General features: G+C 39.0%; 4 protein-coding genes and 1 long non-coding RNA gene across 9 annotated transcripts; 3 read left to right on the top strand and 2 right to left on the bottom strand.

Annotated features, from left to right (window-relative positions):
* Positions 1-12820: 12820 nt before the first annotated feature.
* On the top strand, positions 12821-40072 carry gsk3ba (glycogen synthase kinase 3 beta, genome duplicate a). Of its 2 annotated transcripts, none has more exons than XM_038308017.1 (9): positions 12821-12979; positions 21058-21168; positions 21561-21691; positions 23465-23571; positions 23685-23782; positions 23868-23963; positions 35712-35898; positions 36439-36537; positions 37396-40072. In XM_038308017.1, the coding sequence occupies exons 1-9, from the start codon at positions 12914-12916 to the stop codon at positions 37464-37466; spliced, it is 966 nt and encodes a 321-aa protein (XP_038163945.1). In that variant the 5' UTR covers positions 12821-12913; the 3' UTR covers positions 37467-40072. The 2 variants fall into 2 exon arrangements, with proteins under 2 accessions (XP_038163945.1, XP_038163944.1); XM_038308016.1 differs by having other exon boundaries at positions 23868-23975.
* Positions 40073-42811: 2739 nt separating this feature from the next.
* nr1i2 (nuclear receptor subfamily 1, group I, member 2) lies at positions 42812-67145 on the bottom strand. 4 transcript variants are annotated; one of them, XM_038308024.1, is made up of 10 exons: positions 66992-67143; positions 66462-66528; positions 60147-60346; positions 58066-58196; positions 51797-51966; positions 51394-51701; positions 48161-48306; positions 45194-45310; positions 44953-45058; positions 42812-44874 (listed from the first exon to the last, which is right to left on the bottom strand). In XM_038308024.1, exons 3-10 carry the CDS (start codon positions 60338-60340, stop codon positions 44718-44720), a joined length of 1329 nt encoding a protein of 442 aa, XP_038163952.1. In that variant the 5' UTR covers positions 60341-60346; positions 66462-66528; positions 66992-67143; the 3' UTR covers positions 42812-44717. The 4 variants fall into 4 exon arrangements, with proteins under 4 accessions (XP_038163952.1, XP_038163950.1, XP_038163949.1 ...); XM_038308022.1 differs by having other exon boundaries at positions 66479-66528; XM_038308021.1 differs by lacking the exon at positions 66462-66528 and having other exon boundaries at positions 66992-67145.
* Positions 67146-69349: 2204 nt separating this feature from the next.
* Positions 69350-78703, bottom strand: cfap91 (cilia and flagella associated protein 91). The gene is made up of 16 exons (XM_038308026.1): positions 78533-78703; positions 78371-78447; positions 75940-76076; positions 75784-75846; positions 75582-75638; positions 75316-75485; positions 75054-75231; positions 74122-74279; positions 73869-74029; positions 73683-73796; positions 71356-71427; positions 71107-71253; positions 70808-71029; positions 70252-70400; positions 70073-70164; positions 69350-69947 (listed from the first exon to the last, which is right to left on the bottom strand). Exons 1-16 carry the CDS (start codon positions 78618-78620, stop codon positions 69781-69783), a joined length of 2052 nt encoding a protein of 683 aa, XP_038163954.1. The 5' UTR covers positions 78621-78703; the 3' UTR covers positions 69350-69780.
* Positions 78704-103724: 25021 nt separating this feature from the next.
* On the top strand, positions 103725-109654 carry LOC119798506 (cell surface glycoprotein CD200 receptor 1-B-like). Its single transcript, XM_038308013.1, has 5 exons — positions 103725-103803; positions 108077-108130; positions 108413-108718; positions 109115-109381; positions 109541-109654. The coding sequence occupies exons 1-5, from the start codon at positions 103743-103745 to the stop codon at positions 109630-109632; spliced, it is 780 nt and encodes a 259-aa protein (XP_038163941.1). The 5' UTR covers positions 103725-103742; the 3' UTR covers positions 109633-109654.
* Positions 109655-124661: 15007 nt separating this feature from the next.
* On the top strand, positions 124662-124952 carry LOC119798507. The gene is made up of 2 exons (XR_005282724.1): positions 124662-124791; positions 124864-124952. It is a non-coding gene; the product is annotated as an uncharacterized LOC119798507 (long non-coding RNA).
* Positions 124953-134503: the final 9551 nt, after the last annotated feature.

The following is a 134503-nucleotide window of genomic DNA, read 5'->3' as shown; positions in this document are numbered from 1 at the left end:
CCTCCCAGATCTCCAGATGCATTTGAGATATCAAAAAAGTACTCCAGAGTGTTGTTCAGCATGGGGGTGAGTAGAAAATGAAGGCTAATCATGTTTTGGGTGTACTATTCCTTTAAAAGGGAGTCATTAGGGTCATTGTTGGCCTGGCTGACCAGGTGAGATGTTTTGGTCCCCTGCATAGCGATGGGGGTTGAGATTAGATAATCCAAATATAACACAATTCAATGATATTTTTAATGAGCAAATAACCATAAAAATAAAAACGCTGAAACCCTCAGTGACAATAAATTGAGACCAACAGCCCATTTGTTTGGAGTTTCCTTTATTTATCTAAACATTATTAGATTAGTTTTTTCATCTAATTTTCATTCCATTTTCTTAAACATTTAATCTTTTTTTTTTTTATGTAGCATTTTATAACCCGTTGTCACTTTTATTTTCTCTTATTCTCATGTACAGAGCTTAAATTGTTTTGCAACTGAAATGTGCTATGCAACTAAGTTTACCTTTCCTTCTCTTAATATTTATTGTATCCGTGTGCAGCATCGATATTTCTAACAACCCTAGTGTGAGCTTTTCCATTGACATGGGTATCTGTGCATTAACCTGCATAACTACAACCTAGATACTCACACGGTGATTCTGATTATGTTGGAATTTAAATGTCTTTAATAACTAGTTTAACATTTGTATTATGAATTTGAATGAATTAATCAGAATATATACTAAACGTGTATATATAAGAAATGTCTTGATTCATAAACATTTGTATGATATCTGCGAAAGTGTGAATAACCACATATTTCCACAGTTTTTAATGTTTAATGCACAAACTTCCACATCTCCTGGTTGATAGAAAGACTGGTACAATGTGGGGAATGCTTTTGAATTTAGAGGATGGTCAGGTTGTAGAAAAATGTTACAAGCTTGGACAGCTAACTGTGCACTCTTCAATCTGTCATCCAAAAATTAACACAGTATGGAGGAACAGGAAATCAAGATTAGCAAGGAGGGCATTAACCATTTTATACAACCCCTGGCAAAAAGTATGGAATCACCAGTCTTGGATGAGCACTCATTCAGACATTTCATGCTGTAAAACAAACTCGGATCAAAAACATGATACAATATTAAGGTCGTTCCAAAGTGCAACTTGTTGGCCTTCAGGAACACTCAAAGAAATGAAGAGAAAACATTGTGGAAGTCAGTGAATGATACTTTTATTGACCAAACACAGGGAAATAAATATGGAATCACTCAATTCTGAGGAAAAAAGTATGGAATCATGAAAAACGCATAAACAAAAGACCATTCAAAATACATCACTAGTATTTAGTTGCACCACCTTTGGCTTTTATAACAGCTTTCAGTCTTTGAGGCATGGACTTGATGAGTGACAAACAGTATTCTTCATCAATTTGGTGCCAACTCTCTTTGATAGCAGTTGCCAGATCAGCTTTGCTGGTTGGACCCTTCTTGTGGACCATTTTTTTCAATCTCCACCACAGGTTTTCAATTGGGTTGAGATCTGGACTATTTGCAGGCCATGACATCGACTGAATGTGTCTTTCTTCAAGGAATGCCTTCACTGTTTTTGCCCGATGGCACGATGCATTGTCATCTTGGAAAATTATTTCATCATCACCAAACATCTGTTCAATTGAAGGGATGAGAAAACTGTCCAAAATGTCAATGTAAACTTGTGCATTGATAGAAGAATTAACCACAGTCGTCTCCCCAGTGCCTTTGCCTGACATGCAGCCCCATATCATCAAGGACTGTGGAAATTTGGTTGTTTTCTTCAGGCAGGCCTCTTCATAAATCTCACTGGAACGGCACCAAACAAAAGTTCCAGCATCATCACCTTGTCCAATGCAGATTCTTGACTCATCACTGAAGACAACTTTCATCCAGTCATCCACAGTCCATGATTGCCTCTCCTTAGCCCATTGGAGTCTCGTTCTTTTATGTTTAGGTGTCAATGCTGGTTTTCGTTTAGCTTTCCTGTATTGAAATCCCATCTCCTTTAGGCGATTTCTTACGGTTCGGTCACATACATTGACTCCAACTTCCTCCCATTTATGCTTCATCTGTTTAGTTGTACTTTTTCGGTTTTCAAGACAAATGGCCTTAAGTTGTTTGTCTTGACGCTTTGATGTCTTTCTTGGTCTACCAGTACGCTTGGCTTTAACAACCATTCCATGCTGTTTGTATTTGGTCCATATCTTGGATACAGCTGACTGTGAACAGCCCACATCTTTAGCAACCATGCGTGAAGGGTTACCTTCTTCAAGAAGTTTCACAATCCTCTCTTTTGTTTCAAGGGACATTTCTCTTGTTGGAGCCATGGTTCTCACCACTCCACTTGGTCCAGCAGCCCTCCAAGGTGTCATGACTGCAGGTGTTTTGAACTGCACACTAACGGGCACATCTAATCTGGGGCAGGTGTCCATTTAGGGAAAGGAAATAGACTGGGTGTGTCCTTTTTTTTCTACCTCCAATTTGAGTGATTCCACACTTTTTTCCTCAGAATTGAGTGATTCCATATTTATTTCCCTGTGTTTGGTCAATAAAAGTATAATTCACTGACTTCCACAATATTTTCTCTTCATTTCTTTGAGTGTTCCTGAAAGCAAACGAGTTGCACTTTGGAACGACCTTAATATTGTATCATGTTTTTGATCTGAGTTTGTTTTACAGCATGAAATGTCTGAATGAGTGCTCATCCAAGACTGGTGATTCCATACTTTTTGCCAGGGGTTGTATGAAAGAAAAAGAAGAACTGTTTAGGCTATTCAGCAAAACTGTGCAGCAGTTTGAGTTTTTAAAAGCTTGCAAAATGTCATGTGTGGCAGAAGGCATTGCTCTTCAATTTTAAGAGCAGCATTCATATTGTAAATATTTTTATTCAGGAGTTAGAAGTAACAGGGAGGCAGATTGGAGCACAGAAACTCAAAAAATCACAAACTGCAAACAACCATACACAATTGTCCATAAATTTTTCCAAAACTGCCTTAAAAAATAAACGGATATCTTTTTTTTTTCTTTCTTACATTTTATGATCCAGTTGTTTCAATCTAATTATTTCAATTATTAACAGCTGAAGTATAGAAAAAGTCCTAAACATGTAATGCCGCCCCATTACCGCTTCATACGGGAGATACTTCCTCCTTCACAGGTATCAAAAAGCATATTTCAATTAATTGCTGCTTTATTTAGACAACAGTTGGATGTTTTTGGATTTATAAAAGGGAATATACTAGGGCTGCAACTAACGATTATTTTAAAAATCGATGAATCGGACGATTATTTTTTCGATTAATCGATGAATCGGACAAAAAATATTTTTTATATTAACCTGTTTATTCCAAAATAAACATTTTAGACAGAACAAACAAGCACACAAGTACAGGTTGCTCATTAACTGTACTGGTGCAGTATGAAAAATAAATGTTTGTGTTAAAACTACGCAAACTTACATGAGAAATGTAGCTGTACATCCACAAAATATAGGCTACTTTGTTTCATAAAGCGCAAAAAAAGACATTTTTGTTTTTAAAAGCCCCTAAGGGGTTCAAACAATAGGCCCCCCCCATTTCAACAAATGAGTTTTTTTAGACTAGAAGAGTTCTGCCTTTTAAGACAGGAAAGTATAGCAGTTAAAGTTGCTACTTGAGAAAATACTGAACCATAGAGATAAAAATAGCCCTGTGATTCAAATTATAAATTGTATTTGGAATAAAAATGAGAGAACTAGGGGTGTTAAAGAACACATCCTCCAAAGACTCCAATTTACATGGGAATGTGGCATATAATTAATTGACATATTACTGATCTTGCTGGATTTTATTCTGCTTTACTTCCATAAATTGCAGGATCTTCTTTACTTTATCTTTGCCAGAAGATTTAAACTTTAAAAGCCTTGCCCTCATAATTTGCAAGTTAATTTATTTATAAAGTAAATGTAAACGCTGCTTAAGCTAATTCAAATGAAATTAAAAGTAAAATAAGTAGCCTTATCACTGTCTGTAACCTACTAACACGGTAAGGAAAGCATCAGATGAGCTACCTGAGAAACTAACGTAACGTTTCCCCACTTTAAAACCAAACAAACATGGTGGTTCCGTGCCATGTTAATTTCTTTTGAAAAAAGTTGAATGTTATCACTTTTTTCACTTTACAAAGCGCAGGCTATTTTAATTATTGTGATCAATTTGCGCCGTCAATCCCGGTGCATGCGCGCTTCATTTGCAGTCTGGACGCTGAGGCTCTGACTGCAGCTGAGAGGGACCCCTGCGGGAGTGGGGGCAGGCGCCCCACGGCAGAGTAGGAACGATACATGCTTTCACGTAAGAGTCTCCAAAAGCCGCCAGTGACACCGAAAAAAGTCGCCAGATTTGTCGCTAGTCGCTTTTTTGAAAAATAGTCGCTGGAGGGGTCTGAAAAGTCGCTGAGTTGGCAACACTGCACCTGCGGCGCTGACTCGCTCTGCCATATTTTTTTTCTTCCTCTTTCAGTCAAGAGGCAGTGATGACGGCGCGGCGGATGACGCAATAATCGCGCGACACAACTAATCGATGATGAAATTCGTTGCCAACGCTTTTAAAAGTCGATTTCTATCGATTTTATCGATTCGTTGTTGCAGCCCTAGAATATACATAAAAGGTGTTATCCAAAACCACGCAGTGCCCAATGAGGTTAGGAACCACTGAGGTAGGAGATGATGAAGAAGGCAGTAAAATAGTTCTGCTGGATTAAACCGTTCCACAGCTTTTCAAAGTTGACAGCCTGCCTGCTTCAGTGAAACTTTCACGCAGTAATAACAGCAAAGTTTCTTTATATCACAGATGCTCTGGTGTTTTTATGTGAAGCTTGAGCAGCGATGATGTTCTAGCCACTGAGTCGCTGAATCTCATTCAGTAGAGAACAGCTATATCACATCAATAATATACCTGAAGAACTAATATCATCTTCTTTCCTATGTTTGGGTTTAAAGATGCACCAGGAAGGCTGTTTGCAGTGCAGCTTCAGGTCTGTGCAGGACTGGAAGGCTGAGCTGTGCATCAAATTAATATTCCAGTTCAAAATGTTTGCTCCAAACATTATTTAAAATTATGTTTTCACAAACACAAAAAATTTGTAACTTGGCCTCAATCTTCTTACCCTATGGATTCAGTGATGCAGAAATTGCAAATGGAGGAATCTATTTTAATACTTCTAACACTGCAAATTCTTGATATGTGGATATGGTATGATCAGTGTGGATTGTCCCTGACTAAATATGGATTTCCTCCACCCAATAAAAGGAGCCCATACCCAGTGCTTCATTCCTCTTAGCTGTGGATCAGATCTTCTTTATCAAATTTTTTTTTTTTTGAACAATACAGCTGAAAAAAATCTTAAACAATTCCAGTTAAAGTGGAAAATGGTTTCAGTGCTAAATATCTGTGCAAAGGTAGTAGTTTTCCTAGTAGTGAACATTCACTATACAGTCATGGCCAAAAGTATTGAGAATGACACAAATATTATATTTTCACATGATCTGCTGCCCTCTGGTTTTCATGTGTGTATGTCAGATGTTGCCATCACATACAGAAATACAATTGCAATCATATTATGAGTAACAAAAGCTTTTAATGACAGTTAGAATGAGTTAATGCAGCAAGTCAATATTTGCAGTTTTGACCCCTCTTCTTCAGGACCTTTGCAATTCTCCCTGGCATGCTCTCAATCAACTTCTGGACCAAATCCTGCCTGATAGCAGTCCATTCTTGCACAATCAATGCTTGCATTTTGCTAGAATTCCTAGGTTTTCGTTTGTCCACCCGTCTCTCGATGATTGAGCACAAGTTTTCAATGGGATTAAATCAGGGGAGTTTCCAGGCCATGGACCCAAAATCTCTATATGTACTGTTCACATATGATCACTGCTTCTCTTTATGAAATGGAAATGTTCTGAAAGCTATAGAAAATGAAATCTCATTTTGTATACACCCTGTGTATACAAAATGCCAATAAAAGGTATCTATGTCTAAGTCTATATAGCTGTTGAATTGTTGAAATAATATACATTAACCATAAGCTGTACCTCTGTAAAGCCTCTGAGTGTCAAAAGGCTAACATACAGAGGGTTGCAAACAGGTTTACACATAACTTGATAACAAAAAAATAGTTACGTGACTAAAACACACACAAAATTTATTTAATAATGTTAATAAAGGGAATTAAAATTTAAAATAGTCAAACAGTAAATTAAATGTCGGCACAAAAAAGGAAATACTGTGAGCTTACCGAATGGCCTGCTCTGTTCTAGGGCTGGACGATATAACCTCACATTAGTATCACGATAAATATATTTCTGATAGGGTAGCCGGCATGTGAAGGAAACAGAACTGATCTATTTATGATTTACTTATTCAATAAATCACATTACATGCTGCTTTCAATTAGATATTAAAGTGTTGTACCCATTCAGGTTAAAACATTGAACAATATCTCGAACAGGAGAAAAATGTTTCCTCTCTTGCAAACGTTTTTGCACAAAGGTAAAGGAGCCTTTTGCACAACTTGAACTCTACCGCGTGGTTTCGCTGTAGGTTGTGGAGTTTGGATGTGTTACTTCGGGTAGTCCCTACAGTTTTCGGACAAACTTTGCATTTCGTGTTCTTTTGTTCAACATCTATGGCGTAATATTGGTGACACCGAACTGAGCGTACAGTGCGAAAAATGTACGTGAACTCACACACCCTCGCTCAAAACCAGTCGGCTGTGCACTCAACTCAGACGACACGCTATCAATTTCTCTGCGTACTCAGCTTCTCTGCTCTCGCTCATCTCTACAGGAGTAACAGTTGTAATTTGGTTTATAGCTGATTTTGACGCTTCTTCGCTGGGCTCATCCGCCATTGTCTTAGTTTACACTTCTAATGGGAATCGGTGGGGTCACGTGATTAGACATATGCCACAGTGTCTTAAAGGGCTCACAGGAAAAACGGCAAAATTACTTTTTTTTCTTTTACTGACATTCGAAATTTGTTGCCGCTTATCTTAGTGAATGGCGGTAACAGCAAAAATCTGGTTTATCGTCCAGGCCTGCTCGGATCAGATTAAATTAGAAACCCACAAAGTATGCATCGTTGACCATAGTTTTGCCGGGGGAAGGGGGGATAAAAGGAATAAATGAAGATAAAAAATACTTATTGAGCTTGTTTATAGTCATGAAGTTTAATCGTTGCATTGTCATCATCTTTATTTGTTTCATACACTACCATGCTGGCTTTTGATCACTGAAGCTCTTGTTTTGCAGATTGCACAGTGAAATCAAATCTAAATCGGCTTCGAAATTTTGTTGTTAAGCAGCTTAATGCACTTTGCTGATCTATTTTTTTTTTCACTGTGTCATGTTATTGTGAGGAAAAAAGAAGGGAAAAAAACGTGTTAAAGTTTTAACACTGTACATAAATACAAATGAAGGAAATTAAACAAGTATGAAATGCAGCGTATGTGAACCTGTTGCCATGTTGGTTAACCAAGATTTAAGCTGATAAGACTGAGCTGTTTCTTTATATATTGTCAGTAAAGAGTGGAGTTTACTGCTCTGTCCGATGCTTCCAATCTGTAGCCCCATTTGCAGAAGTGGGAATTGAAATTTTGCTGAATCCTGTAGCTCTTTTACCAGACTGCTTCAGCTAAACACCGCATTGGAGCTGTGACCTATTTTTAACCTTTATGAGGGTTTGTGCAAGTGCAGCTCAGGCTGAAACCAGACAAGAAAAATGATGTCACTTAATGATATGGAGGTCCACCATCTGTCTCTGAATTCACAGTGCTTCTCAGAGACACATGCACACTCTTTAAGACTGTGTGTGCTGGCTGTAATGAAGTCATATCCTGCTCTTTCTGTTAGCCTGTGGTTAGTGAGTTGCTTCTTGAATCAGCCCAGTGATCAGCTGAAGATAACAAGGTGTTATACTGTATAGTTCCCCTACTAAAGCGCACCCTCCCTCAGCTCTCCCTCCACTCGCTCTCACCATTCGTCTTTCCTTTTACTCGCTCAGTCTGCCCTCCTTGTGGACAGCTGGTGAGGAAATATGAGGCAAATGAGAGTTAAGACTTTTCACATGACTCGTAAGCATGTGCTATCCTGTGTGCACACCAAGTTTCACACATAGCAAAACCTATCACCTGCAGTTTTAACTTTTCCACATAAAGAAGTGTTTTTATTTCTTACGCTTTATTTTTATTTATCACAACTTGGTTTTCCAATCTTTGCACACTTAAAGGCTTTTATTTTTTCCAATAACATGCAAACAAAGACAGTAGTCGTACAAATTTTATTGGATTAGGGTGAGGCTGGTGAGACAGTGTGAGAGACGGTTCTGGTGGGCTTACAGTCTGCTTGTGTTGCATTGTGGGATAGCCTCCATCTCCTATTCCCATTTGAGGTATCACATATCAGCCTATTGGAAAATGGATGCTCACACCAGGAATGCTCACTGAGAACAAGAACATTAACAAGAACATTAGTGGTGGCAGTTAGTCTTTGGCAATGTTAATGAGGAACACTGCTTGCTTAGGTCCAAGGTCAGCTAAACTCTTGATGTAATTGCTGGAACGAAATAAAAAACACATTTCTGAGCCTCACTGCAGACAAGAACTAAACAGGAACTAAAAGTTATTTTGAAGCTGTTGTAAAAAACCTAATGATGACCAACGCATTCATTAATGTTTAGCAGACATAATAAAATAGTTTTCCAGTAAATGCATTAATACCCATTAGTTGACTTTCATATGACACCATGTCAATCATTCTGTTTTTTAAGGCTGTTTTTATTCTTGCCCCATTTGGTCTGCTCAAACTGGACCAGTTTGTACCAAACTCCAGGTTCTTTTTTTTTTTTTTTTTTTTTTTTTTTTTAGGTAATCTCCATCTTCTTTTAAAAGGACTCTGATGGGGTTTATAAATTATTCGGCTCTGATCCGACCCTACTACAGAAAACTTAATAGCAAACAGAAAACTTTGGACTGAACAACTCACAGTGGCAGTAAACATTGAACTGAAATCATACTGAATCCTTTTCTCTGACCCGCCCCTTTTATTATGGAATAGGAGAAAAGCCACAAATGAAGTTAGGAACGTCCCAATACAACTTTTTAATTTCCTATAGAATACCTTTTATGCAGCTTTGAGTTTGAGTTTTTAATCAATACAATATTAGAGCAAATCATGCTCTAATTTTTGCTTATTTTGTCGATTATATTAGTAAAAAAAGGCTTGATCAAGTGATTTCATTCAAGCAGCATATGGAGCATATGTAAGAGAACCACTAAACCATTTTTTAATAACCAGTGGGTTGTTTAAACTTTAAACAGAACAGCAATGTTTCTATCAGCATGCTAATGTCAGAGATTTTAGATTTATATTCTGACATTAATTTTTGGCTGATATCGAACTGATATCAATGTCAGATCAGGACATAGCTTTTTTTTTTTAAAGGTCATTTACTTGCAAAAACTACAAAGTGAAACAATAGTCTATTATTGGTCTGGAACAAAAAAAATAAAAGGCAATCAAAGGAATGTTGTGATCGGAAGGTTTTGTTCAAATTTCTGATTTTTTTTTTTTTACTTCACAAATGTCAATTATATGATTCCTTTTTCTCTTGATTAAGGAACAATATTTTTTTGTTCCAACCTTAGCCCATGCTTATTATTTCTGTCACTTGATTTCTACATTGTCTTTGAAAGATATCAATAAGGTAGGAAAAAGAGAGCATTTGCTGGGACGCAGTAAGCCTTGGTGTTGCCTTCTAAAAATCTTGCTCTCTCCTCTGTAGCCTAGATCTACCATCAGTGTATGTTGATGTCCTTTGCAATAACTTCTATTTTAACAAAATATTACTTTATCTCAAGTGCACATTAAAGTACTGCAGTCGCTGTTATTTTTTCTTAGTCAGTTCTAAATCATGTATTAGAAGCTTCCTTTTCCTTATAGCCTCATGTCGGGAAGCCTGTATTTTTTGCAAAGGATGTTATTGTTTCATGTGGGGCTTCTTATTAGTTGCTTTTGATATTGTCATATTGGGCAAGGCAAATTTATTTGTATAGGACAATTCAGTACAAAGACAATGCAAAGTGCTTTACATGATTTAAATATAAGAAAATAAAACAGAATCTAATTGTATCATGAACCTATTTGATAAACCTGAAAGGAAAAAGTAAAGAACAAAAATTTATGATTGAATTAGTCAGTTTGTTGCCAAATCTATTGAACCAAAATCAATAGATTTTGACTAACAAACAACATAACACCTGCCATCCATAGTTTTCCCAATGAAAGACTGTAGGTTGTGTTTAGAGGTGTCTCTTACCGCATCATTCCTTCAATTGATGGAAAAATGTTTAATGGATGTAACTCTTTAATATTGGGCAATTAACAACCTGATTTATCATTCTTTTTTTTTGGGGGGGGGGGTTCAAAAATAGATGTGTGGATTTATATATAAATGTATTGATGATCCTTTTTTATCGTAAATCTTCCATTGGAGTGTATGTTGTTAAAAAAACATCAGCAGAACAGAAAATGTGGCCTACTTCATTCCCATCAAATTAAATCTCAACCTCTTTCCGTCTTTGTCTATTTCAAGGTTTCAGTCACAGTAAGATTAAAAAAGATGACAAATATGTAGCCTTTAGGTTATTTTGTGGCTGTATTCAGTCTAATCCTTAAGCTTTTACTAAAGCAGAAGAGAGAAAAAAACAGGCTGTGTGTTTGTGTAGGTGGTTTGCTTTGGGTTTGTGTGCTCAGTCTGCTAGATGTGGTTTCATCTGGAAGTACACATCAGCAGTATGAGATGCTCCCCCTTTGCAGCCTACAATTAGGGCATTTTTTCCCCTCAGTTTTTCACCTTCTCCGTCTCCATTTGGGCCACTCCGTGTCTGGGCTGCTGAGACACAGTCGGATGACAAGTCAGCAGGAAGGACGGCAGTATAACAGGAGCTGAGCAGAGCTTTACTCAACCGTCTGTCTGCTCCTACTCCATATGCTACCATCACCCTCGCACATAATGCAGACACACAATTAAAGACACACCCTGGGACAGTCCAGTGCAAGAAGATGAGGGCGTTGGCTGCAGTGCACAATAGTTCGATGTCTGGACTGTGGCCTACGTGCATGTTGGGGGTTCTGAGTGTTTGCTTTGGTTAGTAAAGAAAGGAGGCGGGGTAGAGGGGGCTTTGGGACCGATTTGCATCAACTGTTAACTGACTGAGTGTATTATCTATACGAGGCACCAGATATAGCATGCTTCTGTGGTGCTGGTAGTGACACAAAGAAGGACCAGTATTAAAATTTGGAGAAAGGAAAAAAAGACGGATGGCTTTAAATTTCAGTCGCCTTTCACCTGTCAGGTTTCTAGTCTGAGAATATTTTTGGTAAATCTGTCCTGATTTAGTGGTATCTAGAATCTAATGACTTAGTGTTTTTAAGGCTACATGCTTTCTTAACAAGAATTAATTTGGATTAAAGTATTTCCACAGTCTAGATATTTTTTTTTGTACTTTTTTATTATTAAAATGGAAAAAACAAGTATTTGCAAACTTGATTTTAATCTCTTCATTCACTCATCCATCAGTGTCTACACAGAAAACATTTTTAAGTGTAGCTCTCTAAACCATCTATGAAAAGTTCATGAAACGTTATCTTTCTTGTTCCCCTTGGTTATAATCTGGAGTAGTCATGTAAAACATCTTGCTTTATAATATGAGAGAAAATCATCATTTTCAAAGTTAAGTACATTTTTTTATTAATTCATCACATTCAGGCAGCTTCTGTTGAATTATAATTTACTGTAAATGTAAGGAACTAATTCAGTAGCTCTTAAGCTTTTTCCTTTTAAGAAAATACAGAGAAGTTATATAGAGGTAAAGGTCAAATGATAAGGTGTTCTGAAAAGGTGGGAAAAATATGTTAAAATAACAAATAAAGGTTTTCACTTTAGATGTAATGAATCTTTATAATGCACAATTTTTGTTTTCCAAAATAATTTGATAATATTATTTAACCTTTTCACTGTATTCTGCGTTATTTTAATGCATCGGAATTGATTTCCCTTCTGAAGTTGAAGAAAGAACTCCAACTTTGAGAAACAATGGTGTATAACATGCCTGCGGTGCATGAAATCCTCCCCAGGTGGTGACTGCTCATCCATTTATCTTTGTCTTTGGTTGACGAAAGCAGTCATAGCGTGTTTACATCAATGAGCTGCGACACGCTATTCTCTACAAGCCATCCCTCCATATAGGATAATGCACACTCCAGTTTTTCTCAGGGCTTCCCTTCAAAGACTCTCATTTAGTTAGAAAGTTATATATATATATAGAGTTATTTGCTCCAGTTTTAAATGTCTGAACCTGTTGTTTTGAGTTGGCAGTCGGCCAGATTCTCCTTTCAGGTAGATTTTAACCCAACCAACCCGGTTCTGACTCATGCTCTATGGTTCCTACTGTGGTGTGGTCTTTGGGTTGTTTTCTCTGTGTCCCGACCACCCTGCGTTTGTTTTTTCTACACTTTGGTTTTCATTCTGCAAAGGTTATACAATCACTTGAGATCAAGTAAGATCTTTTTGTTGAACCTCTTTTCTTTAGAACTTTTTATGCCCCTGTTAGTAACTTTAGCTGAACTAAACCACATGGCTCTCATGCTTCAACTCCTGAGCTATAGTTTTCCTAAATTTTCAACTCTACTGCAAGTGAAATGTAATGGTTTAAAGGGCTAAACTGTGTTTCTTGTTAGAATATAAAACTGCAGATTTACTCAAAGATGTTTTAAATCTAAACATGGCTGATACTTCGACCTAACTTATCTTTATCTTGATGTTTCTTGTTTCATTTGCAGAATCGTGAGCTGCAGATCATGAGGAAGCTGGACCACTGCAACATAGTCCGCCTGCGTTACTTCTTCTACTCCAGTGGGGACAAGGTCAGTTTAAGAGATATATTGTGTATCAATAATTCCAACGCAACCACTATAGTAGGTGGAGCTTCTTTGCTGTTATTGAGCTATTCTTGAAAATAAAATAAACCAGAAAATGTATATTTTTAGGAATTCTTAAAAGTTTGTCCAAACTGATTTTATTTTTTGAATGATCAAACCAGTCCTAAGCCTGACTCCTGCCTTGCTTGATAAATTCAACATATTATACCATCTATCAGGAGAGGAAAGCCACCTCCTTTGTCTTGCTCTCTATTTCTGTCAGGCTTTGGGGGGGTATTCTGGGGACTGAAAGACTGGAAGGTATCATTCAGCTGACTGACAAACAGGCCCACAGAGGTCTGTGTGTCAAATATAGACACACATGGACTTGGCACACATGCTGCAGGGACTATACCCATGACACAGCAGTTAGGAATGCTGCTCTGCAGCACACCTACTGAGGGTAAAGGAAAGCTCTTGAGGATTATTGGGTGGTAGGTTGGGGCTGAGGATTGGTGGGGACAAAGCTTATTTAGAGATGATTGTGTGAGGTGGTGGGACATAACTTTGGAAGGGTTGTTGGTTAATTATAGACTTACTCAAGCTGTCCCCTCTATCCCTTAAGCTCCACTTCAGTTTTCCCTCATACCTCATGTGCCCGCTGACCTCTGGGAGTACATGGCTAATAATTTATTTGTAGAGGCTGTTGTGTCAGAAACGAATCCCCTCCATCCTAAAATTATAGTTTTACTGTAACATAAGAAATGTTTTCATTCCATCTCAATTTGATTTCTCACTTTCATCCATTTACATTTCTTTCTGCTGTGTTGCCTTTTTCTGCTCTCATTTATTACTCCCCCTTTTTTCTCTCCTCATCAAATCACTGGGCTAATTATGGCGACTGGCACCGTGTTGTTGGTATGGGGACCTACCACCCATAGAGCCTACAGTGGGGAGAAATATGGGAGGGAGGGCTAGTGAAGTGGGGAAAAGTTAGTCACAGCTCAGAGCAGAGATGGAAACTTCCAGACAGGCTGATGGATGGATAGATGGGCTCTTTATTGAGAAGACCCTGAGAAGAAATGACAAGAGGTGTAGGTGTTGTATGAATGGTGAAGTGAGAGCTCATGCTGGACGCATCTTTCAGAGAGGCAAGTGTCAGACATGCAGCTACAGCTGCCACAGCTGTCATTATGTGCACAGGTAGTCTTATGCAATTGCTGACATGTGGCGGGCCCGAGGCACATGGTGTGCTTCAGCTTTTACACTTTAACCTCTTGTATAATACTATTTAAACTGAAGGCCATTGTTCCAAACAGCGTGGGCTGTAAGCAAATAGTTAGTTGACTTTTACCTCTTGAGAATAAGACTTTTCAAAGCAGCATTGAAGTAGAGCAGTCACTTCACTTTATCTGCTTCACAGAAATCATTTCAGTATACCTAAGAGTGAAGAGCAGCTTACAGTCACACATCTCTGTTCCCTAATGTACAAAAGTACTTAATAAAAGCATGTTTTAGGTAGAAATAAGCAGATTTTTATATTTGTATGAATACATTAAGTTCAAAATCTTAGATTAAAGGGAACTTTGCTAGTGAAACATTTCTCCCACTCTCACCGTTTCTGAATGGTGCTTCATCTCATCCCAAAATATGTGTAACTGTGGCAGAATTATGAATAAAATAATATGTTAAATTGCAGGTAAACATATTTTTGTATTAAACAGTACGATTCAGCACAGTTTTACCCCATTATCACCAATAATACAAACAGTGTAATTGTCCTGATGTGATATGGACATTAAATATTGATCTGATATCAGCAAAAAACCCTAATATCAGAAGATATCGGCCAGCATCTAAAAGCTCTGATATTAGCAGTTTATATATTAAAGGTTGTATTATCCATAATTTAATAATATGGGTGAGTTGTTCTCTTTTTGTTGTAATGTTAGTATCACATCTGATATCATATCCCTAGTTTAAACACAAAAGGTTGGCACCACTAAATAATTGGGAACAGTTTTATTTTTTTAAGAATCTGCCTTTTTCTCCAAAATCTTAAAAAAGTCCTATTCCTGACATTCTTATGATAGGTATGTCTGAGACAAAAGAATAGGGCTTTTCTGCAGTTTTCTGTTAATTTTTCAACACTCAGTTATAGAAATATTTGCACATTTGCAAACCTGTTAACATACCTCAGAGTTACAGTGTACTCTATGTTTAACTGGTTTGAATAGATACATATGTGGATGAAGTAAGCAACTGTTACATAAAGGAGATGTTAAAAAATTATGATTACGATGAACTAGGGATCCACCAATACCAGATTTCTCCAACAGACATAAAAGTACAAATACTGACAGTTTAGAACTTACCAATATAAAGTACTGAAATGAACACTAAATAAAGCTTAGTTATGACAAAGGCTGTGTCCTAACATTCACCCTAACCCTTAAATCCCTAAATCAGAGCAAGTCGACTTTATAGTGAACTCGGTTAACTGACCGTTCGGACAGATGATCACTACTTTTCGCTCCCTGTTGGTCACTTAACTCTGCCTCCCTGGGTCGTGCATGCGCCATTTTTGTTTGTCGTCGCTCTCAATACCCGGCAGCGGGTCACTGTCACAACAAATCCAATGATGCTTTTTGAGGAGAGCTCTCTCAAAGTAGTGTGGAATATATCTGCTTGTCTATTTACAAGGGATGATCACTACTTTTCAAGGTGCATTGTGGGCAATTTCAAGTCAACCACATTTTCATCCCATAGACATCCTGATACTCTTTTAAAATAACATACCCACTATATAGGGCCCTATTTAGTGATTGGGGTGGACGTTTGGACACAGCCAAAGAGTTCTGATCATATAGCTTAAACATTATTGGATTTTTTTCAACAAGCATCCAAAATCTCAGATATTTCAATGCTCATAGACTCTGTTTCTGTAACACATTGGTTAATACTATGAGTTAGTTGTTCTCGTATATCTTTTTAACTTTTGTTCTCTGACTTGGTAATATTACTTGATTAAGCCTTTTCTAGCATTCTACAGAAATAAAAGCATGCATGAATCGTGGTAATGTCGTTAACGGGTCAATAACGGACAATTATCAAAGTTGTAATATTGTTAACCTATCGTAAATGGAAAAGCTGAATCTGGACATCCCTAGCGACCCCCTCACTGCTGATATAACCCATTAACAGTCTGGTTGCTTCAACTCGCGCTGTAGTTTAGGGTAGCAGCTACTCCCGTTGCCACTGCTACTGCCGCTGTTTCTTCTTGTTGAGTCTTGCCTCGATTTTATGCTGCATTACAGCCACTTACCTCATCTAATGGCATTTTGAGGGAGAATGATGTTTGTATCCATTTTTTAGTAACTGAGCACATTAACAGATACAACTACATCTCGTATTAATCCTGGGATCAGTGCATCTATATCATTTTGCTTTATTTAACTGTGGAAGTTGGGGGACTACTTCTGTTGTTTCCTTCTGCATTCAGTGGAGATCAAAAAAATAAGAAAAAAAAAGCTCCGAAAAGTCAATCTCACACAAAATCCAGAATAAATGAATCTCTTATTGCTCTTTGTCTTAAGCAGCCCAGCTGCATTACTGCCTTCTGCTTGCCTCTGTATGGAGGGGAATTTAGATTTTTCATTTGATGAACAATAAAATGGCAGTTTTAAAACACAGCCATACCGGAATATGCTTTAATTACATTCTATAGCAGCCAACACAGTTAATACCATGTTTTACTGTATTAATCATTTAATCCTGTAGCTGTTTCATCCCTACTCCAAGAAGAAATGAAGCTGAAGAAAATCAAAACAAATGTATGTGAATAGCAGTGTGGAACATCTAAGCATAGAATATATAAACTCCCCTATAGTCTAGCTGCTTTGGCGTCTGAATGTTCCAATTCCTCCTAATCTAACGCCATTTTGCCCATCGCTAATTTTTCAGCCTTTTAGAAGACCTGACACATTTTCAGATCGGATTATCAGCTATGCAATTATTTTTAGCTCATCAGGATGGTGCAGTATTTTACATAAATATGTTTACTAAAGCACCAAACTCAAAACGTTTGAGTCATAAAGAGCCTGAGTCATGATAACAATGTGCTTATTTCATACCAATTTAGATTTGCCGTCTCCTAGAAAAATACATTTATAGAATATCACTGCAATTATTGGAGTAAAATAAAAATAGATGCATGAAACTTAACAGCTCTTTTCCAAGAGTATTTTTGATAAGGAAGAGAACATAAGGAGGTAATGATAGTAGTTGGTTGTTTATGATTTCATCTTGCAAGGAAACACAAATAAACAGATCAGCTCTGAGCCAGTAGTAAAATGTATGGGATGTACAGAATGGGCCAGGTCTAACTTTCAGGAGAAACAACACCATTTTTTTTTTATCGATTTCCTTTCCTTTCAAATATGCCAAAAAGTATCAATACTTTCTCTGCAATAATAATAAAATGAGCTGTTATTTAGCATTGCAGCGAACACATCTTTGTTTAATGCATGAATTTCTATTTGTTTGTTTCAGAGCATTTTGGCTATCTTAAGTTATATGCCTAAAGATTTGCAGGTTTCTCAGATTCTCTGTCTGATTTGAGACAAGAACTCAAATTCTTCAGTACTCAAATGTTCAAATTACCTGCTGTTAAAAAAAACCAAAACAGAAAATAGCCATATTGTGGTTTAAAATGAAGGGTGATGCCATCAAGTTTATCCCCTCCCAGCCAGTACGTGGCAAACTCCATTCAGCCCTTGTAATAAAAAGTTCATTTTTCAGCTCTATAACAGAGCCACAAGGATCTGGTAATGCTGAGCTCTTGCATTCCTGTTGTTGCAGAATTCTTTTGTGTAAGCTAATTACTTATAATAAGACATACTATATATCTTTTACAATAAAATTAAACTTTTATTCTGCAAAATTCTACAATTATTATTATTATTTTTTATAGTTATTTTATAGAAACTGTTGTAGCCATCACCGATGAGATTAAGTCTACCATGGCTTTCGATGAATTTGGGGTTTATTATAAATTTAGTCATTTCCACAAACACTTCAATGTGTGAAATAGGTAAACCTGCACCTTTCAGATTATCAGACCCTAAGACACCTTCACCGTCATTCAACAGATTTTCTTTTTTATCAATCACTCCAAACAACTTAATTTTGATCAAAGAATGCCTTAAAATCAAGCTTGCACATTTTAATCTTTCTCTAAAGCAGCGGTTTTCTAAACTTGGCCCTCTGGAACTGCTATCCTACATGTTTTAGGAGTCTCTGTTTTAGCACACCTGAATCAAATTTTTGCATTACCTCGTTAGCGGCTACTAAGGCCAGGCAGTTCCAATTTTATTCAAATCAGGTGTGTAGAGGCAGAAACACAGGTCCAAAATATATTTTGAAAACCACAGCTCTATGCTGTGGCCTTCAGAAAGCCACGTTCATCCCTCAGCTCTTAGTCTAGAAACCCACGCAGATGTTAATGCACAGAGCAGCACTTCCTTAGGTTAATCAGTGAGGTCCAGCAAAGCTGGTAGAGGTGGAGAAGGATTAACTTTTAGACATATAGAGACAGATTAAATGCCGTGTGAGACATACTGTGTCTTTTCCACTAAGCCACATTGGAAGCTTCTATATTAGAATGTGACAAAGTGCCGATTCACTCCTCATCAGTCCTTCTGTCTGTCCTCATAATCTCACCTTCATTATTAACATGTACTGCCCTGCTCATTTATCTAATGGATTTGCGTATGCTTCCTAAAAGCTGACCTATAGAATACGTGAGAGCTTATGACATGAAGCACAAACCACACCTGCTTAAACAGGCTGTTCAAACTGTTCATCATAAGACACACAGATTCCACCCAGGATTCAGCAAATTGGAACTAGATATTTTTGTTTCATTTCACCCAGTTGTTCAGGTGGATGTGTTGTAATTTAGCTAGAAAATGGTACAAGGAGCCAATCCAGATTCTGCATGGCAATCCCTCTGGGAAGAAGCCAAGGAAGTAGCTTTGCAGTGAGGCAGGAAGTGAGTCATCGCTGTTGCTAGGCTAAATATAGCATTGATTGCGCTAGCAGGAGGCGGAACATGCTCCCCAGCCGTCACAAATGCTATCAATGGGGGAATGGCTGCAGACTGGCATGCATGGCTCGGGAAGAGAAAAACTCACTTCCAAGAAGTGAAAATGACTGTAGAATAATGTGTGTATTTAGTAAACGGTTGTCTTTTCTGTATCTGACTGTAGTAGTGATTCCCTTGAGCCAGGCAGATCACATCTTTCTATCTATGTAGAGGAAGTTAGCTCCCCTCAGATCATTGTGTTATAGGAGGTATTTTCTGGTTCTTTAAGGCATTCCTTAAGGATTTCCCCATGTTATTTTTTTCTGTAGTTCTCTACCTGCAGAATGTTGCTGCAGTTAAACAAGCCAAGATGCTCAGATTTCCCAGCAGTATTGATAATAGTTTGACAGCACAATCGTCAAACTGGTGCAATCTTGATTTCTGTTCCAACAATCATTTAAAATGCTGGAATTTATATAAAAAATAAACAGTTTAGCTGGTCACAATCTGCTTCTCTATCACCTCCAGGATTCATATGAAGATACAGAATAATAAGCAAGGATATATAAAACACCTATGGGTTGTTTGTAAACAAAACCTCTACATTGACATTCACAATGAAACGACTTTGACTAGGACCATATTGCTGACTGCATCTCTGCAGAGTTTAACTCTTACAGCCAGGTTAAAACATCATCTAGACTAAAACATATTCTCTGATTATTATGTTTGAGGTAAATTACTTAATTTATTTTCCTTTAGTTTTTCCTTATATGCGAGTCTGAATATTGTAGCATCACATAATTTTTTTCTAAGGTCTGGTTTCACCAAGTTTAATCCCTTTATTTACAGCCCCTTGTCTATTTCTCCCTATAACATTTTCTTTTAACTACAAAGCAGCAGTAAAGAGAAGTCTTGAAATTCAATGCCAGCACCTTGTTTAACCTGCTTTTTGTAATGTGTTCCTGTTACCACAAGGTGGCAGTAATGTAGATTACCCTGCAAAAACTGCAGCATTGCACTTAAATATATATTTATTTGCATTCTTTTAATACAGTTAATGAGTAATATTTGGTACCAACCTTTTCAAATTTTATAGTATTTTGGCAAAAAAATAAAATAAAATGTCCTTACCCACATTAAATGTTATGCTTTATAAAAATGTAATAAACCAATTTAAGTTATTTCAATCAAAATAATTAAGTAATTGTTAGTGCAAAATATACATTATAGAGTGGGAATCTTTCCTGAAGACCATATTCTATGTAGTCTATATTATTTTCCTAAGCTATGAGTTATTACTAAGTGATTTTCTAACTTCAGATGAATTTTTACAATTATTGACCCACATAATTGATTAATTTGAGCAAGAGAGGACATTTATGTCGCAGCAGCACCCTGAGCTGACAGAAGTTACCACAGATCCTGGCCAGAGGCTGTTGTTTGTATATAGGGCAGACTGATGTGTTCCTTTCAGAGCTGTTAATACATAGAATACTATGAAAGACAGAGACAATGAAGGCGATGGAGACCCCTGCTGTCCTGTTACCAACTGTTACATTTCAGGCTAAATCATGATTTGCAGTCGTCATTTAAAAGTCTCCATCTATTGTCTGGTGGCTTAATTTTGTCCACATCAGGTTGCACATGGAGGCGAAAGGAAGTCCTGGGTGGAGAACTCCTCATATACACACACACACACACCCTGCAAACCAACACTTGCTTCTTTCAAACCAGGAAACAAGGCAACGATATCATTGTCCATGGCCACTGTTAAAGCCGAGGATGTTGTGACGCACCATTTCCTGCCCTCCGGGACGATACAATGGATTCCCATTAAGCTTCTGAAAATGTGTTACGTCAGCTTGTAAATGGCAGTACAGATCATTTTAACAGGCTTCCAGTATGCGCCTCAATTTGATCTTATGTTTATATTGGTATTTAATATTTGCTTTACTAGTTTCAACCAAGGTTTCCCTGTTTTTCTTCTGTTCAATAGAAAGACGAGGTGTACTTGAATCTGGTTCTGGACTATGTTCCTGAGACGGTCTACAGAGTGGCCAGACACTACAGCCGAGCCAAACAAACGCTGCCCATGGTTTATGTTAAGGTAAATCAAACAGAGTTTGTGTTTTCATGATTATTATGACAAGAAGAGAAGCTTCTTCTTCTTGGATCCTAAATCTCAGATGTTCTTTTTTTGACCTGTTCCAGTGTCATTCAATAATCTAATAATAAACATTTGTTTATTATTTGTTAACCCTTTTAGGCAAAAATGATTTCATTTCCTGTGAAATGATCCAAATCAGTTAATTTGAACAGACTAGACAGCTGTAACCTCTCAAATGATGAAATGTGTCTCGTTCATCTCTGCAAAGCGCAGTTAAAAGTGTGCTTTAAAAAAAATGACAGGATGATAAAATGAACTGAGAGAAAAACCTCCCTATGGCAGGTGTCTGCTTGTTGTGCAGTTGTAACCCATCTCTGTCTTCCTCCCTGTAGCTGTACATGTACCAGTTGTTCAGGAGCCTGGCTTACATCCATTCGTTTGGGATTTGCCATCGGGACATCAAGCCCCAGAATCTGCTGCTGGACCCAGAGACGGCTGTGCTGAAGCTCTGCGACTTTGGCAGGTGAGACACACAGAGCATTTTGTTGTCTCCTTAAAAAACATAAATATAGATCAAAATATTTTCTCTGTTCCGTTTTGCATCTTTCATGCGATTTTCTTTCTGTTTGCTAAAAGCGAAAAGAATTCCTGGTCAATTATACATCAGAAAATCTAACTTCTAATCTTCCTTTTACTTCATCAATTCCAAAAAAGTAAAAAAAATCAACAATCAAACAAGAATCCACTGGACATTTTACTTCCCATCCAGGAAGCTTTCTCAATTAAAAATGTCAGGAATAGCGCTGCGTTTGAGGCTTTATTGAGTGGGCCAAAACAAAGTCTTGTTTTTGGTTAGAAACATTTAATTCAGTTTATTTATATGACGCCAATTCACAACACAAGTTATCTCAAGGCACTTTACAGTTCAACCAGATCATACAGTCAAATTGATTCAAACATGCAAATTGATCCTGACGACCGTTTTCGCCCCACTGGAATGGGGGTCGTTTGGGTTCTTTGTTAGTCTTTATACCGGACACCTATCTATGTCTCTGCAAGGGGGTCGTTAGAGGGAATTGTTGGCCTGGCTGAAGAGGCGAGGTGCTCTGTCCCCCTGTAATGTGGTGGGGGCTGCGATGATAGCGAGAAGGAATCAACTCTATGGCAGGTTTTTGAAAGCTGAAATCTGAGTCCACACCCTCCGTTTAGGTTTTCTTAACATAGATGGCTTCCTTCAAGCCCCTCTTCCTTCATCAATCTTTCCCTAACTTGTATGCATAAGAACAGCTTCTTTTAATAACAGTTTCATCACGACTTTCACGCTGGACCTGATTGCTGCTCATCTGCGTATGTTAAACTATAGAGACAGTGTGAAGGTTTAAATTGATCTGCCTGTTTTATGCCACTGAGTCGGCATTGGAGTCAGTCACAGAACCATATTGGCATTAAAGTGTGAAGTGGGGGGGTCGATGGTTGCAGCACGCCGCTCTAATCAACAATGATGTTGTCACTCATCTGAACACGCAGTGCAGACTCCCCCTCTGCAAGTGCTGGGCTCTGATCGAATTGTCCGTGTCAATTTAATTTCTAAAGCATTTTGTTAACACGCAGAAGCTTCACAAAAATGCCTTATGTTATACTTAAATAATTTATGCTGAACTCTGTTAGAATGAGCTGTACTGAATAAATGGTTATAAAGTCATTGGAAAAAGACCCATTAGTAACAGTCTAGCTGTCAAGCTTGGTTTGAGTCGTGTGCCTGGAGAAGTGGTTCACATCAGAGGAAAAAAGTTTAAAAACGTAAAATGTAGCTGCAGACAGTTTGTTAAAGGTTTTCCATCTAGTTTTAGTTCATTATGTTAAATGCTTATTAAATCTGTGTAGAAACATTTTTTTGCTGTTCTGTCATACATGGATGTTTCATATCATCAACATGAAACAGACAACAGAGATAACCAGACAAAACATGAAATTAATTATATAAATCAGAAAGCCCATTTTCTTTTTGACCCTGGATTCTTGGACTTGTAAAGTATTATTATTTCTGTGACGTTAAAAAGTAAAATAAGGATATTATAATTGGAAAAGGTTTGGGCTTTTAGTAAGATGTAACGCTATTAAGAGCTATTTTAGTGCTAAACCTTTGTTATTCTTTGCTTCTTACTGCAGGATTCTCCACAACAGGGGGCAGATGTATCTAACTATATAAAACCAGATCTCAGTGGTTTCATGTTCTTTGTTTTCCAAAAGAGAAAGTAGTGATGCTAATGGTTTAGTGTTTTTGTTCTATCTGCAGTGCGAAGCAGCTCGTCCGTGGAGAGCCCAATGTGTCCTATATCTGCTCTCGCTACTATCGGGCCCCAGAGCTCATCTTCGGAGCCACTGACTACACCTCCAGCATAGGTAGGAGTACCCCTGCTGTCACAGACGGCATCAGGGATCGTAGCATGACCCATCTAGAGTGTGCTGTGGTGTCTGACCCGTTGTTTTTCTTGTTGTTGATGCTCCTTCTCCAGATGTGTGGTCAGCTGGGTGTGTACTGGCAGAGCTGCTGTTAGGACAGCCCATCTTCCCTGGTGACAGTGGGGTGGATCAGCTTGTGGAAATTATAAAGGTAAGAGGCAGGCTGATATACCAAAAGGCTTGTTACGTTATAGATTTCAGGTCATTGAGGTTAACACCTCCCCATTTCTGCTCAGGTTCTTGGTACTCCGACCAGAGAACAAATCCGTGAGATGAACCCCAACTACACTGAGTTCAAATTCCCCCAGATTAAGGCCCACCCTTGGACTAAGGTGAGTCAGCAGGTACAGCAGCACTTTTACTTCTACGTTCTACTGCTGCCATATCCCATATATTTGTTATGCCATCCTAACAATCATCCATCTACCCATCAAAGTTGCATGATAATATTATCAGCTCTTCTATGAGCTGTCTGGACTTCACTCATTTTTTTATTCTGTTATTGGTACTAATCTTGTGTTTTTGTAGTTGCATGTTTAACATTGTTATATATCTGATTGTGTGACACCAATTGGCCATTTAATTAGGTACACATTTCTGGTTGTGGGTTGGATCCTTCTTTTTGGCTACATTAATGATATAAGGTTTTATGCAGATTTCTTGTCTGCACATCCATGATTAAAAACTGCGCCCAGTCTGACACAGTTCACATGGTTCTAATGGATTTAGAGCTGGTGACTATCGAGGCCATAAGAGCTCAGTGTAGCGCTGGGTTGAAATGATATGATCTCTCTGACATGGTGAAATATTCAGCTGGAAGAAGCCATCACAGAGGGTTGTCGTTAAAGGGGTGGGTACTTTGATAACCTGCTGGGTTTTAGATTGTGCTTGTTTTATACTAATGTACCTAAAGCGTGGCAAGGAAATATGCCACACATTACCAGCCCGACTCATTGACAAACAGCTGGATGGATGTTTGCTTTAATTTCCTTTTTTCCAAATTTGGACCCTACCATCTGATTGTTTCGGGTGAATATATTACTCTTTCATCAAGACAACATTTTTTAATAATAGTAATTTAACTTAATGGATCTCACAATGGAGAAATTAACTCTCTGAATTTAACCCATCCCCTTGGAGAGCCGTGGGCTGCCATTGTGCGGTGCCAGGGGAGCAGTGTGGGGTTAAGGGTCTTGCTCAGGGACCCAAAGTGCAGGCTGGGAATCGATCCAGGTACTTGCAGCCTTCCAAGAGCACAAGCCAACCACTCTAGACCAACATTCCCTAATATTCTTTTTATCTTAGTGTCCAGTTTATGCAGCTTCAGTTTCCCTTTGCTCTCAGGAGCAGCGACTAGATGTGGCCCTCTGCTCCTTTAGCCCATCTGCTTCAAGGTTCCATGTGATGTCTGCACTTATAACATGATTATTTTAGCATTCGTTGAATTTCTTCCCTGAAACTATACTGCCAGTTATTCCTTGAAATCAGTAAACCATTTTTGCCCAAACAGGTGTCACATTATCTGTGAAAATCCCAGCAGGTCAGCAGATTTTAAAAAACCTCCATCAGGCTGCCTGACAACACGAACCATGCCACATGGATATCTAATTCACTAAGTTGCCTAAGTTGTACCTAATAAAATGGCCAATGAATGTTTTTGCTTTTATATTAGGTCTGCTTTCTTGCTCATTTTTTTTAGCTGTTTTGGGAAATCAGTAGCTTTTATATTAGCTGAGTGCAAAAAGTCTTAAATCATTCTTAATGCCTTAGCATAGCAGTTTCAATGAGGTACACTCTATAAAGGTTAAGTGTTTTTCACATTTCTTTCCTCAGACTTTCTAAGGCTACATTCACACTGCAGGCCTTAATGCTAAATTCTTATTTTTTTGGGAAATTATGGTTTTGTGTGGTCGTTAACATTTCCAAATATATGTGACTTGTATGCAGGCTTACAGCTAGCAATGTGTACGACCGAAAATGTAACGGCCTTTATTAAGAAAGGACAAATTATATGCCCTGTTTTCCCCCTGGAAATGTCGCCCAAACGTGAAAAATGTTCACAAGCAGCTGGAGTTGGAAAAATGAAACTTTTGCAGCTCGACGCGCCACATCAACCAATCAGAGAAGCTGATCTGTGAGCTGACAGGGAGAGAGACAGCGCTGTGATGCAAAGTGCTGTGATCACTCCTCTGAAACAGTTTATTAACGCCTAAATTAAATTAAAATGTGAAACCTGTTGGCAAAATACTTTCACTTTTATTATTCTGGTGCTTGCAGTTTGTACGACATACCGGAAAAACACTTATATCTACTTCCAGCCGCCACGTAGGTTTGTAACAAAAATAAAAAGTTAGCTGCCTTCCACCTCCAGATAAAGGAAATGGCTGTTCAGAGACTCTACATTTCAAAAAGATGTCATACATCAAGCTGTATATTCCTAGCTAAAGGCCTGCTTGTATGTGATCTTCTGTGTGAACTGCATTTATGCAGCCCAACATTCCCTCGTGCAGCAGTAGACGAAGCAATGACGTCACACATACACATACGGATCTTATCATGCATTGTACTGCTTGAGTGATCTAGTGATCTTTCATTTCTTTTCCGACCGGAGCCAGCACATTAACAAAGCAATCTTTTCAAGAAGATCAAAAAGAAAGACTGCTCTCGGCATTGTCGTCCGCCAATAGTTTTTCTTTCTGCTTCTGAGTTGCAAGACAGAGAATAGGGTCCTTTGTTGAGTATTAATGATGAGCAGGTCAGATGAATGCGACACAGGTAATATTTGAATAGATCAGATGCGTATCGAATTCAGGACCACATTTTAAACATTCGCATTTTAAAAACTGGGCTGTCATAAAAATATCAGATACAGGTTGCGTATGGGTAAAAAAATTGGATTTTGGTCACTTCAGGCTACAGTACGATCATTAAATATTATTTAAAACTAACAAGGTTCTGCTGTTTAAAGACCTCTTATATAGTAGATATTTAGGTAAACGATGATGCATCTCTCAGCCATTGTGTCAGATTTTTTTGTTCTCTGTCAATAATGGCTCTGTGATAAGTTTCAGAATTGGTTAAGATTTAATACTGGTTTCCTTGAACTAGAAAATCTGGAAAAGTGTGACGTTTGGTCTTTCTCATTTTAAAGTCTGGATAAATATGGGAATCAGAAAACCTAGCATAGAACAAAGCATCTTAGTTTCTCGATTTATACTATTCCAATTGAAATAGTTGATCATGTCAATTGATACAGGTATTACTTACATAAAAATGATGGGAAACCCAAATTTTTCTGTACTATACCACAGTAGCAGACAGAGTTAATGTGCCATAGAATGTAAATTATTAAGGTCTTCTATATACACTTTTCTTAAGTCCCTGTCACACCATGGCGATTTAGCCCATGTATGCCTGATATACAAAAAATCTGGCAAAAACACTGGCATATGTTGCACAAGTTATTGGCCAGTTTTGTTGAAGTTATTAGCAAGCTGAAACACACTGGCACACGTCGACAAACGGTAAATACGTCTTGACCTATGCCAGCGTATGCTCATACGTGGGCCATAAATGATCTGATCGTTAAAATACTTTAAGTGTAAGTTACCGTATTTTCACGACCATAAGGCGCACCGGACTAAAAGGCGCACTCTCAGTTATGTGTCCCATTTCTGTATTTAACACACACATAAGGCGCACCGGACTATAGGGCGCGTTTTTTATATACAGGTACATGTCCTCTCAGGTGGATTTTCCCACTTAAAAACATATTAAAACTACTTTATTCCCACTGATCACAGCAAATACAGCTGCAAGGTGTATTTATTACAAAGTATTATTCAAACCTGGGAGCTGGCCATGAGAGACACATCGCTGATGACACAGGGCTGTGATTACTCCTCTGATACAATTTATTGACGCATAAATTAACTTAAAACATAGGCAAGTTTTCAGGTAGAAAAATAGAGCAGGAGCAAAACTGAGTATGATTGTGCTTTATTCATGTATTTATTACAAAGTATTAATCAAACCCATCAAAGTCATCATCCTCTGTTTCTGAATTAAACAGCTGCGCTAAATCCGACATGCCAGTTTCCCCTTCTTCTTCGTTTATTGACGCATAAATTAACTTAAAACATAGGCAGGATATTAATCTGGATGAGCTGACTGCAATGATTAAATTTTCAGGTGGACTTTCTCACTTAAAAAGATTTAGATGAAAAAACACCTGCCGAGGTGAGTCCGGATGCGCCGCGGCCCAGAGCCTGCTGTTGAATTAAGTTTTCAGGTAGAAAAATAGAGCGGGAGCAAAACTGAGTATGATTGTGCTTTATTCAAGTATTTATTACAAAGTATTAATCAAACCCATCAAAGTCCTCATCCTCTGTTTCTGAATTAAACAGCTGCGCTAAATCAGACATGCCAGTTTCCCCTTCTGCGCTGTCAGAGTCACTTTCCGTGCAGCGCGGCTCCTCAGAAATAATGCCGGCTTTTGCGAAAGCTTGAACAACAGAGCCAGCAGACACGTTAGTCCAAGCATCTACAATCCATCCGCAATCGGTGGCGTAACTTGCCCGGCGCTGCCTTCCATTTATCATGAAACTGTGGTCTCAGTCTGTCATCCATCGCTCCCCCGCCGCTCGCAGCCTTACTTTGAACGGGCGCGTCACACCGATGTCGAGCGGTGGAAGTTCCTTTGTCAGACCCCCGGGATAACGGCGAGCACAGCGTTCATTTGATTCACCTTTTTTTCACATCGGCTGTGAGATGGGCACGCAGCGATGGTGATGCGCGGAAAAAAAAACACCTAGTCTTCTCACATACACCTGCCTCAGCCATGCATCTATCCAGCCTTTTTCATCTAATATCATATGTCATCAGAGCGCTGTCTGTCTCGCTGTCAGCTCCCAGATCTGCTTCTCTGATTGGTTGATGCGGCGCGTCCAGCAGCAAAACTTCAATTTTTCCATCTTGAGCAGCAGCAGCGCGTTGGCGGCGCTTCAGATGCTTAAACGCTCCCGACGTGCTGCACCAAAACGCGCTGCAGGACCTTTTGCTGCACCTATACGCGCGTCAACCATTGACTTTGCATGTAAACTCGCTGCTTCTGCTGCACCTGCTGGGTCCGGTTCACACCGATGTCGAGCGGTTGAACAGCAAGCACAGCATTCATTTGTTTCCCCATGTTTTTCACATCAGCTGTGAGATGGGCATGCATGGAGTTACATATTAACAGCGATGGTGAGGGGTGGAAAAAAAAAACACCTGGTCTCCTTACATTCAGCCACTCTTTCATCATCTCCTCAATGAGGTGGTCTCAAAAGTCGCAGTTACAACACACATAGGGCGCACCGCACCATAGGGCGCACCGCACATTTTGAGGGAAAAAAAAGACGTTTAAGTGCGCCTTATGGTCGTGAAAATACGGTACTCCTAAGTTGTACCGTCTAGCTTATCCAAAACCTATGAGTAACTTGTGCTTAACTTATCAAGAACTTATGTCCAACGCATATCAACATATTTGACGTGTTCCAGATGACCGCTGAACTTACAGCTGCTGTATGATGGTGTATTGGCAGTGTTTCTGTATAAAATGGGGTTCACAGGAGGGAACTGTCAGTTCTCTTCCAGACTTCAACTGCAAACCTTCTTTCTTTCTTTCTTGGTAAACAGCAGTTAGGTTAATACCGTAATAAAATAATTATTTTTATGCAGGCCGGGCGCCTCAGGGCGCATTGCTGCCCCCCTCAGGACACTGGCTTCATGGGCATTACGCTGCCATGCTTTATGCATATAAGTTAGGCTGTCGTTGGACATAAGTTCTGGACTTGTTATGAGTGCTCTATGTATACGCCCAAAATTGAAAAGATACATAGAAAGTTCAGCGTATGCTAGCGTTTTAGGAGATTCTAGGACATCAGGCATACGCTGTCTAAAGGCTGGTTTATGCTAAGAAACCAGGTTGTCTGCGTGTGTCGCAGTTAATTCAAATATGCCCCCGCCCCTTCCACAACACTCTGCTGCACCTCCATTGTAGGTAACTGCAGACAGTACCGCAGACAGGAGGCCTCTGATTGGTCAAATCTACATCCGCTCTACTCTATGCGTATTTCCTGTTTGGTATCTTACCAGCTTGTTTTGTTTGACTCGTGAAGATGGACCAGCTAGAGGAGCGAGGTGCACGAGAACGCTGGGACCCTTTTTCCTCCTGGACCCCTGCTCTTTATCGCCCTCATGTCCCTCCCTTGTGTTTTCCCAATTCCTCACCGCCTCGGCTGTATGTAGACTTACAGCTAGTTGGTGTTTGACCCTCTTGCGTTGTGGTGTTAAATAACATGGCACAGACCACGCTTCGAAATTGGGCATAAATCAAAAATATTTGCAACAAGCTCACTGTGTGACACTGCTGCGGGAGAATAACCAGCCCTTATCATCAAGGTGTGACATGGGCTTTATAGTCTATATTTCATAGTTAAACAAAACCTTCGCTGGTTCCTATTTCTAGATAAAGTAGGGCCACCATTAAGCAAAATGAGATTAAGTCTTTAAAATATAGAACGAAGATAAACAATTGTTTACATTGAAAAAAAAGTTTATCCACATCATCTTTTTTCTACCGTATTTTCACGACCATAAGGCGCACCGTACTAAAAGGCGCACTCTCAGTTATGTGTCCCATTTCTGTATTTAACACACACATAAGGCGCACCGGACTATAGGGCGCATTTTTTATATACAGGTACATGTCCTCTACTACCTTTAAATAGCTCTACTGCGTATTTAAAAATACAGCGGGGGCAAAACTGAGTATGATTGTGCTTTATTCATGTATTTATTACAAAGTATTAATCAAACATGGGAGCTGGCCATGAGACAGACACATCGCAGATGACACAGCGCTATGATTACTCCTAAATTAACTTAAAATCCTAAAACCTGCCGACGGAATATGTTCGCTTTTATTGCCGGTATCCTGGTGCCTGCAGTTTAAATTATTTAGATGAAAAACACCTGCCAGCCGCCGCGGTGAGGCTGCTGTTGAATGGATTTCTGCTGTCGGTGCACCGCTGGTATGTGGGGTCTGAGCGCCTCCGACAGAAATAGATAATCTGGATGAACTGACTGCAATTATGAAGTTTTCAGGTGGACTTTCTCACTTAAAAACATATTAAAACTACTTTATTCCCACTGATCACAGCAAATATAGCGGCAAGATTTAGATTATTTAGATGAAAAAACACCTGCCAGCCACCGCGCTGAAGAGGAGGAGGAGACGCGGCCCAGAGGCTGCTGTTGAATTAAGCTTTCAGGTAGAAAAATAGAGCGGGAGCAAAACTGAGTATGATTGTGCTTTATTAATGTATTTATTACAAAGTATTAATCAAACCCATCAAAGTCATCATCCTCTGTTTCTGAATTAAACAGCTGCGCTAAATCAGACATGCCAATTTCCCCTTCTTCGCTGTCAGAGTCACTTTCCGTGCAGCGCGGCTCCTCAGAAATAATGCCGGCTTTTGCGAAAGCTTGAACAACAGAGCCAGCAGACACAGTCCATCTACAATCCATCCGCAAACGGTGGCGTAACTTGCCCGGCGCTGCCTTCCACTTATCCTGAAACTCTGGTCTCTGTCGGTCATCCATCGCTCCCAAGCCGCTCGCAGCCTTACTTTGAACGGCCGCTTCACACCGATGTCGAGCGGTTGAAGTTCCTTTGTCAGACCCCCGGGATAACGGCGAGCACAGCATCCATTTGATTCACCTTTTTTTTTTCACATCGGCTGTGAGATGGGCACGCAGCGATGGTGATGCGTGGAAAAAAGCACCTGGTCTCCTCACATACACCTGCCTTTCATCATCTCCTCATTCATCCAGCCTTTTTCATTTGCGTTAATATCATATGTCATCAGAGCGCTGTGTCTGTCTCGCTGTCAGCTCCCAGATCAGCTTCTCTGATTGGTTGATGCGGCGCGTCCAGCAGCAAAACTTCAATTTTTCCATCTCGAGCAGCAGCAGCCCGTTGGCAGATACTTAAACGCTCCCGAGGCGCTGCGGCTGCAGCTCAAAACGTGCTGCGGGACCTTTTGCTGCGCCTATACGCGCGTCAACCATTGACTTTGCATGTAAACTCGCTGCTTCTGCTGCACCTGCTGGGTCCGGTTCACACCGATGTCGAGTGGTTGAACAGCGAGCACAGCGTTAATTTGTTTCCCCATGTTTTTCACATCAGCTGTGAGATGGGCACGCATGGAGTTACATATTAACAGCGATGGTGATGAGTGGAAAAAAAACACCTGGTCTCCTTCCATTCAGCAACTCTTTCATCATCTCCTCAATGAGGTGGTCTCAAAAGTCGCAGTTACAACACACATAAGGCGCACCGCACCATAGGGCGCACCGCACATTTTGAGGGAAAAAAAAGACGTTTAAGTGCGCCTTATAGTCGTGAAAATACGGTACTTGTAAATGATTCCAAACATAAACCTCACATAATTTTTCCCTCTGCTGATTAGTCCTAGCTAAGGCTCTTTTAAGGTGGATTTCTGCTTCTTCTCATAAAACAACCCCAGTCTTAACAATGTCTCTTAGCTTTTCAAAAACATTGTCTTATAAACATTTAATCTCCTGATCAGTTCACCATACATGCTTATTTACAAAGGTTATGGTTTTTCTACCCTTAAAACTTAGTTTTCCTAAACTAATGAGGCATAAGTTAAAATCTAACAGGATGTGATTCCTAAATGACATTGGAATAAACTGCTGTTTTTTTTTTTTTTTTTATTATTATTATTCAGATCAGAATTATTATATCTCCATTGGGTTATATACTTTTACAGAACAAATGACATGATTGATTAAAAAGATCATTGCTCATCAGCTCTGTCCATACAGAGAGACTGAGACCAAAACCATCCATAAAATGTCTTTGTTTTTTAAGAGATGTGCTGTTTCTATTAGTTATCTTTATATTTTTTGTATTATGTATTTATATTTTTTAAAGTGTGTTACTGATAAAAACCTGGACTATTTAGTTGGTAAAGTTGATTTAAAAATGAAAACAGTGAGACACCAAAAAAACTTACTTCAAACAGTTGGATATTAACCCTGTAAAGAAATAATATATCAGAGTGACATCCCTTCTACATAGGAAAAATATCTCTCAAAATGTTCAGAAAAATTACTTTGCTAACAATAAGTCTGAAAATAAAAAACATTTGAAGACTCAGGAAAATTGATTTAATCGATGATTAAATGCTTTATGCACTAAGAATTTTATGTTAATTGAAATATGTGTCCAGTCTTAATAATTTTGATCCGTTTATGTACTGTCCTTTGAACAAGAAAAACACTCGTGAAGCTTAAAATAAGAGCTTCCTTTTAGCTTGAGGTTTTTTGTATTTAGTATTATTAGCCACTAAAAGCAGGTGGCGATAGAGAGGTTTGGACATAGGTGGGTGAAGTTGTTTGGAACAGCAGCTTCTTCACAGAGCTGGTTTCCATGCATATGTCTAGGTTGCAACAATGTGGTTAGATGTAGCTTGATGAATGAACAATTCAATAAATGTGTCCAATAATTTGTTGTACCATTACATATAGCTAAATCAAAATACCATAGATATCTAATAACTGATTTAAAAAATTATTCATAAAGTGAGGTCTCAGTTTTATTCTTTAGCTGTTATATTTTATCTCAGTGTTATTTTGGATTTTAATCTCTTTTATGATTTATTCACTTGTATAATTTTCCTTAGCACTTCTATTTTTGTATTCAATCTAGAGCTGCACTTATAAGTTATTATAGTTATAAACTGATCTATCCATTATCTATTTTGTTAATAATCTAAAAAGATCCAAATAGTAATTTAACAATTCATTTATAAATATACACATATACATGTTGTCCTCTTTACCATTTGCTATTTATTTTGTTTATTTAGAAATGCTAATTTAATTAAAGTATTGCTTTTAAATGTATGGATTGTTCCAAAAAAAAAAATCAACAGATCAACCAATAAATCAAATAATTGATTAGTGCTGACCTATTTTTGATTAGTAGTTCACTTTGAAAAATTTAATGGCGATTTTCATTAACCTCAAATTTTTTATGATCTCCGTGTAAATATGTTTGAAGCTTATATTCTTTTAAAATAAAAAAGGTTTAATGGAAAATCTTTTGAGGGGAAAAAAAACATTATGAAAGTTATACATTAGAACAGAAGATGCATATATGTTTGAGAATTGAAACAAAAAGAAAAAATATTTTTTTTACTTACCTTGTTTGTAAATTATATGAGAATAGTTATAACAAATAACAAACTAAATGGAATAAAAATAATTTACATCTTAATTCATTTTAGAGAGGAATGCATGCATTTAATGTAGGGATGTTTGCCCCAAATTAAGTGAAGTTTAGGATTCTCTAGTTTTAAATGTAAGAAAGTGAGAAAAGCTGATTCTGGATTAGAGCTGGAGGATATAGCCTCAAATTAATATCACGATAAATTGGGCAGTTTTACCCCGTTAACAATAAATGCACTATAAATTCTCCATCTCCTTCATTAGAGATAAATGCATGTGCAGGAAATGCAACTGATCTATTTATAATTTATTTATAAAATAAATCACATGACATATTACTTTTATTTTAATACAAAAATTTTGCTCACATTCAGGTTTAAACATTCAACAATATCTCATTGAACAGGAGAAAAAATGTTTCCTCGCTTGTGAAAATTTTTGTGCAAAGGTAATGGAGCCTTTTGCACATCTTTGAACTCAACAGCGTGGCTGTGCTGTAGGTTAGATGTCTTACTTTGGTTAGTCTTGACAGTTTTCAGGCAAACATTTTCTCTTCTTTTGCTAAACATCTATGGCGTAATTTTTGCGACACCGAACTGAGCGTGCAGTGAGAACAATATGCATCGTTTAAACCCGCACACCCTCGCTCCAAACTGGTCTGCCATGTGTTCAACTCTAAAAACGCGCTCTTGACTTCTTCTCTGTGCACTCAGCTTATTCTCTGCTCTTGCTTGGCTCCATAGGATTAACTTGTGTAGGCTGAGTTTGAATTCATGGGCTGTGTCCCCTGAAAGCCAGATGTGTTGGCCGATTACGTCATAGCGAGTGGCGTAGGAGTGTTCGGACTGAAAAACTCCTCGTTACGTGGCCGACAAATGCGTCCCTCTTTTTGCCCGATTTGAATGAAGGATCAGGTGTACCCTACATAGCCTTTGATATCCCATGATTCATTGCCAGTCCAAGCAAGCCTGCTGCTCCCTGCTCAGAGGAAAACGGTACTTGGCGCTAAACAGTGGTGAATATTGGAAGTGCAGTTTAATATAATACAAGTATGGGAATAGTTCCATCTGAAATGAATGAAAATAGTTGTTTTAAATGGTTATTTAGTCAGATATGTGGTGATAATGTTTAGTTTATTTAAATATTTTTATCCGTAAATGGGTTTCTCTGATATTTAAAGTCGCAGGGCAGTCATGTTTATTATCCAATCATTCTGGCTTAAACATGTATATAAATGTACTCTTTATAAGACTATATTGTCCCAAAATTTAGAAAAATGTCTTGATTTCTAAAATCAAACACATCCGTAGTTTCTTCTACAGCTGTGTTAGACGCTTCACTGGGCTCATCCTCTTTATTTACGCTTCTGAGTGGAGTCACGTGATTGTATACATGCTGCAGTGTCTTAAAGGGGAGGGAAACACCAGCTGCAAGCGCACACAGGCAAAACGGCTGAATTACGTTTATTTCTTTTAATGACATGGGAATATTGTCGCCGTTTATCATGGTGAATGACGATAGCGCTAAAAATCCACTTTATCTCCCAGGATATGAATTTCTACCCAAAATAAAGTGAAGCAACCTTGTTTCAGCGCCCTTTGTTGTCAACATACCATCAACATGCAAGCTATGCTTTAGAATGCGAAGCCTTCCTAAAATATTACCAAACAGTTTCAAATTTCCTCTTTCAGCATTACCGTCTTCGTGCTCCCAGATGTGTTAAATCCATGAATATGATGAACAATCTTAACACGTTGCTGCTGTCTCCCACCGTTGTTCAGGTCTTCCGACCTCGTACGCCTCCAGAGGCCATCGCCCTCTGCTCTCGCCTGCTGGAGTACACGCCCACGGCGCGCCTCACCCCTCTAGAGGCCTGTGCACACTCCTTCTTTGATGAGCTGCGTGACCCCAACATCAAGCTGCCTAACGGGAGAGAGAAGCCCTCACTCTTCAACTTCACCACCCAGGGTATGTTCTAACTAATATGCTAATAATCTGAAGGCATAGAACTAACCCTTTCAGATTTATATATATATATAATTTTTGTTCAAATCATCCAGACAGAACATGGTTAAAAGATTTTTTAATCTAAGGAAATTTAGCAGATTTTATTAAAACACTGACATCCAGAATTCTATCCTCCTGGATGAGCATGTGGACAGATGTTTGCATTGTCTTAAGTCTGTAGCAATCCATCCAGCTGTTATAAGTCCATATTTCTTTGTAATACTGTTTTGTACAAACGTCTGCTTTTTTATTTATCTCCTTTGATATAAAAACCTCACACCCTATAAGGTTTTCCTATGCTTTGAAGATTATTTTTCTTGCTCATTTCTTCTTCCATGCGTATCTAATCCTGTATCAAAATTTTGGAATTAACCAGTGTTTTCTGTTTTTTTATGGGTGCTGCTTCAGAAAGTGTTGCTCTTTAACACCTCTGAGTGTCTCCATTGTTGAGAAAAGCTGTGCTGCAGCATGACCTTATACCTTCTGTTCATTATCTTTCAGAGCTCTCTAGTAATCCCTCACTGGCCTCCATACTCATCCCTGCCCACGCCCGCAGCCAGGCTGTAGCCGCAACACCAACCAACGCGTCTGCCAACACAGGTCAGAGCCACGCTTTGTTCTTTTTTCCTTTTTATTTACCGCTTAGAAGGACTTATTTATGGCTTATTGTTGTTTGAGGGGTGGGAGTCATTTGTGGAGTTTAAAAGCAGTTTAATGTTCATCAGATTTTAAAATGACGTGAATCTATTAGCTTCTGTTTTTGCGTTGAATTACTGAATTCATTTAACTTTTAGATTAAGTCCTAAATTATTGGTATGCATCTATTAGCTAAGTAGATCTTAACTATGAAGGAATTGGACAGATGTTTACTATGTTTTGATCCTTTGTTATAGCCTCTGGCTATTCTTTATATTTAAATTGTTGGCCTCAGTATATTTCAGAATTAGTGCCTAAAAATAGCATCTATTCGTGACAATTTAAAAAGTCAGGGTACTGCTATGGTGTGGAAGTGGAGCGCATGACCCAGTCTCAGGTTCCTGTCCACATACTTTCAGACAAAATAACAAAATAAAAACCATTAGAGCCTAAAAAACTATCTCTTAAAAAACTATTTAAAAAGTCAACTAGAGGATCAGTTCATTGTTTATTCAAATATTATGTTTTTTAGCTATTAAACTAAGGCTGTTTTATTTTAATTTTATATGGTGCCATATTTGTAAGGAAAATTGCATCTGAGTATTTATCAGCAGAGTTTAGTTCACCTCACAGCAATGTGTGACCAAGCTGGTGAGCGTCATTAGGAAGAATCAGTTGCAGAAAAAGGTTTTGAGTTTTGGCAAAGAGGAATAGGTTGGGTTTTTATTGAAATAAGTAAGATACATTTCCCAATTTATTTATTTATTTATTTTGTTTTCTATCTCTTTATGTCCACTAACATCCCTTTCTTCCTGCACACAGATGGCAGCAGCACAGAGCGGGGTCCCAGCACCACCACCGCCTCCGCCTCGGCTTCCAACTCCACTTCCTGAGCCCACAGACCTCACTTGTCCCCCGCCCCGGTCTCAGCCCCGGCCCACAGCCTCTCCATTGCGCCCCCTGGCCAGGGGGTGAGCTGCCATCAGCTCTGCTCCTGGCAGCGGTGCAGCGACGCTAAAGCGGGCCCGGGGCTCAACAGCGACACAACAGCCCTGAGACATGACCACACAAACCCAAGCCCCCCTGACCTTCCTCTCTGCTCCCCAGCTGTCTGAACTCTCCGTGCTCTTTAACAGTGAAATGTAAGGGCAGAAGCGTTGATGACTACAAGTATACTGTACAGGTATACTTGCACAGTTAGCCTCCTTATATTTGTAAGAGGACAATCTGTGGAAAAAAAAAAAAGAAGCCCTTTGCTGTTCCCCTCAGCCCCTCCTCGACTGTCCCTACCTCTCTGTATCGTACCACATCTCTGAATCCTCCTCCCCCTCCTCTGGTTCCTCCTGTAGTGCATGACCCGAGTACAGTAGGATCAGCCACAGAGGGGGGGGGGGGGTGCCCTGCCCTTTCATCTCCGCAGACAAGGCATGAGGCTCACGCACGTGTATTACACACATTCAGACACACCCACATCCTCGCACACCTTGATGCATGATGATGATGTCCGTTAGAAAAAGCTCAGCAGATCGGATGATTTCCTTCTCTTGGATTAGTTTTTAATTGGTTAGCTTGTTTTTATTTTATTTTTACTTTGGATTCCCAGGCAGTGTTTTCTGGTGGAGGTGTGCAACGGGTGTGACGTGTATCTGCCCCTGTGTGCTTGTATAATATATACATACAGTACAAACAAGCATACACCCAGTTTATATATGACTTTTCTTTCTGTACAAAAAGTATATATAGATATATGTATAATAACTACAATGGTTCAGAAATCATTTATGTTGAGCTCATATCTGGCAGTGTAGTGGCAATATTTGCTGCTGCCTATGACAGATGTAGATGCGGTGACGTTTTGTTTGTTTTCTCTGTTCTTGCTGGAAGAGTCCAGCAGGAGGTTCTGTCCTCCTTCTAGTGTTAAAGGCTGATTTCGGAGCACCTGCGTTGCTCCTTTTTGCCTTGGACTCAGTAACAGTGTAACAGAGCAGCGTCTCGACAAAACTGTTCACCTCCTGCGTGCATCCGCCTCCTCCTTCCAGATGATCACGTTTAGTTCATTTATTTTTTTGTCTGTCAGTGAGCGGCGGCGCTCTGTACAGTGTTAGCCACCCTTCATCCTTACATTACAGTGCACAGAGAGCTGCTCGGTACAGTTTTTACCTACCAAGAACATTCACTACAATTAAAATAAGAAAAGAAGAAAAAAAAACTGAATTTGTATATACATTATAAATGCTCGTCACCAAAACTCTGACTTGTATGTCTTGTATCTTATGTTATGATTTTTTTTTTTTTTTGTCTCCCATGTTGTGTTTAAGGTATGTATATATGCTGACCCATGTACTGTTTATGAGCAAAAACAAAAGAGTTGGGAAAGAAAAAAGAAATAAAAAAAAACAGGGCAGAACTGATATTGTTTATGGATATTGTTAGATGACGACGATGATCAGCTTTATCCAGCCATATGTTCAACCTTACCTGTACAGTACAGTAGATATCAGCTGTATTATTGTAACAAGAACTAGTCATGTATAGTGTAACTATAGTTTGGAGTGCCTTTGCTTTCATACACCTTCGCCTTGTCTCCTCCATCACCCCCTCCCTTGGTGTTGTGACCCTCCCCTGGGTGCTGTTGAGCCTCTACCTCCTCATTTACTCCCATTTGTCATCAAAAACACTTCATGCATCATAAGACGTTAATTGTAAGGATTTATTTTTTCCTCAGCTGAAAATACATTATAGACAGGTGTTTATTTTGATGTTTTATCCGAGGCACACATGGACTGATGAGGCAGCGGGAGGCCCTGTTTACTGTACATATAGACTACAGTAGAGACTCCATATCGCCATCAGTGTTGGTTCTGTTACCAAAGCCAAACGTTGACAAAGTGATGAGCCATCCTCAGAGGCAATAACTCTTCGTTTTGATTTGTCCTCCCTGTTGTGACATTTCTGTGTCCTGTTTCTCATCTCTGGGCTGCATATCTTGAAATGTAAAGATGGGGGAGGGGTAAAAATTCAGTAGCACCTAAGGGGGGGTCGAGTCATGTAGCCTTTCTCCTCATCGTCTGCTTGCTGTAATTTTTGCAATCATGGACGTGTTGCTTCCCTCCACCTGAAGGTTTGACCACTTGACCCCCAACCCTGAACACCCAGTTGAATAAAAACAAAATGGTAACCAAAAAGAGAAAAGCAAGTATATTTACTAGTATCGTACGTCATACTAGCATATATACTGGTCCTATACCTACTGGGTTTAATGGGGTTAAAGAGACACAAAAGTAAAAAATACTACAAATACATCCTGTATAACAGTAATGCTACTTGAATGCCTCTGTTTGTGACTGAAGTGTTTTATTTTTTTGTTTTGTTTTCCTTTTGTTTCTGTGAAGGTATGCTTAATGTGCGCCTCTGTAAATATTCCCTCTGCGTGCTCCGAGGAATAGTTCCCTGGTACTGTAATTTGCAACAAATAAAGATTAGGATAGCCTGGAAATGATCAAGGTGTTTGACTGACTGGTTTTCCATTAGATTTCTTTAAATTAACAAGATTTGTCTGAATTATTTGACATTAGTTTAAAGACTGGCTTCCTAAGGAAGCTCCTGAAATTGACCCTCCAGTAAGTATGGCCACAACCTTTGCTGCTGTGTGAATGAAAACTTTCATTTTGATTAACGTCAAACTATTTCAATTTTATTTACCAGGTGCAAATAAATGTAGTCTCTTTGTAATTAAATTACATTCTTGGATTCAGTAGCATGTCAAAAACAGAACAGGATGGAGAGGATAAGTTCCCTGAATTATGAGGGTTTGCTTCCACCTAGAGTTGGATGAGCAGAAAGCTGCAATCTTTGATATCTTGTCAAACAGGAAATAGAAAGGAAAAACAAACTGATACTAGATGTACATTTCTTTTACTTGTTTTATCTGTTCTATTATTTATTTCAGTGTCCTACTAGGTCTGTTTTGTTATATTTTGTATTATTTATAGTACATAGCATTTAAAGTATATAATTTTTAGTACAGCTGATGAATGGTTGGATTCAAATATCTGCAAATCAAAAAAATATATAGTGTATCAAAAAATGCTCTTCGTTATAAAACCACCTTGGTTCAAGAGGAAATGCAGGATGTTTAAGATAATGGCAGATTATCAATTAATCAATCACTAAAATCAATTAACATGAATATGGGAACTAGAATGGCTATTATCAGCTATGGATCTGCAAGCATCAAAGTTTCAGAATTAGGAAGCGATATAAATCTGCTGGAGCCTGGTTCAAACCAGAGCTAAGGCTATGATCGTCAATCCCATCCGCGCACTTGTCTCTATAAAAAATATTAAATGCCTTTGCAACTTGGCTCTTTGTCGTCTGAGAGAAACTCAAGTTCCACTAGAGTAAGCCTGCAATAGAGGAAAGGGTTAAAAAATACCAATAAAAAATAAATCTTTAGTCAACATTATGTAGCAACTGCAACAGAAGGATTTAGAAGTAAGAAAGAACATGATCTTTTTTGTGTTTTAACTGAATTTAGTTGTCTTTCTGAAATGTTATAGATGCACTTTACAGTTTTTTAGATTTTAAAAAACTATGTGCCAAATTTTCTTTGGGTCTAACCATAAAGTATTTATTATAATGTACATTTGTCCTAATAGTGCAGTATATCATCTCTTGTTTTTATTACATTTTTCCTTTGTATTTGCATAGTTGTATTCTAGGTCTAGGCAATTTATTGTTTACATATTGCAATTTAACTAAACAAAGTTTTTAATTTACAGAAGTGCTCAATTTTGATTGGATTACGTTAAACAGAATTAAGGCATCTACTTTCTCACTTCAGTCCTTTAGGTATTTTTTTAATTTTTGTATTGAAAAAGCTTTCTGGATGGGAAACAAAACATCTTCAAACTTGGAAACAAAGTCCAGTGAATTGTTTTTTGTTTTTTTACTTTGGAACTAGAAGTAAACACCTTTCCATGAAACAGTAATGTCCTGCTACAACAGAATACAGTGAAAAAAGAATCCAAAGTACATTTATTTTATTATTGTACTTAAGTACTCTTTTGAGTATATTTACTTGAGTAGTTTTTGAAGGAGTACTTATAACTTTCTAATCACTGCATTTCAAAGTCAAATATTGTATTTTCTACTCCACTACATTTTGGAAAAGTTACTAGTTATCCTTACTTTTGGCTCAGCTTAGCTTTGTAATCCGCTGTTTGTTTTTCTTTCTTGAAATGCAATTTCACAATGACAGATGCCAAATTCAAGGTAGATATTTGTAGTTTATAGATTTTATTAAAGAATTAGTTGTTGCCATGTGGCCATGTTCAGTAGAATGAGCTCTCAAAACACAATAGTAGTTTATTTTTGGTAAAAGATTCAACCTTAAACCTCTATTACATAGTGAATGTGTGAGGAGAATCAAGACCCTCCCGTCTTCTTTTTGGTTTGTTTTTAAATGGGAAATAATCAAAATAGCTGTTCTTATTTTTTGGGCATTTTTATACTGAAGTTCTTTCCAGGTGGTGTAGAATCTGTAGCAGGTGGTTCTATGTGAAAACATCAGGTCATTTTTGAAAGTTACAAGGTTCTTTAAAATTACCCTGCAATTAGACAGAAATGTGCTAATATTAGAAAATAATTTCTATCTTTGAATACTTTTAAATGCATGATCTTTTGAAGTTATTTTCAAAAATGGGTACTTCAATACTTTAACTTGAGTTGATGTTTCACTGAGTAACTTTTACTTGTAGTTGAGTAAGATTTGACTATAAGAATCAATACTTTTACTCAAATACTACTGTTGAGTACTTCGTCCACCACTGACAGAATCTGGACATAAACATTTTTAAGATGCAAAAAAATGAAACTCTGGAGTGAATCATTTCGATACATTTGGTTAGTTTAGGGAAAATAAAATCCAAATAAAACCACAACTGCAATACTGGTTCAAAAAGAGAAAATTATATTTTTGGCATAATTATTTAGCCCTATTCAATTCACCTCTGTTTCCCCATTGATGAATAATGAAAAACATTTCTATTCTATTCTATTACTGGTGAGCTGTCCAGGGTGTACTCCGCTTATTGGCCTTCGAATAGTGGGAATAGGCACCAGCCCCCATGACCATAAAAGAGATAAGTAGCAGAGGATGGATGGATTTCTATTCTTATCTTCCCTATTAGCCACTTTAAGATTTGTTTTTCACCAAAGGTAAAAAGAAGTTCAATTATTCAGTTCAATTCAGTTTATTTATAAAGCACCAATTCACAACATGTCATCTCAAGGCGATTTACAGAGACAATTCAATCAGATCATTCGGTAGTTGGCCATCTAAGTAAAGTGGATTTATTGACTTTGCAAGATTCCCTCCTCCTTGATGAGCATGTGGTGACTGTAGGTATTTGCTTGCATTGTGTTGAGTCTTCAGCAATCCCTCGTACCGATAATGCATGCAGCAACAGTAAAAAGGAACAACTGCCTTTTAACAGGAAGAAACCTTCAGCACAAACAGGCCCAGTATGAGTGGCCATCTGCATAGACCGAACAGGGTTCAAGGAGACAGAAGCAGACACACAAAAACAACATAGAAGCGGCAATCCCAAAATACTTCTATGTTAGAAAAGGTGACGGTAAACTTGCTCCAAAGGAGACTCTGTATAGGAGCTAAACCGTTATAAAGATAAGCTCTGATCCAGTCTTTTTGCCAAAAGGGAGCACATTCAGTTAGTCACAATAAAAGCTTTGCTGAAAGCTAATGTCTGCGAAACAGGACAAAACCTTAAAAAAAAACGTCCCTTCTCTATTATCTATAGCCAAATGTGTTGATGGCAGTAGCCTTAATGACATTTCCCTCTAGGATGGCGTCACAACCAAACTGGAACAGACAGGATGAAGCTACTATGACGAGAAGAAGAAAGACCATAAAGTTTATATTGACATGACAGCGACTGTCTGGGTTGACAGTATTGGCGCTTCCACCATAACTCTTCAGATGCAGCTTCTTGTAACCTCCTCGGTTAAAGAAGGCCGTACACTTGGGACAGAGGAAAATGTCAGCCGAATCTTCTATAATTCTGTTGATCTCCTCAATCCTTCCCGCCCAAACCTTCAAGATCTCCTTTGTAATTAAACTCATGGAAAAGTCTTTAAGGCAGTGGCAGCTGCTGGTCTCTGAAACAGGGGAGGCTCAGTGGTGTTAATTAAATCCAAACATAATGTACTGCTTTAATAAAATGTTGCAACACATAAAACACATTACCACAATGGGCGAAAATAGCTGTTATGAAATGCTCTGAAATAAACTCCAGAAACCGCAGCAAGAGTTTAGCACAAGACTATTCTGACTAAATGAGTCTCATGAGGACAATGTCCCATCTGTCTTGACATTCTCAGTCAATCTTTTTATGTGTTCTGAAAATCGGCATCGGACAGCCAGCTTCAACACCTGCTCCTGACCCATCCCTGCTCCATACACCCCATAAGAACCTTAGTCTCAATGTAAATAACAGATTTTTTCATGTCATCCAATCGGGGCCCTACTTTCTCATTGGTTGCTTCAACGCATGGAGGCTCAAGCCTCAAAAGAGATTTTGCACAAAGACGGACAGGCAGAGTCCTGCTGCTCCAGAGCGGAAGAGAAAATACAATGATTATACCGTCCTCCATAGTTCCTTAAAATACCCTGTATTTCAGATTTTCAGACTGATTTTCAAAAGGAAGTTGCTTTTCCATCACAAGATCTTTTTCTTAGTATATCGAGATACAGTTCTACAATAATTTCTGGTCATGTAGAGTGCTACGCTTTTGTAATTTAATTCAATTTACAATAAGTTTTACATTACTTATTCACACGACACAACAAGCACAAAACTAAACTCGACCTGAGGTAAGAAGTGAGACAATACAAATGTCTTTAGAAGAAAGTCTAACGGTTCTTAGAGTAGTGAACATCATGGTAAACAATTTTAATTTTTTTCACAATGCCACGACAAAGCACTGAAAGGCAGCAATCGGTGATGAATTTATCAGGATTTGACTTCATTCTTCTCCTGTGATTCTCACTTGGCAGCAAATCAGTGGGTACATTCAGTTTTTCAACCTCTACAAAACAGCTTGAAGTGGCCAGTTTTTTGGTGTCAGTTGTGCTTGCAGGGGTTTTTACTGACCACCTCCATCATGAGGGGAGAGATGGTGTCAGGCTGCACCTCCTGGATCTGCAAGACCTGCTTACTGTACTCTTCAGTCATCGTTCTCAACTCCGTGAGGCAGGCTATCAATTTGGGGTACAGCAGGCTGAAATAACAGACAGAAGTTAGGTAAATATGGGAAAAGGTTTAGCACTGGCTCTGCTTAAAGGGGCTCGTCACTCACAGCTTTTTTGGTCCTGTTTTCTTACAATCAATCCAGGTTTTCAGCGTCAGTGCCAAGTTTTCGCGAACTCTGTCAATGGTGGCATGTTGCTGCACTCCTTGACGATCTGATGGGTTGAATTAAAAATTAGAACAAGGTCTGAGAACATTTACAAATATATTTTCTAAGAATATATTTACAGGGCTCATTAATAAATCGAGTCTAGTGGGATATAATGAGCGGACATTCTGTCTGTCTCTACCTGGAGAAAACAGAGACAAGGCCTGGATGAGGGCGTACTCCTCCTCCCCTAAGTCCAGCTTGCGAAGATTGTGGTGAAACTTGAAGATGGGTTCCAGAAGGAGCGGCTGGAAACCCCCTGAAGGACACGGGGAAGCAGGTCAGTGATCACATCAATATTGAAGACCACAGCGGTCAATGAAAAAAATAAATAAAAAAGAATTAAGCAGATTAAAATTAAGCAGATTTTAGAGGGGGTTAAGCAGAGCTGTGAATCTCTGCAGCTCCTCCAGAGTTATCATGGTCTCTTGACTGCTTCCCCTTGCTGAGACTGATTATGTGTAAAGGAATCAGTTGATGGGTGTGTACCATAGTTTTAGTACTTTAGATAATAGACTGAGCAGTGCTTTGTGAGATATTTAAATCTTGGAGATGTTTAATAAGCCGACAGTGCTTTGAATTCCTCCACAACTTTGTTCGTGACATGTTTGCTGGGTTCCTACTGTTAGGTTTAGTCTTTATACATCATGTGCGTTAGTTTGTTAGCCAAATTAGAGAGAGTAGAAGGCCTTCCTTCACATTGTGGATGTCACTGTGTCTAAGGAGGTCATCTAAATAGGACAGCCTTCTTGTCTTTTAAAGATACACAGGACTGATAGAGGAGAGCTATCTATAATCCTTGGGCATGGATGGCGTGTCAGTTTCTGATACAGACAGCAAAGCATCCACTTGATCCAACACATAGACTCATGAGGTATAAGAAGCAGGAGATGACCTTGTTCGGGGCTCAATCTTTGCCGGACGCTTGCTGACATTTTTTGAGCCCACAGCTGTGCAAGCTCCCAGCATTTTCTCTATCCTGTAATGACCTGATCTGGTACTAAACTCTGTTACTTTTTTACTCCTGTTTTTATAGTCCTTTTTTATATGTTTTTTTTTTTTCCCAGTTTTAGTTAAGAGTAGTAAATAATTGCTCCCAGGAAAAGAACCAGAAGGGAAGTCCCGAGGCGCAACTGCCTTCAAGGGGACATAACTTCCTCATTTAACACCACCCTAAAGCCTATAAATCAAACACTATAAAAACAGTCCTAGATGATTAGGATAAATGTGGTTGACTAATTCAAAAAGACCGTTTTCTTTAAAGTTTAATATAATTCTATATGTGGACAAGTTTTAGCCAAAATTGCCTCAAGAGCCAAAAAATAAACAGCTCCAGGAGACACCGTATGACTCTTAGGCTTTTAAATTCCAGTTCTCTACTGTTCAATTGCAGGATCCTTCATTGTATTATTAGCTGCTTTAGTATTTTTTGCCGACATAATTTTTTAAAAGACAATTCATCTCTTCATCCTCGCCGGTGACATTCTGTCAGCCCTCTCACTGTGTGACATCTCCAACAATGGAGATTTATGAAGCAGTTTTGCTGGAACACTTTTGATTAGCTGCCAACAACTGACATGACTATTAAGGAAACAAGCTGAACTGGTTTCTAATTATATTAGGGAAATACAGCAACATCTTGTACAATTTAAAGTTTTAACAAATACTCAGATAAGAAGGAAGAAGGCATCTTTCTGTCCAGTATAAATATGTAAATATATTATAATGAATAACATTTGTCTCTCTTTCCTCCAAGATACATAAAAAAAAGAATTACACATGCAGACAGTATAAAATACAACACTGATATTTCTAAGGGGAAAAAAAATCAGTGTATAATACTACCAGTAGATCTTATAAAAAAATATCAATTCAAAATGTTTACCACATAAATTGCAGAGTAAAATATTAAAAACTTTAATTTCTTTCTTCTAAATTTTTTTGTGTGATCATTTTTTTATTTTCTCATCTCATCCCCTGGTTGGTTACTATACCTACTATAAACAGATGAACCTGTTTGGATACGAATCCTAATGCTTTTCATTTTGCAGGAGTAATAATACATTGTTAAGATTTATTGCCTTTTTCTGTTCCTTCAGAGCTACGGAAACATTACAGAGAAACTTCCTTAATAGTTCTTTAATGTTCATCCATCCAAAAAAACGACTGTGATTAGTCACAACCTCTACATAAACACAAGTGGTAGAGATAAAGACTGAGGAAAAAGATTATTTTGCTACCTTGGTTTAATGGAAATAGAACTTAGTAGAATTTATTACTACCTTATTATTACGACTCTGATGGAATAAGCGGGAGAAGATGCATTTGTATTAAAATCCAGTTTTCTAGTTTCTCTATAAGCCCTTAGATCCAGAATGCTGTGGCACAGTTGCTTAGGCAGGTTTGACATATACAACCATCCAATCATCATCTAAACCTGCTTATTCATGCAGGTTCAAATCAGAAAATCTTCCTTTTTTTGTAATCTATTTCTTTTTTTTCTTTTAATAACAAATATGAAACAACAAAGTTTTCAAACAGTTTGCATGTAAAAACGTGAATAGAAGCTCTGTTTCACATGAACTTTGAGCCGACTGGACCAGTCCGACTGCATTCTACTGAGGATTCTCTCAGTAGGTGTCAAGACACTAAAAAACATGAGAAAGCAAAAGTAGAGGGAAGAGCTACAGGCCATATTTGAGTTCTTGCACAGGCAGAGAACAGTTCATGCTACAAATGAGCTGAGAGACAAGATAAAACAAGCAGAAACGACAGACTTCCCCCACCCATCTTTTCAGGTAAAAGTTTGGTCTAACTGAAGCTTGTCAAAAAGTCATGAGAGTGTTTCCTTTGGCTCACACGTGCTGCATTAGTAATATCAGAAGCTTTTTACGTGTCTTAAGGTGGTTGTGCTTTGATTATTTTAATATCTTGCTTGTATTACACATTTTACTCCTGTTTGCAACAGCAGACACACCTACACAAACAATGCCGAACTCAGGAAAACTGAGGAAACAATTCACAAAAGGAGAAATGGCTACAACAAATCATTAAATAGGTGAAGCATAAGTTATAGGGCAGTATTCATTGTTCATCTGTGTAGACCAACCTCTCACAGCATCATGTATGCAGTATGTAATATGGCCACATTCCCAGTTGTTTGTAGAGGTGTTGAAAACCATGTTGAAGCGGATCTGCATCATTTCAAATGTGGCTCCTTTTAGTAGAGATATTTGGTCCTCGATGCTTAGAGACCTACAGGAAGAGATGGACACAAACCAACGCAACATTATCACAATATTTCCAGCAAAACTCTTGAGGAACAGAAACTTTGCATTCAAATCTGAGAACAAAATACAGCAGCATGCTCCCCCCCCCCCCCCCCCCCCCCCACATAATAGTTAATAAAAATAACAATACTTGTTTTGCTTTGTTTTTTTTCTTTAAGCAACCTGTAGTATAAACACAAATATGCAGATTATGTTTATGAAGTTTATGAAATACAAATATTTTTCTAGACACAGGAATGAAAAACAATCACAAAAAGCATTTGTCTTCACTAAGTTTGTATTCAGAACTGAAACCCTGCAGTTAAGATAATGGAAAACGTCCCAAGAAATGTCCATGTCTTTTTTTTACGATTATTTATTTCGTTATACTTCTGAAAGTAGACAAGAAATGAGATTGGAGAGACAGGGAAGAGATTTGGCAAACGTCACCAGGCCGGAACTCAACCAGAACCCTTCGATTAAAGGCCACACGCCTAACCACTGCCCCGCCTCAAGAAATGTCCTTTCCTAACCAGAAACTGAAACCACTGAAGGATGACTGTGACCTTTGAAGCCTCAGATATGCATAATTTTTAATAAAGTCACATGGGTAAAGAGTTACACCATAATGAACTTTCTGTGGCGTTTCACTCAGGTTTAGAGCTAATCATAGCACTAAAACAGCACTGATGGAAGTCACTAATGATATTCTCCTGTCCTCAGATAACTGACTTGTATCGGTACATACAATATTTTGTTAGAAAGGCTTGCATACTAATTAAAGGTACAACTCTAGGTTGGTTTAAATATTAAATCTGTTGGGAATTAAAGTGATATAAACTGAATTGGTCCAAAGGTTTCTGCTACTAGAGTCCAAATCATGGAGGGAGATCGTTTTGCGGCAATGAGGTGCTTCTGGTTGCCTTTAGGGGGGTTAAACCTGGAAGCTACAGGTCTAATTCCCCATGTGGCTAAAAGGTAAATACGTGTATGGAGCATTAAATGTCGTTGAACTATACAATAACAATTTTTTTTTCCCAATCCTTTAAAATTTGTCGGTATGAAAAACATGCTAAACAATAATAACTCAGAAAGAGAGCAAACATCCCCCTACCATATCTCCACTTTCTAATCATACCTCTCCTAAATAAAGATTGGTTTATAAGATTGATATGTTTACCCTTGACTGATATGTTTCTTATATCATATTCATATCAAGTTCCGTAAACTTTCAGCGCTTTCACACAAATTATACCTTCAAAATTCCTTAGATGAGGGTTATCAAACTTTTAGGCCATGAGAGCTGATTCAGTGCCAGGTAACACCGAAAGCTACATAATAGAAGGTTATTTTATACATACATTTTTTTATTTTGTATATACCTTTAACTAAAATTAAAATCATTATATGATTTAGCCAGTCCAAAGATTTAGGATTTACCCTCATAAGACATGATTTAACATATGAAATTACTCACTTTACTTTATCTTTATTCTTGTTAAAATGTAAAAGTAATTTTTTGGCCGTCGTTTTTAAATATTGTCTTTTTAAAAATCACACCTGGTTTACTTTTGTACAAAGTGTCACAAAAAAAAAAAAAAAAAATACCCCTGCACTCTCAGAATTTATAAATGATCTCTATTTAAATACTGTTTTCCTTAAATCCACTTTAGGGCAATTATAAATTCAAAAACTTCCCAAAATTTAATTTCAAAACATTTTTAAACTAATTTTCAGGAGATATTGTGTTTTTTAACTTTGCTGCTTCTCAATAGGTCCTTGCAAGTTGGTGACTCTTACTTTAGACTGTGTGCACCTTCTCCTCACTTTGTGCCCATCTGTCCTGACTCCTGTTGGTCAATAAGAATAATGAAGGGATTTTTATTATTATTTGATAATATTCTGAAGGGAATGAGTTTAGCTGCTGTTTCATGCTGGGTAGCCATCTATGTATAGAGTTAGAAACAGCTGATAAATCAAAATGAAGTCCTCTCAAAGACAGTAAGAGAACCAACTTTTAGTATTTACTATTTAGACATAATGCCCATGAAATGTCACAAGTTATTGTCCCGAGGTGGAAGCGACCTGCATTAAAAAGATTTATTTGATCGCGCTATAAACCTAGCTGCTGTTTACTGCCCGCCAAAAAAACCCGAAAAAATAAATAGATTAATATATAAATATAAATAGCTAGGAAGTTTGCTGGTCGTGGCCATGAACCCAGGGAGGATCCATCACACTGACCTTCTCGCTCACCCTATGAAATCTGGAGGAGTACTCACGGTTTCCTCCCGTGAAACCCCTTTTATACCAAAACGCTGCCAATACACCATTAAACAGTAGCTATAAGTTAGAAACATGTTCAGTGGTCGTCTGGAACAAATACGTTGATATGCGTTGGAGATAAGTTCTTGATAAGCTAGACACCACGACTTATGAGTGACTTACCCTTAACTTATGTAAACACTCAAAATCTTACCTGCAACTTATGCCCCCCGTACGGCATACGCTGGCATACATCGGGAGATTATGAGCATGCATGCTCAAAATTTCTTGACATACTTGCTGTATGTCGTCGTGTGCCAGCATGTTTCAGCGTGCTCTTAACTTATACAAAATGTACCCATAACTTAACCAACTTATGCCAGAATTTTGGCCAAATTTTTCATATGTCAAACATACGCTGTCTAAAACAGCAAGGTGTGACAGGGCCTTAAGGAAATAGAAAACACAGCTACTTCCAACATCTCTCTTAGATGGCTCCAAGAGTGACTGTATTTTCTTTTTAAGAGATCTAATAATCTGTTGATCATAGTGACGTGTATGGGCTAAATCACAAGGGGTCTCTATATGTTTAATTTGCAAACCCTGGCTGGTAGGAGCTGTTGCTGGTTTGCCATGTTTTCCGTGCAGAAGTTCTGTTTATGACATCTAGTGTAGCAAGATTTTGTATTGACAGCGGGAGCTGCTCTAAACTGCAGAGGAGTCAGCAGCCCTAAAATAGGCCTATATTGATGCCACTGATTTAAACCCAGCTCTTAGACCCACTAAGTTCCATCGTGCACATACTTACCGAAAGTCCTGAAGACTTTTAGAGAAGCGGATGATGTCCTGAATCATGTAAGTGGTGAGGTCAGACAGATGTGGGAGATTAGTATAAACAAAGCTGCTTTTGTCTCCAAGGTGGCCGTCAACTTTCTCAGAGAAACTGGAAGGGAAATAATAGGTGGAAGAGGAGAAAGACGGGGAGGATGGGACTGGGGATAAGGAGCAGTGGTAGGGGGGTGTGGTGGGCGGAGCTGCAGGTTTATCAGCTGTTGAGCAGGTCTTTGTAGGACAGGTGGTCTCCTGGTTCTCTGCCAAGATGTCTCTATCCCTAGGCTGGTTTGAAAAAAAAACAACAAAAAACCCCAATAACTATACAGAAAACAGCATAATCAACAAACACATATAAGCGCTTGTGCCGAGTAACACACCCTGAAGCCAGTGAAGCGTGAGAATGTTGAGTCAAATGTGTTGCGGAGGCTACAAAGCAGCTCCTCGACCATCTTTTCTTGTTGGAACGAAAGCTCTGTGGTTGAGTTTGCAATCTTTTTCTTCTTTATTCTGATTCGTCGCTCCAAGACCTCTTCCTCTGACATGACCACTGAACACCCGCACACAGAACAAAGGACAAGCAGAAGGTTTAACTTTTCCTTAAACAAATAACCGACTTTTCAAAAACTGGTTAAGATGCATGTATGATTAAGGAAATATCTAAACAGAGTGCCTGTAAAGAATAAAAAATTGGTATTCACAAGTTTTGTTTTTGTACATTTATATGATTTATACTATTCAGAGGACACATAAAAGTCAAACAAAAATGCTATTCCACAACATGTATCGCAACTTAATTGTGGAAAAAATACTGCTTTCCTGGCAGGCACTGTAGGGGAAGATGCTAAACTGCCAAGTGAGATAAAGTTGAACTAGAAAAGCTATGAGTGAAAAACAATTCAGTACGCCTTTAATGCTGCACTGGAACTAAAGTGATAAGCTGCAGCCAGGTGATACATACCTAAAGCCCTTAAACCGCTATAAAAGGAAGAAGTTGGGCAGGTCTAAAGATACACTTCTGATCAATATCCCAAGATAAAATTATTACAAGAAGGTGCTTTTCTTACAATTGGATCTTAGAAAATGTTTGAGCTTCATAGAGCTAAAATAAGAAATAGGAGCACGAGACAATGTATCTTAGGAGGCAATTTATGGATAACCTTTTATTCATTCTATCAATAGTGGGAGAGATTGGGGAGTCACGTGGGATCGCCGAGCAAGATGGCTGCTCACTAAACTTGTCCGTAAGCCACACCGGAAAAATGTAACTTATCCGTCTATATCTCTCTTATAATTTTGCTTTTTGGAAATCGTCAACAACCAGCCATCATTTTTATTTAATTTTCACCGGGAAATATAGCCTAGCACAATGTCATCCTCGAAATGTTCCAAGGGAACAGGCACGCGTGGGAAGCCTGCCGTGGACAGTGACGTTAGCACTCCACAGAATACGAGCATGGATAAGCTTCTGGCTGAAGTGACTAAAATGGGTACCACGCTCAAAACAGTGGCTACTGATGTGTCAACTATCAAAGAAACGACAACGGAATTGAAAAACGCTGTTAGCGCCATGCAAGTAAGACTGACTGAGGCAGAAACCAGAATATCCGACGCCGAGGACACCGTACAGCAATTGGCCCGCGACCGCGAACTACACAGTCAGCGAATTGATACGTTGTGGAGCCGCATAGAAGATTTAGAGAACAGAAGCCGCCGTAATAATATTAGGATGTTGGGCTTGAGAGAGGGCCGCGAAGGGGGCGACATAAAGACATGCATTGAAAAGATCCTAACTGAGGGCCTAAAGATTGTCATTGATGGTGAATTTGAAGTGGAGAGGGCGCATCGCTCTCCGGCTGCACGCCGAGATGAAGACCAACCCCCGAGAGTGATCATGATCCGATTTTTGCGCAGCTCTGGAAGAGATAAAGTTCTCAAAGCGGCGAGGGAGAAGAACGGAGCAACTTGGAATGGGTGCAGACTTTCGTTTTTCCCTGACATGTCGAAAAGTCTGGCTGAGAAAAGAAAAGCCTTCACGCCGGCCAAACGACTGCTGCACGCAAAGAAGGTGAAATTCACACTCGCTTTCCCGGCGATACTGAAGTTTTCCTGGAAGGGGCGGAAACTAAACTTTCAAGATGCTACGGAGGCGGAGAAGTTCATCCAGCAACGTGTTATGGGGACGGAATTCGAGGAGGGAGATGATGACGGTGAACAGTAATGCAGCGATGGTTATTCGACTGCTACTGAGAGACTTTGAAAAAGGTATGGTGTGGCCGGAGGGTGGGTGTGGCTATCTTAAGCTGGGACACTAGTCGGACGTTCCACAGACCAAATAAGGAGTTGTTTTTTTTTTTTTTTTTTTTTTTTTTTTAAATTCATTTTTAGGGAAGAGTCTCCATTTTCTAGGAGTCTCTAGGGGTGGGAATATGTTTTCACCTGTTTTTGAGGGGGGGGTGGTGTTGACCAGTTTGGTCGTATTTGTTCATTTAAAAGTTAAGGACACTTTGAAATTACTCAATGAATGTACAACAGCTTTGAACATGGAACAAGTTTATGAGGGTCAGACATGTTACAACTATTTTTGTATGCCCAATATTTGCTTTTTTATTTCTATTATATCCTGAATGGCAAATAATTCTTTTGTTAAGGTTGTATCCTGGAACATTAATGGATGTGGAAACCCAGTAAAACGGAAAAAGGTACTTTCATATTTCAAACTGCAACAAACAGATATAGCATTTATTCAAGAAACTCACTTAAAAGATGATGAGGCCAGAAAGTTTAAAAGAGATTGGGTGGGGCAAGTTTTCTTTAGCTCCTTTTCTACCAAGAAAAATTGTGTTCTTATTTTGGTACACAAAAGGCTAAATTTCTCACTAGTCAGGGAATATGCAGATAGTAACGGTAGAATTATTTGTATTGACACTATCATAAATGGCATGAAAGTAACACTTTGTAATATTTATGCCCCCAACAAAGAAGAGCCAGCTTTTTTTCATGAGGTTAATAACATTTTGGGGAACGCACACGGACAGGTAGTGTTGGCTGGAGACTTTAACCAGGTTCTGGACGGTGCTTTAGATAAGAGTAGATTTTCAGGAACGGCTCTGCCTAAGGATAGAGCAGCTATCAAGATGTTAATGAAAGATAATGGTTTAATTGATATATGGCGTATGGTTAATCCAAGTAAGAGGGAATATTCGTTCTACTCCCATTGCCACAAATCGTGTATAGATTTTATATTGATGTCTAATGGGCTAATCAATGATGTCATCGACTGCAAAATTAATGCCATTTCTTTATCGGATCATGCTCCCGTTGAACTCTGTGTTAAAATACATCCAGACAAACTCAAACGAGGTAGATGGAGGATGAATACCTCCATCCTTCAAAATGACATTTTTCAGAAGGAACTGGCAATAGATTTGTCATCATTTTTTGAGATAAACATGGGTAGTACGGACAGTGTGGCTATGGTGTGGGAGGCGTCAAAGGCATACATTAGAGGCAAAATTATAGTGCATACCTCTAGAATAAAAAAAGAACACACCAATACAATTAAAAATTGGAGGCAGAATTAATCATAATGGAAAGAAAACTGGCAGAACAATATTCTGATAGGCTGTTAAATGATATTTGTAAATGTAAATCTCAAATACAGGAAATATTCAATAGAAAGGCAGAATATGCTCTGTTTAGACTAAAAACAACATTCTATGAGGCGGGAGAGAAGACAGGGAAGCTCCTGGCGAGACAGTTAAAAGAGGTCAATTCTGCGCATGCAATTCCTGCCATACGGAAAGATGGGGCACTAGTAACTTCTCCCGCAGAAATTAATGAGGTCTTTAAAACTTTTTATGAGAAGCTATATTGTTCAGAAGGAGAGCCAAGTAATCTATCACTACAGAACTTTTTCCACAAAATAACTCTCCCAAGGTTATCAGCCGAACAGGCATGTAATCTGGATAAACCAGTGTCCCAGGAAGAGGTGAAGAAGGCCATCCAATCTATGAAAATAGGGAAGTCACCTGGAACCGACGGATTCCCTGTGGAATATTATAAGCAGTACATGGATATCCTCACACCAGTCTTGACCAAAGTGTATGACGAGGCCTTGCATACTGGTTCCCTCCCACCATCTCTGAATGAAGCACTTATTTCTCTAATTCCAAAGAAAGACAGAGATCATACAGACCCTGCCAATTTCAGACCTATTAGTCTAATTAATGTTGATAGCAAAATACTTGCCAAGTTGCTTGCCCTGAGACTAGAAACAGTATTGCCAGACCTAATACATCATGACCAGGTGGGTTTCTTACAAGGTAGATCTTCTACTGACAACCTAAGAAGACTGATGCACCTCATGTGGTTGAACTCCTCCAGCACTGCGCCAGTGGCAGCCATGTCATTAGATGCGGAAAAGGCGTATGACAGGGTATCGCTGGAGTTCCTTTATTCAGCCCTGTCAGAGTTTGGGTTTGGATCTGGTTTCATGAAATGGGTTAAAGTATTGTACAGCGATCCAAAAGCGGCGGTTATGACTAACGGCGTGACCTCACCATTTTTTAAACTCTCCAGAGGAACACGTCAGGGGTGTCCTCTTTCACCACTGTTGTTTACAATTTTCTTGGAACCTCTGGCAATAGCCATTAGAGCAAACCCCGCCATTAAAGGAGTACATGGAGGTGGAAGTGAGCATAAATTAATGTTATATGCTGATGACATTCTATTTCTGACTTGTGACCCGCAAAACTCTCTACCTGCCCTAATGCAAACTATCAGTGACTATTCCCAGATCTCAGGTTACAAAATCAATTGGACCAAGTCCGAAGCAATGCCAATATCCAAACATTGTCACCCACAAATAATTGCACAGTACAATTTTAGATGGATTCCAAAAGGCATGGTATACCTGGGCATTAGGTTGTGCCCAGACCTTGGTGAGATTGTTGCGTTGAACTATGATAAGCTACTTAAAAAAATCAAGACAAACATAGGTAAATGGGGAAAGCTAAACCTTACCCTATGTGGTAAAAAAAAAGGTTGTTAAAATGGTGATTGCCCCCCAGTTCAACTACATATCCATGATGCTCCCTCTTAGTATACCTGAAAATATATTTAAACAATATGACGGTCTCATTAAGGAATTCCTTTGGGCGGGGAGAAAGCCCAGGTTTAAACTGGATAAGCTCTATGCACCCAAGGATAAAGGAGGGCTGAGTTTACCTAATGTTAGATTGTACAACTTGTCTTTTGAAATGTCCAAGATAGCTAAACACTGGAGTGGAGATGCGTCCGAATTAAATTGGGTCAATATAGAACAGACTCTTGCCACACCATTTCACCACAAACAGTTGTTATCCCAACAGGTAACTGGCTTAGTGGAGGACAAAAATCCAGTTGTCCAACACTCTAAGGAAGTGTGGGCAAAGATCCACAAGCTACACAAACTCTCACATTACAAACAGCAGTATTCCTTTCTGTGGCTCAATCCCGAAATTAAAATAGGTAAACGCACTGTGTTTTGGAGAAAGTGGGTAGAAAATGGAATCCACACTATTGGTGACCTTTTCAGTGAAGGTATTATTAAATCATTTGCTCAACTTGTACAGGAGTATAATCTGCAAGAAAAGGGTGACTTCTGGAAGTACTTGCAGATTAGACACTGCATATTGAAAATAAATTTAACAACAAAAGAAGACAATGTAATTTTGCAGCTTCTGCAATTGCCATTTAAGCATGGGGCTTCTGTGTTTTACAATAAAACAGTTTGTTTAACCAGTAGCTCATGTGAAAACTTAAGGTTGATCTGGCAAAGAGACCTTGAATGCAATATAGACAAGGACACATGGGAACAAATATTGGCCGATAATGGTAAATATATCAAAGAAGTACGGTCTAAATTTATTCAATATAAAATTCTTCATAGGTTCTATTGGACCCCATGCAGACTTTTTACAATAGGATTAATAACAAGTAATATATGCTGGAAGTGTAAAAAAGAAACAGGAACTTTTCTACACCTTATATGGGAATGTACCTTGGTTAAACCATTCTGGAACAAGATAATTAAATTCCTAGGGACATGGATGGATATGACCCTCCCACTGTGTCCGCGTCTATGTCTTCTTGGAGACAAATCAGCAATACCACAGCTCACAAAAGGGGTACACTCAGTGTTGATGGTTGGGCTAGCTTCAGCTGCAAGAGTTATACTGAGACACTGGAAGGCATCTGAACACCCCACATTCCAGGAATGGAAAGTGTTAATGACTGAAACGGTATCATATGAGGTTATGCTAACTAGACTGAGAAGCAAAGGACAGGTGGGGTTAAATAATTGGTATTTCTTTCAAGTCTACCTGACTTCTCAGTAGCGACCCTTTTTTATTTTATCTTTTTCACCTATTTATTCTTTAGTTATTATTATTATTTTTTTTTTTTTCCCCTTCATCATCCAGGAACACCGTCTATTTCTGCTTTTATCCTTATAGTTATGTTAATTGTCTGACCATGTGTTATAAGCTGCTACTTTTTGTATACTATGCCATGCAAGCTTTGTATCGTACTTGTTTGATTGTTTAAAGGAAAATAAAAAACTTTAATAACAAAAAAAAAATAGTGGGAGAGATTGTGAATTACTCACTGTCTTTCCGCATGCCAATAGCTTGGCATTTTCTGAAGCGGCAGGCCTGACAAGAGCGCCGGTTGTTTTTGGTGATGGTGCATTTATTCAGGAATGGACATCGAAGCTGTGTTGACCTCTTTATGGCACGTCTAAATGGATTTATAAAACCAAACAAACAAAACAAAAAAATAAGCAGTACGTCAAAACATATGGTTGAATAATCTTATAATGTTGACTGTTACAACTTATTGATATGCGGACGTGTCCAATCAAGTATAAATGCTTTACTGTGCTTAGGCACAATGTGAGTAGTTTTGATAACTCTAGAGGTATTTTTGAGCAGTTAAGTGACTTGTTACCTTAAAAGAAATGCATAATGTGGTAAAATAAGGTATTGGTTAGATAACTATGTTGACTCACAGTGAAGCTTCATTGTGCCAGACATCTGAGACAATCCAAAGAAAGTTTTATTCCAGGCCTGCTCTAAGCTGGCTCTATATATATATATATATATATATATATATATATATATATATATATATATATATATATATATATATATATATATATATATATATATACAGAAAGAAGCTTTACCGGGATTACAATAATAGTCTAATCTGTAGTTTGTAATACTACTAATACTAATACTGAAATAGTAATGCTAGGTGCAGAAGGCCTTTCTCCAAAAGGAAGACAAAAAACAACCACAAAAGGCTTTAAAAAAATGCATGAGATGTGCTTAAGATGCATTAGAAGAGGTCAACACTCACATGCTCTGAATTCTGGGCCACCTGTTTTTGCTCAACAGCCTTAAAGACCTTACTCCAAGACACATTTCAGCTGATTTCTGAAAGTCCATCCTGGTATAAGTCGGCTCCCGACATCAATGCACTTCAGCTGATTATTACACCAAATAACCCAGTGTACCCTAGTTTTTATTTACAAATTAAAATGCAGCATTCATTTCAATTTAATGTGAGAATGACCACAAACATCTCGAGACTTTTATTTAAAAGATTTATAATATCTAATTAAATGCTGTCATTTTCTGTCATTACAGAAAGTCATCCTGCTTTATTTTGACAATAAGTTGAGAAACATTGTGTAATATACCTAAACGTAGACTGTTGAATAACAGTGAGTAAATTATTGAGTCTGATCCAACCAAAATAAATTAGTTTCCTTTAGGGAAGTTCTAGGGATTCATGATAGAAAAGCCTGAGGGTGAGAGAATAATATTTTAGTAGCTATTGGAAAATAAAAATAAGCCTGAGATCAGACAAGTTGCTCCTCATTTCCAGAAGCCTTCGGAGGATCATTATTTAGCCAAGGTAATGATCCATAAGAAAAAAAAAAAAAGAAATATTAACTTCTACCAGCCTTTCAAAAGAAAACACAACTAAATAAATTATAATTTTTTTCATGTTTATTATTAAGCATCAATCCTTTTTTCCATCTGTGATAATCTATGTATCTCTGGAGGGCCCATTCACCTCAGCTTTCCTGCGTCACCAACCATCTTTTTATTTCACGTCTCACTTCAGCCTGAACTAAACCCCTAAAAGTAAAACATTTTTAGTTTATGTAGTCCTGCAAACAAGTTCTAGCAGCAGAAGGCCCCACATACTCGCACAGACCCGCCTAGAAGGGGCCTTAACTGTAGTCAGAACACATACACACATGAGATGACACCTTTTGTAAAGGTTTCTTTTATGACAATCAGGAGATATTGCATCCTCCACACTGCTAATGCATGCATTTTTATTTTTGTGCCCATACATTTCCCTCCACGCATTTCCTAAAATTCCTTTGCATGATCATGGAGGACTGTTGTAAGCAGCAGGGATACACTATAGACAAAGCTCATAGACAATCCACCAAGCAGCCCAATAACTGCCCTTGCAGTTTATAGAGCGTGTTACATTATAAATAATATGTTTAAGAAGTACATTTAATTTTAGAAGAAAAGAAAACTGGAAAATGTCAGCAGAAAGGAAAATGTAAATAGAATAACTGCCAAAGCCAACAAGCGCAAACACTCAAAAACATCAACATGAGGGGAAATATAACGCAGGAAAGTAAGAGTTAAAATCTACCTGAAGAAGCCTTTGCAGCCCTCACATGTCAGAGCGTTAAAGTGGTAACCCTTTGCACGATCACCACAAACACCGCACGCTCTGGGCTCCTCATCTTCAGTCGTTTTCCCTTCATCCTCCTCCTCCTCCTCTTCCTCATGTGGCACGGTAAGGGCTTCATAGACAGCTTGGATCCCAGCAGCTTTCAAACTCATTCTCAGCTAAAAACCAAAAGAAAATACATGAGAATACATTTTTTTTTTACATATTTAATAACATTAAAAATAGGTTGCTACCAATGCATAGAGGTAATCGCAATCACAACGAAAACAGCAACAAAGACGAAGCTAAACTAGGGATGCACAATATTGGGAATTTGGCCGATATCCGATATGCCGATATTTTAAAACTCATGTAGCCGATAACCGATATCGATATCGATGTTAAAGCTGGACAAAAATAAGTAGTCATTGAAAATAGCAGTTTTGTTATCCATTTCTGACACTTTGAAAAATAATATACTCAAATATATTTTCATATGCTGATATCAAATAGATTTTTAAAAACGAGGTATTGATCTATTTTACTTTCAAAATCTCGTGAAATTTCATCATTCTGTTACAAACTCTAGTGATATTTTGCAAATTCTTGTGAGATTTTGTTAGTAAAATAGATCGATACGGCGTCAATATATCAACATATAAAAATATGGCAAAATTTCATGAATTTTCGGGGGATTTCGTAGCATAACGATGACATATAGCAATATTTCATTAGTAAAAGAGATTGATATTGTGTTTTTAAATGGCAATATATCAGTATATGAAGATATTGTGATATTTTAATGTATCAATATTTTTTCCCTCGTCTTTAGAAGTTTTTAAGTCTGTAAAAAAGAAGTTTTTGAGGAAGAAGTAGTAGTATTTTTTTTTTTTTTTAGACTTTAGAAACTCAGAAGCTGATCAAATATCGGGTTAAATATCGGTGGGGTGGCCGATGTCCGATATTCAGTTTTAAGGCCGATACAGGCCGATACCGATAGGGGGCCGATTATATCGTGCATCCCTAAGCTAAACCCAAAGAACAATAAGTTTAAAGCAGATACAGAGATAAAATAAATTGATCAAAGATAACAGTAGTGCTGGAAGGATGGTGCATGTCATACTGTGTGTAAGTGCTATCAATAAGGATTGCCACACAGCTTTGTAATCTTTCTGGTCTGGCCAGGTCTCAGCAATGCTAGACATTGCATGTCGTGATACAAATCAGCACTATTTCCTTTGCTACACAGTACAACACCTATTTTTTTTGCTGTTGAGAACATTCCTCCTATAAGAATCTATACCTGGTTTTTAAGTTAAAGCAACCAGATCTTGCAAGCACCCCCCCCCAGTCGCCCACCTAGATGCATTGACCTGTTGGTTTAATAACTGACAACACAGTTGTCTGCATATCACTAAACGCACCTGCCTTTACCAGTTACCAGTGATCGCAGCAAGCGACAATGGTTAGTTTGCTGTATTCATACTGTGAGTAATGTTGCATTCTACCGTACTTGTTTATACTTAGATGGAAGTTAACCACTGCTCTGTCTATAATTTATCTGCATTTTAGCTGGGAGTTTAAGTAATTTAATAATTTATTTCTGTCAGATAAAAGTCTGATGGTGTCAATTATGTTGGATCTAATGTTTGCTTTGAAACATATGTAAACTGCCTATATTTACAGAATACATCAAATATTTAGATCTCAAGATAGCTGTATTCCACCCTGTAGGAGACCCATCGTTAACATGTGTGCAGAGGTGTTGCCCCCTAGGGCATGTAATGTTATTGATGAGATGTCCCAAATAAGCCAGTCGCAGTTCTCTGGTAAATCTCAAATGTTGTGTTGGTAGATAAGAAAAAATGCTGCCAATCCTAGAAGATTTCAGTTAATGCCAAATCATCAGAGTCAATGCAGGACAAAAAAACATATGTGATTTGTATTGTTTAATTCTCAATGGTGTTAAGGTGGAAGACCCTCCATTTTTAAAAGGTTGTTTGTTAAAAAAACATATGGATAAATAAGACCATGATTTTGGCTGATTATGTAGTGGTTAGTAGTGTTGCAGTTGATGTGGGCCCTGATTTAGAAAGTGTGACTAATCCATTGTGAGTACAGAGCAGTTATCCTGACTCGACATTTTCGGTTTTGTGATTTTCAGGCTTTCTGTTTCAGAACAGGTTATGTTAAGCACCTAACTCTACTTTGAGTTAAGTCAGTCCAGATTTCATATATATATGAAGCGGTTATCAATGAAAAGCAGAAAACAGGACCCAGCTCCGCAACGGGAGGAAATAGGATGTCATAAAGTGTGCATTGCTTGCCAATAGAACTTAAATTCAAAATGTATTAATTACACCATATGGGGATTATAAAAACATACTGAACAAAAAGACATGGACATTTCATATAGCAGAGGCCAGTCAATATACAAGGGGGATTTGAGCAGGAACAAAAGTCACATTCCTAACAATAACATTAAAGAAGTATGTTATTGGGTGTATAAATTAAGAGAGCATAACCCAGCAGGTGATGTAATTGCTCTATGAAGCTCGGTTCCAATATGTTTCTGAAGTTTTTGGAACCTTTCTGCCCACAAAGTCGTGTAATTGCAATAATCAATGGATGTAGAGAAGAAAAAGGCTCCATCAGCGCTTAGACCTTAGTCTGTATTTGTAACCCCATGTCCCACACAGCAGGTAGGGGACCTCTCCTCTCTGCCAAAGGAGAATGACGACGAATGATCAATCTGATGGTCATCTTCACCGATGGTAACAGTTTAACTCAGAGTTTGCCTTCAGTATGAAACTAAAGCGAAACACAAAAATAGCCCTTGTTGTGTTATATGGGTTCATTGAAATCAGGTTTTCCAAAGATTTGCAAAGGACCTAATTATTTAACTCAGGGGTATTAAAACAGAGACACATCAAAAAGGTGCAGGACGACTGCCATCAAGCTCTGAAGGCCCTGTTTTAAACCTTTCCATTGTACTTTTTTTTATTTCCTTTAAAATACCAATATCCCAGCTTTGAATAATGACTGACACTAATATTGACACAAAACAAAATCAGCACCAATCACGATTATTTAAACTTTTTTTGTATTTTGAGATGTTAGAAAAGGTTTGATTGATGGATATTCAAACAACGATAGATATAGGAATAACCAGGGACATGCACAGAAAGATACTAGGTGGTGTTAGAGCACCTGCCCTTTTCCCCTCTGGACAAAAAAGTGCCCTCCTGAAATAATTTTTATTTTTATTTTTTATTTTGTTAGTCTTTGACCCATAGTACAAGTCTAGATTTTTGTAATTTTGTATCCACGTTGTAGCACCACCTCAATAGAGCCTTGTCCTGGTGAATTGATGGCTAACTCTCCAGGTCACTAAACAAGCATATTTACCTTCTTCACCAACAGGTTAGTTTATTGCATAATGTCTTTTTTTATGAAAACTACAGCACACAAGTTACCTTTTCTCTGTTAAATATATCTTTCAAAAGCAAACATAAGGCCAAGTGATCACAATTAGTAAAAATATAAAATAAATTTAAATTAGTAAAAATAAATGTAATAAAGTTAACCTAACAATAATGGTTTTGGACTGAGGGAGGAAGCTGGGGTACCATTGCAGCTTGCTGTATCCAGAGAAAACCCACACATGCTCATGCAAACTCCATGCAGAAAGACCCTGGGCCAGGTGTCGAACCTGCAACCTTCTTGCTGCAAGGCAGCAGTGCTACCCACTGCATCACTGGGCAGCCTTAATAATATTCTACTCAGTTAAAGTCGTAGGGAAGTGGCCGTTCCAACAGTTGCAGTTTCCGAATTCTCCCGAGTGGTGCCCGACTTTCCACGAGTGAATAAAGTGAATGTGACTGGTTGATTATTGGTCGATGTTATGACAGAAGCTTCGCAAGCAAGTTTGGTTTGTGGCTGGTTTGTCGGAAGCATCTTGCTTACCAGTTAGCAACTTAGAAGACACAGGCGTCCATCCCCATAAACACTGGAATAGAATATTTCTTATTTCAACCGTTGCATATGTTAGCTGCAACATATGAATCAAGATGCTGTACCGAAAAAAATGTGATTGACAGATGACCGTTGATATATGATTGGCCGAATTTAGGTGTACAAGCTGAAGTATAACTAACTGGCTTGCATGAAATAACGTAAAAAAAAAAAAAAAAAACACAGATTTTAAGACAGGATTTCTTTTTTAAATTTATATACATGTTTAAGCCAGAATGATTTGAAATTTAAATTTGACTTCCCAACAACTTTAAAGTGGTGGTACCTTTTCAAATTCTGTGTTTATTGAGCGACATCTTGGACTGCAAAAGGGACCTGAAAATATGTAAAATTTTCTGAAAATAACTGTATTTGCCCCTAATTTGAGCAGGAAAATATGATGATCTGTCAGCGGATGAAGCTTTTAACCTTAAAATAAGATTATTACATAGTATGCACTTGAAATAGGATAATAGTATATTTTCTTTTTCACTTTTTAAATGTAAATTTTAATTAATTCTCAAACTGTCATATATACCCATTAAAATCAACAGAAAATAACTTCAATATATTCTGGAACCCTTGGCTTTGCATTAGACTTCTCCTCCATTTCTATGTACGTTGGAAAACTGCCTGAGGACCTTGAGCAAATGACACATATTTATGGAAATATTTATAAAAGCACCCTGAGGTTCTTATAAACTCGATCCAGGGGATGGAGACATCGAAATTTCACTATGTCTCCAGAAGAAGAAAAACTTTTGAAGAATGTGATCATCACACAATTAAAGACTTATGATAGCAGTTATATGTAAACTAGAAGAATCTCTGTTGTACAGCGTAATCTGTTCCCTGATAACTCAGAGCAGTAAGTTTAAGTTAATTTATGTTTTTTGTGCTCTAGCCTTGAATTGTGTTCTTTTATTCACATAAATTCTAAATAAACTTGAAAAAAAAAAAAAACTCTATCTAGTCTATAGTTTGTCAGGTTTGTTAATATTTGGAATCGTTATGTAATTCTGAGTATTTAATTGACACAACTGTGGCATTGGACTGCAGAAGATCATTAAATGTCAGCATCAAACGGTGTTTGGGTGTTGGTGGCTCTATGCTATATGGTTCCCTTTTTTAACCCTTTTTTAACAGCGCCATCCAACATGTCTGCGCACTCCACTGGGAATAACTGACCCATGGAAGTGTAGTGTTTCTATCAGCTTGCTTTAAGCTCAGATTTTGGAGACAGGCAAATATATACCAATATATGATTTTTGGCTGATATTGGACCGATTTCCGATATCATTATCAGATCCGGAAATTACAAAAAAAAAAAATTAAAATAAAATAAAATAAATTTTGATTTAATCGGTTTCAGAAGTTTTATAACAAAACAAAAATGTATGATAGAATTAGAAGAAAAAATTAAGTCCATTAGTGATTTGAAGTCATATTGGAGGCCTATTCCAACAGTCTCACATTTGTAGCACAGTACAAGCTTTTTTAAATAAATAAGGACCAAGGACCCCAAATTAACATGCTTTCGTAAATTAACTTTAGAAGCTCACCAAATAAACCCCAAGAAGGAAATGCATTAGCCCAGACATTACATATTTATACTTTACTAAAAATATTGTTTTCGAATAAGAATTAAATTGTAAAATGGAGCGCTACCATAGGTCATTCATCCCTGTTGCCACCAGACTCTACAATGCAACACTACAAGGGAAATAACTTGTGCAATGTATAATGTGTATTTACTATTTAATACCCTGTGCAATAACATGTTTCTTTATATTTGACACCCAGTGCAATAACTATATAAATATGCATCTATATAAATACCCATGTAAACACCCTGTGCAATAATCCTGTATAAAAAAAAGCTGTCATATGTGAACGCACTGTGTGTACTGTATATATCCCATTCATCTTTTTCTTCCTTTAGCACCTTCTCTCTTCTTTTTGACTATTTAGCTGATAAAAACAAGTACATTTCTCCACTGTGAGATCAATTAAGTCAATCATCAAATTAGAGATAGATAATCTTATTGAGTTTGTAGTCTATTTCCTGAATAAAGCCTTACAAAATATGTAATTTATATATGCCTTTCCTTGTTTTTTTATTTGCTGTACTTTTAGTGTTGTCCTTTGGTTTAGCAGCTAGAATAGACACCCCTTCACATGACATGTTCAGCTGAGACCTGGTGCTGATTGCCTTAGAAAAACAATGCATGAGTGATGGCTCAGAGTGAAGCACTTAACAGTTTCCACTAAAGTACTCACAGTGTGAGATCTTTCACCTTTTATGTGAAACTGCTATACAGTTTGAAGCACAGCTGTATATGAAGTGCTGTAAATGAAAAAAAGATTAGGCTACTTAGATTTTTTTTTTAACTCTTCTTGAACAATTTCCATAATTAGGCCTTTGAAACCTTTAACCCCCCCCCCTACCTTCACGTTTTGTTCCTATCTTCTCACTAATCAAAACAACCTGAAGCCAAATCTGGCTCCTTGCTTTGCAGCAACTCTGCATTTTGCAGCAGGCTAATGAACAACCAACCATCTGCAGCTTGTTTTGACATTTAACGCCTCAGCTCAGAGTAAAGTTATACCATTTAGAGGCGAATTGTAGCTTACCAAAATATTCAAATAAAAATAATTAGTGGGCATTTGTAAAGTAGTTGGACTTACCTCTAATAATGACTAAAAACGTGTGAGTAATGTTTATGTGGAGGTGAACCCTTGGTTTCCTTCACCTGGTTAAAGGTCGGCCTTTAATCAAACAGACAGTCGGGGTTAATCAAATCTCTCACCTGAGCGTCCAGATGTTGATCCAGCGGTGCTCAGAAGCTTCGCCTCGCTGCTGCTGATCCAGGAAGGATTTGAAGCTTTATCCAGAGCAGGTGAGAGCGACAGCTGTTACTGTGGCTGGTCGGACCTGACTTTGTTCTGCTCTGGTTTCTACAAGCATTCCTAAGACAGGCGGGGTTACAGGTCTAAACCCGCCCACAGCTGTTACCTTGGAGCCGACTCTGACCTCAGTCACAGCAGCCTGCAGTACAGGAGGTACAGCAGCCTGCAAAACAGGCCAACTGCTCATTAGAAACTGCATTATGTTCTGCAGCTGTGTGCTGAATGCTGTCTCTTTATTTCAAACCTACACATACATCAAATGTAATCATGCATAAAATGCATTTAGTGAAAAGAAATATGCAGCAGCAATGACAGAGGGCATAAAGTAACAGCAATAAAAAAATAAATATATGCAAAAGATTTGTTGAGATCGAATATTTAATATTGATGCACAGATAAGGCATTTTCTTGCTGATTCCCATTTACTGTTTTCTTAATATTATTGTCTTTAAAATATAAAATAGAAAAACATGTGGTGCATGATAATCAAATAAATGTAATATAAATTAAATGAAGTATTACAAGCTTATACGCAATTAGGAAGCAAAGAAGGGCATTTCCAATCTTCTGGGGGGTCTTGTTAAATTAAAAATTCTTAATAAATGTTTGTTATCAGCCTTTGTTAATTTCTATCAATAAAAAAAAAATCAGCTAGTTAAAACTCATCAAGCTGGGCTGATTCTGATTTCCTCCTGGTTTGATGCATAAAAAAAAAAAAGAAAAAAAAAAAAAAAACACCAATAATTAAGGTTAAATTAAATACTTTAGAAAGTAGAAGATATGTGGAAGCAAGGGAGCAGAAAAACCCTCTTTTTAAGTATACTAAAACAGTAAAAAAAAAAAAAAACACTGGACTGTTTAAGCATACTTAGAAAGGTTTTTTTTTAAATCAAGTGTTTGTAAAAGTTATTCCAATTTAGAATTTCATTGCAAATCCAAAGGAATAGTAGAATAGTACCCTGAATCTGAAAATTTTAATTATTTCTAGTGCAAACGAAATATTTCTGAGCGCAGAATGAAAACATCCTGCCCTCTAGTGGCGAAAACTCCAACCTCCATAATGGAGATGAACACATTCGGTTGTATTATTTTAAAATGACTGTAGATGCCAACATTATTAAACTACATATATTCGACCCAACTCTTCTTGTTTCCAGATTTCAGATCAAGTCAAGTTAATTAATTCTAGATTACAAAACATGAGACTAAACCTGCAGCAGAATATCTCATTTCGAGCTTTTGCATTGTGGAGCGTGTGTGTTGAGGCCTAATTGAGAAAATAAAAAGAAAGCATTACAGAACTAATTAAAAACATTATACTTGTGAAGATAATCATTTTAAAGTACCCTATAAGTAAAACACACACAAAATCCCAGCTGGACCCACCAAAGGGTAAGAAATTAGTTCAGAAATTATCTGAAGAGTGAATTCTCTCATAAAACCCAACTGGGTTTACAGTAGACACTGTTCACTGTGTTGATTAGCTTCAAATAGAACATAAAGAACAGGAAACCAAACCAAACCAATTATTCAATGAATGTTTCCAGAAGCATCAACAGCATCTGGACCCTGATGTAATTCTTTCTTTGCACAGCAGGCTTTGGTCACTATTTTGCACACATGATGCTCTAATGTAAGGATTCACATAACTGCAACATTGGGGGCGTTCATTACTTAAAAAAAGGACAAATCAAAGTTCCCATCACTGAGTCACATGATAGCTTTATCTGAAGCACACAGAAGGATTTGGGTGCACTGTCTGTAAGCTGTCACTTTAATCAGTGTAATCAAATACAACCTGTTACCCCTGTCTATGAGCAACTCGTTTAATGCATCAATGGTATAGGATAATGGGTTTTCACTGTGCTGTGTGGCAAACAGCGCTTAATCTGTAGTTAAACTTGTGGATTTTAACTTAACTACACATTTGGACCTGGATTAGCTGGTGGCACCATTTATTTACCAACCGTTTATTTATATACTAAATCTCAATCTGTCTGCTAAAGGTGAATACATTTTAATATGATTGGATGGGACAGATCTTTTAAAAGGGAACTATTGTAACTGTTGCAGCATGTCATAAATCCATTCATGTTCACAAATCAACCTTTGCTTTTTTATCTCAATGAGCGTATTTTAAGAATCTGTATTGTTTATTAAAAAGTCAGAGACATCAGAAATGAAAAAGAAAACAATGACAGAAACTTTTTTTTTGCAATACTTTTATTAAACATCTCAAATAAACACACCAAACACAACTTATTAAGGAATTTGTTGCATGTTGGATATTCATGACATCTCAAAGGCCAATTCAAAACAGACACAAAAAAAACACTTTGGAGCTGATTTTTAAAAAGCAGACTTCTTAAATATTTATGAAACCTTTCTCAAAAATACATATACATCCAAATGATAATATCTCATCTCATCTGTCAGATTCACAGTTATAGCGTGTTTTAAAATCCCCTCCAGCTGTACAATCTTTATATACTCAAGACTTGTAAATCTTGCAGCCTCACTTGGGTATTGAATTAAATAATACTTCAATGGGATTTAATTTCTTAATAGATAGAATTAGATTTATGAGACTGCTTTAATAAAAAAAACAACAGTTTTGGATCAGATATTAAAGCCTAGCCTTTTAATCTTTGTATACGTCTTTACTTAGAATCCGGGAAGCTTGATTATGTTATTCCAGCTTCTCTTGGCCGTTCATCTCGTCCTCAGCCTGTCTAGAGGTTCCTACACCAGAGATGGTCACCTGTGGCGATTCAGGACGATGGGTTCCAGTGGGCGCCTCAAGTCCCTGAATGATGCTCTGAGCTGCCTCCAAGTGTCTCTGCTGCTTCAAGTGTACTGGGGGAGAAATGTCAGATATGATTGAGAAAAAGCAGTGAAAATTTACTTAGCTTTTTTTTTTTAGATTTCATGTTAGTTTTTTTTTATTTACTTTTTCCTTACATAAGTTTGTAAAAACGAACCTCTTTTTCTGATGTTAATCTTCTCAACTTCAGGGATAAGAAAGCTGTACACCAGCTCTGACACAATCTCCTCCGACTGACAACTGTCCAAGCTACACAAAATATACACACTATTTCATTTTCAGCCTTTAATTTCCCCCCCAAAAAACCTAAACAAAGACATAAAAGTCATAATTTACCTTTTTTCAAGAGCGTAAGCAACATCGTTGAGCTGCTCTGCCTTCCTACGGATCTCCTCTCTGCTCTGCTCATCAGCCACACGCTCCACATATCCCAAAATGATGTCCTCTAAATACATATCCACACTTTCCTGGTGCACCTGCACTATCTGACACATTAAAGGTTTATTTCTTAGGATCGAATTTAACCATATTTTACTTACATATTCATGCTGAAAACTAAATAAAGTTAAAACCCATTCCCTGAACCTACATTCTTTACCTTTAAACACAGTGTTGGCAGTATCATGGTGTTGGAATGCTCTCTTCAATTACACTTTTAGTTGAGAATTAAAACTATGTATCATCAAACAATACTCTCCCGTTATGTTTTTTTTTTAGCAAATAAAATCACAATTCTACTCTCTCTCTCTCTATATATATATATATATATATACATATATCTATATATCTATCTACATATACATATATATTTATATATACTCCTGCAGAAAGGTCTACATGTCCTGTTTTCATTAAAGGTGTTTTTCCTGATGGCACAAAATGATGGACACACTTGTCTGAAAATCTCATCTCCTTCTCTGCGTCTACGCTCCTCCAACTGACGCCTCCCGCTCTCCTCTGCCTCCCGCTTGCGTCGCTCTCTTTCAGCCATCAGTGTGAAAGCATGGATTCTGCGCTCCTCCTGGAGCAGAACCAGCTCCTTGGACAAGCTATCAAACAGCTGTGTGAGGGTCTGACCAACCACTGCTGCCTGACATGCTTCCTCCTGCAAGGCCTATGGAGGAAAAGAGAGGGTGCAATCAGAGGATTGACGAGCTTGTAAACTTTATGAGTTGTTAAAATGTCCTTCACCTTGTTCATCTGCTCATCCCTCTTTTCCTTCAGAGTCATTATATGTTTTTTTTCAGCTTTATTTAGCTCCTGCTCCTCACTCTGCAGAGCGTGGAGTTTCCTCAGCTCCCTGATGAGCTCTTGATTGTTCTCTTTACCCTGAAACATCTACGGAACAAAATGGAAAAAAAGAGAGACACAGACGATGCACTAAAACCCATGTAAGAAAGACTTCAGGAATCATAAGACATAATGTAAGCAGATACAGACCTCATATTGGGTTCTTCTTCCTCTGAGTAGTTTTTGCAAACAAATTACTGCAAACTCTGTCTGCTCACCCTCCTGAATAAAGATACAGGTGCTGGTCATAAAATTAGAATATCATGAAAAAGTAGATTGATTTCAGTAATTCCATTTAAAAAGTGAAACTTGTATATTATATTCATACATTACATACAAACTCATATATTTCAGATGTTTATTTTGTTTAATTTTGATGATTACAAATGACAACAAATGAAAATCTCAAATTCATCATATCAGAAAATTAGAATATTACTGAAGACCAATAAAAACAAAGGATTTATAGAAATGTTGGCCAACTGAAAAGTATGAACATGAAAAGTATGAGCATGTACAGCACTCAGTATTTAGTTGGGCCTCCTTTGGCCTGTATTACTGCAGCAATGCGGCGTGGCATGGAGTCGATCAGTCTGTGGCACTGCTCAGGTGTTATGATAGCCCAGGTTGCTCTAATAGTGGCTTTTAGCTCTTCTGAATTGTTGGGTCTGGTGTATTGCATCTTCTTCTTCACAATACCCCATAGATTTTCTATGGGGTTAAGGTCAGGAGAGTTTGCTGGCCAATTAAGAACAGGGATACCATGGTCCTTCAACCAGGTACTGGTAGCTTTGGCACTGTGTGCAGGTGCCAAGTCCTGTTGGAAAATGAAATCTGCATCTCCAAAAAGTTGGTCAGCTGCAGGAAGCATGAAGTGCTCTAAAACTTCCTGGTATGTGGCTGCGTTGACCCTGGACCTCAGAAAACACAATGGACCAACACCAGCAGATGACATGGCACCCCAAACCATCACTGACTGTGGAAACTTTACACTGGACTTCAAGCAACGTGGATGAAGTGCCTCTCTTCTTTTCCTTTAGACTCTGGGACCTTGATTTCCAAAGGAAATGCAAAATTTACTTTCATCAGAGAACATGACTTTGGACCACTCACCAGCAGTCCAGTCCTGTTTCTCTTTAGCCCAGGCAAGACGCTTCTGACGCTGTATGTGGTTCAAGAGTGGCTTGACACAAGGAATGCGACAGCAGAAACCCATGTCTTTCATACGTCTGTGTGTGGTGGTTCTTGAAGCACTCACTCCAGCTGCAGTCCACTCTTTGTGAATCTCCCCCACATTTTTGAATGGGTTTTGTTTCACAATCCTCTCCAGGGTGTTGTTATCTCTCTTGCTTGTACACTTTTTTCGACCACATCTTTTCCTTCCCTTCGCCTCTCTATTAATGTGCTTGGACACTGAGCTCTGTGAACAGCCAGCCTCTTTAGCGATGACCTTTTGTGTCTTGCCCTCCTTGTGCAAGGTGTCGATGGTCGTCTTTTGGACAACTGTCAAGTCAGCAGTCTTCCCCATGATTGTGTAGCCTATAGAACTAGACTGAAAGACCATTTAAAGGCTTTTGCAGGTGGTTTGAGTTAATTAGCTGATTAGAGTGTGGCACCAGGGGCCATCAATTTTGAACCTTTTCACAATATTCTAATTTTCTGATATGATGAATTTGAGATTTTCATTTGTTGTCATTTGTAATCATCAAAATTAAACAAAATAAACATCTGAAATATATGAGTTTATATGTAATGTATGAATATAATATACAAGTTTCACTTTTTAAATGGAATTACTGAAATCAATCTACTTTTTCATGATATTCTAATTTTATGACCAGCACCTGTACATAAGGTAGTTCACAAAGACTTTTTTCTGAAAAAGCTCCATGCAAGTTTGATACTCCTCAGTGTTCCTTGTTATATTTAACTCAGCTTTAGTATTGTAAAATTAAAATATGATAACATATGAAATTTCTATTTATAGAGGGAGTAAATGTATGTATTCCCTACACCTCCAGAGATAATTTGCCCTTTCTTCTTGACAGTAATTCAAGCCTAGTCAGACTAGATGAGAATGTCAATGATTAAGTAAAAAGCCTTCCTTTTGTGCACTGTTGTCCCTACCATGCTTCATTGTATCCTATGTAGGTCAAAAAGGCAGATTATGTTTTATCATCTAATCTTCTTCTGCCATGTGTTTTATTTTTGTTTTTGTTTCCCATTATGACCTTATCAAGCTGGTCTTTACAGATCAGGTTGATAAGGTCGGATAGCTAGATGGATTGTGGATTTTAACCTTAGGGTATCAGAGTATAACGGGATGAACATATAGACATGCCACAGTTATCAGAGTTTGATCTAAAAAGAAGGGTCAGGAACATGTTTTCCTTCTGCTCCCATTAAGGGGCTGTGGGTACCTTCGGTTTTCCGCAATGAATAGATTAAAAGCAAAATACAGACTGCATCTAACTCACCTCAGGGGGGGTTTCTACCGTTGGAGTGACAGCAGCAGGAGGAGGCTTCTCCTTTTTGATCAGAAGACGAAGCCTCTTCTCTTTCGTTTCCACAGCCTCTTCCTCACTGAGGGCCTGTTTAGTGATAATTAATAATGAATGTGTTGCCAGATTTTAGATTCTATACTCAGTAAGAACGATCTTTACCTTGTAATCGTTAAGTTTTTTCACAGCTTTTTCTACAGCAGACTTCTTCCCAGTCTTGATGTCTTTAGATTGTTTCTTCCGTTGCTTAAAAGATTTCTCTACTCCTACCTGCTGTAGTTTTCCCTCTATGTGCATCCTCTTAGCTTCCAGTTTTCTAAGTGCTGCAGAAATAAGAATAAGATCAGAGGCATCTAAAAGATCGTAAACATCTTGTTTAATAAGAAGGTCCCATCAACACAATTGGAGGCCTTACACCTCATGTAGACTTTGTGGATTTTCTCCAGCTTGAGATCCTTTTCTCTCAGGCGCGCAGCGTATATTTGGGTTAATCTGTTATTTGCAGCTTCGTTCTCAGCTTCATTTCCCTGCAGCCGCAGATCCATTAGCACAGCAAGGCGGGCATCGTGCAGCCTGGTCAACAAAGATATGCTAAGGGTTTAGTTTCACCTTAAAAAACAAACTATTTAATATTTGTTATATTTGAAGGTTGATAATAAGGTATGGGATATATACACAAGTTTAATAGAGAAGATTAAAAAAATTCCACGGAAATAAAGCTAAACTGGAATAGTAGTGTCTGAAGTAAAAACAAACAAAAGGAAAGTACTGATTTTAAATGCTAAATTGCTAGCTAACACAACACCAAGACAGGAAGACCAACATCAATCAGCATAGAAAACAAATAATTGCTGACAATGGTGGAAAGGGTTAAAGGAAAACTTCTAAACATTTCTGAAGTCCATTATTTAACAATAAAAATGATTAATCATAAGTTTCGATCATTTATAACACTTTCCATCAGTAAAATTATCCTGATTTTTAAACTCAAGGTTACACTATGTAAGAAAATCAGAAGAAAAACAACCTAAAATCTACGTCTTAGGGTGTAAAGGAGGAGTTCTAAATGTTAAACTTTAAGAAAACACAATTTGAAAATGTCTTAATATGTCTAATTTATTGCTGCTGGTAAAAAGTTTCTTTTCCTTAAAAGGAACAGGAAGGAGGGCTGCATGGTGGCACAGATTGGAGATTTAACTTTATAAATGATGTAATATCTCATTCTTTGTTAAGATAATTTTTTATTGTTTAAGAATTTTTTTTATTATTGGAACTTACGATGATGTTTTTTTTATATATATTTTGAGGTTGTAGATGAAAAAGTGTTTGATGCACTCAACAACTGACTTTTGGATTTCCTCTTCCCTGAAAGCCCACTCCTTGGCCTCCATCTCCACGATCATTCGCCTCCTCTTGTCGAGCTGGCTCAGGTCATGCATCGGAGGGAGGCTGGCTTCCCAAACCTGCTTGGCACGCATCCGCTCTATCATTTCCACCTCAGCGAGGCCTGCTGGCAAGCCGTGACCTGAGAGGCAGGGATTAAATTGTATGTCTGTGAGATTTAGATTTCATGCTTGTAAAGTGAAGGTGGTCGCAGCTGATCTCACACCCCAAGTCAACGATGCCAGTTGCAGGATCTCGGAGGGACCTGTCCCAGGATGCAGCACATACTCAGGGCTGTAGGGGTCAGTCTGCGTTTCATTTTCTCTGTAGTCTGTCTGAACCCCCACTGTGCGCTGGGCGGGTTGCTGCTCCTCCTCACTGGCTTCAAAATCTTCCCTGCAGTGATTTTACAGTCAAACACAGCATGTGCTTCGAATTGAAACAGTGATACTGAAAAAAGGTTAAGCTACTTAATAAACATATAGAACCTACCCAGAAAATTCAAATACAACATCTGGTGGAAAGCTTTGTTCAAACGGAATCACAGGACTAAAATGAGAGCAAAAAAAATTCATATATCTATTTTTATTCATTATCTATGCATCATTTTGTATATTTAAACTCTCCTAGAGCAAGGTAAATAAATGCAGCATGTTAAAATTAAAACATTAGAATATATTCAGACAAATCAAACCTTTTAATGTATTTCCAGTAATTAGCTCCGGTCACAGGGCATTTATGAGGGTTTGGATTAACTCTGTAACAAAGATAACGCAGTCATAATTAGAATAATGAAGAAGCATTGTTCTACTGGAATGATTCAGAAAACCGAACTGCTGATTTTATTCACCCGGCCAGTTTCTGCAGGACCTCCCTGCACTGTACAGCCCGTCCTCGCCAGTCATTAGCATAGGATGGCACTGCGTCCAGTTTGAGAGTGTACCGAGGTTGGCTGCTAAATATAGACTCGAAATCAACAACCTTTCTCTAAATGAGATAAAAAGAAAAATATAAAAAAATATTGAAACATCAAAGCAACAATGTGTCACAATCCACTGCTGCTTTGTTTTAATTTGATTTAGGATGCAATATTGATGTCAAGGTCTTAACATTAAGTATAATTCTTTTGTGTGCCATGATCTGAACTTTTTGGTTCTGTGTAAGTTTTCATTTTGGGTTCTCAGCTATTCCTTATTTTATGTTATTCTGTATTGTCAAGATTAATATAATTTTTGAATTTTTAGTTTTAGTCTTCCTTGATATCTCTTTTCAGCATTTTTGCAATTATTTATTCATTTGACTAGTTTAACTTAGTTATTCGTTCTCTTATGTTTAGGTTATGTTTTCCATGGCTTCATTTATTTCCAGTCCCTTCTCTTATCCTCTAGTTTTTCCCTTGGTCATTCCTTATTTTTTGTAGTCATCTGTTTTATTCCCCTTTAAGTTATTTTCTAGTTACAGTTAAACCATGTTTTCCCTGTTTACTCTTTGTTGCCCTCTTGTGCCCATTTCTTTCCCCTTAGCTCCATTCTAGCTGCTTCTGTCCTCACCTGCTCCCAATTAGCTGATCACTCCACTCCTTGTTCTGTCTCCCATATACACTGCTCCTCTGCAGTTCCCCAGTGCTAGGTTCTCTTTGTTTCGTCTTGTATGTTTCTCCCGAACTTCTCTAGTTTTTGTTTCCTGAGTTCCCAGCCTGTTATTTCTGCATTTATGTTTTTGTACCATCTGCTTTACAATTAAACCTCCAAGAACTATCGCTGCCTCCTCTACTCTGCATTTGGGTCCACAACAACATCCACCAACCCTTATATTGTGTTATGTTCATTAGTTACTATTATTATTATCATTATTAGTGTTTTCTGTGGATTTTAATTCATATTCTTACATTTTACTTTTGCTTCTACTTTTCGGTTTAGCTCCCTTTGTTCATTCTGCTTTTTTATTTTACATGTTTCTTTTGTCATGTCATTTTCACTCAGCTGTTCGGTGTGGCGTTGATTGGTCTCCCATGGTTTCCATGTCACTTTTATACCTCCTCTGGTTTCAACTAGTGGTGGGTTATTCTATTTATGTGTCCCCAGGTTCCAGGTGCTGCTTTTCTCAAGTCTTTCCTGTAGTTTATTATAAATAATACCACCTTTTTTTATGTGAGTACAATGCAACTTCAAATTTGGGAATCAGAGTAGAAGTGGGCTCCAGATAAAACTGTCTGCAGATTAGATAATTGCTCCTGTGGGTCCAGGTCCTATATGTGGGTTCAGGTTGTATTACACGGTTATATTACTTCTAGTAGATTTTCAAGAGATTTGCAATTTTTAGTGGCTTGCTTGTCAGATTACTTTTAAGCATAATTCAGCATAATTTCAGAAAGCCAACAATTCTGAACTAAAAATTGTCTGAAGCAATATTATATTTAATTCAAAAATCTAAAATACTGTAATAATCCCAAAGATAAAATTAAATGTCACTATATATTTGGTCTGATGTAATGTTCTAATCTTAAAATCATGTTTTTGATGGGAAATCGTCACAAAAAAACTAAAAGAAGGCCTTAAATCCATTTATCTATTTGATTATAATAATGTTTTTACTTTGCCTCTATAAAGATGGTGTTAAAGAGTTATGTTTTGGACTCTTCTGTTTTTATTTTACATTTTAATACTGGGTAATGCAATTGGCAGACACGTGTGAGTTTCAGTTCCCATAAGAAAGATAAAGTAATGTACTTAATGCCAACAATGCTCTCAAACTAAACACTTATATATCTGTATTCAACTAGGGAAATGCTGGATGGCACATATTTCATGTGATTAATATATATAGAAAAAAACAAAGTGACCTTTGCTGTCACCAGTCCGCACGTCACATTTACAAGTTTACACTAACTTTTTCTGGCAGAAATGTCTCAAGTTTACCATCATTACTATTACTCTCCATTTCCTCAGGCATGTTGTTTTGAGAGTTTGAAATTACCAAAAGAGATCTGGAGATTGTCATTATGTTTTACATCTAATCTTAAAGCCCGTCACTTCACAATTAGTTTATTATCATTATTTTCCTTTGTACATATTATTTCTTGCTTCTTAGAAAATAAGAAAATTAATAATCTATAGTTGTCAAACTATAGGCTATGAGGAAAATACTTTCTTTATGGATGTAAATAAAACAACTAATAATATATATATATATATATATATATATATATATATATATATATATATATATATAAGGCCCTGACTGTTATGTTGAACAGATCAGTAGATGAACCAATAACTCACGTAGTTCACAGTGGTCGCATAGGCTTTGAGAATAGCCCTGTTGCGGTCCACCTCTGATGACACGGTGTAAACGGGATCTGCCATATAAGGTTTAATGAAGGTAAACAAGATAAGTGCAGGATATAATCCAGCGTTTTCATAGCTTTCGCTGCGTTCACTTACCATATAAACAGTCAAAAGGCCGCTCCGTGATCACAGCTCTAGTTGTATCTTTGGTCCTAGTAGTACTCTGGGTTACAGAATAGCTCATTATGGTTCTGTGATTTTATCCAGTTTAGCGTACCTGTTAGCAGCGATGTTGAAACTGTACAAAACGAAAAAGTGTCCAACCCCGTAACCATGGAGACGGATAGCGTTCCGCAAGAAAAGGGGAGGAGTTACTCCCGCTGATGGGAAATGCGTAAATGCTTTGGGATCCGACTCGTTTGGCTTAGTTCACTGACAAATCCTTTTTTAAAAGTCTCCTCAAAAAATGTTGCATAGACAGAGCACCACATTTCAAAATATGTAACGCATTAAGACAGACAAAAAAAAAGTTGAATGCTTTATTTTCAATGTATAGAGTAGCTACAACAATGTTGTTAGCCAACATCTGTTTTAGCAGCTATGGTGTTGGTGCTTTCATAAGTAGCCTGTATTAAAATAAGTGCAAAAAGAGATTAGCCAATGCTACCTTTCCTGGTGTTTGGGCTCTCCGATTTTATCCAAAATTGCACAGCATATTTTAGAATTAATAAAAACCTCTAAAAAAAAAAAAAAAAAAAAAAGGTCTCCGCCACGTGACGTCATTTGTTTACCTCGGGCGCGGTGCATCATGGGAAAACCACCATATTAGGTGGAAAGTCGAGATAAGCCACACGCGGCTGTTCTTTCGGCACAATTATTTACCAGAAATGACACCATCGTGTTTTGTGAGAGGCTGCCAGTCCCGGTGTCGTGCCAAGGTAGTTATCCCTGAAATAGAAAATGGAGTGCACGTGTAATCATTAAAGACTATATGCAGAAGGAAAATAATTTTTTCCTGGTTGAAATTTAGTACTTATATCTGGGATGAAATAAAACCTGCTGTAATCTGTTCCCCCTGTCTAAATCAGACAAAAAAGGCCCCAGCTTTTTCATTTTTGGCTTATAAGCATCTTTTATTATGACAATTTATTCCTGAAACTTTGGATGTGATGGACCTTTATTTCTTAAAGTTATAAGGGGGGAACAAATTATAGCAGGCCACCTGCTATAATCTGTTCCCCCTTTCTAAATCAGGCAAAAAAGGTCTCAGCTTTTCCATTTTTGGCTTATAAACATCTTTCATGATGACAACTAACCCCTGAAACTTTGGAGTTGATTGACCTTTATTTCTTAAAGTTATAAGGGGGGAACATATTATAGCAGACCAACTGCTATAATCTGTTCCCCCTGTCTAAATCAGGCAAAAAAGGCGCCAGCTTTTTCATTTTTGGCTTATAAGCATCTTTTATGATGCCAAAAATGGAAAAGCTGGGGCCTTTTTTTGTCTGATTTAGACAGGGGGAACAGATTATAGCAGGTGGCCTGCTATAATTTGTTCCCTCCTTGTAACTTTAAGAAATAAAGGTCCATAACACCCAAAGTTTCAGGAATAAATTGTCATCATAAAAGATGCTTATAAGCCAAAAATGAAAAAGCTGGGGCCTTTTTTGCCTGATTTAGACTGGGGGAACAGATTACAGTAGGTTTTATTTCATCCCATATTGCCAGTTTTGGCAATATGGGATGAAATAAAACGGCTGATGTTAGAACACAAACTGTTTATTAAGGACAGTACAACATAGATAAATTGTAAGTTACTATAAACACAAATATAGATTTAAGTACTAAATTTCAACCAGGAAAAAATTATTTTCCTTCTGCATATAGTCTTTAATGATTACACGTGCACTCCATTTTCTATTTCATTTTTATTACAAGTATATGGTTTACAACAGTTTTCAATGGGATGAGAACATTTGGACACTGTGAAACAATGAGAGATTTTAAGGGACGTATGGAAAAGAACAAGGATCTGTTTGCTTTCAGAGGAAGGAGTAGACACTGCTGTCAGCGACCAGCTTTCAAGCAAACGTTTGTGTTTTATTATTAGTTTTAGATATCACTGGCGATATTCTGCTATAACATGTGAAGTAAAGAATAAAACAGTAAAGCTCAACTTTCATACACATAAAACCTTTCAAATTTCAAGTTCTGCACGTTGGAATTGAGGCGGAGTTAACTCGGGTTGTCCTTCCTACTCCGTGCGCGCTCCCGACGAGGGGATACAAATTTTCACAGGGATAACTACCTTGGCACGACACCGGTACGATAATTTCACATTCTGCTTACTTTTTTCCATATAGTCAGAGAAACAAACTCAATCCTTTAGTCCTTCGTTTAGCTATGCTGCGGTTGTTTACACTACGCCTTTTCCCCAAAAAATGGCGTCTTAGCAACAAATGTCACATGACTGGCGGAGACCGATTACTAATATGTTTGATATTGTCATGATCGTGGTGCTGGTGACTGGCTCGATTACTTATTTTATTCACCTGCCTAGCTTTGCCGTGTTTCTCATTACTACTAATTTGTTTCAACTGCTCCAGTCTCCATTTAACCTGCCTTCTACCAGTCATCAGTGCCAGTGATTTTGAGCCCTTGGTTAGAGTCTTCTAGCGAGTATTAGTGTTTTCTGATTACCTGATCCCAACCCATTCTACCTTTGGGCCTATAAGCCTGCCTGTTCCCGTTCTGATCTTTTTGCCTGACCTGTCTTCTGAATCCTGCTGGATTCTGACTGGTAACTGAACCTGGAACTAGTGGTGGCCAAATGAAGCCTCATGAAGCAATTTAGGCCTCCAATTTAGGCCTCCAACCCAATGTTCATTACTTGATGCTTCATTCATTGCTCATCGGTGACTGGTCAACGGCAGCACCAAAACCGGTTGCTGCAGCACAGACACTATGACATATTTCAAAACTCATAAAAGAAATTAATGAGTGTAATATTGTCAAAATAAAGTATTTTGTTATACACATGTGTAATTTACTTTTAAGTAAATACAATTATTTATACCAACAATAATCCCTTTAATACAGAAATGATCTTAGTTGATGTTGTGGATTGATTGTTGCAAAAAAGATGGACTGTATGCTGTCTATTCATTACTTTTTTTCCTGGAAATTTAAAGTTATCTCCCCACAAAAAAGCGTTCTTCAAAAAGTATTTAGTCTGTATCTCCTGTTTGAGACATTGCTGAACAAACAACTAAATTTCAGTGTATTTAAGTGTTAGTTATATTTATCAATAAATAGGACTTTTTTCCACATTGTCTGATTTAAGGCAGTTTCTTTGTCGGCTAATTTAGACAGTTTAAACAATAAATTATTAAATTAAGATAAGGTGTCATTAATGTAGATCAGCTTCAAACAACACATCAAACACTTCTCCTGAAATACAAACCAATATGTCCAATAACACAAAATAAGAGTTAATGAGGAAATTGCCATCAGTTAGTGTGCAAACACACTTTATTAAAGCTTGTTTTGAGCAGTAATTTCAAAGTACTCCCAAATAGGAGAGGTCTTCCTTTCTTTTGCTGACTCCATTCTTCCCTCAAATAATGCTATTATGATATACTCAGATTCCATCTCCGCTGATATGCGACCAACCTAACTACAACAACCCACAGAGTAGCATGTTTCATTGAGCTTTTATTTTCAAATCTGACTTGCGAAATGCTGCAGTGGCATGATAACAGTAACATGAGGCATCATTTGTTACCGGTTCCACAAGACATTCATTAGACATGCCCCCTTTTTACTTGGCACATATCTCAGAGCCTGGCTTCAGATGTCCCATTACTACCTGGGACTGCTTCCTTGGGGAGTGGTTAGTGGTTAGAGCAGTGTACTTGATCTCTTAGGAGGTTGCAAGTAACCGGTTCGATCCCCGCAGCCTCCACTCTGGGTTACTGAGCAAAACCCTTAACCCCACACTGCTCCCCACTGAGGGAAAATAAAGGGAATTACATTTTTTTTTCTCCTGACATTGTCCTGTATTTCCCTTCCGTACCTCTTCAGATCTCAGATCTTCTGGCCTGGACTCCTGTGCATCTCTTTGACACTTGCTTTGGCTTCCTTTGTCTGGATCTGATCCCCTGCCTGTTCTCTGGTCTCTGGGGCCTTAGTGTCTGGGACACTCTGGGCAGTGTCCGCTGCGTCTTGTCGGCAGTTAAAAGGCTGGAAACAACCTCATCCGCTATAAGAACTAGAACTATTAGACCAGGTTAGTGACTCACATGTTCGTAATCTACCCAGATTGACATGATCACTAGCCTGTTTTTTTCATGCAGAGTTTCCTGCCTTATGCTAAGTTCACACCACAAGCAGCACAGGCAGCAAAAACAGCTAGTTTACATGCAAAGTTAATGATTGACGCACATCACAGCACAGCAAATGGTCTTGCAGTGCATCTTGATCAGCAGGAGCAGTGCCACATCAACCAGTCCGAGAGAAACTCCACCAAACTGAATGGGAAGACTGGATGGAAAGACGGAGAAAACCTGGGAATTCTTTAACATGGAATAGAAATTGATCATTGCTGGTTGCTCTCTCATCCGGTTATTTATGACCAATCATGCTATCAGAATAGAGAAAGGAGCAGAAAGGACCTTGCCTGGAGGATCATTAGCGAGGAAATCGGACTCTCTGATAAGTTATCTAGGCTTTTACAATGGTAAACATACTCCTTCAATCTACTGCTAATTTCACACTGCTCAATAAATGTTTATTCAGAGGATGTATACAGGAAGAGGTGGAAAACCTTAAGGGATAAATATGCAAGAGAGCTAAAGAAAGAGAAAGTAAGAGAAGTGGTGCAGCAGCAGATGAAGGGTCCTGTCCTTCCTTGAACCCTTCATCGCTCCCCGAGAGACCACCAGAAATATCCAGGGAAGGGTCGAGGAGGAGCAGGCCGCTGAGTACAGCCCGCCAGAGAAGCCAGAAGAAGAAAAGTCAGAGGTATTTGATGCAAGATGTCTGTTTAGTGAGACAGTTACAAAAAAGATCAGGTTCCATATCCCCAGTTTGAGGCATAGTGGTTCATATATATATATAAATATATATATATATATATATATATATATATATATATATATATATATATATATATATATATATATATATATATATATATATATATATTGACAGAAACAGCTTCTTGACCATCGTCTGCTTCTGGACCATCCTTTGCTGCTGCATCACCAGGTGTGTGTGGACCCAGTGACAACAGTGCAAAAAATTTAATCTAAATAAGACATGTTTTCTTAAAATAAGTGTTTTTTTCTTGAAGTGAGGTTAGTGAGACAAGATCATTTACATATAAAATAAGAAAAAACAATTGCATTGTCTTATTTCAAGTGCATATTATCTAATTATCTTATTTTAAGAGTAAAACTTCTTATTCCAGTGGCAAATTATCTTATTTACCTATACAAATTAAGGGCAAATACACTCAATTTAAGATTTTTTAAAACTTATTTCTTGATCATTTTGCATTGAAGGTGCGACTGCCTTCTGCTTAGCTAGTAAATACCTAGAAATGTGCTGTTTGCACTATGGCGGTCTTTTGAGAAGCTCTGATTCTTCTTCTGTCCCTTCTGGTGCAGTGAATCACCAGCAAATATGAAACCACTCTCTGATTTTTCTGCCTTAAGTTCCGCCTTCTCCCTTTCTGATTGCTTGTTTTCTAGTCTGTATGTGTGCGCGTGCGTGCTTAAAGCTAAAAAAAAAAAACAAAACAACAAAACGCTAGAATACGGTGGTTATCAAAATTAATATAAGGCTACGAAACTAGTCCCAATTGAAAAACTATATATTATTTAGGATAAAACAGGCAAAAGCTTCTAATTGCAGTTCTGTAAAGAATCAGGAGAGTGTCTTGATTTGTGGAACTCGAGAAATGTAAGTAACCAACGTTAGGATTTCTTTTATAAAACTGAATATTCTGAGTCAGATGGGAAATCTGAAGAATGCTGGTAAAATGGACAAAGTCTGTAAGCTATCAACATTTCAGATTCCCTTTAACCAATATTTGTTTGCTTTATCTGTTTTCATTTTTGACGGCAGTTCAGGTATAAATAACAGGCGCTATTTTTTTGTAGAACATAACATGAGAAGAAGATGCTAGAGATCTGATATTTTTTGTTTTCTTTCACCAAAGAAAAAAATTGCATTCACCAAAGATAAAAATCCGAAAGCTTATCTCATAATATTGAGATCAGCATCTCATAATTATGAGATATTATCTCTTAATTACAAGATCTTTCTCATAATTACGAGATATTTATCTCACAATTATGAGACCCTGATCTCAATATTATGAGATCTTATCTCATAATATTGAAGGACAGTCATTGCTGATCTCCGCTACATGAAACGTGAACAATTAAGTGGGTTGTTAGATTTAATCTGTTGGGATCCGGAGGCTTTCCCACCAGAGGGCGCCAAGGAATCCTTCCTGAGGGCTGGTGCTCACCTGCAACACCTGTTTTCCATCTGCTCATCAAGAGGTCCCTACTTAAGGAGGCGGAGAGCTACACTCCGGCGCCAGAGTGTTTGCCAGTTATGGTTAGCAAGCCTGAGCCAACCTGCCTGTCTGAATCTCTGACCACCTTGAAACCTGAACTTGAACCTGATCCGTTTTCTCCTTTCTTCTTCCCAGGTTGAACCTGCCTGAAAACCTGAAAACTCTGAAGAGTTTCTTTGTTGGAAATCTGCCCGCCTGATCTCTGAGGAACCCAGGAGAATCTTTACTGCCAAGGACCTGCCTGCCCGCTCTCTGAAGAATCTAGAAGGGAAACCCAAGCCAGTAATCTGCAAACACTCAACCAAGCTCTGCCTCCTACCCCCTCAGCCTGCCGACAGCCTCTGGACCCTCAAGGTCGCCCACCTCAGATGGTCCTCAAGAGAGAGGAAGAGAGAGAGAGCCAAGCCTGGAATCTGACCGCCAGCATTCTGACAGCCTCTGCCCAGCTCTCAGCTCTTCTCCTGCCAGCACAGGGTTCCCAACCTGAAACCTGCCCGCCAGCACTCAGACTGTCTCAGCCAAGCCATTAGTTCACCCTCTGTCAGTACTCAGCTCTGCTAGCCCTCGGCCTGCCAACAGCCTCTGGATCCACAAGGTCCCCCCCCCCCCCCCCCCCCCCGCCCCCCTCTGCAGCTCAGCTCATCCCCAAACCAGCGGGAAACCAAATCCTGATCAGTTTCCCAAACCCTGGACTTGTTTAATTAGTTAACATTCCTTTAAATAAACCTTTAAACTTTACCCTGTCTCCGAGTGGTTCTGCATATGGGCTAGAGCCCCTCACCCATTATGACATAATCTGCATTTATTTACTTTTAGGTATGTGACACTGGAAAATACAGAGTTTCCTTAATGTGGACTGAATTAATTTTAATTTGTCAGCATTTTAAAGTAAGTCCTTAGAAATTTTTTAGGCGAAGAAGTCAACTCTGACTTTACACTTTTCATGCAGGAGCAATTAAACCAGCACGGGCTGCTTTATGGTTGTAAATGAATGCGTCTGAAAAACATTTAAGCTGGCTTGGTGGTGTCACATAGAACTCAAAATCCTAAATCCGCAAGGAGAGCTGAGGCTTCTGTAATGACCTCAGAATGTTGGATCCATAATTTGAGGCGAGACAGGCAGTGGGAAAGTTCAAAGCGTTTATGGCAGGAAAAAATCACTCCATATCCACAGGGCAGAAACAGGTCACAATCAGGAAAAGAGAAAAAGATAATCTTATCAAACTGCTCGAATAACCTGGCGCTGATGGAAGGCAAGCATGCAACATAAAAAGCAGAATAACCAGGTGGAAATGATTGGGGTTAATCAGCTGCAGGACCAATTAGACAGGGGAGCAATGACAGAGATCATGACAGCTTCAGAATAGTTTAAAACTACCAGGTCCCAACTTCATGCAGCAGGTCTATTCATATGAAAAACTAAAACCAAACAGAATCTGTATTAAGAGAGCTGTTGAAGGATTTTTGCATATGGTCATATCGCTGCATGCTTACTCCACAAGTTTTAGGATCCAGTTGTGTGGGTTGTTTGTGTGTTTCTTCTCTCTCCACCACCAGGTGGTTCCCTGTTCTCGTTGGGCCTCCCTGCACACCTGCGACTCGTTGGTTCATTACTGGAGGAGTATTTGAGCTGTGGGCTGTCACTACCTCGACGCCAGAGTGTTTGCCAGTTTTGGGTACTCTAGCCAAGCTGAGATTAGCTGAGTCTAACCTGAGCCTTGTTTCTCTGAGTCTTATGTTGTTTTTGTCTTTGCTCTTCGGCAGGAAGTCTTACTGTGTAACTGGATACCTGGACTTTCTCACCCTGGAAGGATTTACTGAGTTCACACTGAGCAGGGGAAAACCTCCACATGAGCCGTTCAAGTTCCCATTGGAAATCCAAGTGACAGTGCGCTCCATTACTCCTCTGGGTCCAACGTTTGTCTACCTATCCACTCTCCAACGAGTTCCCTCTTCTCTGGATAAACAGACACAGACTGGATTCAAGGATTGACAAGACTCCCCTCAAACGTGAGTCCCATTCCAGGATAATTCAAGCTGCAGTCTGGATCCCACGGTCCCTGAAATGATCTCCGTGATCTCCCCTTCTGACTTTCCAGTTCCGGTTCACAAGTTCCCTGAGTTCCAGATCCAACCTCCTGTTAAACCTGTTAAACTTTTCTCCGTGTTCTCTGAGTGGTTTCTCTGCATTTGGGTCAGATTCCTTAAACCGATCAGGACAACAAGTAGAAATCCCAGGGTTATAGATGGATTTATTGATGAAATGAAAAACAGGAGTGGAACTCCAACGCATATCATTTTAGACCTGGGTACAGAGAACTGTTCAGTTTAACAGATGCAGATATGTGAGAGATTCTACATCACAGGCTCAAGTAAGCATAACCAAATATATATAAACGCTCTCATAATTAGGAAATAAGAGCTCATAATTACAAGATCAGTATCTCCTAATTATGAGATACTGATCTCGTAAATATGAGATTGTTGTGTATTAATCTGCACTAATCATAAGATAAAATAAAGTTAATGTTTTATAAGTTTAAAGTTGTTTTCCCAAATACTGTTATAAGAGCAATTCAATGCCAAAATGAGAAAAACAGAGCAGTGAGAGCCATTCAAGGCCAAAAAGGAGAAAAACAGAGCAGTGAGTGTGCACCTGTTCCAAAAGGAGTGGAATCTGCAGGACAACGCAGGGTTGAGGCCCCTTAGTGATAAGAAAGCACACTCAATAAAAATGAAATATTTGACATCTCAAGGTTGCCCAGCTCAGCAAAATTTGGCCATACAAAAAGAGTTGTTATTTTCAAGGCACACGGAGCGGTAATGGTCCCAGAAAGGGTGATGCTTTGACTAAGACACGAGGGGGGAGCAGTAGGCCAGACTGACATGGCTTGAAGCAAGGGAAAGATGTGTTCTGACATGTTTGTGACTAAACCGTCATAAGTTTCTGATTTGAATGCACCAGATGTTTTCATGGCCTGAGAGATTGCTCTCACAAGAATGAGATGTGTCTATGAATGTCACCGTGTTTTGCAGATAAATATCAATGTGACCTTTACCAAAGACTGAAATATGTTCTGAAGGGGGTTTTCCACCGATAAGAAATGTATAAAAGGGAGCTGTGTTCACCATTTGTTCAGCTTTGGCTCACCGGTGACCAGCTCAGTGTGAATGTGTTGTGTTTAGCAATAAACACACTGGACCTGGACTCAGCTGCCTCTGCCTAAATTTTTTGATCTTTGTTTGAGACTTTTTCTGCTTTTTAAGAACTTTGAATTTTTATAAAACTTAGCTTCAATTTTAAGTCGTCAAGAAGAGAATTATAGACGACATAATTGGCGAGCCAGCTGCAGGAGGAAAGCAAAAAGGGGACGTCGGATGATCTGCAGGCACCAGCTGGAGAGCGTGGAACCCCGAGGGCCCATAATTCACCATTAAAGGTGAGTCAATTCGTTTTAATTTTCTAAATTAGTGGGGAACCGGCCACCGGCTACTGCTTGTGAGTGTCAGGCGTCACAAAGCTCTCCTAAAAAGAACCTAGTTTTCCAAATTTAATAAAGTAATTTCCAAATTTGATAAGAATTTATATAAGAGTATATAAAGGCAGATTAAGCTGAGGAAGGGTCCAGGTATGTATGAATGTATGTATGAATGCATGTTTTAAGTGTTATTAATGTTTGTGTTAAACTGTTCTGTGTTTAAATTATTTTGTAAATAAGTTAAGCTTAACACGGGTTGTTCTGAGCGGATGATTGGTAAAGGGACAGATTCATACATAGTCTGTGGAAGCCATAAATCCGGAACCAATAGTGTACGCGTGTTACGTGAGGGTATCAGTGACTAAGGTAGTCAGGGTGCTCCACGAGACGGCTTAAGTAGTATTAAGGTATTGGAATATGTGCCACTGTAGGAAACAGTGAGGAAAAGGTATTGAGAGGCTAAGCGATAGCCAGGCTAAGGGATAGCCAGAATATTACCGGTTCAGCGATAATCGGAGAATAGTACCGCTCGACCATCCGGAGGACGTCTATGCATTTCCAGTTATCTGGGTGCAGCCGGGGCAGCAGGGAAAAACGTATATGCCACTGTAGGAAACAGTGAGGAAGGAAGAAGTGCACTGTAAATATATATATAATCATTTGTCTTGTGTGTCTGTGTTAGTGTGTAGAGTGAAAGAGTTAAGTAACTGAGGGGAAGTAAGGGGTGGGTGATATTAATAAATAAAGATTATAATATAGATAAAGCTTAAAGATATAATAATAAATTCATAGAAGTAATTAGTACAGAATATAGTTAAAAAGAATAACCTGAAAATTAATAAGGATTGGAAAACAAAATTGATAACTGAAAAAAAAAACACAAGAGTTATGAGAATGAAATAAATTAACAAAATTCCTAAATAAGATTGGAAGAAATTGTAAGCTTTATAAGATAAAGATATTATAAGTATATATTATTACAAACTATAGTCTACATAAAGTAAAATATATAAAGTATAGAATTAGTGAAAGTGCAAAATAACATTACTAATTTGTTTTATTAAAGATTTTATCTCAAAATTGAAAAGATCTAAATTTAGGAAGTAAATTAACTAGAAAGAAACTAAAAGAAAATAAACACGATCTGTATTGAAGAGAGCAGAACCAGTTAAGATAAAAATTAACTGAGGATTACAAAGACTGGTGAATAAGCACGGACCTGACGGTTGAGTGACTGCTAGTAGCCATGGGAATCAATATGAGCAAACAACAGTCTGACGGGCTGACGCCAGCCAAATTGGTAATATTGACACACCCATCCAATAAACGTAAAATTCAAAAATGCATGACCAAATGGCATAAGATGACATCTGGGAAAAATCGTTGGCCTAAAGAAGGCAGCTTTGATCCTTCATGCTGTGATGAAGTTGAAGAAAGATTGAGAAATAAAGATAAAAAACGGGACCGGATGCTTTTGCATAAAAAACAGAGGCATGCTGAACAGAGAGACATCCTGCAATATTTCAAAGTAGAACACCAAAAGAGCCCAACAGCCCCTGATTACACTGATCATAAACCACCACCTTATCACCCTAGTGCAGCAGGTCAGTACCCAGTTGTGATAAAGTCAGGCAGCAGGGGAAAGATTACAGGGCAACTTAAATTAGCTTTAGAAGAAGAGGAAGAAACAGAAAAAGAAATGAGTAGCACACAGCAGGGAGAGTATGATTACAGCGGTGACTATGACGGATGGGATAAAACCCCAGAAGTAAGGAGAAAATCTACCCTTAGCCGTTCCCTACCCCCAGTACGTCGCAGACATTTACCATACCCAAGAGGCCCCACCTGCCGCTCAGAGCCTAGGACCAAGTCAACATACAAAGGCCACACAGATCCCAAGATAGAGTTATTTTTGGAAGAAACTGAATCACTGGCAAAAGAGATAAACCAGGACTTGGTGCAACTAACGGAAACATTTGTACGACTCAAGGAGCAAGAGTTGGAAGAGAAAGCACAAAATAGACGATTAAAAAATTTAAAAGAGACAATAGAAAAACAAAAAGAGAAGAAAAGACGAGATAAAGAATTGGAAAAATTGAAGAGAATGGAAGCGGAGCAGCTTATAATAGAGGCCAAAACTGATTACCCAGACCTGCCAAGCCCACGGACTTTGTCTCTGATCGAAGAGGCAGGAAGGAGAGGGGGAAAAGACATGGAATATGAGGAAGAGGGAGGTGATGTGTCCGAATGGGAGGACAGTGAAGGCTCAGACATACTGCCAACTACAAACCCATTCCATGAGGGGTTCAAGGAGGAAAGCAGGCCAGCAGCAAGAGAAAGGAAGCCACTCACAGCTGAGTGTGACGTAGGGCTACAGATAGTAAAAAGCGGCCCTAGCCAAATGGTGACCAGGTCCAAAATGCGACAGCAGAAGACGGAACAAGATCAAGGAGGGACCTATATGGCTCCCTTGCTGTCTAAAGGACCTCATGATGACAGATACGTGCCATGGTCATTTATGGACATGATAACCCTGGCTGGAAGGCTGACCCCTTTTGGGGGATGGTGCTGGACGATGGTTAAAAAAAGCTGGAAGAAATCACTGGAGGCATCAATCTGGAAAGGGAACATCAAGGGGCTGCAAATTTAAAAAACAGGGGGACCTCAGAAGCCAGAGAGGGGGTTTGCGAAGCCCAGCTTTCCAAGGGTCATGCCCTCACACCAGTAGACAAGAAAACCTTTTCAACCAAATTAGCCCCAAGGTGTGGGCAGCTTTAAGGAAAAAAATACCCCACCTCCCCAGTGACCCCAATAACCCTAGACAAAAATTGCCTAAAGGATAAATAAAAGGGCCCCGCCCAGTTTCTAAAAAGGGTTTCCCAAAACCGAAATGGAAAACAAGACGGGAAAGGGTAAAGGGGAATGAACGGGAAAACCCACCCGGGCCCTTATTCAAAACCTACTTTAAAGGGGAGGCCATGCCCCAAAAAATTACAAGCCAAACGGGAAGGGGAGTTGTGGGGCTCATGAAGATGGAGGGCCTCTGTTTCTCTGAGCATGTTTTCCTATGAAAACAGGGCATGGGGCCCAAAGAAACGGGCCTTTGGGACCAAAGAAAATGGGGCCCACCAAGCAAACCCCCAGTTGCAGAGGGGGGAATTGTCCAAAGCAAAGAAAGGAAAGAGAACCCAAGCAAAAGGGCTCCCAACTACTGGGTGGAAAACCACCCAAACCCGGGGGACCCCAAACAGGGAGGAAAGGGGTTTAAAAGCCCCATAGGGGTTTTCCCTTGTTACCTCCCCCCCACACACCCAGATGCAGAAATCCAGCAGTCCCCAACCTGTGGGGGGTTTTGCCCTCCAAAGCTGACCCAACCTAAAACCAGCCCCTCCTTTTCCCTGTGCATCAAAACCCAAAGGGGAGGGGGCCCCCAAAACAAGCAACTTTTGGGAAAGGGGGAAACGGGGGGGCCCCCCTTTGGGGGGGAAAGATGGGGGGGGCCCCACAAGGGGGCCCCAAGAAGGCCCCCTAAAGGCCAATACCAGCAGATGCCACAGGCCGGTCCAGACTTTGGGACAACAGCGAGTGGAGAATGCAATTTTGGGGATGTGGACAATTTTGGAAAAAAACCCCAACCCCCAGGGGGCCCAAGGGGAAAGACCCGGACCCAAAATTAACCCCGGGGGAATTGGGACCCCCAAGCCCCCAAATGCTGGGACCAAAAGGCCAAAACAAAAAAAATGGGAACGGGGACCAAAAGGACCCCCGGGGTCCCCGGGGCCCCCTAATAGGGGGGGGGGCCCGGGAGAAACCTAAAAAAATGAAGGGGGGTCCCCCCTTTCTACCCGTATTTAACCCAAAAAGTCCTTTCCCCAAACCCCAAGAAAAACCCCCCCATTGATGTCAAAATATATGACAGCCATCATCCTTTTTGTTTTGATACAGGAGGGGGCCCTACTCCTGTATAGGAAAAAATGGAATTGGCCTGTCTCTCTCAGCATCAAAGATTGGGAACAGTGGGTTTCCCCGGGGAAGGGGACCCAAATAATACCCATGACTAAGCCAGTTCCCATGATCATGGTTTGAAAAGACTGTGTATGCCCCAAACTATTTTTACTAGAAAAATTACCCCATAAATCTTTTGGGAAGAGATGTGCGTGCCGGGCCCAATGAAAAAATTAAAATGTCCCCTAATTGAATTTTTTTTAAAAGAAACAGACAAGAATAAAACCCCTACATGATCCCAAAAGGGCCTTTGAAAAGGGGACCCCCCAGATAACAATTTCATGGGGCCAGAAAAACCAAGTATTTTGGCTGAAACTCACATCACCAACCTCCTTCCCCCCAAACTGGAGGGGGAAAACCCTTTGGACCCCCCCCCTTTTGGGGAAAAAAATTTAATGAATCACTAAAAAACCCTTTTCTTCCTCTCCTTTGACCATGTTTTATGAAAAAGGGCAAAACCATGAAAAATACGGGGAAAAGCGGGGGATAAAGGGCATAAAAAAACAAAAAAACTGTCACCCAGTATGCGAATAGGGGTTTTGGCCACAAGGAGCTGCACTGTTGTCCATTTCCTGATAAAGATGTAGAAAGAAGGTTTCCCCGGTTACCAACTCAGCAACTTTGTAACATTACTGTTTGCAGACGAGTATGATAAACATGATCTAGGCCCCATGGTTCAAGAAGTCAGAAAAAGTCACCGAAAGGGTTTGTAAAAGCAGGGGACTGCTTAGCATTAAAAAGATGGACGAAAATTCAAGATCTCATTTTCCCCAAAAGTGATGAAAAATTTTTGCAGAACACATTAAATTTCCGGGGAAAAAGAAAATTTGGCCCAGGGGGCGGGGCAAAACCTAAAACTCTATTAGAACAAGTCCCAGAGCAGGTATGGTCTAAAAGAAAGGGACAGATGTGGATTGTAAAATAAAGCAAAACCCCATAAAATTTCCACCATTAAACCAAATGATAAATTTCCCCTTTCCCCAAAGGGACAGAAACCCACTTAAACGGAGAGGCGAAAGAAAAAATACAGCCTATCATTACAGGTTTAGAAAACAGCAGGAGTTTTTAAACCAACAGTAACCCCTGAAAACACCCCCAATTTTTCCCCATCAGAAACCCCAACATTAATGACAAATAGATTAGTCCATGTTTTTAAATTGATTAATGCAAATTGTAGCAGAAAAAATCCCAGTAAGAAACCCGACCCACACAACATACGGGTTAATAAACCTCCAAAGGTCCCAAATTTTTTACTGTTTTTTGATTTTGTGTTCAGCTTTTCTTCAGTTTTCCCCCGGTCCACCCAAATTTCCCCCAGTATTTATTTGCATTTACGTAAAAAACCAACAATATACAATATTCGCAAATTACCACGGGGGGTTCCCGTACACTCACCTTCAATTTTAAAATCGTGTACTGGCAAATGATTTAAAATCACCTTGACTTTACCTTCTACAATTTTGATGTAAAGTTGTTTGAAATTCTGTTTTGGGTTCTGTTTCAAAAAGGCAGTGTGAGGGGGGACTCCATTCCCAGTTTTTGACTGTTTGGGCAGAAGGGGAAACAAATTTCGAAAAAAAAATTTGCAATTCTGCCAGCAAAAGGAGTATTCCCCAAAGGAAAACTTAGTGGGGACAAGGGTTTATTGCCCCGTCCCCAACGGGAAGCCAAAAACCCAAATCCCCAAAAACCCCCGGGACTTTTGGTAACATGTTGTTTTTTCCTTGGCATGGAAAGGTTTTACGGGCAAACCGTGGGTGTGTGATTATCCCCTTTCAAAACGGCTCCACGGGAGAGCAATGTTTTAAAAGCCGCGGGTTAAAGGGAAACCCATCGGCTCAATTACAATGGACAGATGAGGCAGGGGGGTGCTTTCCCAAAGCTGCAAAAAACAAGATCTCCCAAAATGTCCGCCTGGCCAATCCAGATTTGGCAAACCTTTTCCATCTCTATGTGGCTGACCGCCCAAAGGGTTGAAGGGCCTTTGGGGAAGAAATTGATGCAAGACCCCCCCAACAGGTAAAAGCCAATTTCTTATTAAAAACCAAAATTAGTTTGGGTGTCGAAAGGTCTGCCCCCCTTTGCTACCAGGGTTTGGCGGGAGCCCTTCGCCTAAAAAAAGGCCCCTCAGTTATTACTATGGGCCACCCTGTTATACTTTTACCATCCATCAATTACCCTGCACTGCTCACCCCGCCCCACGCTTTGGATAACCCCAAGCTCTTCAACAGGTTATGAAAATTTGCTTTCCCGGGCCTGATTTAAAAAATTTCAAAGGGGGGGGGGGGGGGGGGGGTTTTCCATGAAATTTAAACCCAGCCACAAGAATGGTATTTTCCCACAAAGGGGAGCCCCATGATTGTCTCCCGGAGATGGCCCCCTTCATGAAGGTAAGGGAGGGGGCCCTTTTACAATCTCCAAACCCATCTATCTGAAAGCTGTTCGTAGACGGGGTCATGTGTCAGAGGTGCACAGGGAATAGAGCTTTGGGTATGGAAAAAAGTCCAACTTAAAAACCCCCTTTGGGACCTTTACAAGGTACAACAATTTAGCTGATCCCAAACCCTTTCTCGCCCCCAATTTGGGGGGAGGGGTAAAAAACATTAACAGCTGCATGTAAATTGGTACTGGGGGAAAAAAAGTGACAATCTATTTCTGAAATGGGATATGGGGTAAAGGGGGGTGCCCTAATAAACGCTAGCAACCGGGAAACAACGAAGGTTTGTTAGAACAGATTGGGGACCCCCCAAAATTTTTGACACCCCCGGGGAAGCGGGAGGGGGGAGCTATTTAAAAAATATGCAACTTCCATCTGCGTTAGTATTGTAAAAAAATTTCTGCCCATCAAACACAAAAACACCTATTTCCATTGGGGAAAAAACTTAGCAGATTTAGGGGAGCTAAAGAAGCCCCAGGTTCAGCAGTACAGGGGGCCAATGGGTTCATGGTTTGCCCGGGTCCCGGGTTTAAAAACACCCCCCCCGATGGGGTGTTGGCCCTAGTTTCTCGAGGACATTTTGTCTTTTCCTTTGCCCCTTAAATTTCCGACCCGCCATTAAAATAATCATGGGAACCCCGATCATTGTTCACGACCCGTTTGTTCAAATTACAGGCAGTTTGGTGGTCACCTTTTATGAACCTATGGTAGACAGAGAACGGCCTTATGCCCCCATTGCCCTAAGTACAATGTCGTAAAATTTTTTACTCAACCCTTAGCACATATCCCTGATGCCAGACGGGTCCGTTCCGCCCTTGATGATGGGTTAGGGAAAATGAAAAAATCGGGTTCAGGGGAAAAAGGTATATGTTGGTGGTTGTTTGTAGGTTTTTTGCAGTGGGAGGAAAGGTGTCCCACTGCTAAAAATGACCACAAAGCAGCAAACCCCCCGGGGGTTTTTTTTTTTTTGGGAAAAGTTTTTCCCCAGATTTTGGGATGCCGCCCCCAATACAATTGATAACGGACCACATTTTTTTTTCACAGGGGTTCCAGCAAATGTTTAAACTGTTTTTGATTTAAAAAAAAAAGTTTTGGGTTTTGTGTATCATCCCCAGTCACAGGGGTCCGTGGGGGAAAAAGGGTAACGGGGTTTCCCGAAATCGAAAGATTTGCTAAAAATTTGTGACAGCAACAACCCTTTGACTTGGGTGGACGGGCCCTTTCCCCTTTTCAATTAATGGCAATGCGTTCCAAACTAACCGCAAAAACCCAATCCACCCTCATGAAAAAGCTTTAAAAGGTTGACCAATGCCTCTCCCCCCAGGTTCCCGGGGGCCCCCGGCAGAGATTTCCCTAGCATAGCTTTAGGGGTAAATGGGGGGCTACCTTTAGGTCCCTTTAAAACCCCCATTCACGGTTTATTTCAACAGGTGAAAAACGCTCACAGCCGAGACGAGACACACATTCCCGTGGACGTCGGGGGGTTCAAGTGGGTGACGTGGTTCATACAGTCCCTTTTGACGTCGTGGGAAAGAAACCTCGTAGGGAAACCCCTTTAAAGTTGTGCTTACCACTCCCCCCCTGCCCTGAAATTTGAAGGGAAGCCCCTTTTGGTTTCCCCAAAAACCACCCGCACCAGGCTCGCCCTCCAGACCCCCCTGGGCTCGATCCAGGACCCACAGGCCTTTTTGCGCATGCTGACCCGGGCCCACAAGTCTTCCCCCCCGAAGCACCCCTCCACTAAACTCACAAACTTTAGATTTTTGCCCGGTTTTCGGGGACTGAGGATCCCCACTCCCCCCAAAGTCAGGTGTCCAAAGGGCGTTGGGCCCGCTTGGCAGCTCGCCCAATCGCCGGGTCAGGGGGGCTTTAGGATTACAAATGTTAATTCTTATGCCCTTCCCCTCCACCTTTTGATTTTTGGGGGCAATTATGATGATCCCTTTGCCACGAGATTTTTTTTGGGTCCCCACCCAGATCCATCCGTCGTTCAAAGGGACTTTGGGCGAACTTCTTTCTTTGGGCCCCTCAGATGCTTGGGGGAGTCCTGTCCCCTTCATATTCCCTTTACCTGCACCTTCCCCTCTCATCCCCCCCCCTTTCCCCCTTCCTCCTCCAAAAGGGGAGGGGGGGCCGCCATCCACCGGGCCCGCCCCCCCCAAAGCCCCTTTGGGCCTTTTCCCCTATGCGCCTTCTTTAGACTTTGATTAACTTTCTTGTTGTGTTAACCCTTTTTGGGTTAACAAGGGGGAAACTTAGAAAAATTAATCTAACAGTTTCACAAACACATTTAATGCTCACACACAAACAGGGGCACTAGCAAAAATTTAAAACTAGCTACTAAACCAAAAGGGGGAATCAATAATAATGATGGAAAAATTTAAACACAATGCATGTGCAAATCAAAGGGTATGATTATGTAATTCTGAAGAAATTTTTAGGAAAATCAATGGGGGGGAAACATTGGCTTGGAGTTCCCCCAAAGCCCTGGACTGCCGTGAGGATGGGGTGGTGTTTATTGAGGTAAGATGCAAAAAGAACATATGCCAAAACACATTAACAGAGCAGGTAAGACGGTTTGGGAAAGCGCCCCTAGAATGGTTTTAAAAATTTGGGAAACAAAAAAGGGAGGGAAAAAAGATTAGACAAATTAAAAACTGCACCTGGGAGAAACCCAAAATGTTCCCAAAAAGGATTTAAATACTTGGGCCAGGCAAAGTTCAAAGCCAAAAAGCCCCTAAAAAATGAATTTTTATAGCCCGCTATAAAACAAAAAAATTTTTCCAGCCCCTTTAGATTTTTTCCCCCAAATAAAAAAAGGCGGCTGCCCCCGGGTGTAAAAGGAGTGCTTTGGCCCCCTGTGCCATGCAGATTGGCCGGGGCTTGCATCATTAACAAAAGGGCCACAAAATATGCCCCCAAGGCCCCCGAATTCTCAAAAAATTTATGTAATGAGCACTTTCTCTCTTCCATCAGTAGTACAAAAACCGGCTGAAATGATTTTTCCGTTTTGTTTTTAAACCGGGGAAAAAACTGGGGGAAAAAGTGACCCAATAAATTTCCCTAGAAAGATTTTGGGGCAACGGATAGATGGTTACATGTTTAAAAAAAAATAAAGGGCATGGGGGCCCACCCAAAAGCAGAAGGGAACCCCCCCTACCACATTAATTTTGTCAAAAAGAGTCCCCAAACCCACCCTTTCGCTGTGAACAAGTAGTACCAGATGGGGGAAATGTAAACATTAGTTCAACCTCAAGTGTATCTCAGTATCGAATACTGACCCCGGCGGGGGGGAAACTGTCCCCCCTTTGGGACCCTTTTTTGGATGTGCCCCTAATGAGACACAAATGTTTTTTCCACTTCCCCCCCCAGTGTGAAGGCATTTGTGCACCATAATTCTGGGCAGGACAACTCAAGTTAATAGTAAATAACCTAATAAGTTTAAAAAGTAACAATTTAAAGAGATACCCAAACCCCGCTAAAAAAAAGTACTTCCCCAAAACATGGGGTGGAAAAAATCAGTTTAGGGAAAAATTCCCTTGGGGTCAGACCCATATGAGACCTAAAGACCCGGTTGCCATAGGGAAATGATTGGATAGAAAGGAAGAGTGGCTGGTGCGGTGCCAAATTTTGGGGAAATATTTCCAAATGCCAGTACATAGCTCGGAAAATATGTTTTGGGTGAATCCCCCCCCCCCCCCCCCCCGGTAACAAACCCCAAAGTTTTAAAATTTACAATAAAAGGCCTGGGGGTTTTGGGAAAGGAACAATTGCATTTCAACTTCACTAATTTGGGCCCACAAATAGGTTCGTGCTAGAATCCCGCATTTGGTTGGGGGCCCCAAGGAAAAATGTGATTTTTATAGGGGGAAAATTGTTGTACTTTAATTCCCCCTGCACAAAGATGTAAATGGTAGCCCCCACAGGGGGGTCCTACAGGAAATGGGAAAAGAATGAGGGATGGGAAAATGTGCTTTTCGTCCTTTAAATTGGGGGAAACCCAGCTGAAGGGGTTCTGGGAAAGGTTTTTTACCAAAATTGGAAAGGGGGGGAAAATCTTTTAGGCAGCAGGAAAATGAATTTTTTTTGGGGCATTAAAAATGATTAAATTGGGTGTTTTTTGTTGCATCATACCCCCTTTTTCGGGGGCTGGTCCCCAAGACTTGTTTAATGTAACTGGTCAGTTTTCCCCGTTTTAGAGTTACAAAATTGGGCCAAAAGGGTATAAAACATTAATTTTGATCACCTTCCCAAACCCCCCACCAGGGACGGCATTTCTTTAATAAAACAAAATGTATAATTTTAAATTTTTTTACATAACCAAAAGACTTTTACTTCCACGGATATAGCAACTTGGGATGGGTGAATTTAATCCAATAGATTTTAAAAGGGGGTAATATGCCTTCAGATGATGCCTAAAAATTTTCCATACTTGTCCCCCCACCCCCGGTTTGATTATTGAACATGGCGAGGTAGTTTTTTGATGAAAAAAGAAAAAACCAAATGAATTTTGGCCTGCAAAGGCGTTTTTTAGGGCCCATCATAGGGTTTGGAAAGCCCAATTTTCTTCCTTCCCCCCGGCACCTAAAATCCCGCAGAGGGGGCCCAAACAGTGCACCCCCTTCGGGTTGGAGCAAAACCCATGATGAAACCCAACAAAGGGAGGGCCTTTAGGATCAAACCCATGATGCCCCCCCCGCAAAGGGAGCCCTGATGATTTAACCACCATTACCTACTGGGAAGGGCCCCCTGTCCATCTTGTCATCAACCCCGGGGAAAACCCCAGTATCGGGTTTTCCCGGGCCCCAAACCCGCACCCCCGCCAGTCCTGAGAATTCCCAGGATCGACGACCCCCCGCACCCCAACCCCAAAATAATTATCCGCCCCACCCCCTTCCCGGCGTACTGGGTATGTTTTATGGTCCCCTAGCAATGACATAAAACTTTATCTTGCCAAACTTTATCATGTTCAAAATTTTTTGGTCATCCCCTGGAGTCCTTGATACCCCCGCTGACCTTAAACCCGAAAACACCTCTATGACCACAGCAGTTTAAAGCCCAATTCAGAAGGGTCTGGCGCACCCCCAGGGCCCCGTTTTGGGTTTTTTAAAGGATGCGCCGCACCCTTTTACAAAAGCAAAGTAAAGGCTGGGGAAAACCGGGAAACTGACCCCAGACAATCGGAAATGAGGGACAACTCGGGATGCACAAACAGACCCCTTATCAACCTACAAAAGCAGGTGGGGGAAAATTCGAGATGAACCCGCAGACCATTATCGAACCCACAAAAAGGGAGGTGTGAAACTGAAACCCCCTTTAACTGCAAACATATGGCTCCCTATACCCCCGGGGGGGGCCCCAAGGGAGGGGAGAATTATGGACAAAATTTTGGGAGGCTATTTAAAAATTATTAATTTTATCAACTTCAACCCATAACTGGATAAAAAGGACAATCTGATTTTTTGATGATTAGCATACCTTTTTTAAAATATTGGGAGGAATTTTTTACCCCTTTTGGACAGTACAATTACGTGCAGGGAGTGCCCCCAAAGGGTTTCTTTTTTTTGTTGGGTTTTAATGACGGGTCCTTTGACCAAATAGGAAAGATGTGTTTGCCTGGCATAGTCCGGGCCTGATGAAGCTTTTTGTTTGTGTTTGTGTATGTATGGGTGTGAAATACCACCAATGTAGGGGATAAATGCAGTGACCTCGTAACACAAGATGCTGCTTGGGCATTGGTATTTGCCTCTGCTGAGAAAACAGAATTAGAAAATCTTGCTACAAAAAAAAAGTAAGCAACGAGGACGGGTCCTCTTAAGGGAGCCAAGAGGGGGATCCCATCTTTTCTGTTTTTGTATATTCTGTTTTCTGCATTTTATTAGTTTAATATTTACTTAGACACCACCACATCTTATATTACTCACTTCTACTATATGGTGTGTGTTTAATCTCACGTTTGGTTTAGTGTGCACAATATATATATATAAACTTTTGTCACTTGGGTGAGTTCACATTTAAGGTGTTTTAGATTAGTTATCACCTGCATAATCACGTAATTGATCCTTTTAGGATCAAAGGGGGGAATGTTGTGTATTAATCTGCACTAATCATAAGATAAAATAAAGTTAATGTTTTATAAGTTTAAAGTTGTTTTCCCAAATACTGTTATAAGAGCAATTCAAGGCCAAAATGAGAAAAACAGAGCAGTGAGAGGCATTCAAGGCCAAAAAGGAGAAAAACAGAGCAGTGAGTGTGCACCTGGTCCAAAAGGAGTGGAATCTGCAGGACAACGCAGGGTTGAGGCCCCTTAGTGATAAGAAAGCACACTCAATAAAAATGAAATATTTGACATCTCAAGGTTGCCCAGCTCAGCAAAATTTGGCCATACAAAAAGAGTTGTTATTTTCAAGGCACACGGAGCGGTAATGGTCCCAGAAAGGGTGATGCTTTGACTAAGACACGAGGGGGGAGCAGTAGGCCAGACTGACATGGCTTGAAGCAAGGGAAAGATGTGTTCTGACATCTTTGTGACTAAACCGTCATAAGTTTCTGATTTGAATGCACCAGATGTTTTCATGGCCTGAGAGATTGCTCTCACAAGAATGAGATGTGTCTATGAATGTCACCGTGTTTTGCAGATAAATATCAATGTGACCTTTACCAAAGACTGAAATATGTTCTGAAGGGGGTTTTCCACCGATAAGAAATGTATAAAAGGGAGCTGTGTTCACCATTTGTTCAGCTTCGGCTCACCGGTGACCAGCTCAGTGTGAATGTGTTGTGTTTAGCAATAAACACACTGGACCTGGACTCAGCTGCCTCTGCCTAAATTTTTTGATCTTTGTTTGAGACTTTTTCTGCTTTTTAAGAACTTTGAATTTTTATAAAACTTAGCTTCAATTTTAAGTCGTCAAGAAGAGAATTATAGACGACAAGATAAGCTGTCAGATTATTTTTTTTTTCTTTGGAGAATGCAATACGCTTCCGTAGCTTCTACTTCTAGAAATAGGATAAAAACAAACAGAGGAACTCTACTTACATTGATTCATTAAATAATGCTTGAATCTGGCTGTTTATTTTGGATACTATTACATTACAGATAAGATAGTGTTATATTGTCTTTTATAATTATTGAAAGTGTGAAGAAGTTAAAATTGATTAATCTGTCAAATATTTTTTCAATGAATCGATTAATAATCAGATGGCCAAAGGTTCCTTAAAGAAGATTTTTTACGAAATTTAACCAGGTGAAATGTTTCCTCTTGAGGAGTTCTGTATGGAGAATATTGACAGACAAAAAAAATTTTTTTTTTCTATCTTAAATGCAAAATGTTTACATATTTTTTACAATCTGGTTATAATTCCTGCTCTAAGTGGGTTGCTCTGTCGGCTAAAGGCACATTTTAGTGGCCGTTTACTCAAGTTATCGATTATTCAATTACTAAATTAGTTGACGATTATTTAAATAATCGACCAATATGATTAATTATTTCAGCCCTTGATAAAATACATGAAATGGGCTACACACAGTAACTACAGCCCATATGTACAACTTGTATAGTGAAGTTAATATTTTAATTGCTCAGTGTCAGTTCCTCTTATAGTTCCAGTGCACATGTAAATACAATACATTTATTGCCGTCAATTGAATGTATTATTTTGCATGATACAGAGAGAGCATATTAGATAAAAAAATAAGAGTGGGGTTTACCTCTGTTTACCTCTGCACAATGCTATATCTTCAAAAGAAAACAGAGGATAAATCCACATACAACAGACATATTTAGCCTATATTTGGTTAAATAAGCACGTATTTACCTTCGGTCTTAGTCACTGGTAAGTTTAAATGCAAACCTTTACAGAGTGGAAAAAAGTCCTAATTCCACATTCGTGTGTGTAGTGTCATATAAAATTTGTATTAATGTAGCAAGAAATGCTGCTGTTCTCTTTAAACAAAATGTGTCCTGATGCTCACATTAAGCATAAAAAAGAGCATGCATACTTTTGCATAAGACCAATGACATCAGACCAATGAAACTGAAGACCAAAAGTGTCCCTACCAAAGTCTAAATCTACGCCTACGCCCTTGGTTAAGACCATTTCCAGAAAAAAAGGAAGTCAGCATGGAGAAAATCATTCACAAGTGGAAAAATATATAGGCAGGTGAAGCCCCTTACAAGACTATATAGGCTTTAGATTTATACTGCAAAATGTTAAAATGACAAACAACACAAACAGAGAATGCTTTGTTTTGAAATGTTGGCAGGAGAAAGCAAATTCCCTTTAAAAACAATATCACTTTCAGAGCTCTTAACACAGAACCCAGTATTTAAGCAGACAGGCAGGTTGATATCTCAAAAAGTGTTTATCTAAAGTGGTGGAACCACAGTGAGGGCAGAGGTCATGGATCTCACCCAACCTGATTTAAAACATTTATAAATTACCCCATGTTGTCTGACCACAGTGTCTAAACGTCACTTGCGCCGCTTCTCCTATCCCACATCCTCCAGCCTGCCCCACAGCCTCCAGACCGCCTGCGGTCTTAACCTTTCACATACAAAAGTAATTTATTGAGCAATCGATGACAAAAGTTGACAAAGGACTGAGAGATGCAAATGCTGATTTTCTTAGTAATGATTTCAACTGAATGGTAGATGCAGAAAGTGATCATAGCAATTTTTCTTTATTTTAGTGTCTGTTCTTACAAAGCTGATAAAAAAAAACAAATTTTTATAGCGGGACAGGAAACTGAGGTGTGCTTTAGCAAGCATGACATCCTGTGTAGGTTGATTGACGTAAGTGACGAGAAATACATGCAGTCTTGGCTTAATGCTATGCTTTGATAGAATTTGTGACATGATGGGGATTTATATCTTCTTTTTCTTCTTTTTGACAGAATCTTGGAGCCTGTCTGGAGGTTTGATTCAAATAACTATTCAGTCATAATTATCTTTCTGAGGATGTTAGATGTTTTAATGGACTTTTTTTTTTTTTTCATCTACGGGACGCTTGATTTTAACTTTCTTTATAACTCTTGAGAGCAGTAGCATGTATTCTTGCAAGACAGTTTTTCTGTGTATAACTAATCTTCTTTTGGAGAACACTGCAGAGAATTTGTTTATTTATTGTAAATGATACTGTGTCACATTGTCGACAGTCAATGGAAATAAACTAAAAGCTTACAAGGGAAAAAAAGAACCCACTCCCTTTTTTTACAATTTCAAGTTTTAAGCAATAGCTACAATTCTTTTTTTCTAAAATGCACACAACAGATTTAATCACTAAAGGTTTTGATAATACTGATGCCTTCTGGTTACTTTAGCTAAGGAAAATGGAGGTTCACTAAAACAGTTATTTTAGCCATAACTACACTGAACAGCTTTTCTAACACCACTGAAATCTACTATTTTATTTTAAAAAGTTATAACAGTTATTTAATTACTTAATCCTTAGCCCTTTTTTCTATGTATTTACTGAAATCAGAAACAAAACAAAAAAACACTCATTATCATCATTATCTTCATCTTTATTTATATAGCGCTTTAAAACTGGTACAGCTGAAAACGAATTGCTGAACATAGCTAAAAATAATGAAACACATAAAAAGAATAAAATACAGCGTAAAAATATAAAATAAGGCAATAATAAGAAATCTAAGTAAACAATGTTGTAACAACTAAGTCTTGCCAGTGTTAGAAGCCAGTGTATAAAAGTACGTCTTGAGCGGTGTTTTAAAATTTGGCAGTAAAGGAGGCTCCCTAATGTGCAGAGGGAGGCTATTATATACACAAGGAGGAATTATAGAGAAGGCCCCTCTCAGCTTCCTCTTAAACCTCGGTGCCTGCAGGAGCTGCTGTTATGCTGACCTGAGGGACTGTTGTGCAACTGATATCCTGCAGATAATGAATAAACGATTAACTAGAACTGGAGTTATAATTTTTTCACTTATTCAAAGTTGGAGGTGAAATCAGTTTAGTGTTCTTAGTTGAATAATTATAGCTTTCATTTGTTTACTTACCAGGCTTTGTGGTTTCACCTCTGGAGGGTTCCTGGACCGGATGTTAAAATCCAGGTATCCACACCAATTTAGTGACCCAGGCTAGGTTATCAGCAGAGCTATTAATTATCAATCAAAGAACTATTCATCTCTGTTTATTCCCATTGTTACCAAAAGGGGGTGGATCTTTAGCCTGGGTGCCAGTCCGAACTTAGTCCCGCCCACAAGGTTTGAGTTCGGGGAAGTTCGGTCTGGCTCTGCTCCATAGTAGCGCGAGTATTATCGCCCACTGTCAGGCGATCCAATCAAATTGTCAGGGCGGGCTTTATACGATGATGGACAGATGATCAAGAGTAACGTAATCAACCACGTGACCAAAGCGCGCTTGGGTGACAACAATAATGGCTGCCGCTGGAGAGTTTGGGTGAGTAGATTCTGCTATTAGGTCTGTTCTAGAAGATATCGTCAGCAAATTAATTTTAAAAGAGGAACAGAGAAACGCGATCAAGTCTCATCTTCTTATTCTAGGCGTGAAACTGCACGCTTTGATTTTTGTGGACAACAACTATGCCTCGCTTAACATACGTCACGCACTCTGTTGCTCTTATTGGTTGTAGATCTATCCAATTGAGTGCAGAGGCATTTTTTTTTTCCTGGTTCGTTCAAAACACGCCCCATAATCACAGCTCTATGGAGCAGCATCAGACTCATATTCTGACTAGAATTGAGTCGGACTATGTCAGGCTAGTGGATCTTGCCTGAGTGATAAACCGTCCGCTATATGGATGACAAGACCACTACAAGTTAAACAATGACGTCTTTATTCTAATAATAGGATTACAGAAATCTAACATCTATGCAAATACTACACGCTATTAGAAAATAAATACGAGGTAGACTAAATGATTAGTTAAGGAAAACAAAAAGAATAAAACCCTAAGTAAGAAATCCAGCAGAATAATTGCCTTGTTGCCAATGGATGTGGTGTTTATCAGGCCTACCCTGGTCGAAGCTGCAGCAAGTGCATACCCTTGTAGTCAGGAACAGCGGCACAGCAACCTTAAATTTCGGAGGTTTCTTCAGGCCATTTTGATGTAACATCCACCTTTGTTTCTCTCAGGAACTAACTTAAACACCATTATGATCTCAAATATAATAACTCCAGCTGTGAATTGTTATGGTAAAGTTATTTCTTTATCATTTTCTCTGCTCATCTATCACTCATAAATTAAAACCTTTATATGTTCAATTTCTTTTACTTCTCTACTTCATTTCACTAAATACCGTATTTTCACGACTATAAGGCGCATATAAATGTCTATTTTTCCCCTCAAAATGTGCGGTGCGCCCTATGTGTGTTGTTACTGTAGAATTTGAGACCACCTCATTGAGGAGACGATGAAGGAGTGGCTGCGGGAGGTGAATGTAAGGAGACCAGGTGGTTTTTTTTTCCACTCATCACCATTGCTGTTAATCTGTGACTCCATGCGTGCCCATCTCACAGCTGATGTGAAAAACATGTTATTCAACCGCTCGACATCGGTGTGAACCGGACGCAGCAGCGCAGCTGTTTAATTCAGAAACAGAGGATGATGACTTTGATGGGTTTGATTAATACTTTGTAATAAATACATGAATAAAGCACAATCATACTCAGTTTTGCTCCCGCTCAATTTTTCTACCTGAAAACTTAAATTAAAAAGCAGCCTCTGGGCCGGGTTGCCGGTCATGATTATCTTTCTGAGCATGTTAGATGTTTTAATGGAAACTTTGTTTTAATCTAATCTACACGATGCTTGTTTTTAACTGTCTTTTGAACTCTTTAGAGCAGTAGCATGTGTTGCTGGAAGACCGTTTCCCTGTCTATTGACTAACTAATCATGTTTTGGAGAACACTGCAGATATTTTTGTTATTTGTAAATGATAATGAGTCACATTGTGGACAGTCAATGGAAATAAACTAAAAGCTGAGACAGGGGGGAAAATAATTCCATAACAGAGGAAAAGGTTGACCCATATTCTCTGTATGAGCAAGGGGCATGCTGCCACTGGCTTCTTCAGTGGAAACCTCTGACATCAGTGTGATCAATCTTTTTCTCTCCACCTCAGGGGTCTCCACGTTGCGGTCTTACTAACCCACTGCATACTGTAGTCTCTGTTTTGCTGTCAGACGTAAACAAACATCAGGGTGTTTGACTTGACAGCACTTTTTTTTTTTAAACCCCTAGACTTTTCTTTTACTTTTTCTTTGATTAGGTTTTAAGCAATAGCTATGATTTTTTTTTCCTAAAATGCAGACAACAGCTTTAACCACAAAAGGTTTTGATAATAATGATGTCTTCTGGTTACTTTAAGGAAAGCTAAGGAATATGGAGGGTCTCTAAAACAGTTATTTTAGCCATACACTGAACAGCTTTTTGTTAGGTTTCTGTTTCTGTTATGTATTTCTTTTGCTCCTTGATTTCTAGTGTTTAGTTTTCTTTTCACCATGTTTCTGTATTCTAGTTATTTGATTATTATTATTTTGTTGATGGTTTCTTATTAGGTCCTGTCTTCCAGCTTTTCATTTGTTATCCTCTGCTGCCCTCTTGTGTCCTCTTTCTCTTGCTCTGTTTTCTGTTCTGCGCTCACCTGTTTTCAATTCCCTCATCAGCCATCTTCCTGTCTCTGTCCCCTTTCAAAGCCCTTCCTCTTCAGTTCCTGTTTGCTGGATCGTCGTCAAACGTCTTACATCTCATCAAACTTCTGGTCAGCTCTCTGTCGTCCTTCCTTGTCTCTTCCTGGTTCTTAGTTTGTGTTTTTTTCCCTGATGTCTCCTAGATTCTGGTTCATGATGAATTTTTGTTGGATTTTTGACTCCTGCTTGTGAGATATTTTTGTTGGATTTTGACTCCTGCCTCTGGGCCTGTAAACCTCCAGCCTATGAGCCTGTGAACCTTGATTAAACTTCTTAAATTCATCTCAGCCACCCGTCTCTGCATTTGGGTCCTCAAACCAACACCACCAAATCCTGACACTGTTCTAACACCATTCACATCTGCTACTTTATTTTTGCAAGTTGACACTGTTATCTAATAACTTACCCCCTTTTCTGTGCATATACTGAAATCAGAATGAACAACTAATAGTAACCTTAAAAAAAAAACCTCTGTTTTACCTAACTCATCCTAACATCCACCTTCATTTCTCTCAGGAACTAACACCACTATGATCTCAAATACAGCTACTCCAGCTGTGAAGTATTATGGTAAATTGATTTCTTTATAATTTTCCCTGCTCATCTAAATCCTGTTAAACATGTTAACATGTTAAACCGCCTATTGAAAACTAACTTAAACCAAAACCTTTATATGTTTTGATCAAATTCTTTTTACTTCTCTACTTCATTTCACTATTTATTTCCTGCGGTTTAAATCTTGCATATTCACATAATTGTACCCATGATCCCGTTCTGCAATGATCAACAAATAAACATCAGACTACCACCATAATCTAAATTAATTTGCATTTTTCTCTCTTTTTTTTATAGTTGACAGGAAGGAAGTCTACAACCATGGGAGTAACGTGATTCTAACCTGCAGCAATAAGACATGGAACGAGATACTATATGTTATCTGGAACATTAAAGTAAAAAGCAAAGCCTGCACGATTTCATTCAATAATGATGGCCAAGGTGTTGATGACTGCAATGATGAAAAGTCTCTCAAAACCAATTCAATTGGTCAATCATACTTGAATATCCCAAACTTTTCAGCCAATGATGTTGGGGTTTACAAGTGCGAATCAGTGTACCAAGGAGGAAATCAACATTATAATATTGAAGTGGCTGTCACAGGTAGGACTATATATCATTACTTAAAAGCGTGTTTTGAATCTAGGAATTCTTATTACTAAAATTATAAAAATGATGATTTAATTAAAATGTATAAAATTGATTGTCTATCATTCTGTATTTTACCCTACAGTGCTACACGGTTGGCATTTAATGGGGGCACAGTACAGTTTAATGTTATAGCAATATGTTATATGTATAAACATATTCAGCCTTAAATGAATATGTTTATACACACAGTGGTGCTATCACTCTGGATATTTTATTAATTCATTCATTTACTTCTTTATCTCCTGAAATATTGAAAAATATATACATTTGTGTTTTCAGTGATGTGCTTAACCTTTTTATATATTGTGGAGATACCATATCTGTCCATTCTTTGCTTTTCCGGAACAGCTCCTCCTCGTGTGTCTGCCTGGTTAGAGTATAGGGGTAACAAGATGGTGGCCGTTTGCAGAGCTGAGAGCGGGAATCCTGCTGCCAACATCAGGTGGAGTCCTGCAGGAAATTATTCAGTGACAAAGAAACAAGACCCAGATGGATTTGTAACAGTGGAAAGTCAGCTGGAACTCCCTAAGAACATCGATAGAGAAAACCTGACATGTATTATCCAGCACCAGTTCTGGGATCAGGAGGAAATTTTGGTACCAGAACTCAGAAAAGGTCAGGGTTTTTCAGATTTGAGCTATAATAATAAAATAGTTTTGTTCTTTAAGATTGCTAATTAAATAATGAAAATATTTTCTATAATCTGTAAAAATGTAAGTATTTCTTTGTAAATTAATACTCTTAAAATTTTAATCTCTCTTAAATCTCTTGCAGGAGATTATTCGTTTATGAATTTGATTCGTATTATGATTGTTTTCCTCATGATTGTGTCAACATTCATCATTTTTGCTTTTAAAAAATGGTGAGATGCTTCTTTAAAATTAAACTACTATAGGAGCATATTATAAAATTATCTTTTTTCTCATCACCTGTTTCTAAAATTTTATCAACAGGAGATGCCAACAATGAGAAAGTTCACACCTCAATCAATGGGAAGCCTGTTTTCTGGATTGAAGATTAAAAAAAAGAAGCAAAAGGTTTCCCCTGTGCTCATTGAACTGCCCATGCATGCTTTGAAAAATACTGTTTTGATATTTGCAAGCATTTCCATCAGTTTTCCTTATTGTTTTATCATTTTCTTTGTGTTCTCATTCGTCGACTATTATGATGAAAAAACAGCAGACAGTGTTTAAAATGTGTCACTATAACTAAATAATCACGTACATGTTCAGATCTTTAAAAATTGCAATCTAACCTGCTTTTTTTCCCATTTAGTTAGATTTTATCCTTACTCAAATTGCATAATAACCGCTTTGCTCAAATTTCTACACCCTGATTGGAAAGTAGTTAATAATTATTTTATCAACCTTTGGCAGTAGTTAAAGCCTTTTGTATTTTTGAAAATGATGCCACTAGCTTACCACATCTATTTCTAGGTATTTTGGTTATTTTTTGGTAAAACATCTCAAGCTCATTCAGGCTATCATACAGTTGTATCGCTGCCGAGATGATATTTCTTCTGGGAGATTTTTCTTTCTCCACAAAGGAACATAGAAGGTCTGACAGAGAGACCATGGGTTTTTTATTCACATTATGTGGAAAAAGTAAATCCTGTGATTATTTTCAAAATGCTCTGTATAAGCTACAACAGTAGTACAGCCTGGACAGTTAACTGGTGCATTCATTAAGCAGGTTTACAAGAAGGATCTGGGTTTGGGAGGCTTGAGAATACCATGGGCTGCAAAGCAATAGGGTGTCAGGAACACATCGAGTGCAATTGGCAACATCCAATATGCCCCTTTACCTACATGCAGATTGCAGCTGCTTAAAAGGCTTTAACACTGGTTTAAATATGACATGTGGTAAATATAGATTGTGTTTTTAGAAAGTGAGATTTTTTCATACCATGTTCAGAACTTTGAATTAACAGAATGCTTACTCATCCAAAATGTTTACCACATTTTTACTGTTTTATAGGCATATGTGCTCCTTTAGTTGTTAGCAGTAAATTAGCCATAATGCTCAAAAGGGCACAATTATTCATTTTATTTCTGGAGACTGGAAAAAGTAGAGAAAAAGAAACAAAATTACCCAGAAACTCTCAACGGTACTAAGAATTTTAGACTACTTGCAACTACTCGTAAAACATTAGTTTGACTTTCTTTAAGTTCAATTCATTTTCATATATATCGCCCATCTCACTAAACATGTCATCTCAATGCATTTTAGAGATCAATTAAATTAAATCATTCAGATTGCATCAAGTTATTGACCTTGCAGGATTCATCCCTACTGGATGAGCATGTACACACTCCACACCAGAGAGGAAACCTCCCTTTGACAGCAGAACCAGGCTCTGTGTGAGACTGTTTCCATCTTTATAGACAATATATTGATGCAAATTAAACACTTGTGTGATTATTTTGGCTATGATTACTAGTGCAAATTCCTAAAAAACTAGTTAAATATGACAGGATGAATTAGGGTTGGGAGTTTGGGTCTAAGCTCACTCTTTGCCTGCTGTAGTCAAATACGGTTTACAATGTATACATTTAGATTCTTTAATTTGTATTTTGAAATTTTATACATATGAAGGCGTGTGGAGTTAGTCAGAAAGTGCTATGTGTGCAAAACAGTATGCTGAATAGACCTAGCTGACTTTGACCCTATTTGACCCAACGCTATTCCTATCATGTTCAATCTCTATGGAATGTGATTAGTCAGCTAAATCTGACTAATCATATCAATGCCCCAAAAAGGACAGTTATCCTGTCCTTTTTGGGGCATTGAGCTCTCTCTGAATATATAGCTAATCAGGAAGTGTCAACAGAAGTGTGTCTGCAGTAACTATGATAAGTGATGTCCACGTAGTGCAGACAGAAATAAAGGAGGTAGGAAAAGAAACCTAGGTGACCCCTAACATATGGTGTACAATTTAGGACAACCCCAGGGACTCAGGAAATAAGTTATTTGTACTTAGGAAAAAAGGTAATCACATCTCAGAAAAAAGCTATGGTATATGTTTTGTGTATTCTAAAGGAGAACTTCATAAATCCACTAACTTTGTGTCATTTCTGTAGTTTTTTTGAAAGGCTGGTGTCCAAGACTAAACCAGGATCCTCCATATGTGATGCCATATCTCATAATGAAATCTGGAAGGCTAAAGGCGGTCTGAATTCAAAGCAGTGTTCCTTTCAAATCCAGTGTCCTTGTCGTTGACACGAGAAAAAGTCAAGGCGCAGGAGCTATGATCTACAAATGGTTTTAATAGGGATTAAGAATTATTAATCTCAATCAATTATACCAAGGAGAGTGGTTTGGTTTCAAATAAAAAATAGGAATAAAGCTATTAGAGATTAGACCCTTGGAAATAAAACAAAATTAAGATGACAGAGAGCTGAGGATAGCATGAGGGCTTCTTTGTTTTTCAACTGGGTACAACATTTATTTTTTCCCAGATATGCCAGATATTCATTTTAAAATGTATTTTCAGAGGGCTGCCCCATTGTCCCTATTGGGATCCAGAGTTTAGGAAGGAGGTGAAGTGATTCACCTTAATGCCTTAGAAAGTCTCTCATTGTATTGCCCAGTGAGGGACCAAAACTGTTGGAAATCAAAGACACTGATTAAAACAAAAACAAACAAAACAAACAAACGAAAAGCTCCAAGAGATTAGTATTTGAAATAAATATCCAATTAAAAAAATTGTTGGAACATTGGTAGTCTCTGCACAGCAGACAGAAAGCTAATCTCTGAGCCAATGCCTCCTCTGCTAAGCATTACTTTATTTACTACATGAGAATATTGGGTTTTAGCAATAAACACCAGCCAAAGCTGATTGACTCTTTACCTTTTATAGATTTCTACATTGGGGAGTCATTACACAGACATGTCCACAGACACACACACACACACACACACCCACACACACACACACACACACACACACACACACACACACACACACACACACACACACACACACACACACACACACACACACACACACACACACAGCTTTTTTTTCATGACATATGGGGACATTTAATTGACTTGCATTCATTTTATATGGCCTAACCCAGACCCTTACCCTTACCCTAACTATTACCAAGATCTACCTAATCCTAACCTAAACTGAATTCACACCTTAGTCCTAAACCTAACCCCAACTCAAAGAACAGAACTTTACCATATAGGGACCAGTTGAATGTCCCCATATGTACCTGTAAGTAGGGCTGGGTACCGAACTTCGGTTCTTTTATGGTACCGACCGAAATGCTTCGGTTCTACAGAGTATCGAAACATGCCTCGTCTTTCGGTACCAAGTTTCGGTGATTGGCTGTAACACTTAACGTGATTGCGTCATCCAGGAAAAATACACAGGTGGTCACGCCTACAGCCAGGGTTCATGTGTATCTGTTGTGAACTGGTTGCGAGCGTCATGGAACCCCTTTAAAATGCCCCCAAGGTCAAAAGTGTGAATTCACTTTATTAAGACTGATGCCAATAGTGCGCAATGCAATACATCGTGCACGGAAACAATTTAAGAGCAGAAAGTTGCTCGGTGTTTGACTGCAAGAAGAGCGGACCACAGCCGGCGCGACTATACTCCTCTCATCAGCCCGTGGGCAGAGCAAAGCCAGAGCGGAGTGAATCATGCTGCTTTCAAACTGGACGCAGCAGGAGCAGCAAAATCACGTCTGCTGCTTCCTTTTTTGCTGCTTGTAAGCTTCTGACGCGTGGCTGAAGAAGCTTTGCTGCTCTGGCTGCGCGGTCTACTCTATCCTTTATTTGCCTTGTAGCTATATTTGCTGTGATCAGTGGGAATAAAGTAGTTTTAATATGTTTTTAAGTGGGAAAATCCACCTGAAAACTTAATCAGTGCAGTCAGTTCATCATGCCTTCCAATATTTCTGTCGGAGCCGCTCAGACCCCCACATACCAGCGGTGCGCTGTCAATAGGATCCCATTCAACGGGCTTGTTTGTCAGACATGGTAATTTTTCTAAAGGAAAACTGCTAAGTAAAAAGGTCCTCACAATGTAACAGTGAATATTAGACAATGACATTTTTTTTTTTATGTAAGAGGAAAAATGTAAATGGAAAAATCAGAGCTTAAAATAAAACTCAAGATTTGTACTTTTTTATGTTGTGTAATTTGCTTTTTCTTTGAATTGATATTATAAAACTGGTATCGAAAAAAGTATCATTCAGGAACCGGTATCGAAGTGAAGGTATCGGTATTGGTACCGGAACCGAAAAGTTTTGAACAATACCCAGCCCTACCTGTAAGTCCTGGCATGTAGGATATTTTTCAAAATACTTCCTTCAAATTGTAGGTAAAACAAAACAAAACAATTTGTTAAGAGGAAAGAAATTGAAAAATGGCAAAAAAAGGTGGAATGAAGATAAAAAAGGAAGAAGGTTATATAAAGTAAAAAAGTCAGTATTAAATAGAAATATTAATGAGAGAAACCGAAGGGAAGAAATAATAATGATCAGATTAAGAGTAGGTCATACTTATTTAAATGACAATTTATACTTAATAGGGAGGAAAAATAATGATAAATGTGAAGGATGTAGAGAGATAGAAAATGTAGAACACGTATTGATGAACTGTAAAACATCTGGACCTGAAAGGAAGAAATTGAAAAGAGTTGAAAGGACAGGCCAAGAATGGAGTCTTAAAGGATTATTGGGAAATAAAGGAAATATAAAAGATATTTATAGATTAAGGAAAGCATTATTTATTTATCTTCAGAATACAAAATAAAAAAATTGAATTTAATAGATGTAAAACAATGTTGCTACACACTCATGAACAGTAGGTGGCGGTATGCACGCCCCTTCCCTAGAGCCCGGTGGGAGCGAAAACATTTTGAATGGAAATCAATGGGGAGAAATTAATAAACTTCTGGTCCCAGTCGCTCTCTGTCACTGATTCCAGATATTCTGGTTGTGTATTTAAATTGTTTTTTTTTTTTGAGTTCCTCTTTGGTCAAAATCTGGTCAAAATCCATCAATGAGATCGCACCAAACAGGAAGTTAAATGCACAAAGGATCCGGTAGATTTCCAAATAAAACACATCCGATCTTAACCCATGATCATCTTTTTAACATTAGTTTCTCCCGTATGCCACGACGTAATGCATTGATCTGAAAATCAACCTCAGACGAAATGCACGCAGTGGCGAGGGTTTGATCCGTCAGATGGAGTTAAATCACAAAGAATTCAATGTTGAATCAGGGCGGCAGCTAAATGCTAGGCGATGGGTAGCAGCCAAAACGTTGCAATTTCACATAATCCTGACGAGATCCGAAAACCCGTAGCAAAAACTAGCAAGCGGGTGATTATGTATGTTCACTAAGTAAATATTATGTAAATAAACCCTACACTTCTCGCTATAAATGTAATCAAAACCCATTTAAATGCAGAAACTGATTGAAATTATTGATTTTCCCACTAAAAGTTAGAGAAATCTCAGCCATGTTTATACCAAAACGTTTCAGTTTCACATTATCTTGAAAAATCTTTGCAAGAAACGAACAAGCAAGTGAATATGTACATTCCCTGAGTAAATATTCTGGCAACAAACTATACATTTCTCACTAGAAATGTAATCAAAACTCATTTTAATGCAAAAACAAACTCAAGTTATTCATCTTTCCACAAAAAATGAGCGAATGTCGGCCATCTATATATATTTTTTTCTCTCTCTATATATATATATATATATATATATATATATATATATATATATATATATATATATATATATATATATATATATACTCACCGGCCACTTTATTAGGTACCCCATGCTAGTAACGGGTTGGACCCCCTTTTGCCTTCAGAACTGCCTCAATTCTTCGTGGCATAGATTCAACAAGGTGCTGGAAGCATTCCTCAGGGAGTCCATATTGACATAATGGCATCACACAGTTGCCGCAGATTTGTCGGCTGCACATCCATGATGCAAATTTCCCGTTCCTCCACATCCCAAATATGCTCTATTGGATTCAGATCTGGTGACTGTGGAGGCCATTTGAGTACAGTGAACTCATTGTCATGTTCAAGAAACCAGTCTGAGATGATTCCAGCTTTATGAAATGGCGCATTATCCTGCTGAAAGTAGCCATCAGAAGTTGGGTACATTGTGGTCATAAAGGGATGGACATGGTCAGCAACAATACTCAGGTAGGCTGTGGCATTGCAACGATGCTCAATTGGTACCAAGGGGCCCAAAGAGTGCCAAGAAAATATTCCCCACACCATGACACCACCAGCCTGAACCGTTGATACAAGGCAGGATGGATCCATGCTTTCATGTTGTAGACGCCAAATTCTGACCCTACCATACGAATGTCGCAGCAGAAATCGAGACTCATCAGACCAGGCAACGTTTTTCCAATCTTCTATTGTCCAATTTCAATGAGCTTGTGCAAATTGTAGCCTCAGTTTCCTGTTCTTAGCTGAAAGGAGTGGCACCCGGTGTGGTCTTCTGCTGCTGTAGCCCATCTGCCTCAAAGTTCGACGTACTGTGCGTTCAGAGATGCTCTTCTGCCCACCTTGGTTGTAACGGGTGGTTATTTGAGTCACTGTTGCCCTTCTATCAGCTCGAATCAGTCTAGCCATTCTCCTCTGACCTCTGGCATCAACAAGGCATTTCCGCCCACAGAACTGCCGCTCACTGGATGTTTTTTCTTTTTCGGAGCATTCTCTGTAAACCCTAGAGATGGTTATGCGTCCCAGTAGATCAGCAGTTTCTGAAATACTCAGACCAGCCCTTCTGGCACCAACAATCATGCCACATTCAAAGTCACTCAAATCACTTTTCTTTCCCATACTGATGCTCGGTTTGAACTGCAGGAGATAGTCTTGACCATGTCTACATGCCTAAATGCACTGAGTTGCCGGCATGTGATTGGCTGCTTAGAAATTAAGTGTTAACGAGCAGTTGGACAGGTGTACCTAATAAAGTGGCCGGTGAGTGTATATATAAGATAGAAATTCAAACTCCACAACAACTTGGTCCAAATTTTATTTTTTAAAATATATCAAAAATATAATTTTTTTTAAATATCATGATGGAGTTAAATCAATTTTTTCTCTAAGTTAAACTATCCAGAAGAGGGCAGTATTACTGCAGAAATAGCCTCCTATTGTAATACCTTTTAGTGAAATAGTTACATTTTCAGTGGTCCATTTGATCCTTAATAGACTTACTTTTAACCACACAGTCTTATAGTTTCGGCAAGGATGCAGTAATTTCCTTTGAAGCCATTTTTCAAAAGTTTGCATATTGTAAACATTCATGTTTATTGAATCTATAATGTGGAAACATGTAGCCTGATGTAAGAGCTTTCCGAAGAATGATTTAATATAAATATACAAGCGTCACAAAGGCTGTAGTGATGTAGTGTTGATTAGGGACATAATGGAAGAAGCAGTGTAAGAGCTGTGGATTGTTTGATACATTTAAAAACATTAAAGTACATCTTCATCCATCCTTTTTCTGTCACGCTTTATCTCAGATGGGGTCGCGAGGGGTGCTGGTGCCTATCTCCAATTGTCTACGGGCAAAAGTCGGGGTACACTCTGGACAGATCACCAGTCTATCGCTGGTAAATGACCATTCACTCACACCTAAGGAGAATTTAGAGAAGCCAATTAACCTAACTGAACCCGGAACCTTCTTGCTGCAAGGCAGCAGTGCTACCCACTGCGCCACTGAGCATTCCTAAAAGTGCATCTTCTTCCTCCTAATTCAGAATTTTATAGTGTGGGGGCAGAAATTTAATAGAAATGTTGTGTTTGTTAGTAAGCAATGCATTATATCATAAACAAGGTAATATCTTAATGCAGGACCGCAAGTTAAAAGTTGAGACGTTTTTTTTTTTTTACCTCTGTGCTTTAGAAATCTTTTCATTCACGACAAATAAGTGATAATGAACTAAAAATAACCAAACAGACATAAAAAAATGTGGAAGCTAAGAAAGCTATAACAGAAATAGTCAAAAACTGCCAAATAAAACAGGCTAGAATATATTGTGTATGTATCTTTGTACTTGAACTTGTTGTCTTCTGCTTCATCCAGGACCGGGACGAGGGGGGCAGCAGTCTCAGCGCAGAATCACAGATTTCCTTCTTCTCAGAAGCCCAAGATGTTCCCAGTCTCTAAGGGAGTGCTGCTTGCATTTGTTCTTTCTGTCATGCTCTAGATTTTATGGCTACATAAATTGAGAGCTGTCTCTTCACCACAACAGACCGGTTCAGTGTCTGCATTATCATTAGCACTGAATATCGACATCCTTCTCCATTCTTCCTTCACTTGTGAACAGGTGATAGAAAAAAAGATGTCCTCTGAATTATTTTGGAGTTTACCAGATTTCTGTTTAACATCCTTCTTTAGTTAAGGTCCAAAGCGTTATACATCCTCTTCTGTAGTAGTACTCATTCTCTACCTATTCTTTTTTGTTTTTTATTCCAGCTTTTTTATTGTCATTACACTGTCACAAGTACAGAGCGACGAAATGAACTCTCTGCATTTAACCCATCTCCTTGGGAAGCACTGGGCTTCCATTGTGCGGCGCCAAGGAAGCAGTGTGGAGGTTAAAGGTCTTGCTCAGGGACCCAGTGTGGCAGTCTGTGAGAGTGTTGCTCAAACTCAGAACCTCTGGATTTCAAGCACAATATTCCAACCACTAGGCCACCACTCCCCAAAGCAGGCATCTCTTTCCCTATTCATCATGTGTCTAATGTTAGAGACAATGTTAGAGAATTTTATTGACAAAAAGCCCAATATTATTCTCAACTGAGAAAAGCACATAGTTTCATTTACAGAGCTATTTGTTGTGGTAGAGATATATTGCATAAAAGGTTTTAATTTTATCCTGAGTCTGAATTTCTTTAATAGAGTTTCCAAAGGGTTTTAGCCAAAGGCGCAAATAAATATGAGATGAGCTGTACTACTAACATGATTACTCAAAGTGTTAGGTATTGCTTCCTCCTATAAGGTAATTCTTTTTTATATCTTTGTTAAATTGACTGAGGTGAAAATATTAGACTGTACTGACTTTGTTCCTTTAGGTTTCTGTTCCTCTTTGGTGATACTAACCAGCAGAATTTGTCTGCAACAGAGAATTCTGCGTCTGTATATCTGCTTCACACCTCTTCTTGCAAACAAACATGAAGTATACTTTCATTTTGCCCATTACAGAAAAGGGCAGTGTGGACAACAGGCTGCATGGAAAAAAAATGTCCCCACCACAACAATATACTACTGTCAACCACACTGAAATTCTGATACACACCTTCACAATGTACAGTATCTGATGTGCCCATGGTGATTACCGTAAAGATATGGGTTGGAAAGTTTTAAAAGCCAAAACCCTCAGGTTTCTCATCTCTAGAGCAGCAATGGTTTCTGTCTCCTCCCCTTTAAAGAAAACTCACACCACTACCAGCAGGAGTCGGTTATGAGAAAGGAGGGTAGGGGCTGTATTCAGAATGCTGTTTTCGTTGCCTCAATCAAATGCAGAACACCTCGATCTGCTCTCGTCTCTACGGAAACTTCTTACAATGGCTTTTTGACTGTCAGTAGTTTGGTTTATTTGTAAGGCTGCTTGTATACTATGTTCCCTACTTTTAGTTTGTCATTTAAAGACTATAAAATCCCCCCTCTATCATTTTGTTTTACTGGAAGAATCGGTTGTGTTAAAGGAATAGTACACCCAAAACATGATTAGCCTTCATTTTCTACTCACCCCCATGCTGAACAACACTCTGGAGTACTTTTTTGATATCTCAAATGCATCTGGAGATCTGGGAGGCTTCTTGCTGTCTGCTGACATTCAAATAATGGAGGTCCATAGCGCCTGAGACAGAAAGGTCCATAAAAGTCCACAAAAAACGTGTCAATATTCCTCCATACTGCTTGTCCAATGTATTCCAAGTGTCCTGAGTGGGTAGCATCCAGAATTTACTCGAAACAAAGTCATTTAGAATGTTTTTAGAGCATAAACAGTAGTGTATAGGATTTCCTGAAAGCGCGTTCACGCCGCTACGGAAACCGCGGCAGACCAAACCAGACGAAAGTGCGCATTCAGCTCAGCAAAGAACTCATGCTCTTCCTCAACACTGAAGTCCTCAGACATTTTTCTTTCGTTGTTTCTTTCTTTGCACAGGTAAACAGCACATTTCTTCTTCTACGCTTGCTTTATTGGCAGAGAAGACGCTGAATGCGCACTTTCATCTGGTTTGGTCTGCCGGCTTCCGTAGCGTCGTGAACGTGCAGGTGCGCGCTTTCAGGAAATCCTATACACTAATACACTTTTATGCTCTAAAAACATTCTAAATGACTTCGTTTCGAGTAAATTCTGGATGCTACCCACTCAGGACACTTGGAATACATTGGACGAGCAGTATGGAGGAATATTGACATGTTTTTTGTGGACTTTTATGGACCTTTCTGTCTCAGGCACCATAGACCTTCATTATTTGAATGTCAGCAGACAGCAAGAAGCCTCCCAGATCTCCAGATGCATTTGAGATATCAAAGAAGTACTCCAGGGTGTTGTTCAGCATGGGGGTGAGTAGAAAATGAAGGCTAATCATGTTTTGGGTGTTCTATTCCTAAAACCCTTAAAGTTTAAGGGTTTAACAAGAGCAAATAACATAATACAACAGGTTCCTCTCTAGCACCTCATTGTTGCATTCCTCTAATATTAATGATAACAGCTTACAGTTCTGTTCTCAATATTACAAGGCACCAATAAAAAGTATGCCCAATATGGAAATGCAATATTACATAATCATGAGGAAGGCTGCTGACTTGACACCTGACTAACAGATGGTCATGGACACTATCCGCAATGAGAGTATACCACAAAAGGGAAATGCTAAAGAAGCCCAGTGTTTACGAAATAAAACTTGGAAAAGTGAAAAGAAACAATGTTAAAGAAAAGATTTAAGCAGCATAATTGGTCAAATCCTTCAGAGGATCCAAGACATGGACTTAAAGAGCCACAAAGATGTCTTCAGGACACGGGTTACAACTGTCATATTCCTTCTATTAAGCTACCCCTGAACCAGAACTCTCTTGCTGAGACTAAGGAAAAAATGGGAAGTTGCTTATTGTCCCGCAGTTCTCTTTTCTGATGAAACTAATTTTTTTGCTTAATTTGGAAATTAAGGTCAAAGAGTCTGGAGGAAGAGTAGAGAGGCATAAAATCAAGGCTGTCTGAGTGAAGTTTCCACATTCAGTAATGATTCAGGGCCGTGTCATTCGTTTTGGTTGGTCTTCTGTGGTCTACTCACCTAACCCCTCCTCTCATTGCTCCCCCCCAAAAAATACAGGGTTTGATGACAGTGGTACCACGGTACGACTGGCCAGCAAACTCACCTGAGTCCTTACTATTAGTTTGTCAATAGAAAGATAATATAAATAGCAAACAATGCAGACGAGAAAAGGGCCACAATCAGAGCAAGCTGATCTTCAATAACGCCTCAGTAGAAGCACAAGATCCTTATCTAGAGGCTGCACTGCTCTGATGCAGTAATTAATGCAAAAAAGGAATAATAATAATAATAATACAAATAATAATGCTAAATACACACAGGCCTACTGCTCTCCTAACAATTATTATTCTGACATGCATTGTACTAAAAAGTACTAAATCACAATAGTCACCTTATCTTAAGTAAGTTATTCTTCAGAAATGCACAAATGAAAGGGTAAAAGTCTTGCATTCCATCAAGAGTAGAGCTGGGTGATGTGGCCTTAAAATCTTATCACAATATTTCATAGTTTTGTCTTGACAGTAAAAAAAAAAAATCTTCAATAATTCTTTGAATTCGTTCTTAGAAAAGAGCATTGCTATGACTGCATGTCACAGCAATCTCAAACGCGAGTTTGAAAAAGTATACAAGTTTAACATGATGAGGCTGTGATTTATATCACTAAACATGCCGTAGTAACCACATTTAATCATCTTCTTTAAATTGGAAAAAATTTAAAAGAAGAAAAATACAATCCACCCATTTTATTTTTTTATCATCACTAATTATAATGTATTAAATCTAAATTGTTGTAATGACCCACTGAATCTGACATGATCAGAAGCACAGAAAACCTCTGGATCAGATCTCTTGATCTTATCATGGATGTGGTCTGTTTTTAATGTTTAAACATTTCTTAGAGCTCTTCCTCTGTCTTTTCTGCTGAATAATCAGTAGCTGCTGGGTGATGTGTACTGAAACTGCACTAGGGGAGCCTCTTCACACTCAACACTTTGGAGAAAATAATCCAACGAAAACTGCCAAGTGTCCTGATCACAGCATCAGACATTTGGACAGGCTGAAAAACAACCCAATAGAAGCAAAGGTCTAAAATTTCCTCAAGGACGAAAGAATGCTGAAAGTCCCTTAGTGTGGCTTGATGCATTCTGCTTGGACAGAAAACTTTTAACCAATTTGAATGATAAACTGAACTTGACTGCATCGTTCAGTAGCAAGAACCAGTAAGGAAAATTTGGTAAAGCTTGTTTCTGTATGACTGGAATAAACTTTCATTTTATTGTAAAGTGGTGCAGTTGACATTTACTGTGTATTTTGTTCTTAGTTTTTCAGGATGTGGTTTAAATCTAGTTAATCATGGGGAGGTGATAAATTAATCACAATTAATCTTTAAAATGATTTATATATGTTTTGGATATTTTTAAAATTAGACGACTTAAGTTAACATTTAACGAGTTTCTGAAAATCTATTTAATTCAGAAAACAAAAATTAGAGCTAATCAATATTTTGCAATAAAATGTCTAAGTTGTGCTACTCAGTAACTCTTGCTTCTTGCACTGTTTAGTAATGACTTAATGAAGCAAAAGTAACTTCTTAGTAATTTTGTTAGTATTTTTAAGGAAAACATAAGAAAGCATCCCGTTTTTTGCATGAAAATCCGAAGTCAAGCCATGAATCCTAAACACTCCTAAGCAATATAATTAAACTATTACTGGCATGTAAATGTATAAAGGAAATAAGGGACAATGTTTTTTTTTCCAAGTCTTTTTTAATAAAACACATTTAAGTCATGCTACACCAGAACTGTTGTTGTTCTTGCATCATTTTATGTGTAATACCAAAAGGGAGGGAATTGCAGTAATATGCAGGAAGTGACCAAGCTATGGACAAGGACATCAGTGGAGAGACTGCAGAGGAAAAGGAAAGGGTGCTGTTGAGGATGACAACCGAACTCTTAACCTACTATACAGTGAGGGAAAAATGGAAACATTATCAGTGGTCAGGGGAAAGTTATGTGATTTGTCTATTGTAGATTTTGTAGATTTTATCAGAATTTAATTTGAGAAAATTTGAAGTAAACCAGGATTTTGTATTAAGGAGACAGTCAGTAAGGGAGGAAGGTGAGAGTATGGAGTTGGGTTTTGCTGAGAGATTGAGCTGGGTGTCATCAGCATAGCAATTGAAATTAATATGATACTTTCAGGAAATAAGGCAATGGCCTTAGAGGATGTAGATGATAAACAAGACGGGCTCTAGGACAGAACCTCCAGGGGTACTAGGTTGAAATTTTTCATAGAGATTATTGCCGTAAAGATGAATTTGGAGTTGAGCAGCTACTGCTTTTTCAATCATTTTGGAGGTGGATGGGAGATTAGAAATTGGTCAAAAGTTATCGAGGTTGGTGGGATCTAAACCAGGTTTCTTTAGTATTGGAGTTACAGCTGCTGTCTGGAAGGAACAATGCAAGTTATAAGAGAAGAATGAATGAAGTCTGTCATAATTGGAGACAGTGAGGGGTGAACAGATTTTGCAAGAATGGTGGGAAGCAGGTCCAGTTGGCAGGTTGAATATTTTTTTAGGATTTCATTGAATGAATGGAGGATGAACGCTGAGAATAACTGAGTAGGTGTAAGTGGAATAGGGGCAGAGGAAGATCAGGAAGAAGTCAATAACAGCTGTAGATGGATTTGTTCAATTTTTGAAAGAAGAAATGTAACCGAGAGGAAGTGAATCCTTAGGTTTTTTTACATTTTGTCAGTAGGGAGAAGTAGGAAGATGTTTTAGAGTTTCCCTCGTTTGCACTGATTAAACCAGAATAATGTGTGGATTTTAATATAGTCTTGTGATTTGAATACATTTCTTTAATGGACATAGACCAAGCTGCATCAGTTCAAGCATGGCTCAAAGTTGTTGTTTTTTATTCTAAAAAATGATAGGTCTTTTTGGAATAGCAGTAATAAAGATATGCTTGAGAAAAGGCAGGCCATTGTATTACATTTGTTCTACAGCATGTCAACCACAAATGCAGAAAATTTCAGATCTCTAGCGACAAGAGCTGTGGGGCTTAAGATATTGAAACTGCTGCTTTTCAAGCTAATATAAGCCCCAGTTTTATTTTTTTTTATTTTCATTTTTATTTTACTTAGGCGTAATAAAACAAAATCAGTGTCCAAAAAAAAAAGGCCTGTTATCACTCAGCTTGGAGCTGCATGCATTGATCCTGTTGGGATCTGGAGATTCTCCACCTTCTCCAGCAGAGTGCGCTGTGGATCTCCTGGGCTGGATCCCTCCAGCACAGCTGACGTTCATCAGCCCATCAGGAGACCTGCCTATATAATCAGCAGCCAGACCTTCCTTCAACGCCGCAGTGTTGACCAAGTTTGGTTAGCGAACCTGAGCCTCTGTAACTACTAGAATCTTTGTCTCTAAGGAGAAACCCTATTCTAACCAGTCTCTGTCTTCTCGCTCACAGGAAACTTGTCTCTTGTCTGAAGCTCTGGATGAGCTTAGCCTGTTACCCGCCTGCCTGCCCTAGAGAGCCAAACCTGAAGATCTCACTCTGGAATCCACCTGCTGCTCTTAGGGAAAGAGCTAATCACTCCAACCAAGGACTGTCACCCGAAAGTCAGAAGCTAGACGCTGCTGCTGCTGAGCACTCTGCTGAACCAACAGTCTCTGGACCCAACCGATTCCCCCTCTCAGAAAGGAAAGCCTGGACCTCTTCAAGGTATTCTCAGAAACATCTGAAAAGCAACGATTCATCTGTTAACCTGGCTAATCAAACTATCCGTCTCTGCAGACGCCTGAGAATCCCGCCCGGACCAGTTTACCTGAATCCAGTTCATGTTATCTTTGTGCAACCTTTAATAAACTCTGTTGAACTTTTTATCAGTCTCCAAGTGGTGTTCTGCATGTGGGTTTGATTCCTAAACCAACCATGACAGAACACTGCGGCCAAACACAAAGCCCAGCAGATCACCTCCGGAGGAGGCTTGAGGAGCAGGATGCCCAAATCCTTGGACAAGTGCACACCCTCCGTGAGTTACACAATAAACTTGAATATCAGAACCAAGACTTGCAGAACTATGCTGGCTACATGGGAAATGCTAATGCTACGCCTGCAGTCCGTCCTGTTCCGGAACCACTTCCGCCACTAAGGTCACCGTCCGTGACGTCATTTCCTGAGTTCCGTCCGAGTCCTCCTGAAAGATTTTCAGGTAATCAAAAGGAGTGTAAAGGATTTTTGTTTCAGTGTCGTTTGCTTTTTGAGCACTCCCCTGGCAGTTTTCCAAATGATAGGAAAACGATTTCCTTCATTCTCTCTCAACTTACTGGACGAGCCCTTGAATGGGCGGAGGCAAGGTTCTCTTCTGAGTCCAGCTTTTCATGTACTTTTTCTGAATTCATATCTGAGTTTTCTCAAGTTTTCAACCATGACTCAGATAAAACTATTGATTCCCGAGCCCTGCTAAATTTAAAACTGGGAGATTCCACAGTAGCTGAGTTCTCCATTGACTTCCGGGTTAAAGCCGCAGCCTCAGGATGGAACGAGTGTGCACTTAAGAGTGCTTACTTTAAGGCTTTGAATGACAACATTAAAGATGAACTCGCCACAATAGACGAACCTGCTAGTTTGGAGGATTTAATCCATTTGACCATCAGGTTGGATAATTGACTTCGGACTAGAAATCACTCAAGGCAAAGAAACCTGAATTTTTCTGTTTCATATCCTGCATTTAATAATGCTTCTGTTTTTTCTGGTTCCGCAGAACCCAGTACCAAGCCAAGGTCTAAGAATCAGACTCTCCCAGCGCCTGTCCAAATCTCTCATTTTTCTTCTTCAGAAGGAACGGAGGTCGAACCAATGCAAGTTGGACACACTAGGCTATTCCCTGAAGAGAGGCAACGGAGATTTAAGGCTAAACTGTGTCTGTATTGTGGTGAGACTGGCCATTTTATTGCTTCATGCCCGGCTAAATCAAAAGCCAGGGCCCGTCAGAGGATGTGAGGAGTCTGACGGGCCACCTAAAATCTGAGAAAACTCCTCATTTGTTGTTGCCTGCAACTCTGTTCTTTTCTAACCAGAATCTCACTTTATCCGCATTCATCGACTCTGGCTGTGAAAGAAACCTGATTGATTCAGATCTGGTCCAGCAGTTAAAAATTGAGACTGTTCCTTTAACTAAGCCTCTCAGAGTATCTGCTATCGATGGAAAGAAGCTTCATCAAGTCACTCATCAGACACAACTAGGGATGGGAATCGAAAACCGGTTCCTGTTAAGAACCGGTTCCGTATTTTCCGATTCCATGGCATCGTTTGGCAGCTCACTGAACGATTCTTTTTTCGATTCCCGCAGCACCAGAGCCTAGAGCGCCGGCTCTGGGGAGCACGACTTACGTCACGTTTTTTACGTAAGTTACGTAAGTTACGCAAGTTACGCAAGTTACGCAAGTTGGAAGAACTATTCGAGGAGGAAGACAACGAGCTGCGGTCACTTTGTGAATCAAAGCCCCGTCTTTCCTTAGCCCAGAGGGTAGATCAGGAAATCCAGCTCTATAAAAGCTTGCCCTCCATCCCCTGCAGGGATAGCGCCACACTGTGGTGGTGGAACAAGCAAGATGTGCTGCCCTTGCTATCTGACTGGCTGAAAACTACCTCTGTGTGCAGGCTTCCTCCACCCCATCTGAGAGGGTGTTCTCCACGGCTGGAGACACCATAAGCCCTGAAAGATCCTGTATCCTTCCAGAAAAAGCAGATATGCTCATCTTTCTGCAAAATAACTGTTAATTTTCCCTACTACTGTTTTATAATTAGTATTTTTTGTTATTTAAAATAGGTTATTATCCCATCATTTGTTATTAGACATTGTTGGTTATTAAGTTTGTTCTTGTATATTTATTTTTCATTTAAACACAGATGTTACTCCAGTTTCACATTTCCTGTGGACATCTTGATCTTGTTGAGTTTGTAAGATTGTGCAATAGTTAAGTAAACAAAGTTGATTCTGATAATCAAACTGTTTGTTCTCCTTTTTCCCCCAAATTGGAATCGAAAAAAGAATCGATAAAGAATCGAATCGTTTCATAGAATCGAAAAGGGAATTGGAATCGTGAAAATCTTTTCAATTCCCAACCCTAGACACAACCCCTAGAACTGCTTATCTCTGGAAACCACCGGGAGACACTAACATTTTTTGTTTTTCCTTCAGCATGCTCTCCACTGGTGCTTGGATTCGAGTGGTTGGAACATCATAACCCCCATATCAACTGGGCTGAACGCCACATTGAATCCTGGTCCACCTCCTGTCACAAATCCTGTCTTCGTTCTGCGGCTCCTACTATTCAGTCCCCTAGAGGTAGGGGGGAGATGGACTCTCCTGACCTTACTTCCTCCCAAGTATCATGATCTGGCACCAGTCTTCAGTAAGATCAGTGCGACGTCTCTTCCACCTCACAGACCATATGACTGCGCCATAGATTTACTACCAGGAGCCCCTCTTCCCAGCAGTAAACTGTATAACATTTCCAAACCTGAGCGTGAAACCATGGAAAAATACATCAATGAATCTCTAGCTGCTGGAATAATTCACCCATCTTCATCTCCTCTCGGTGCTGGTTTTTTCTTTGTGGGTAAAAAGGATGGTTCCCTGCGCCCCTGTAATGACTACAGGGGTTTGAATCAGATTACCGTCAAAAATAAATATCCCCTACCATTACTGGCATCAGCTTTTGAACCTGTACAAGGTGCTACAGTGTTTACCAAGCTCGATCTAAGAAACGCCTACCACCTCCTTGGAACAAGAGAAGGGGATGAATGGAAAACAGCCTTTAAGACCCCCTTAGGGCAATTTGAGTACTTGGTCATGCCTTTTGGCCTCACGAACGCTCCTGCCTGTTTCCACGCTCTTGTCAATGACGTCCTCAGAGATTTTTTGAATGTTTTTGTTTTTGTCTACATCGATGATATTTTGATCTACTCCAAGAACCTCTCAGACCACAGGAAACATGTTTGTTTAGTCCTTCAGAGGCTACTAGAAAATAAACTTTTTGTGAAAGCTGAAAAATGTGAATTTCATCAACAATCTGTCACTTTTCTAGGGTTTGTGCTCGAGGGTGGGCAGGTGAAACCATCAGAAGACAAGATAAAGGCAGTTCTGGAGTGGCCTACACCTGAAAACCACAAGCAACTTCAGAGATTTCTTGGGTTTGCAAACTTTTACAGGAGGTTCATAAGGAACTATAGCCAGACAGCTCTACCCCTCACAGCTCTTACTTCTGTCAAGAAAACTTTTCAATGGACCCCAGAAGCCAAAGAGGCCTTTAATAAATTAAAAATACTCTTTTCCAGTGCCCCCATCTTGGTCCAGCCTGATCCTACGAAACAGTTCATCCTTGAGGTTGATGCATCTGATTCCGGCGTAGGAGCTGTGTTATCTCAGCAGTCAGATTCTGACCAGAAAACTCACTCATGTGCATTCTTTTCACGTAGACTCTCTCCAGCCGAGCAAAATTATGATGTTGGAGACCGAGAACTTCTGGCCATTAAGCTCGCCCTGGAGGAATGGAGACACTGGCTCGAGGGGGCTGAGCATCCAGTACTGGTTTGGACTGACCACAAGAACCTGGCTTATATCCAATCGGCAAAGAGATTCAACCCACGGCATTCAAGGTGGTCCTTGTTCTTCTCACGTTTCAATCTCATCATTTCCTACAGACCTGGTTCCAAGAACGTCAAGCCTGACTCTCTCTCTTGTCTGTGTTCCACCGATCAACCTGAGACACCCGAACCTGTTCTCCCAGCCTCATGTACAGTTGGAGCCGTTTCCTGGGAGATCACTGATCTGATCAACTCTGCCCTGGCCTCTGAACCTGGCCCAGGTAATGGTCCTCCTAATAAAATGTATGTCCCGTCTTCCGTCAGATCCCGCCTCATCCAGTGGATGCACGCAGCGAAATTCTCGGCCCATCCTGGAGTGAGCAGAACCATCGCCCTCATAAACAGACGATTTTGGTGGCCGTCTCTGCATAAAGACGTTAAAGAGTACGTTCTGGCTTGTCCCATCTGCGCCCGAAACAAGACCTCTCACCAATCACCTTCTGGCCTGCTGCATCCTCTACCTGTTCCAACCCGTCCCTGGTCTCATATCGCTGTTGATTTTGTCACCGGTCTCCCGATTTCTAGAGGTATGACTACAATCTTAACCATCGTCAATCGATTTTCCAAGGCCTATCATCTTATTCCCCTCAGAAAGCTCCCCACTGCATTCCAGACGGCTCAACTCCTCGTGAAGCATGTTTTCCGCCTCCATGGTATTCCTCAAGATATCCTCTCAGATTGTGGTCCCCAGTTCATCTCACAGGTCTGGAAAGCCTTCTGCTCAGCATTAAATTGCAAATCCTCTCTCACATCTGGTTATCATCCTCAGTCTAATGGGCAGACGGAGAGGTTGAACCAGCAACTTGAGTCTACTCTCCGCTGCCTTACTTCCAACAATCCTACTGACTGGAGTCAGTTCCTGACTTGGATTGAGTACGCGCATAATTCCCTGAGATCTGCTTCTACTGATTTATCCCCCTTTCAAGTATCCATAGGTTATCAGCCTCCACTCTTCCCCGCAGACGAGAGAGATCGTGGTCAGGTCAGTCCATCATCACATCCGCCGTTGCCAACGTATCTTGAAAGATACTATCACCACCCTCACCCGCTTATCTGTCTCAACCAAGAGGTTTGCCGACTCCAAGAGACGTCCCGCCCCTGACTACACTCCAGGCCAAGAAGTTTGGCTGTCGACACGAGACATTCCCCTTGAGGCCATGTCAAAGAAACTTTCACCCAGGTTCATCGGTCCATACAAGATCGACCAGATAATTAATCCCTCTGCTGTCCGCCTGCACCTGCCACCTTCTCTGCGCATCCATCCTACATTCCATGTCTCTCAGATAAAGCCTGTCATCACGAGTTCTTTGTGCCTGCCTTCCGACTCCCCTCCACCCGCCCTGGACATTGATGGTCATCCGGCTTACACAGTTCGCCGGATCGTGGACTCCCGTCGGCGAGATCGCGGTTGGCAGTACCTCGTCGACTGGGAGGGCTACGGTCCGGAGGACCGCACCTGGGTTCCTGGCTCGTTTATCCTTGATCCGTCCTTGATCGAGGATTACGAGAAGTCCCTCCCGTCCGCATCCTCGGGACCGCCAAGAGGCGGTCGTTGAGAGGGGGGTACTGTTGGGATCTGGATATTCTCCACCTTCTCCAGCAGAGTGCGCTGTGGATCTCCTGGGCTGGAGCCCTCCAGCACAGCTGATGTTCATCAGCCCATCAGGAGACCTGCCTATATAATCAGCAGCCAGACCTTCCTTCAACGCCGCAGTGTTGACCAAGTTTGGTTAGCGAACCTGAGCCTCTGTAACTACTAGAATCTTTGTCTCTAAGGAGAAACCCTATTCTAACCAGTCTCTGTCTTCTCGCTCACAGGAAACTTGTCTCTTGTCTGAAGCTCTGGATGAGCTTAGCCTGTTACCTGCCTGCCTGCCCTAGAGAGCCAAACCTGAAGATCTCACTCTGGAATCCCACTGCTGCTCTTAGGGAAAGAGCTAATCACTCCAACCAAGGTCTGTCACTGGAAAGTCAGAAGCTAGACGCTGCTGCTGCTGAGCACTCTGCTGAACCAACAGTCTCTGGACCCAACCGGTTCCCCCTCTCAGAAAGGAAAGCCTGGACCTCTTCAAGGTATTCTCAGAAACATCTGAAAAGCAACGATTCATCTGTTAACCTGGCTAATCAAACTATCCGTCTCTGCAGACGCCTGAGAATCCCGCCCGGACCAGTTTACCTGAATCCAGTTCATGTTATCTTTGTGCAACCTTTGATACACTCTGTTGAACTTTTTATCAGTCTCCAAGTGGTGTTCTGCATGTGGGTTTGATTCCTAAACCAACCATGACAGATCCAGCCACAGCTGTATGTTCCACGCTTATGCATGCCGCTAAAACAGGGTCTGCCTTTTATTACCTTGACATGTGTAGGCTTGTTTGAAACCTTATTTCATTGGCTACAAAGCCCAACAGTCCATATGGTCTCAACCAATAACTACAGAACTCTATGAGGTGTAATATCGCCCTACTTGGTGCGTCACTGGCTGACAGGAAGGGAATAAAAGTGTGATTTCAGCCATTGTATCTGGCTCAAATCGCGTCATAAAAAGATGCTGACACTTTTGTCATGTAGGTAAGAAGACAACGTATAGGACCATACAAAACATCGCAGGCTAACGACTGAGGAAATAAGTATTAGGAAGTAAATATTAGCAAGATGTTGAGCCTTAGCTATGACCAAAAAATTACCTGTGAAACGTCTTCCCGCAGCCGGCAAACTGCTTGTTTTTGCAGCCAAATGCTACACACATCGGCATTTTTATGGCGCGTCTCCGTGGCAGTGGTGAGTACCAATATGGCGACTGGTGGCTTCACTTTTTTCGGGCTATCAGCAATCCAGTGAATAAATAGAGATCAGTGGTAGTACAGACTGTTTCAGAGAGAAGTAGGCCTATAGGCTTATTTTTTTCAGGGGCGCTAAATCTGGAAGTTGCAATTCTAGTGCCCCTATTGGCTAAACATTATGCAGTGCTGTTTTGCACAATTTAAGTAGGAAAAAGATGGATTTTTGAACACACAAAGATCGTGAAAATTCAGCTTGCAGGCATGTTTATGTCCAAATGTTGGTTCATCAACAGTCGCATATTTCTTATTTATAAATTTCATTCTATCAGCAAAAATATAAAATAAGAATAAATAAGTAAATAAGTATCCTGAATGAATCAAGTAATGAGTGAAAAATGCATCATATCTAAACAGAATAAATAGAGGATCGAAGACCACAGTTGCCATCTGTTGTTATAATGGTGTTATAAGAAATTTACACTTCACTCTGATAAATTCCATAAACAAATCTTTTCTAAACCGCCTGAGTCACTTAGTTCTCTGTTTCCGCGGAATCACATGCCGTTCAAACCATATGCTTGCATAGACTACAAACAGAAAGTCATTTAATGCTTTAAATAAAATTAAACCAAACCTTTCATGTTATAAAAAAAAAGTGCGGGTTCAAAAATGTTCGAAATGTTTTTGTATTACTATAAAAAATCTGATTCATGACTAAAAATAATGAACCTAGAGTGGAAAAGGCATATGTAAATAAGGCTGCCCACAAACTTGATTCAGTTACACCATAGGAATAGTCTAAAATGACAAACTGCTCTCAGAAGCTTGGGAAGGACACAAAAACGGTTAGACCCAGTCATTTATGTTCACATTTTGTGAACTTCTAAATTTTAAAAGCTATAAAAACATATTTCAAATGTGTCTCTCATTATGACATTCAACCAATGGCAATAGCTGTGGTAGTTGCAACTAAACCTTTAGTCTACTGGCAAACGGAAACAGTGTAAAAAAGCTGTACACGCTGTTTCACTCTGTGCAGCTATTTGATATCTTCACCCTTCAGAGCAGGCAGTTAGCTTGGGTATCTAAAAACGGCTGATTGCTGCTTCAACAGGAAGCTGCTCTTATCAAAGGGAAATGGTGCAAACAAGCACACAATTTTGGGTGTACATTGACATTTTAGAGAATTATTTGATGTTACCTTTATATATAAGTATTTTGTTGGTTTTCTTCTCCTTTTAGGTTTAAATGTTTTAATAACACAGCTGACTGAAAGGATATGACTTGGTTACTTTTGCAATTCTGTGAAAGAGCTAGTTCCTTTTTGTTAAACATGCCAGCTCACAGTCAGCTGAACTTCTGCCGCTCACAAGTAAAATAAACAATATCTATTTTTAGGCCTTCTTTATAGAGCCACTCCTTGTGGTTCCTTACAACCAAGATGATCACAGAAGTCACTTTAAAACATAGGTGATAATGAAAACAGGTGGGTTACTTTGAAAACTGTAAAACAAAAGCTCTGTTATTAATGTAGATTCACATCAATATCTTTGTTTAGTCACAAGCTGCTTCCAGAAGGGCTGCAAAAATAGCATCTGCTTTTCATGCTAGCTTTCAATTTTTATTAAGTAGTTAAATAGTTGAAATAGTTAAAACTGTGAGGAAAAAAATATGAATTAATCTACCATTTCTCTCTTAAATGGAACAGCTAATACCCCGAGTTTGCCTTGCAAGATGCACTTATGAACCACAAAGCCCACATACAGCTTGCATGAGCTAACCGCACACATGCTTAATGACTAGTACACTAATTTTCCTCAGCTATTAATCTGTGATGTGCAAAGATCCAGTTTAATGCCTGCACCCACATTAACACTGCATGCTTGCACTAAGTGTGACTGTTTACCTAAACGGTAGAATGTTCTGACACCAGCAGATATGAGACCACAACTAGCTCTGCATTGCGCCTACTCAGCAAAAAGGGATTTCTTCACTAAAATGCTTTCTGATTACTAAGATAATATGGGTTTGGGTTTCTTTAGTTGTTTTATTGTTTTATCTAATTTTTTACCAAAAGGTTATGAAATGCTGAATATAAAAAACTGGCTAGTGGGCAGTTTTACATAGTTTATAGATGATAACCTTATTTTTATTCAACTCTATTCAACAACATACCTTCCACTGTAAAAATGTAGATTTGTATTAATCCATGTTAGTTTCAAAGATTAACATGATATGATTAATACTAAACAAAATGTTGCAGGTGGCTTTTTTTTATTTAGAAAAACTGTCCAATCGAGAATGTTTATGGATGGGGAAGCTTTTAGCCCTTCCCCCATGTTAATAAGATTTGGGTTGTTTATGAGCTTCCTCCCTTATGTCTTTCCACAAACTTGTTCTTGGAATAAGGTCAGGACTTTCTATTAATCATCTGTAAATGTAAAAACCATAAATGCAACATTTAGTCAACCACATGTTGGAAGCGCAGCATCAGCTCCGATCTACCAAATTCTGAAAGATATTCCTCCTATTTATTCAAAATATAACAAGGAGTCATGACTGATTCAGATCTATTATTCCTATCAACTAAACTGCAAGATTAGAGAAAAAAAGGTAAGGCTTAAGACAAAAGTGGAATGTTTTTTGTAAGGAAAAAATATTTCTTCTTGAATAAAAATAGAGCACTGAATTTACCAGTGTATTTTAAATACGAATTAATCATTTATTTTGACTGATTTGAGGCTGAAAAAGCTATAATAAAGAGACTGTCAACACAATGTTTGAAAATTATAATCTAGAGAAAATTAATACTATCTTGATCTTCTTCAATTTCATCCAGAATTCCTGACCAACTGGTTAATTCTATTTTGAAAGCATTGGCTTTAATTTTGAGGGCCTGGCAAACAAACAGTTTATTGTATTAGTTAGACTTTTAATCAATTAACCACGTTATCAAAGGCAACTTTGTTTACCCATCAAATCAGTTGACTTACACTCAC

Source organism: Cyprinodon tularosa, unplaced genomic scaffold (genome assembly GCF_016077235.1).
Source record: "Cyprinodon tularosa strain WSP-4 unplaced genomic scaffold, ASM1607723v1 ctg629, whole genome shotgun sequence".
In the NCBI taxonomy this organism is placed as follows: Eukaryota; Metazoa; Chordata; class Actinopteri; order Cyprinodontiformes; family Cyprinodontidae; genus Cyprinodon; species Cyprinodon tularosa.
Note: the sequence above shows the minus strand (reverse complement) of the source record. Positions and strands in the feature narration are given on the sequence as shown.

What these genes read in the sequence shown, in the direction of transcription:
- gsk3ba (XM_038308016.1), top strand. Translation starts at nt 12,914, where the DNA reads ATGAGGAAGCTGGACCACTGCAACATAGTCCGCCTGCGTTACTTCTTC. An exon ending in TGACTACACCTCCAGCATAG is followed by an intron (nt 23,572 to 23,684) that starts GTAGGAGTACCC and finishes CTCCTTCTCCAG; the next exon opens with ATGTGTGGTCAGCTGGGTGT. An exon ending in CTTCAACTTCACCACCCAGG is followed by an intron (nt 35,899 to 36,438) that starts GTATGTTCTAAC and finishes ATTATCTTTCAG; the next exon opens with AGCTCTCTAGTAATCCCTCA.
- nr1i2 (XM_038308021.1), bottom strand. Translation starts at nt 60,340, where the DNA reads ATGAGTTTGAAAGCTGCTGGGATCCAAGCTGTCTATGAAGCCCTTACC. An exon ending in TATTGGCATGCGGAAAGACA is followed by an intron (nt 51,967 to 58,065) that starts GTGAGTAATTCA and finishes GCGGGTGTTCAG; the next exon opens with TGGTCATGTCAGAGGAAGAG. An exon ending in AAAAGTCTTCAGGACTTTCG is followed by an intron (nt 48,307 to 51,393) that starts GTAAGTATGTGC and finishes CTCTTCCTGTAG; the next exon opens with GTCTCTAAGCATCGAGGACC.
- cfap91 (XM_038308026.1), bottom strand. Translation starts at nt 78,620, where the DNA reads ATGAGCTATTCTGTAACCCAGAGTACTACTAGGACCAAAGATACAACT. An exon ending in ATGCGACCACTGTGAACTAC is followed by an intron (nt 76,077 to 78,370) that starts GTGAGTTATTGG and finishes TATCTCATTTAG; the next exon opens with AGAAAGGTTGTTGATTTCGA. An exon ending in CCACAAAGTCTACATGAGGT is followed by an intron (nt 74,030 to 74,121) that starts GTAAGGCCTCCA and finishes TTATTTCTGCAG; the next exon opens with CACTTAGAAAACTGGAAGCT.
- LOC119798506 (XM_038308013.1), top strand. Translation starts at nt 103,743, where the DNA reads ATGATGGGGATTTATATCTTCTTTTTCTTCTTTTTGACAGAATCTTGG. An exon ending in ATCTTGGAGCCTGTCTGGAG is followed by an intron (nt 103,804 to 108,076) that starts GTTTGATTCAAA and finishes CATTTCTCTCAG; the next exon opens with GAACTAACACCACTATGATC. An exon ending in TCCAGCTGTGAAGTATTATG is followed by an intron (nt 108,131 to 108,412) that starts GTAAATTGATTT and finishes TTTTTTTTATAG; the next exon opens with TTGACAGGAAGGAAGTCTAC.